The sequence below is a fragment of the Lagenorhynchus albirostris genome, chromosome 1 (assembly GCF_949774975.1).
Source record: "Lagenorhynchus albirostris chromosome 1, mLagAlb1.1, whole genome shotgun sequence".
In the NCBI taxonomy this organism is placed as follows: Eukaryota; Metazoa; Chordata; class Mammalia; order Artiodactyla; family Delphinidae; genus Lagenorhynchus; species Lagenorhynchus albirostris.
The window spans coordinates 43,688,565-43,832,743 of NC_083095.1; the positions used below are offsets into that span (position 1 = coordinate 43,688,565).

Below are 144,179 nucleotides of genomic sequence, written 5' to 3' on the forward strand. Positions count from 1 at the left end.
CTACCAGGATATTCTCAGCTTTTCCCTAGGGTTAAGGATTCAGGATATGAATAAGTTTGAAACCTGGCAAAACAAAAAGCAAACCCCCAACACATTAAGGCATTGTGTTTGGAGTAGTCATTTGCATCACTATTCTATTTGGTCTCCCCAGTGGCTTTGAAAAATACAGGAGGATTATCAATTGCCCAAAATTGTCCTACTCCCTTTGAATGGTTCATTTTTCCTTGAGTATTAAGAATTCTTATAATCTATTTCCTGTATTATCACAGTGTCTTGGAGTAATAGAATCATAGATCTATTTCATTCTTTTGCCGCTGAGCATTCTTTTGCCGCTACACTCAAACTGGTCCTGTTCTTATACTTTTATCTCCAGGAGGCTCTATAGCTTTAGAATTCAGCATCCTAAACTTTCTTCATTCATATATAGATCTACTGAATTACTCCATATTACCTTATTTTAAAGTCTATCACACATCCTATTAAAGTTATACTATTCCAAATTCAACTCTTGTATATTTTATCTTCTCAGTTGAGTAAATATCCAAAAATGTTAACAATCAATGTTGCATTGAACCAAACTAGTGATAAATATTGTCCTTTTAAAGATTCCTAAAAATGTGAATCTTATTTACCCAAGTTCATAGCCAATGGAAATGTCTTTGAAAATTGTGAATAGATGCACTAAAATAATTTTTTTTTTTTTTTAAGTATAGGTGGGAAGGGACCAGGGGTTATACAGCTGACTGCTGAGTCTGGGGTTCTTTCTGTATTGAACATTTTTCTAAGTGTATAGCCATTGAGCTTCAAGAGGACCACAAGTTTACAAAGAAAAGACTATAATTCAATAATAATTCAAGCATTCTTTTTCTTTCTTACCCTTTGTTTTGGGTGTATGGGAAGCTAAGAATGGAGCATCTCACTTTGAGTTCAGAATGACAAATAATTATTTTGATAGTTTATTTTCCAAAGCATAGATATCTCCTGGGAGACCTATACTTGGCTTCAAATTTCTTAATAGGAGATTCTTACAAGTCTCTTCTTTCAAGTCTGATTCCTACATGGCCTGTTTTAGGTTGGGCTAGATTAATAAAAGACAAAAGTTGCCCATAAAATTTCTGGAGTTCACTTCAACTGGTCCAAGCCAGAGCAGAAAGCTGGAAGTGCGTCACAGAGGAGAGCGCAGCAATAGGGGTGCAGAGGGCAAAGTGGAGAGGTTCCTGCACAGAGGATGGGTGCTGACCAGCACTCACCAGCCTGAGAGGCTTGTCTGCTCACCCACTGCGGCGGGTGGGGGCTGGGAGCTGAGGCTCCGGCTACGGAGGTCAGATCCCAGGGAGAGGACTGGGGTTGGCTGCATGAATGCAGCCTGAAGGGGGCTACTGTGCCACGGCTAGTCGGGAGGGAGTCTGGGGAAAAGTCTGGAACTGCCTAAGAGGCAAGAGACCATAGTTTTGTGGTGCGCGAGGAGAGGGGATTCAGAGCACCGCCTAAGCAAGCTTCAGAGATGGGAGCGAGCGAAGGCTATCAGCACGGACCACAGAGACGGGCATGAAACGCTAAGGCTGCTACTGCCGCCACCAAGAAGCCTGTGTGCGAGTACAGGTCACTATCCACACCTCCCCTCCCGGGAGCCTGTGCAGCCCGCCACAGCCGGGTCCCGTGATCCAGGGACAACTTCCCTGGGAGAACACACGGTGCGCCTCAGCCTGGTGCAAACGTCCCGGCAGCCTCTGCCGCCGCAGGCTCGCCCCGCACTCCGTGCCCCTCCCTCACCCCGGCCTGAGTGAGCCAGAGCCCCCTGCTTCTTTAACCCCGTCCTGTCTGAGCAAAGAACAGACGCCCTCAGAGGACCTACGCGCAGAGGTGGGGCCAAATCCAAAGCTGAACCCCAGGAGCTGTGTGAACAAAGAAGAGAAAGGGAAATCTCTCCCAGCAGCCTCAAGAGCAGGGGATTAAATCTCCACAATCAACTTGATGTACCCTGCATCTATGGAATACCTGAATAGACAACGAATCATCCCAAAACTGAGGTGGTGGACTTTGGGAGCAACTGCAGACTTCGGGTTTGCTTTCTGCATTTAATCTGTTTCTGGTTTTATGTTTATCTTAGTTTAGTATTTAGAGTTTATTATCATAGGTAGATTTGTTTATTAATTTGGTTGCTGTCTTCCTTTATTTTTTTAATATATATATATATATTTTGTGAGTGTCTATATGTATGTTTCTTTGCGTGATTTTGTCTGTATAGCTTTGCTTTTACCATTTGTCCTAGGGTTCTGTCTGTCCGTTTTTTTGTTTATTTGTTTTGTATAGTTTTCAGCTCTTGTTATCATTGGTGGATTTGTTTTTTGGTTTGGGTGCTCTCTTCTTTCTTCTTTCCTTTTCTTTTTTTTATTACTTTATAATTTTTAAAATGTTAATAATTTTTTATTTTAATAACTTTATTTTATTTATTTATTTTCTCCCTTTTCTTCTGAGCCGTGTGGCTCACAGGGTCTTGGTGCTCCGCCTGGGTGTCAGGCCTGTGACTCTGAGGTGGGAGAGCCAAGTTAAGGACATTGGTCCACCAGAGAACTCCCAGCCCCATGTAATATCACACGGCAAAAGCTCTCCCAGAGATCTCCATCACAATGCTAAGACCCAGCTCCACTCAACGACCAGCAATCTACAGTGCTGGACACCCCATGCCAAACAACTAGCAAGACAGGAACACAACCCCACCCATTAGCACAGAGGCTGCCTGAAATCATAATAAGGTCACAGACACCCCAAAACACACCACCTGACGTGGTCCTGCCCACCAGAAAGACAAGGTCTACCCTCATCCAACAGAACACAAGCACCAGTCCCCTCCACCAGGAAGCCTACATAAGCCACTACCAACCTTAGCCACTGGGGGCAGACACCAAAAACAACAGGAACTACGAACCTGCAGCCTGCAAAAAGGAGACCCCAAACACAGTAAGTTAAGCAAAATAAGAAGACAGAGAAACACACAGCAGATGAAGGAGCAAGGCAAAAACCCACCAGACCAAACAAATGAAGAAGAGACAGGCAGTCCACCTGAAAAAGAATTCAGAGTAATGATAGTAAAGATGATCCAAAATCTTGGAAATAGAATGAAGAAAACACAAGAAACATTTAACAAGGACCTAGAAGAACTAAAGAGCAAACAAACAATGATGAACCACACAGTAAAAATTAAAAATTCTCTAGAAGGAATTAATGGCAGAATAACTGAGGCAGAAGAACGAATAAGTGACCTGGAAGGTAAAATAGTGGAAATAACTACTGCAGAGCAGAATAAAGAAAGAGGAATGAAAAGAGTTGAGGACAGCATCAGAGACCTCTGGGACAACATTAAATGCACCACCATTCAAATTATAGGGGTTCTAGAAGAAGAAGAGAAAAAGAAAGGGCCTCAGAAAATATTTGAAGAGATTATAGTTGAAAACTTCCCTAATATGGGAAAGGAAATAGTCAATCAAGTCCAGGGAGCGCAGAGAGTCCCATACAGGATAAATCCAAGGAGAAACACGCCAAGACACATATTAATCAAACTAACAAAAATTAAATACAAAGAAAAAATATTAAAAGCAGCAAGGGAAAAACAACAAATGACATGCAAGGGAATCCCGATAAGGTTAACAGCTGATCTTTCAGCAGAAACTCTGAAGCCAGAAGGGAGTGACAGGACATATGTAAAGTGGCGAACAGGAAAAACCTACAACCAAGATTACTCTACCCAGCAAGGATCTCATTCAGATTTGACAGAGGAATTAAAAGCTTTACAGACAAGCAAAAGCTAAGAGAATTCAGCACCACCAAACCAGCTTTACAACAAATGCAAAAGGAACTTCTCTAGGCAGAAAACACAAGAGAAGGAAAATACCTACAATAACAAAACCAAAACAATTAAGAAAATGGTAATAGGAGCATACATATCAATAACTACCTTAAATGTAAATGGTTTAAATGCTCCAACCAAAAGACATACACTGGCTGAATGGATACAGAAACAAGACCCATATATATGCTGTCTACAAGAGACCCACTTCAGACCTAGGGACACATACAGACTGAAAGTGAGGAAATGGAAAAAGATATTCCACGCAAATGGAAATCAAAAGAAAGCTGGAGTAGCAATTCTCATATCAGACAAAATAGACTTTAAAATAAAGACTATTACAAGAGACAAAGAAGGACACTACATAATGATCAAGGGATCAAACCAAGAAAAAGTTATAACAATTGTAAATATTTATGCACCCAACATAGGAGCACCTCAATACATAAGGCAAATGCTAACAGCAATAAAAGGGGAAATCTACAGTAACACAATCATAGTAGGGGATTTTAAGACCCCACTTTCACCAATGGACAGATCATCCAAAACGAAAATAAATAAGGAAACACAAGTTTTAAATGATACATTAAACAAGATGGACTTAATTGATATTTATAGGACATTCCATCCAAAAACAACAGAATGCACTTTCTTCTCAAGTGCTCATGGAACATTCTCCAGGACAGATCATATTTTGGGTCACAAATCAAGCCTTGGTAAATTTAAGAAAATTGAAATCATATCAAGTATCCTTTCTTTTTTTTTTTTTTTGCGGTACATGGGCCTCTCACTGTTGTGGCCTCTCCCACTGTGGAGCACAGGCTCCGGACGCGCAGGCTCAGCAGCCATGGCTCACAGGCCCAGCTGCTCCGCAGCACGTGGGATCTTCCTAGACCGGGGCACGAACCCGTGTCCCCTGCATCGGCAGGCGGACTCTCAACCACTGTGCCACCAGGGAAGCCCTCAAGTATCCTTTCTGACCATAATGCTGTGAGAGAAGATATCAATTACAGGAAAAAATCTGTAAAAAATACAAACACATGGAGGCTAAACAATACACTACTAAATAACCAAGAGATCACTGAAGAAATCAAAGATGAAATCAAAAAATACCTAGAAACATATGACAATGAAAACATGATGACCCAAAACCTATGGGATGCAGCAAAAGCAGTGCTAAGAGGGAAGTGTATAGCAATAAAATCCTACCTCAAGAAACAAGAAACATCTCAAATAAACAACCTAACCTTACACCTAAAGCAATTAGAGAAAGAAGAAAAAAAATCCCAAAATTAGCTTAAGGAAAGAAATCATAAAGATCCAATCAGAAGTAAATGAAAAAGAAACAATAGAAATGAAGGAAACAATAGCAAAGATCAGTAAAACTAAAAGCTAGTTCCTTGAGAAGATAAACAAAATTGATAAGCCATTAGTCAGACTCATCAAGAAGAAAAGGGAGAAGACTCAAATCAATAGAATTAGAAATGAAAAAGAAGTAACAACTGACACTGCAGAAATACAAAGAATCATGAGAGATTACGACAAGCAACTATATGCCAATATATTGGACAACCTGGAAGAAATGGACAAATTCTTAAAAATGCACAACCTTCTGAGACAGATCCAGGAAGAAATAGAAGATATAAAGAGACCAATCACAAGCACTGAACTTGAGACTGTGATTAAAAATCTTCCAACAAACAAAAGCCCAGGACCAGATGGCTTCACAGGTGAATTCTACCAAACATTTAGAGAAGAGCTAACACCTATCCTTCTCAGATTCTTTAAAATATAGCACAGAGAGGAACACTCCCAAACTCATTCTACGAGGCCACAATCACCCTGATATCAAAACCAGACAAGATGTCGTAAAGAAAGAAAACTACAGGCCAATATCACTGATGAACATAGATGCAAAAATCCTCAACAGAATACTGGCAAACAAAATCCAACGGCACATTAAAAGTATCATACACCATGATCAAGTGGAGTTTATCCCAGGAGTGCAAGGATTCTTCAATATATGCAAACCAATCAATGTGATATACCATATTAACAAACTGAAGGAGAAAAACCATATGATCATCTCAGTAGATGCAGAAAAGCTTTTGACAAAATTCATCACCCATTTATGATAAAAACCCTCCAGAAAGTAGGCATAGAGGGAACTTACCTCAACATAATAAAGTCCATATATGACAAACCCACAGCCAACTTTGTTCTCAATGGTGAAAAACTGAAACCATTTCCTCTAAGATCAGGAACAAGACAAGGTTGTCCACTCTCACCACTATTAGTCAACATAATTATGGAAGTTTTAGCCACAGCAATCAGAGAAGAAAAAGAAATAAAAGGAATCCAAACTGGAAGAGAAGAAGTAAAGCTGTCACTGTTTGCAGATGACATGATACTATACATAGAGAATCCAAAAGATGCTACCAGAAAATTGCTAGAGCTAATCAATGAATTTGGTAAAGTTGCAGGATACAAAATTAATGCACAGAAATCTCTGGCATTCCTATACACTAATGATGAAAAATCTGAAAGAGAAATTAAGGAAACACTCCCATTTACCATTGCAACAAAAAGAATAAAATACCTAGGAATAAACCTACCTAGGGAGACAAAAGACCTGTATGTGAAAACTCTAAGACACTGATGAAAGAAATTAAAGATGATACCAACAGCTGGAGAGATATACCATGTTCTTGGATTGGAAGAATCAATATTGTGAAAATGACTCTACTACCCAAAGCAATCTACAGATTCAATGCAATCTCTATCAAACTACCAATGGCATTTTTCACAGACCTAGAACAAAAAATTTCACAATTTGTATGGAAACACAAAAGACCCCGAATAGCCAAAGCAATCGTTTATTTTTTTAATTTTTTGTTTGTTTGTTTGTTTTTCAAAGCAATCTTGAGAAAGAAAAATGGAGCTGGAGTAATCAGGCGCCCAGACTTCAGACTATACTACAAAGCTACAGTAATCAAGACAGTATGGTACTGGCAGTAAAACAGAAATATAGATCAATGGAACAGGATAGAAAGCCCAGAGATAAACCCACGCACATATGGTCACCTTGATAAAGGAGGCAAGAATATACAGGGGAGAAAAGACAGCCTCTTCAATAAGTGGTGCAGGGAAAACCGGACAGCTACATGTAAAAGTATGAAATTAGAACACTTCCTAAGCTGCTCCGTGGTATGTGGGATCTTCCCGTACCGGGGCGTGAACCCATGTCCCCTGCATTGGCAGGCAGACTCTCAACCACTGCGCCACCAGGGAAGCCCAGCAAGATCCTTTTTGACCCACTTCCTAGAGAAATGGAAATAAAAACAAAAATAAACAAATGGAACCTAATGAAACTTAAAAGCTTTTGTGCAGCAAAGGAAACTATAAACAAGACAAAAGGACAACCGTCAGAATGGGAGAAAAATATTTGCAAATGAAGCAACTGACAAAGGATTCATCTCCAAAATTTATAAGCAGCTCATGCAGCTCAATATCCAAAAAACAAACAACCCAATCCAAAAATGGGCAGAAGACCTAAATAGACATTTCTCCAGAGAAGATATACAGATGCCAACCAACACATGAAAGGATGCTCAACATCACTAATCATTGGAGAAATGCAAATCAAAACTACAATGAGGTATCACCTCACACTAGTCAGAATGGCCATCATCAAAAAATCTACAAACAATAAATGCTGGAGAGGGTGTTGAGTAAAGGGAACCCTCTTGCACTGTTTGTGGGAACGTAAATTGATACAGCCACTATGGAGAACAGTATGGAGCTTCCTTAAGAAACTAAAAATAGAACTACCATATGACCCAGCAATCCCACTACTGGGCATATACCCTGAGAAAGCCATAATTCAAAAAGAGTCATGTACCACAATGTTCATTGCAGCTCTATTTACAATGGCCAGGACATAGGAGCAACCTAAGTGTCCATCGACAGATGAGTGGATAAAGAAGATGTGGCACATATATACAATGGAATATTACTCAGCCATAAAAAGAAACGAAACTGAGTTATTTGTAGTGAGGTGGATGGACCTAGAGTCTCATACAGAGTGAAGTAAGTCAGAAAGAGAAAAACAAATACCGTATGCTAACACAGATATATGGAATCTAAAAAAAAAATGGTTATGAAGAACCTAGGGGCTGGAGAGGAATAAAGATGCAGACGTAGAGAATGGACTTGAGGACACGGGGAGCGGCAAGGGTAAGCTGGGACAAAATGAGAGAGTGGCATGGACATATATACACTACCAAAGGTAAAATAGATAGCTAGTGGGAAGCAGCCACATAGCACAGGGAGATCAACTTGGTGCTTTGTGACCACCTAGAGGGGTGGGATAGGGAGGGTGGGAGGAAGACGCAAGAGGGAGGAGATATGGGGATATATGTATATGTATAGCTGATTCACTTTGTTTTAAAGCAGAAACTAACACACCATTTTAAAGCAATTATACTCCATTAAAGATAGTAAAAAAAATAGAAAAAGTCACAAATAAACCACATCTAACAATAAAACAAAACAAAACAAAAAAACCAAAGTGTTGCTAGTTTAAAGAACTGGTAAATTTATCAGATCGTAACCAAGCAATTCCTAGCCTTTAATTTCTAATTAATTAACCCATTCCAACTCAATTCCTCACTCCCAGGGACCAGAAAACCTTTTATAAATCAAAGATTTTATTTATTTATTTATTTATTTATTTATTTATTTATTTATGGCTGCTCCAGCAGCATGCAGGATCTTAATTTCCCCTGTATTGGGAACTTGTAGTCTCAACCACTGGACCGCCAGGGAAGTCCGAAGTCAAAGATTACTTGATGTCTACTAATGAAGAAATGTGAAAATATCACCCCCTTTAAAATTCTTTTCACACAGGACCAGATTCTGTAAAACGCCAGATATGCTAAGAATTGGGGACATTCATCTAATTTTTGCTTAAATCTCACTGTAAGCCCAATGGAACCTGAAGATATTTGAATTCTCTCTATTGCACACACACACAAATACATACACACAATTTTTTTTTTACTAAAACTGAAATTGCAAGGCATTTCTCATCTGACTTGAGTAAAATTATCCTTAATATTTTTACACATCTCCAAAGGAAATCCTTTTTCAAAAAGCTAATCCCATTTATTTCTGTAGGAATTGGAGTACAAAATATAAAGTACCTAGACCTGAGATGTTGTAAATCATGAGTTGCTGTTTCCAAAGAATCTAAAGCTCAAACCACAAGGTTGATACACAGTCAAATTCCTGCATTTTGCTGCCTTTCTTCAAAACTCCAAACTCAAAACTTCACTGAAATAATTTCTAAAACAAGCTGAGGAAATGTGAGGCTACGTGTGCTGTCACACTTAATGCACTGAGGCCAGTTGTGTTACATATGTTCTGGGGTAAAGAGGAACAGGAACTGTATTCTTAAGATTTATATTAGACAATGGTCCAGCTCACTTTAATTTAAAAAATATAATAACATATAATTCATATACCATTCAACCATTACCACTATCTAATTCTAAAACATTTTCATCCCCCTCAAAAGAAATCCCATACCATTGGCAGTCGCTCTCCCTCTCCCCCAGCCCCTGGCAACCACTAATCTGCTTTCTGTCTCTATAGATTTGCCTATTTTGGACATTTCATATAAATGGAATCATATAATATATGGCCTTTGGTATTTGGCTTATTTTACTTAGCTTAATGTTTTCAAGGTTTATCCATGTTGTAGGAATATCAGCACTGCATCACTTTTGTAGCTAAATTTCATTGTATGGGTGGACATACCATATTTTGTTTATCTATTCATCAACTGATGGACATTTGGATTGTTTCCACCTCTTGGCTATGTGAATAGCGCTGCTATGAATAAAATACGAGCATTTTTTTGAGTATCTGTTTTCAGTTCTTTTGAGACTATACCTAGAAGTGGTATGGTAATTTTATGTTTAACTTTTTGAGAAACTGCTAAACTGTTTTCCACAGCAGCTGCACCATTTTACATTCATACTAGCAATGTACGGGGATTCCAAGTTCTCCGCTTCCTTGCCAACACTTGTTAATTGTCTGTCTTTTTAATTAAAGCTCTCCTAGTTGGTGCAAAGTAATATCTCTTTGTGGTGCTGATTTTCATATTCCTGATGACTAATGATGTTGAGCATCTTTTCATGTGCTTCTTGGCCCTTTGTATATCTTCTTTGCAGAGATGTCTATCCAGATCCTTTGCCCACTTTTTACTTGGGTTACTTGTCTTTTTGTTGTTATGATTTCATTTTGTGAGCTTGTCAAGAGCCAGACCCACACATCATCAATATTTAAGAATAAAAGAAACTGTTAGATTTCAATAGGGGGGAAAAAATCCAGATTTCCTTTTCTTTCAACATAGAAAAAGATATACTTACTGGATTTCCTTTTAAACACACAGTAAAATGACTTAATTTTTAATATTTGTATGAGTTAAAATATTTAGATAGTTCAATTTTATTTGTAATACGTGAACTAACAATATCTACCTTACAGGGTTGTTGTAAGAACTAAATGGAATATAAATGGAATAAATATGTGGCCTTTGGTGTCTGGCTTATTTCATTTAGTTCACCACTGTATCCCTAGAGCTTCATACAGTGTATCGTATATAATAAGCACTCAAAAACAGAACGAATTTGCAAGTACCTAGTAGAGTCCCACAAGCACATCAGTAAATATGAGTTCCTCCCCTTCCTCTTCAAGAAACTTGAAGGAGGAAAGAATAACCACACTAGAAGAGCCCCTTGAACTATCTAGATTGTGGTACAATATGAGTTGAGTCTCTTGCCACTTAAACACTATGAGATTTATGGAGCCGAGAGGTTTAAAGGATGTGAATGTGGAACTCCACCTATCTTCAATGAAAAATGAATATGTTGGAGAATGTTTGGGTTTGGAAAGTTAAAAAGGTCCCCATAGGCTACAGTATTCCTAACTTTGTGACATTGAGTCACTTGTCAACAAATTTCCTGACTTGATGTTCTGAGTGTCAGTGAATTTGACACTCAGTGAGGAAGTGCCCATCATCACGGCGCCTTAAATGGAAAGTGGAAAAGCTAGCATGCGAGGCCTCTTAAGACACTGAGGTGGCTTGAAGACAGAGATATTGTTTGTTTTCTGGAAGTGGTTGCAGGGGTAGTGTCATAACTGATATTTTATAATTGATATTTTGATTGATAATTGCAATTTCAGGAATCTGTCTCATTATCCCCCAGCCCCCATATAACTAGTTTTATCCTCCAGAAATATTAAGAGGATATTGCATAAATCAGGAAAATTTATTTCCCGCCTTCTCATTTTATTAATGTCAATGCACACAGCCCAACACAACTAAAAAATCCTTTTTACACATCTTTATAAGCAGTATGTGACTCTGGACCTGAGAAGGGAGTATACTTATTGCAAACTGGAAATGTCATTCTCTGTGATATAAAATTGCCTGTTAGGAGCATGGCAGTTATACAGTTTAAGTCTGTACAGTTTAAATTAACACAACACAAATAGCTGAAGGCACAAATTAAAAATCATTAGTTTTTTATACTTAAAATATAAAAAAAGAAATACTTTAATTTTTAAAAAGTACTCTGTTAATCAACAAACTTCATGTTGCACTTTTTAAAAGAAGATCTGATTTTGATAAAAGAAGTATTTAAAATTGCTGAAAAATAATCTTTGAAACAAACGGAAACTTACCTCTTAAAGCTACTAGACACAGGCAAGCATTGTGAATCTACAAATCTCTTTTAGTTCCAAACCTAATCTGTAGTTAATTTCTTTTCTTTGGGACACACCAGGCAGAACTGAAAGACCAAGTTATTCTGGTAAATTTGATGAGCTCCCCAAGGTCAATGATTTGGAATACATCTTCTAGCAATGACCCGGGGCTTAACATCTGCTAATTCTGTGCTACTCTAAGACAGTTCTTACCTTACTGGATCTGAAAAGCAGAATTTCCTTTTAACCTCTGGTATTTCTTAGCAGTTTCTGCCTGTGGTATGATCACCTGATGGTGTACTTTTAGCCAGCTGTGTGTATTCTTGGGGGGTTGTCTGTCTTAAAGAACATTCAGAAAAAAGGAATGGCTAGTTACAAACAGGTGATCGTGTTAGCAGAGGTTTATGGCAGAATTAGACAAAAGCTATTGGAAAGAGGGTGTACATTGTAGAGGAGAGGGTAGCATATCCAATAATGTAAAAAATCATTAGAAATAAAACTGAAAAAAAAAAGACCTATGAAGACAGGTAAATGGCTGTTTTTACCTAGGGATCAAATTCTTAGAAATTGAAGCCACGAAAGACAATTATGTGGCTTTGCAAGCACTCTTTTACTCAGAAACAGCAGTTTTTGTCTAATAAGGCTGCAGGTGCAGAGAGGTGGTAGATGATAGCCATGGAAACATCATCCCTGGGACAACTGGGTGCAGTGAGGGGTGGCAGGGTGGCCCACACACATGGGCAGAAGCCTGCCGTTGTTTTAACATGACCAGTCATATCCACGGCTCTCGCAGTAGTTACTTCTAAATTGAATTTTGCTTCTCGGGTATGTTTTTCACTTGGGAAATTCAAAACGAGGTCAACAAAGAAATCCATGGCATTGGCATGTTTTAGACACTAGGTGGAATGAATAAAAGAGTTCTCAGGATTCAGGCAATTAAATTGGTTCATCTGCTTTATTCCCCAATCTCTTTATTATTTTTAAAAGCCTATTCTGGATTTTATTTCATAAAGTACTGTGTTCCTCTGAAGTTGTATGTGAATGCTACCCTTATAGGGATAAGGGTGTGGTTTCAAATACATGAGATAAAAGCTTGCCTGTTGACAAATACTACTTTTGTAAATTATATCTTTCCTCTCTTGTATTAGATACTTAAGGATCTCGAAAGTTTTTCTAAAAACATTTTCTTCAAAGTCATAGCATCCAACAAGGTTGATTATGCTTATTATACTTACACGAGGCAGAAGTGGAAATTGTTGAAACAATTTGTCCAAATGATCTAACAAATTCACAATTGAGCTATAATGCATCCTGAATTGCTAGGGTACTATCTTAATGAATTTTGCTGCTGTTTGTTCAAATAAAACGGTATTGATTTTAAGGCAATCACAACTGAGATATAGTTCAAATTTCTAATAATTTTCTCAGCAATACAGTTTCATTTCTCACCTGGAAGTAAAAACATGTGTAAATGTGTTGAAATTGTATATTTTGGTAGTACGGTCTCTACATTTTCATAAATTAAAAAAAAAATTACAAGATGGGAGCTTAATTGGGAGTCAAAGTAAGAAAAGATATATTAATATATAAGATCCTTCTTATATTTTTAATTTCTTGATACAATGGTAAGGTGAAGAAATCATAGAGTCCCATAGAGGTAAAAATATATTATGATATTGAGGCTAACTTTGAAAGCAGAACAATACCTGTGTCTCTATTAAGTAAACCTAAGAGGTGGGGTTTATTTAATTGGTTGACTGAATTTTTTAAATTCTGAATTTCCAGATGACCACCTCCACCAACTAGTTCCTTTGCTTCAGCTAGAGTACCGTTCATAGGCATAGATTATTTATAGTGAACAATTACCCCATATTCACTTTCCTAAGATAAAGAAGGGATATAATTAGGCTAGGTAACATCCCTATAATACTATAAAAATTACCAAAATTATGGTCATTGAGTTTCATTCTTATGGAGCAAGTAAAAGCAATTTTTTTTTTTTTTTGCGGTATGCGGGCCTCTCCCTGTTGTGGCCTCTCCCGTTGCAGAGCACAGGCTCCGGACATGCAGGCTCAGCGGCCATGGCTCACGGGCCCAGCCGCTCCGCGGCATGTGGGATCTTCCCGGCCTGGGGCACGAACCCGTGTCCCCTGCATCGGCAGGCAGACTCTCAACCACTGCGCCACCAGGGGAGCCCAAAAGCAATTTTTAAAAATGACTGATTGAGGGCTTCCCTGGTGGCGCAGTGGTTGAGAGTCCGCCTGTCGATGCAGGGGACACGGGTTCGTGCCCCGGTCCGGGAAGATCCCACATGCCGCGGAGCGGCTGGGCCCGTGAGCCATGGCCGCTGGGCCTGTGCGTCCGGAGCCTGTGCTCCGCAGCGGGAGAGGCCACAGCAGTGAGAGGCCCGTGTACCGCTAAAAAAAAAAAAAAAAAAAAGACTGAAATTAATACTCCTTATGAGGGAAAACTGAAAATAAGTGCATAATTAAGCATATACAAAGAAAAACATCTTATTCAATAATTGTAATAGAACAATTAAATTTATATTGACTTTAACATCAATGACAAACATATGTTCAAACATTATTGTCAATTACCTACAGCATCACATTGTTATTGACAATTATTAGTCATAGCAAGACAAGCATTTTCATGAATACAAAATATCATGGAAAATGTCACAGAATGCAAAATAACACTTTGCAGTTGTCTAGTTCTTTTTATTTATCAAAGTGTTTTCACATTTGCTATATTATTTTATTCTCAATTTTTAAATAATGAATTTTTTTATACCTCACGCATTTGCACATAATTAAAAATTTCTTTCCACTGAAGAAAAACTAACCAAATATCCAAAAACTCTTCTACCAGTTTTTTTTAACCTAAGTTGTTTTTCAAATGTTGCTCCTTTGATTAACTCCTGTCTCACTGTCTCTGCTTTCCCTTGTTTTATCCTCTGGGAAATATGCTGCTTCAGGAAAATCTTTATCCTCATGATCAGAATTCTTTCATGTTTTCTTTCCTTCTCCCACTGCAAAGGACCACTTAAAGTCTTCCTTGGTAACTATGGCATATTCTTCTTTGTATTATTATACCGATCATATTGTTTTGCCACCAGATGTATTGTATCGATACTACTCAGGCTATTTCCTGTATATCCCTAATTTGTACCTTTCACTCAGAACATAACATGGAGCAGAGACAATAAAGATTCAGTAAGGAAACAAGTTTAAAATCAATTGTGTTTGCTTTATGATAAAGGCTGTATCTATTTGTTCTGATTTCTTTTAAGACATCAGAAACACTATATTCTATACTTTCATGTTTTTATTACGACTATTCCTTGGTTGAAACAGCTGTAAAGTACATATAACAGTATGTACTTAATAAGTTGTTGTTAGCATAGAAATATCCTTAAGATACTATCTGCTGAATTGTCATTAAAATGAGTCACCAGTCTACATGAAACCAGACCTACCAAGATGATTACTTGTCTTATTTTTACACTTCTTCATTTAACATTTCCTCTGCCCAAACTAACATCTTATTTATTTTTGTGATGTTTTTACTGGGACAGTGCTATCAGTTACTTCTCCAGATTTATTGGTTTATAAAATCTTAGAACATCTGTGTTGAGTCTATTGGCTGGTATGACTGTACAAGTTAGAAGAACTTATAATCTCATCAGTACTATATTTGTTCAAGATTTGTGCATTCTCTATATGTTCAGTTGTTTAGTTGTACTCAGAAACCAGATTATCTACTATGTTATTCTTGATGTCATCTTGTGTACAAATTACCCAACCATGAATTTCCATGGAAATTATTTGTGGCAAATGTTGACTTGTATCGGCCAGAGCCTTTTGCTTCCACCACTGCCATTGGTGCCCCTTGCATGTCTCACGATGACTGTTATAGTTCATGCTGAGGAAATGTGTGATTGACCATGAAAAAACACAGTGTCATTTTGACTTGTTTTATCTTTTTGAATTGGACTCTGTGAATGACTTGCTAAAACATATGTGGATTACTAGATCTACTATGAAATATCTATGCTGTTAGCCCTTTCACACTGTATTTTCTTAACAAGTTGTGGGAATAGGCTATAAGGGTGGATTTTAAGAGATAGTAATTGTTGCAAGGGTGGTCGCCACAGTACTATAAACTTCTTTACTGTCTTTACATGTTATAGTCACAGGCGATATTTGAACTTAATCCAGTGCCATTTCCATCTTGTTCAAATGAGAAAATGGCTCCTGTGGGAATTCTTTGACTGTTTCCACCTGCTACAGGGTATTAGCAGATTAGACCAAACATTGGGAGGTGCCCTGTGTCATCTAAGCGAACAACAGCACATTTGTTTGCCTTTCTACCTTCAAGGATATTTGAAGGTCAACTTCTGAAGAGAGTGTTTTATGAACATAAAAACAGCCATGTTCTTGTGTAGAAATGGACAGATACTTGACCCAAAGGAGGATCTTCCAACCATATAACTACAAATAGGAAAGAAAGCCTAACATGACAGTTTTCTTTGTGTCTGCTTTTTCAGCATGCTGAGGGCTTCACCCACCCCTAGACATCTCCCGCCCGGGGAGCGCCTGTCTTAGAGATGCCCAGGATTACACTGGAGCTGTGAACAGCGGTCAGCGCTCTTATCCTACAATTGACACAGGAGAAAATCCAAAAGAAGAAGTGGTGAAAGAAGTGTTTTTTCTTTCCACAATTTTGCATTCTATAAAGGCTTGAAATGTGCAGGTTTCTCAATACTGTTTCTACACTGATAAATGACAATATAATAGCAATTAAATCATTTAATGGGTGGTATTCCTGGAATTTCTCATGTCCCCAATGCAGAAAGGATGGTAAGGATCTGCAGAAATCATGCAACTGGTCTTTATTTCCTTTTCCATAAAATGGAAAGCATAATGGGTAACTCCTTCTTATGTAATAGGATGTTTTATACACATTTAAGAATTGTTCACTGGGGACTTCCCTGGTGGCACAGTGGTTAAGAATCCGCCTGCCAATGCAGGGGACACGGGTTCAATCCCTGGTCCGGGAAGGTCCCACATGCAGCGGAGCAAATAAGTCCGTGTGCCACAACTACTGAGCCTGTGCTCCACGAGCCACAACTACTGAGCCTGCACGCCTAGAGCCCCTGCTCTGCAACAAGAGAAGCCACCGCAATGAGAAGCCCATGCACTGCAACGAAGAGTAGCCCACGCTCGCTGCAACTAGAGAGAGACTGCGCCCAGCAACGAAGACCCAACGCAGCCAAAAATAAATAAATAAATAAATTTATAAAAAGAAATAAAAGAAATGTTCATTGGAGAAATGAATCCTATGGGCAGACAGCTCTTAAGATCCATAAATATCTTATTATGCTTGACATCCGTAATACTAGATGAAAGAAAATGCTTTTTCTTTTTACTTTCTTATTGAAGAAAACAATGATATTTTTAAAAAGTTGATATACCATGACAGCTGGCAGAAGACACTCAAAAGTGTGCTCTGTGAGGATTAGCATTACAGTAAACAGTAAATGGGTAATTGAAAGAGTGACTTGTTTGGGTTGTCAAAGGGTTTTGTGAGAGATGTAAGTGCTAATATTAGAGGCACATGGCTAATTCCATATGCCTCCAGAAAAAGGAGACTGCACTTGGGTTTGCTTATTGAAGAAGAAATTATTTTAAACAGTTGTGTCATGCCTCATTTTGTAGTTCATTTAAAAAAAAAAAAAGCTTAGCTTAAAATCGGTGAAGCCTGAGGAATAAAATCTCCATATGAATAAACATTCAAATATGTTTCTTGTCGAGAAACAAGAACCTTCAGTGACCAGGGTCCTGTCTTCTTGCTGTGGAGAGTTTTCCAGGTGTCCAGAGGAGGAGATGTGGCCAAGCTTCAGCTGGACGCAGGTGCAGCCACTCTTCCACGGAGAAGGAACAAAGTCCGGAGTTAGCCGACACTGGTTTGTCATACCCCATGGTGACTGCCCGTCGTTTGCCGGCTTTTGTCTATTCTTTGTGTACTGCTTGACTCAGCTTGAGCCAAAGAATCAGCAGCTAAAGCTGGAGCCTACCTTTCTGCAGAGAGCGTAACGTTTGATGTTTCTGGACATTTTTGCAACACATAACCCCTACCCCGAGCTCCTGCTGCCTTACAAGCACTTCTCACATGAAAGTACAAGACTTTAAAACGGTACCTTCCACACACTATACTCCCATTTAGGAGGCAAGCGGACAGTGTTACAGTGTTTTCTGACAGCTGGCTGTCCATCTGGTGTTTGATGTGTGGCAGAAAAGCACGGTGGGGTAATGAGGGAGATGCTGTTTCTCTAGGTGACAACCTGGCGTTCCTGAGAGCAGACTCCCCTGGGCTCCCTGACCTTCTGCACAGCACGCTGCCTCTCCCCACAGGACCCTAGACTGTCTTCTTAGTGCAGTGCAGCTAAGCTCTTTCTATGTGCCTACCTGGCTTTTCATTGATTCACAATTTCTTGATGACAACAAATATTTCAACCACTTTATGATGGTGCTGTCAGCATGAATGCGTTGGTAAAGGTTTTTAACAATTCCATTATTTTTCAATTTTTATTTATGCCTGAAATTCTCCTTTATTATCATTCGTGAACAGTTTCTGGTCTTTCCATTACATTTACGTTAGACAAAAAGCTATCACCTTGCAAACTGTGTCAGGCCAAAGATAAATTTTTTTAAACTTTGATAATTTTCAGTTTACTATGCTTGAAGTTTATAAATAGTTCAGATATATGAATACACATTGCTATATTATGCATACCCAGTTTAAGAATTGTTCAGAGCGATATCTTCAAAAACAATTACATTAAAAAAAACCTGTACTTAGTGTCTACAAAATGTTTTGCCTATGGACTGAGTGGAACATTCACTGCCACGTTCTTGTACCTTTCAGCAACCTTTCTCAGAGCCACCAGCAGACTTCCCCTTATGTCTTTTTTTTTTTTTCTTTTGATCACACTGTGCCGTATGCAGGATTCCCTGACCAGGGATCCAACCTGCGCCCCCCCTGCAGTGGAAGCTCGGAGTCTTAACTACAGGACCGCCAGGGAAGTCCTAGACTTCACCTTATGTTTTATTGGCCAAAAGAGCATTGCTTGGGCTTCCCTGGTGGCGCAGTGGTTGAGAGTCCGCCTGCCGATGCGGGGGACACGGGTTCGTGCCCCGGTCCGGGAGGATCCCACATGCCGCGGAGCGGCTGGGCCCGTGAGCCATGGCCGCTGAGCCTGCGCGTCCGGAGCCTGTGCTCCGCAACGGGAGAGGCCACAACGGTGAGAGCCCCGCATACCGCAAAAAAAAAAAAAAAAAAAAGAGCATTGCTTGCCCATGCCTAGGCCAAACCTGACAAAAGGATGGTGCCACGATAATTAACTTATATCAATCAAGACTCACCATCTAGGCTTGGAGCTGGTGCTGGCCCCTCCTGAAGGACATGGCTTCCCGAAAGAGGGCAGACACCTGAAAGAAGTCAGAATTCATAGGAAGGAAGAAGGGGTGTAGGAAAAGGGGGGTCCAGAGTAAAGTTGGTAGGCAAGGTCACCTGTACACCCTATGCATAGAGTATAACAGTGTCCACGTCCTTGATTATATTTTAAGTGCAACTGAAATGTTTGTCTGTGATGGCTCCTGTTATATAGTCCCATCTCTTCTCAACTACCAAAATCAATAGTGAATTTATTGTGTATTTCTGTGGGGGGAGGTGAGAGCAGGGGAATGGAACAAAGTCCAATTAAACTCAGTTACTGCTAGTGGCTCCCCCAATATGCGTTCTCTCCTCTGCCTAAGGGCTCATTTGAATTAAGTCTGAGTATTGAAATTACTAGTGTTCAGAAGTATGAATTAGACGGGCTTCCCAGGGAAACTATAACTATTCCTTACTCATGGTTGACCAGCAGGATCCTTGAAGAGTAAAAACAGAGCAAACAAATTGGCATTTAGAATTTAGGGCATTTTGATGAACCACATAGACTCTTTGCCACACATAAATTCTGGGGTGAGGAAGGAAGCCAACATACGAAAAAAGATGAAGAAAACTGGATGGAAGAAAATGGCAATGAATGAAAGGTGGAAGAGAGACAGTAACAGTGCACATATGTGAGAGGGAGGGAAGGAGCTGCGTGCTTTTGTCACTATTATGTTGCTATGGTAATGAAGCAAAATTGGGCTGATGCTGCTCTACTGGTTTTGTTTTGAATGAGAGACCAACTCTGAGCAAGCAGAACGACAAATGAAGTCTTCAGTAAGCCTAGAAGACAGTCTAACTGTATTTCATCTAAAATTTCAATGTAAACTTTATAAGAACTCCTACGTTCCTTTGAAATAATAAAATCTAAAAAGATTCTGAAGACTTACACAGTCATATTAAAGTTTCTTTTTGTGATTTAACAGTGAATGAAAACTTCTCAATTATAAAATACATGTTTGCTGCAGAAAAAAATTTAAATAAACAAAAATAGCAGATGATAAAGAAAAAAGGGCACCTGATCCTGGCTGTTAATGTTTTCATGTGTAGCTCTTCAGTCTTTTCATTTATATGTTTTTACCAATTGGGATTGTACTTTATTTTTGTATGTTGAATATTTAGGTTAATTCTAGTTTTTCACTGTCTTAGCTTGGGCTTCTATAACAAATTACCATAGGGTGGGTGGCTTATATGACAAATATTTATTATTTCTCACAGTTCTGGAGGTTAGGAAGTCCAAGATCAAAGTGTCAGCAAATTCAGTGTCTGGTGAGAGCGGGCAGTGTCTCCTTGGTTTGCAGACAGCCACCTTCTGATTGTATCCTTACGTGGCACAGAGTAGAGAGAAAGAGAGGGCAAGCTCTCTTGCCTCTTCTTATAAGGGCACTACTCCCATTCATGAGAGCCCCATTCTCCTGACCTAATCACCTCCCAAAGGCCCCACTTCCAAATGCCAGGGGTTAGGGCTTCAGCATTTGAAGTTTGGAGGAGTACAGATATTCAGTCCATAGCACACTGTTATAAATAATGTTTCAAGGGAAAAATTTTACATACTTTTTTGTGTACCTCCATAAATTACCTACAGCTACTTGTGGCATATTGTAGACATTCAACAAATAGGAATTATCATTTCACTAACAACCACACCTAAGTTTAGTGTGGTCAATAATTATTTGTTGACTTATCAACTGGGGTTCCTCTTCGAATACTACAGAAGGTGCCCTGTAGGGATCTTGTTCAAGTGTATGACTGGAGGGATTAGCAAGCCTTCTGCCGGAGGGTCCCACAAGGCGGCATTTACTTCTCCATGACTTTCAAACCTGATGCTTTGCAGAATCTGCAACAACCTATGCAGTCAGCATCTGGACATGCCAACTCACATAACTAAACTCACGGTAGAGATGGCTAAATTAATACCAAAATTTTAATTGGCAATGAGAAATATAACTGCTAGGGAGATGGTGCATTTCCATCTGCACAACCAGTATTTTCTCCTTTTATAGTCAAACAACAACTGCCCACCGAAAATCACAAGTTTACTAACAAACAGAATCAGATGAGATGTATGTAGCCTTGTTATTCAGAGAGGTCACTCTCTTCCCTGGACATTTCATACAGCCTATCTCCAGTTTTAGTACCATATAATTCACTATATAAGTTTACCTTTTCTAAACACAATTTCCAGATCACCTTGATTGGAATTGTGGGGATTTCTAATTGTGGGGGTTTAAGTCACACACTTATAGACAAAGTCTTGGTTTACTTCTTCAGATGGCTGTTCATTTTATGTGGATATCACTAGTTAACTCTAGGTAACTGGGTAACCTTATTTTTCTTTATCACCATATTCATCAATGGTCCCTGTTGGTTGGGCACTTTGGCAGAGAGAATAAAAAGGTTTTAGTCTATTTATTAAAATGCTTACAGAATAAAAAATTTAAAGGCTATGGATATATCTTGAAATATTTGCTTGACAGATATTTACTGATTACTTAATGAAAAAGAAAATAAATGGAGTAACTCCTCAAGTCCAGGAACTGTGGATTTCTCTAATGACACAGTGAAGCTGCCATTTTATAATTGTGGTAACTTTCACTGGCACTTCCCAATTTCCTAGGAGGAGAGGATTTGGCCAAGAACTCAACCTCACTTTGAAACAACTTGGTTTGGGGCTATGCAGAGGTAGTTGTGGGCCAATAAGCTGAGCATCATCTGAACTAGGGGTTTGGGGGAGGACATATCACGGAGTATGTGAACATTCAGGTCTGAGTCCAAAAGACAATTCAGGATGGTCGTGGTCCATCCTCAAGCTGGTCAGTGTCTTCTATGAGTTTCTTGTGATCCTGTATGAACCTACAATCAGACCAAAAATGATGACCTGTGTGGTCCAGACTGGATAGGGAAGGAAGTAAAGCTGGGAGGAGGATGGTATAATGGGGAGATGGGCAGGGACTGCAGACTGGAGTCCTTGATGAACTTCAAGATTAGGTTAAGTGTGAGTATGAGACTGAGGCTGATGGAGACATGTGAGATGAGAAAAGGCAGTGATGGGAGAATGGAATTTCTGGTGTGGACGAGTTCCAGAATTATAAATTTTCAGGATGTGGTCATGAGAATGAGTTCTTACCAGAAGATAATGAATGATGGAAAGAGGGGTGTTGGGGACATTTGCTGCTTTGCACAGCACTCACATTCTTTGGGAAATAATCCATCCAAGTAAATGGTCCTAGTAGAGGCTGCCAATCATGGCAACCTACTCTCTTGACCACAGGGTTGGGTGTATCATGAAAGCCCAGCAGAATTCTTCCACAGGACTTTTCAGTACTTGGTTGGGGAAGTGGGTGGAAGACAGGAGAAGAGAGTTCCTCTCTGGGCACTGAGCTGCGAGGATATGATTCTGGAACAGTGCTCCAGGTGACTCCCAAATCGATATCTCTGGCTCTAATCTCTCCATTGTCCTCTAGAATCCCTAAAAACATCTCCATCTGAATTCCTCATTAACCCAGGGCCCCGACAGAATTCTTCATTTCCCCCCACTCAAACTGATCTCCATCCTGCATTGCTGTCAGTGGCACCAGCCATCCAAGCCAGACATCTGGAAGTCATCCTCAACATCTTCCTCTTCTTCATGCCCAAACGCAAGCAATCCCCAAACCCTGCTAATTCTACTTTATAAAGATTTGCAAATTTCTTCCCTTCTCTGTCTTTCCACTGCTGTGGCCTTAGTACATATCTTTATTACAGGCTCTTAACTAGTCTTCCGGCCACCAGTTTTAACAAACCCCTGTCTATTCTGTCCTATTCCCACCCCTACTCTCACCCTGGCTAGAAGGTGCTTTGTCCTTCAGCAGCTCACTCCTGCTCTCTCTGCAGCCCCTTCTCTGGCCACACCCCTGCTCTGCAGCCACTGAACAGCTTGCAGTTCCCTGAACCTGCCACTTTCTCTCCCTGCTCCAGGATTTAGCTCAAAGGCTGCTCACTTTGCCAAAAATGTCTCTTTTTCCTTCTTTCTTCGTGGCTAACTCCTGTTCATGATTTAAGGGGGGACTTGGGTGTTGCTGCTCCAGGCATCCTTTGGTGACAGTTTTCAACCTTGGCTCCTTGGTTGAGATCTTCCAGACATGCTCTTACGCCACTGTGGCATATGCGAGCAGAGGATTCGCTGCCCTGTGTTGTGAAAACAAATTTGTCTTTCTTCCCCACTAAGCTGCAAGTTCTCTGAGGGAAGAGATTGAGTCTTAGGCAAACTTGTATTCCATTTCCTGTTTGGATTCTGACACATAATAAATTTATTCTTAATAAACACCTATTGAAGAATAGATAAATGAGTGAATGCAGGGAAGATGCTCACTAATTCTAGTTCTTTGATTCTGTGGACCCATTCTCTTCTTGAACAATGATGGTTTTATGAAACATTGCTAGATCGTGTCTCGTCTGAACCCTATATCCTCATTAAAATTTCTTTTGCCATCAAAGCTGGAAAAATAGTCAAATGTCTTTGTCTTTACAGATGAGGAAACTAAGGCACAGAGAGGTTGAATGACACTCAAGGGCACACAGCTAGGGTAGGATCCTGGGCTCCTGTCCTGACTCAGTGTTTTTTTTCCCAGCTACTAAGCTGCCTCCCTCAAGCACTTGTAATTTCAAATACTTTTGATCTTGTTTCTTTGAGGAATGTGTTGAGTGCTTCTAGCCTCAGGAAATAAACGCTCCCACCTGCAGACAGCTCCCAGGAGATATCTGACTCCTTTCTGAAATGATGTTACTCTGTATTTCAGGTAGGAGGGTTAAACAAAGTGTTTCCAATTCAGCTGCCCCTGGCCTCCTCCAAGCACTTCAAAAATTCTAAGGAAAGTCTGCTTCTTCTCTCTGACTGGAAACGTGAACATGGTCTCTGAGACAGGATCCACTTGGTTGTGTAATGCGCCCCCTGCTAGGTTTCTATAAAAACCATTTACAAGTTAGTCATGAAACTAAAGTATGTGGTGCTGGAGGTGGTGGGATGGGTGTTCAGAAAGTAAAGCAAAGCTGTGAGTTGTTTCTATGATCGCTTCCCACAGTAATTTAGGCTTCTATTCAAGCCAAGCCTAGTTTGAGTCCTTGCTTCTGTTTCCTTCTTTCTTCCATTCTATGACTCTGCCCCCATCTGTTAAAATGATCACTCCTGATTTTTCTTCAGCTTATTTCTCTGATCACTATACTTATTGCTTGTGACATTTAAACATGTTTTAGCAAGTCAGCTTGACAGAGGTTTCCTTTAGTTATGTAACATAAGCCAGTTTAAATATTTGATTTATTTGAATTGCTGAATTCAAAATACTGTTGGGCATTTCACATTAATTTTAAGAAGATGCTTTATAGATGACTAGTCTGTTTGTCAAATTATTGCCTTTTACCGTTTCTTAAAAGTTTTCATATTTCTTCTTGTAAGTGTTTGTTAAGGATGGTTACTCACCCAAAGAATAATGGAAAAAAAAAAAAAAAAGCCATAAACCTGAACAGGAAGGGCCAAGCGGATGGTGAAGACCTTCCATCTTACCCAGGCTTCTCTCGCTTCCACTTTGAACCTTAGATAACACGCTGTTTGTATATATGGGTGTGTGTATGTATGTTTATGTATACAGATGTATAAATTTAGCCACCATGCATACTTGTTGGGGTGTCAGATCAAAGCATCCTCCAAAACATTCTCTACTAAGGACAGGAACAATTTTGAGCACTGTGGGGGAAATTCCAAGGAAGCCTAATTAAAATCCTTGCCAGAGCAGATACTGCTTTTTCATGTCAGGTATTTATCACAGAATTTTAGCTTTCTTTTAGAAAAGGGCACTCTAAATATTTACTAATAAAACATTCTGAATCAATTTCTTCCTCTTTAAAAATTCTAGGTGATGAACATGAGGACTGTGATTACGCAGTACTGGAGAAGAAATGATTTGGTGATTGATGCACATGAATTCCATGGCGGCTCCACCTGCCAGGTGGAGGTCTGAGCATCTTCACAAATCCATTCTCCCTACCCATCCTTCCTTGCAGCCTCCAAGAATGCCTGCCCAGGCAGCCTCAAGCTTCCGGTAGGGGTTGCTGTTGTCTAATACAAGGCCTATTGTTCTCAATAGAATTTGGTTATCGCTTCAAATCATTGCTAACCTTTGCCCTTTCCCAGGATTTAATCTGTTTAAATTAATATTGGTTATTTGCTCTTGAGTTTACTGTGAATTTAATCTTATATTACTGTTTAGTACATTAAAGTGCTACTTTGGTTGCTACCACTACACTGATTAGCATTAATTTTCCCCAGAATGTGTTCTGAATGTCAGTGAACTTGTTCAGGAGAAGGAATGATAATTTTATTATTTTTAAAACAGTGAAATATTTGATTACTTTATAAAATGCATGAAGTAAATTTTGATGAGATCGGTTCTAGAATCAAACTAAGACTTTCAGAAGAATTGAAACACTCGTCTTCACATACAAGTTTTGCCTTTAAAATTTTATTTTCCTGCTGGTAGAGATGCATTATATTTGCATTTTTGAGCCTGAATAATTTTAATTCCATTTTTATTATACAAACCCAAGAGGAACATTTACTTTGTTTTCACTGACTAGTTATACAATTATTCTTTTCAGATACTACATGAACCATGAACCATAATATTATATTCCTTGCTAATACACTTTGGCAAAAGTATTTACATGAAAACACAATATGTAAATGTAATGACTTTCTCAAATGAGCACACTGTTGCCATGAAGCAATCACCTTTAGTTTAATACAAGTAAAATTCATTAATTTTTCTCAGTTAGCAAGCCGACTTTTCTAAATGAACTAGTGAAGGAAAAACATTGCCTGTTTTATCCTAACCCAGCTGATTTGCCTTTTATTACCAGATGCCTATTTGGGGAGGAGAAAAAAAAAAGAAGTCTTTAATTTTAATAAACTTGATGCAATGCTGACTCCTACGGGATTAGGTATGGTTCTGATATACTTAGTTTCTTTTTGGTTAGTTTCAAAGTAAAAGTTAGATTCAAAGCAAAAGGCTTTGAAGCCAAGATACTACCTTCAAGACTCTCAAACGTTGAAAAGAACTTGGAGACCCAAATGAACAAATCCTTTGAATTGCAAAACTTAACTTACACAAAAGAATACTTTATTTTTTCCCTTTCATTAAAATGTTTAAATCCCATCATAAGTCTAATAACCAGATTATGTCATTTGACACAGACAGTTGAGTTGAGCCTTGTATCTGTAAATACAAATGTAGTTTTTTGGAAAAAAATACAGTTAACTTTGCATTCACATTTATATAGCATAGATTTCCGACTAAGTTAACTGCCCCTTTCTGAAGTAATTTTTTAGTTGTAGTGTTGGTTATTCACTTTATGTGTAGAGTAAAAACATATTTTTTTCCACGTTAAGATAAGTTAAAAAAATGACACTAGCTATGCACATACTGAATAACTCAGGGTATGGGATTTATAAAATCTGTTAGCTATTCCTAATAAAAATGCAAAGACTAAGAATGCTAACGATCTTATATATTTGTGAGGCTCCTGCTCTTAAAATACTTAATATCACTTAATCTAATTCTTGGAATACCTGTTTAGCATTCTTCAGATGGATTGTAAAATGTTAGTTAAATAATATTTCTAAGGGTACAAGGTGAAGACTGAAAATTCCAATTTCTAGTACTGTTTTTCCAAGATAAGGGACAACTAATACAGTCTTTGTCTTGCAGGAAGCTGGAGTCAGATGTTAGAATAAAGTTTACATTAATCCTGAGGAAAATTCACAGTATCTTTCTCTTTCCCTGATATTTCAAATAGCTCTTAAGTTGACAGGGGGGTGGAGTCATTAAAAAAAACAGAAGAATCACAGCAGTAAACTAGGGGTATGTGACATTCTCTAATAAAAGGAACCAGGCTCCTTGGAAAAATGGCTGATTATAGGACTGAGGCAGAGAATATGCAGCATGAATCTCTGTAGTGCCAGAGAGTGAGGAAGTGTTCAAAAAACAAAAGGAAACAAACAAACAAACAAAATGAGGCATGTCAAAGGGAAATAAAAAGCAACCTGAAAAAACTACGAACAGACAAACCTGGAACAATGTGGGCAACAAAATAAAGAAGGTAGTATTGGATGTATGACCCATAGTATAAAATAAATAGCCATGAATCCATAATTGAACAAAAAATGAAATATAAAAAATGAAATACTAAAATATTAATATGAAATAGCCCAATTTAAAAGTTTTAAACATTAGCAAGTAGTTAAAACTCTTTTTAAAATACTGTTCAAAGAAAACATATTTGTGAACCAAATTGAGTTGCAGGTCTCCAATTTACAATCTAAGCCACAGTCTTCTATTTGCCCTGGGTTCATTTTTCAAGATTATATAGGGTCATTCATAATTTTCACAGCAAATGTAACCCTAAAGTTTGATGTTGATCTTTGGGGAATAGTAAGCTTGTTAAGATATGAAAAAGGAAATGTGAAAAAATGGGTCTAGAAATCCTTGCCAAGGAGCTACACAGTTTTCTCATATAGAGTTGACCCAACTCCTCAAAACCAACCTGCTTTTCCAAGGTCCTTCTGATCAAAATGGATCCTGTAATATTATCTAGCCTCATAAAGGAGTGGAGAAGCTCCCTCACCATTGATAGGAAAAGATTGATAAGATACATCGTTAGGTGAAAAGCCAAGGTGGAGAACAATATGTCTAATATAACACTTTTTGTGGTAAAGTAGAGGAAAATAGAGATATATTTTTATAGTTGCTTGTATAAACATGAAATAAATCCATAGGTTATGTAAAAATTTCATAACCACTGTGAACCTATGGGGTGGGAACTGGGCAGATGGGACAATCTGAAGAGGAGGCTTTTGTTATATACCTTTTCTTTAGTTATGCTATCACCTTTCTGAAAATTTAAATTTAAAAATATATTCCATTTTAATCACAAATCCATATTCAACTAACTTAAGTTTGAAAAATGTGTTTTGTTGGTTTATGTACTGGAAGAGTCCAGGGGCAGTGTAAGAGATGGCTGGATAAATCAGAACTTTCTTGTTTTTGTTCTCTAACTCTCAACTCTCAGCTCCTGGGTGTTGGCTGTATTCTCTCTTGCAGCAGATGGCTGACCCTCAAAGTTCAGGAAAAATGGCCACAAGATGCATGAGTCATCAGCTTATATTATCCTGAGACCTTGCCAAAGAGGAAGAGAAAACATCTTTCCTTCTCTGACAGTTAAGTCTAGACTGTCTTGGGTCACATATCCTTCTTGACCCCTGAACCAATCATTGTGGTCAGGAGGTAGAATACTCTGATTGGCCAGGCCTAGGGCATACGGGAATGGTGAGGATGCCCTCACTTGTACCACACAGAAAGGGGAGGAATATTCCCCCAAGGCTGGCATGATGGGCAGTGAACACATATCTACTATAGAGCCAAATGTACTTAAAACCAGAACAAATCCAAATCCCTAGGCATTTATATCTAGACTTACTACAGAACTCAGGGATCCACAAGATGCTAGGGACCTGGAAAATGACCATTCATCATATAAAAGTTTGCTCTCCATTTATGTGGGCGTGAAGTTGACATCCTTCTCTAAGACCCTACCTGATTAAAGTTGCTATAACAAACTGGAAAACACATCAAGCCCCTTCCCCTCACACACTGTTTATTCACTCCTGATATAAATAGTTTTAGAGTCTAAACTTAAATGATGAGACAAAGGAAGATGTTTGCCAAAAGAAAGAGTAATGCAAGAAGCTCTGATTTCAGAAATGCTGAATTAATCTTCATAACGCTGCCAAATTTTTAGAAAGTAAAAAACTCAGCTAAGCTCATTAAGAAATCATCTAACATGATGATTGAAGACAAAAGGGTGGATATTCAGTTAGTGAGTTACCCAGCTCATGCATCTTGCAGCTTTTTCAGAACCTTGGCAGAACCCACCTGCTTCAAGAGAGAAAGCTGCTACACTCAAAAATATCTACACACTATGCGTTCTGAGAGGAAGCAGGGTGAACTAAGCCTCTCAAATCCCTTTAAACGTCAGTTTCCTCATCTGCAAAATGGAGATAAATTTGTTTTGCAAAGCTGTTGGGAGTTGTATTTGTGCCCTATTGCTGCTATAACAAATTACTACAAACTTAGTGGCTTCAAACAACACAAACTTATCTATAGTTCTGGCAGTCAGAGTCCGAAATGGGTCAGCAGGGTTGTATTCTTTCTGGAGTCTCTAGAGGGATAATCCTTTTTTTTTTTTTCCTTTTCTAGGTTCTAGAGGCTACCCACATTCCTTAGCTCATGGCCACATCACTCCAACTTCTACTTCTGTGGTCATATCTTCTTTTCCAATGCTGACCCTCCTGCCTCCCTCTTACAACGATTCTTGTGATTACACTGGCCCACCCAGATAATCCAGGGTAATCTTCCCATATCATGATCCTTAGCTCAGTCACATCTGTAAGGTCCTTTTTGCCATACAGGATAACATACTTATAGGATTCAGGGATTAGAACACAGACATCTTTGGAGGTCATTATTCTGCCTGCTACAGGAGTATAAAATGAAACAATTATCTGTGACTATTCTTAGCATTGTGCTTGCCACATAGCAGACATTTGACCAATACCTCTTTGCAGTTTTTAAGTTTTAGCAATTCAGATATTTGACTGTGCATCCTGTCCAGCATTAAATTCTTAGATGTTCAGTATCTTTGTGGGGGCAGAATACACAATGCTATGTTCTCATGGATGCCAACCTAATTTTATACATTTATGAGCTCTGTGTACTGACCTTAGAAGATACTTTCTGTCCAAAAGTAAAGGGCAGTCCTTGAATAGAACTATTTTAAATAGTAAATGGTAAACATGCAAGTTCTCTTCAGTTACTCTTTAACCGAAGACCAAATGCCGCACACAAACTGTGGAGAATTTTCAGAGAATATTCAATGTCCTGAAGAATGTTACATCTTGTAAAAGATAGTAAAAGGGTTATTTCATCAAAGTATGTTGTAAGAGGTCAAGATGTAACAATACAGATATTGGTGCCTCAGCAGATCTCCTAATTTGTATTTGGGTTAACAGGTTTCCGGGGCATCTCAGCCTCCCTTTTTTGGGGAGGGTCCTGCTGGCCGCAAACTGTACTCAGTGCAGCCCAGTGGCCCTGAATCAGGTTGGTGGATGCTAAATTGTGAGTTTTTCTCTAGGCCCATTATACTCCAAAGACTTCAGTGGCCAAACAAAACTCCCCATCACTTTGAAGAAGGTATGCAATGGCCTTCGAGAGGCTCCCCAAAAGACTCATGAAGCTTAGTTCACATATCTAAAGAAAGGTAAGATGAAGTCTCCACTAATTTTAGTGAAAAAACACCCATGATACCCAGAGGGGCCAATCTTTGCAGTAATGATGCAAGTATTTGGTATGCAAGTATTTGCAGTATTTGGTATGATGGGCCATCACTAGTATGTGTTCTTTCTGGTTAACAATAGTCTTTGTTTAGCAGTCACTCTCCTATGAGGAAATGCTAATGTAATCCTCACAGTCTTCTGCTGCTGGCTGGGACCTATTATCAATAGGTCATAAATAAACGACTACCACATAGGAAAGACAGTATGATTATATATACTCCTACTACTTCCAATTACAGTTAGAGCAACAATTATAAGGTTGTACTCCTACAGCCACCCTAAGGAGAAAATGAGAGGAAAATGTTCCATTAGCTTAATGAAGAGAGCACAGCAGGGGCACAAATTTTCTCACTATTAGCACCTATGGCGCTACATGAGGGAAGCTGGAGATGCAGGGTAACAATTAAACTTTCTGACAATTAGCCCCTACAAAGTGTGTTCCCTGAACCCAAAGGAGACATTTAAAGAATCACATTTACATTTTTCTCACCTCTTATCTATGAAATTTGAGTGAGTCATTTGCTTGTGGAAACAGAGGGAGTCAGGATGAAAGTTTATTTCAGAGTTGACTACAAAGTATTGTTGGCAGGCTTGCTGGAGAACACACATCAGCTGAATGGCGTGGTGTGTAAAAGGGAAGGTTAAGAGAGCTTAAAGCCAAGAAATGTTTACACCAACCTAATGAGAGAAAATATGGATTTGTTCAATGTGAGTAATGTAGCTTCCTTGTTACCTCTGCTAAGAAGATGACCACAGGAGGGGAAAAACCTGCTCCACTCAACGAAGCAGAACACTGACCTCGATCACACCAGTCCACTATTGCTTCTTATTGCCCCACAGGGTCGCTGCTGAAGAATGTCCAACAGCCCCCATCCATGTTGCAAGGAGGCCTCTCTCAGCAGGACAAAACCGATCTTAGATGAAGGCTAACTCCTCTTCCTAGGAGCTAGCTTTGACCAAAGTATGCCTTTTTCTGTTTTATACCCCACGTCCTGGTCAGCCTCAGTAACTCTGGATCAGGACTGATTCAACCTAGATCCCTCTCTCCCCACCCTTCCCTGAATTTGACACCTCCAGGAATTGGGCAACTTCTCAGTTTAAACCCTCGAAATACCCTCAGAGGGGTTTCCTGGATTACAAATTTCCAACCTCTGACTTCCAATAATATTGACTGAGAGAAAGCTGAAAAGAAAAATGTTAAGTTGAATAGCAGACTATGTCTTATTGAGAAACAGTATTGCCTAGGAGACAGTCTTTCAAGCATGATTATCCTTCATGTCTGTGGGGTTTGCCCGTGTTTCAGGAGATAGTCTGCGACTACAGTTAGTCTTTAGGTGTTTGGTGAAATAACCAGTTGTTTTAAAATCATTAATTTGTAACAAGATACTGAGTTGGAGAAGTAGAGTACTTCCCAATTACACCATCACCAGTCCTTGTGACAAGCGCGGTCACCTCCCTTTCCTGAATCGTGTGGTAGCTACTTTTCACAGCACTTGCTGCTCTCTTCCTGATTACCAGAAGGCTCACTCTTGCCCCCTGCCACCTCCACCCTCAGGTTCTGTGGCCATTGTGCATTATGTTGTAGAAATTACACCACCCTCTGGACCTCTGCATCTTTCTTCCTCCCCCCCGCCCTCCTTTTTTAACTCCAGAGAATTTGTCACTACTGACATACTCCATATTTTACTTATTGTTGTGACTTTGTTAACATTTATTAAGTAGAGCCCTGGGGTGTTGGATGGTGAGCCACGAGGTGTTCAACGAAAACCACCAGGGAAAGTGAAATAGAGAAACTTATTACTCATAGGTCCTGGAGGAGGTACATGACACACTAAGAGGGGCCATGAGGAGAGGTCGAGTCAGGGTGCAGGCAGAGAGAGTGTGGCAGGACCCAGGGCACATGCCTTAATAGGGTCCTCGGGTGGAATGCTTTGGGATTCCCAGGTAAAGGCTGAATTGGTCAATTCAAACCCAAAAGAGTACAGTTTTGGTGTAATCTAAGGAGTGCACAAGGAGAGGCCCTGGGAGATGGGGGAGAGTGCTTATCACAATTGGGGGAGTCATATCAGGATCTTGTGATTCTGCGGGTATGGTGTCAGTTCAAGGCCCCTGCAGGCAGTGTGGCCACATAAAATGAATGCCAAGGCAGGAATATGTGTTATAGGGTCGTCTAAACTCTCAACGCTTATTTATGTCTTTATTTCCTATCTCTCCTTAATATAGTACAAGCTCAATGAGGGCAGGGGTTTGTTTTATTCATTGCTGAATTCCCAGTGCCTAATATGCCTGAATATAGTAGATGCTCAATAAATAGTTGTTGAATTAAAGAAAAAACTGTAGGCAGAAATTTACCAAAGTCTTTGTATATGTGTGTGTGTTTGCGACCCAACCAAGAAAATTCTGTAAGGGAAAGATTTTTATAACTCCACAACTTGCCTTCCTATGAGCCCTACCATCATTTTCATCACCATCACTCTTTCCTATTGCTAATAATTTGTGTCATCCAAATTATTTTCCCCAAATTACGTGGCTACAAACGATAATATTTGGTTTACATAAAATGTGTCTTATATGCATAATAGAAGCATAGCAGGTGACAGAGACTTAGAGATCACCCAGTCATCTTGCCTTGCTCCCACATTTTTCAGACGAGGAAACAGACAGTAAATGATGTAGTCATGATTGCATAGCTACCAGCACTGCCTGGATCTGGGGGCTTTTGTTTTAGTTTTAGGATAGAAAAGTCATGTGACTTTACAAAGGGATTTGAAAACCTGTCCTCATCAGAATAGAATATCCCCCGTTAAACTCGCAAGCCCTAATTCCCCGTTTGGAATCTGGAGGTAATGATTTATCAGGGTGGACCACGTGAACAGGATGAGTAGGGAATGGTTGACGTGGTGTAATTTGAGAGGTAGGATGGAGGCCCTATAACTCCAAATACAGAACACCCCCAAGGTCAGAAATTGCACCATTGGCCTTTGTGCCAAGCTTTACTCACTCTGCAGTCCTATTTGAAAAGCAAATCTTCTGAATGGTGGAACACACAGGTTCCTAATACTTCAGGGGGTACCGTACATCTCTGGATGTTTTCTGCAGTTGGTGTACGTGGCACAAAACAAAGCATGTTTTGCGGGTAGAGAGGAGTAGGCAGTGATGTATCGAGGGCAGGGTGGTCCTCTTCGCATGTACGCAAGAAGGGGATGCACTGTCTGTAGAGAAGCTAAACACAATAACAAAACTGATCAAAAGTTGGTCTGCTTTTTATTGCCATGTGCCAACAATTCTAAATAATGTTAGTGATGAAATAATCCTACCCCAAACTCTTTTAGTCTAAATTCTAAACAATTGCTGTCGTTATTGTTGAGTTAAAATATATAAAATGAGCACATTTTGATAACTTATCCTTTAATAAACACTGTATCCTACATGTAGATTGATTTGGAGAATTCCCAATTATACTGTTTGCCCCACACATGGACCCGGCTACACCCATTCCTTTCCAGAGTAATAACAATTGAAGATTGTTAAAGCTTGCTTTGAAAGCAGTTTCTCTCTCTAAACTTTGGGGCACTACATAGTCCTGTGTTTAAACAGCTTTTTTTTTTGAAATTAACAATTTAGCACAGTGATTGGAAAGATGAAGAAATAGAACTTGGGTTGCTTCAATTCGGTCTTTCTGGGCAGTTTTTATTACAATAGTGAAACAGTATACTAACTCTGAGGTATAATGTTTCTGTTTGGGAAGTGTAAATTTTGTTTCAAACATCTAATCTTTTACTCAATTAGAATAATACCTTCATCGTTAATCATTTGTTTTAAACTAAAAAATAACAAGAAAATAGAATGTTACATCAGTGGTATGTTTTAGTTGTCTAAATTGTACCTTTTGCATATGTTTTGGTTTTATTAAAACTCACTTATCAGTTACTGCAATGTTATTTTTTGTTACTGTAACAAACGGTTATGTAGGTATAAATTCATCCCCCTTTAAAAATACATCAATGTAATTTAAAAGTACATTTTAGTTTGTTCTGTGATATTTTATTTTGTATTTTTTACTGGCATGATTATTATATATATGGCATATATGTACATATATGAGATACACACATATGTACATATATATTCAATAAAAGACAATTTTTATTATCTGCACCCCTTTTCTGGCCATCATTCTTGTTCCTTTCGTATGCTGAAAATAATTTTGTCATATGGAGGTGATAGGTGTTAAAAAATAATCCACTCCATATGTCAAATACTGCAGGTATGCCACCAATATCCACACTGACACTACACTGAGATCTTCTACCAGCATCTCTAGTAGCTAGTTGTAACTTTGCAAATAATACTTTGCATGTTGGTTGTTTTTTCTAGTGCTTACTAAGCCAATGGTTTGTATAACAATTTGAGTTCCATTTTTAACTCCATCAAAAGATAAGGATTCTTACTATTGTAATTACTTTGTCTTTACCGGTTAAATTAACATTCAGCTCTTGGGGTTGCTGTGCAACATACGATATGATTTTACCTACTGTTTGTTCAAAGTAGTCTTGTCACAGTAACAGCATGCTAGCTTGAAAAGCCTTATAACAAATAGGTAAATACACATCTTTTGTGAATTAAAGGGGGTAATTATGTCAGCCTTACTGCACTTGTGGGTGAATAACTAAAAATAATTGAAGTAAAAATGTCAGGAAATATTTAACATTAAATACAAGGAATCACAAGATTGTCATAAAAATGAGAATGACCTATAAAACACAATTTTTAGTTTCTCTTGAGAGAGTACCCACATTAGAATATGAAAACACATGCACAAATACTCTTTTATTTCCCCTTCATTCTAAGCAGTCCCACTCCTATATACTACAGGTACAATTGCTATAATTTTCCTGTCAAAATAGATCTTTGCTATAAAAGACCCCCAAATGATTATTTTAAAAATTTATCTTTATGCTTTATACAAACAGAACCCAAATAAATCTTGATATTGAAAATATTTTGGCTTGCTAGAAACATGTAGGATTATGCTATACGGGGTGTGCTTATTATTGAGATTTATTTAAAAACAAACACATCAGAATTTGCAACTGAGCTTCAAAGTAGTCTTTGGTTAACTACACACTTATTCCATGATTCTGTCTTTGTACCAAATCTTTCTGGGAATTCCTTTTTCTTTGTGAATAGCCTTTAAACCATGTGGCATATTCTTCCAAATATTTGATTTCTTAAATTTAAGCCCCATGACTATAGTTTTCCCCGTGTGGTGTGTGTGCGTGTTTAAGGAAAAGCAGTGGGGCTGGTTAGCTTAACTAGATGGAAATCTAAACCTAACTTTGCCATTAACACAAACTTTAAATTTGTCTGTCCTGCAGTAAATGTGGGGATTTAATATTTTGCTTTTCCCTATTTTGCTAGCACATTACAAAAAAGAAAATACTTGGGATGTAAATAACAGTGACCTACTTCCAGTTCGTAAGTCATTAATAGAAACAGCTATCATTATTTGAGGGCGAGTCAACGGGAATGTGTGCCATCAACCGTGTACCCTTCACTTTATATGTGCTGTGTCATTTCATTCGTACACCAATCTTATGAAGATTCCTATTTTACAAATGAGGACGCTGGGTCCAAGGTTTCCTTAAACAGAGATGGCATTTGAACTGTGTCTGCCTAAGCTGAAAGTCACACTGTATTTTCCACTGACCACACTGCTTACTAACCCCTCCAAGGGCTTGACTGGAAAACTATGTTAAGTAGCACAATGAAGACTCATCCTGATTTCAGATTCCCTGAGCGTCAATCTTTCATTTTCAAAAAGGCTCAAGGTAACTTTTGTGTACCCATTTGAGCTTCAACTTTTCTGTTGCCAAATACTACCTGAACTATTATTTACTCTATATTTTGCTTTATATGTATTCATTTAAAATTTATCAATAGAGGAAAATTTATACTATTAAAAATGTACAACCAGCATGTTTGCTAGAAATAGAAACATAAAGAGAAATAACTATTAATAGCTGTGAGTTTATGTGGCCTCTAGGAAGCTCTCAGGCACCATCAACTGGGCATCCCAAGGGAAGCCTCTGGTGCAGGACTGGGAAGTTAGGAAGCTCCTCCCTCCCTGGGTGTGGGGAGTGGTCCTCAACACGAGTTTCCTGAGGGTCACACACAGGCCTCGATGGTTTTATCACGCCATTCACTTTTCCACTTTCAGATATCAGACAGTCTTCGCGTTGTGGTAGGGACTCAGGCCTAGAGAAGATGAAGGAATATGTCCACTGCTATCAGAAATCTGTAGCTGCAGCTCAGAGTACTTTATTCAATAGAGCTAATTTGGGCAAAAGTGCTGGTAGAATAAAAAAACAAAATGTTCCTATTCTGTTAAAAGAGAACAAATTATTTTCAACTCTTTTTAGCATTACTAAGATTTAAGTGCCCTGATCCAAAACTTCAGATTTCTAGGAAGCCAAATTTGACGATTCAAATGTTTCATTAAATCAATAAATCAAGCAATCTGCCTTTTTTTTTTTTTGCGGGGGGCGGGGTTCGCGGGCCTCTCACTGCTGTGGCCTCTCCCGTTGCGGAGCACAGGCTCCGGACGCGCAGGCTCAGCGGCCACGGCTCACGGGCCCAGCCGCTCCAGCCGCTCCCAGCATGTGGGATCTTCCCGGACCGGGGCACGAACCTGTGTCCCCTGCATTGGCAGGCGGACTCTCAACCACTGCACCACCAGGGAAGCCCAAGCAATCTGCCATTTAAACAAATTATGTTGTCAATTAAATCACTTTTTTCTATTATTTTTAAGAAAAAAATTTCAAGAAAATTCAAGAGATAAGAGTTGGTACTTAAAGCATTTCTTTCTTTCAGATTGTAAATTCTGGGAAAGCAAGCACTTTGTTTAATCTTTACCTTTAATCTTTACATTTTTTTCTCTAGAGTCTAGTACCATATATTACATAATAAATAATGTGTCAGAATATTCTGAATGTATATTTCCTTACCAGGTTTAATCAGTTGTTCATCTTATGAAGAAATGATTCCCACACGTAGCAATTAGTTATGAATGGTACAGACTTAATCTTGGACATTATAAAGAAAAGCCTTCCAGAAGTTAATTGAGCTCTGTTAATAGTTTGTGGGTTATTACTGCATTTGTTCAATGTTCCTGTGGATGAATTTTATTTTCGCTCAATCCCACTTTTGGCAGAATATGACGGTTAGGTCACCTTATAATATGTGAGTTCTGCATAAATGTCTTTCCATGAATAATGATGAATTGTTAAACTTTAGCAAACTTTATATAAACACTTAAACCCACTCAGTTCTACGGCCATTTTATTAACTCCCAATTCAAGCAATGGAGTAGGTATTCCTGCAATGCAATATACAGCTGAACATTCAAAACCAAGGCCAAATGGACAATTCATATAATTTTGATAGTCTGAAGGCATAACTGTCTAATAACTAGTTGCATGAAAAGGCCATTTTTAATCTTTGATGTAGAAGGGAATGAACACTAATCAAATACCTATGTACTTAGAACTTTGTATCATTCAATGCTCACAATACCCTATGAAGCTTGGAGGAAAGTGAAGACCACAGACGTTAAGTAATTTATCCAAGACCACCCAGCTTGTAAATGGCAGAGCTGGGATTTGAAATCAGGCCTGTATGACTTCAAAGATTATATATTTCCTCTACATCATTCTGCCTTTATGATAAATGGAAATTTTCAAAATAATCACTTGGAATTCTTGGATACTGGCAACTCTACTTCATCAGTATATGAGACTCACCGAAAGCTGTGACTTTATGAGGTGAGGGGAGTCATAGCATACCAGGTCATATTATATTGAACAAAACGAGGATTGACTCTGGTGAATAGTGGGGAGCTCACAAAGCCATTGTAGAGTGAGTTCCAGAAGGGAATTTCTAAGATGAGAGTGCCAAATGCTTTAGGGTTTACGGAAGCATAACTGCAAAGAATGTGTCCTATGATGGGTAACAACTGCAGGCCTCCACTGTTGCTAGTCTAACAGGTTGAGCCAAAACGCTGCACACTGTGTCTGAAGAGCAGTATCACAGACGGTGACAAACCCTCCAAATAGTGTTAGAGATGGCAATCACAGGGTAGAAACCACCTGTGCTGAATGTGAATGGAACTACTGTTTGCTCAATGGACTTTTTATACACACATGCAAAACCATAATCACTCGACATCATTGATTTGTCTCAGGTGGGAGGACAATCTGCTTTATTTCATATTTAACATTTCATTGTGTTAGTGAAGCACACTAACTGTTTCTAGTGGCACTGGGAATACAAAGATGCAAAGATGAATGTCATTGTCCTCAAGGAGTTCAAAATATTAGTGAGGAAGGTGGGGTAAAGTTTGCAAACTAATACGTAAGAGCAGTGCTCTAGAGCTTGCATTTTTGTTTTACTTACACACATATGCACAGTCGTGTATATATGTATGTATATATATACTCAAATGAAACAAGGTTAAGAATGTGTTCCACAGTTCTACTGGATGTGAACTAAAAAATTTAGTTTTTTAATTTATCTGTCCATTGACAGATGAATGGATAAAGAAGATGTGGCACATGGGCTTCCCTGGTGGCGCAGTGGTTGAGAGTCCGCCTGCCGATGCGGGGTACATGGATTCGTGCCCTGGTCCGGGAAGATCCCACATGCCGCAGAGCGGCTGGGCCCGTGGGCCGTGGCCGCTGAGCCTGCGTGTCCGGAGCCTGTGCTCCGCAACGGGAGAGGCCACAGCCACAGCAGTGAGAGGCCTGCGTACCGCAAAAAAAAAAAAAAAAAAAAAAAAAAAAAAAAAGAAGATGTGGCACATATATACAATGGAATATTACTCAGCCATAAAAAGAAATAAAATTGAGTTATTTGTAGTGAGGTGGATGGACCTAGAGTCTGTCATACAGGGTGAAGTAAGTCAGAAAGAGAAAAACAAATTCTGTATGCTAACACACACACATGGAATCTAAAACAAAAAACAAAAAAACAACGGTACTGATGAACCTAGTGGCAGGGCAGGAATAAAGACGAAGACACAGATGGACTTGAGGACACGGCGGGAGGGGGAAGCTGGGGCGAAGTGAGAGTAGCATCAAAATATATACACTACCAAATGTAAAACAGATAGCTAGTGGGAAGCAGCTGCATAGCACAGGGAGCTCAGCTCGGTGCTTTGCCAAGGACCTAGAGGGATGGAATAAGGAGGGTGGAAGGGAGGCTCAAGAGGGAGGTATATGGGGATAATTGTATGCATATGGCTGATTCACTTTGTTGTACAACAGAAACTAACACAGTATTGTGAAGCAAGTATACTCCAATAAAGATCTATTAAAAAAATAAAAATGCTAAAAAGCTATGACTTTTTAGACCATGGCATTTTAGATTGGCATTAACTCTGCTTCATGACTTCTTGCATTATCCACTTGCAGTGGGTAATGACAAAAATACAGAAGTTATATTATAAATAAATATCTGGGTGTACTAAAAAAAATTTAGTTTATCAACTGACTGAGTACAATGTATATTAGCATATCAACAAATTATATAACAGCTCTTCACTTATATATTTTCTGTATAATCCTGTTTATACATCATTACATTTTCTTCATTGATAATGCAGAAGTAAGTCTCATACGAGCACATGTGAACATTCATTCAAAATTAGCAAGGAAGGGAGGCAGAGAGGGGAGACAGAGTGTGTGAGTGTATATTTGAGTCTTTAGGAATGCGTTAGTATGTCTGTATATTAAGGTGGAAATTAAATATAGTAATTCCTTTAGAAGTTTATATTTATCTAAATATCAAACATCTGGAAGCAAAAAATATTCCCTTGCAATGTATATACTTACTATATTAGATGTTTCTGGGTTTCTGGGATTCTCTTTTTGGAGAGACAGACCTCCAGGGATATGACATTGTCCCTGGGATGCCCTTCTTTCCTTTGTCTGCCTGGTGAACTTCAACCATCACACCTCATTGGACAATTTCTGTACAAACAATATATAGAAGTAGTCTTCCATATTACAGTGCTAACACATTGCAGGAGTTATAATGTACCATTCAAAATCAGGTACTATTGTTTGTCTAGTTCTGGAATGGTATATAATAGGAGCACAGTAAAAGTTTAATATTAATTATGAGTTTTTATTGACTAAACTAAGTTCTCAATTTCAACTGGATTACTCAGCAGTTTTTAAATCCAAATCATATGTTATGTTCAACTTTGTTTAGGCCTTTAACATTAAATTAAATGACTTACTATTTTAGTATGAGGGAAATACTTTAATTATGGGCCTGAAGCCACTTATTTAACCTTAGTTAAATAAACCTTAGTTAAATAAAAGCCACTTTTTAACCTTAGTTAAAAAGTCCTCTTGCTGCTACCAGTTAACAAGCTGTAAGCATTATTAACCACTTCTCCCGGTGATTTCCTTAGCAAAAGTGGAGTTAGAAGCTTGGCATTTGCTTTATTTTAGATTCAAAAAAACTTTTTTAAGATTATGAACAAAGACTGAAGTTCCTTAGAAAAATGTTAAATAAGATATTCATTTTAAATATAAAATATCCAGGTTAACGCAAATGAAATATTTTTTATCAATTATTTCTATACTTTATATGATGCTCTGTAAATACTACAGAAATGGTAAATAATAAAATATCTGGCAAAGAGGTTCTCAAGAGCCTGTAGCATAGGCTAATAATCTTTGCTAAGTGTGATAGAAAAATTTTTAGGCTGAAATACAGAAGACTGACAACTGGTCATCTTGGTGAATCTAAGAAGACAATTCTTCAAAAATTACTTAATCCATAAGAGATTACAGAATACTGAATTGTATTCAGTAACACCTGCAAGGGACCAAGTAAAATATGGTATTTAAACCCCTATTAAACACTACACTTCTAAAATATAAAAGTGATTTAGATTGTTCATTTTCCACAGATGAAAGCTAAAATTCTGAATTTTTAATTATTGACTTTCCCCCAATTTTAGCAGTACATGTAATACTTATTAAATTTTTAAATGTCAGATTGGTATGCCTGCTTCCAATTGCTGTCTTGTTTAATTCTCAACTTTTTCTTATGAAGTAGCTCAAGATAAATGTAGCTCAAAAAAGCTCTCATAATTATCAAGCTATTTTTCCAATGCACATATTATATATTCAATTACACACTCAAGTAATTTCACAATTGTTTTCATTTAAAAAATTATTTTCAGTTGATTATTTCTTATGCATTGTAGATTCTGGGAGGAAAGTTACATAAAGCATTTGAAAATAATTCAAAGGTGTATTCAAGTGAATGAGGTTTTTATTTTAATAGGATACTTTTCCTAGTGACAATAATCTTTAAAAGAGAAAGTATTAATACCTCAATATTTTGAAGTAAGATAGCTCAGAAACACAAGTTAAATGCTATTTATTTACTTTTCTAAAATGTACAAATGACTCATTTTTATTATCACTCATGCACTGTAATAGCTGGGAGAACAGCAGGTTGCTTGAAGATGTAACAAATATTCTTTGAACACTTCAATAAACAGAATGTAAACATTCACTTTAATAATGTTTCCTTTGTTAATGCAAAACTGAGTGCATTTTTTCCTTGTCTCTGGTTGAGTCATGACTAGCTGAGTAGCAACAGCAGAGCGCTGAAAGAATTTTTCAACAGCAATTTGCTTGTTCTAATTTACTTTTCAAGGTTGATGATCAGGATCATTATGTGGCTTGCAGAACTATTTCTATTAACTTGATCCAGTCATTCCTCTTGTTCTCATCATATTTAGTTTCCCTGGCAGCTTTAAGTGAATCAGAAGTGCCACTGGTGCTCCAGTTCTATAGTTTCATATACAAAATGAATTCCTATATCCTTCAGAAACAAATCTGTCATACTCATTGAGAAAGTATGGGTTCTTTGAAATGAGTGACTCAGATACGAAACCTTTGCCTTTTGTTCTTCAAATAGAAATACTCTTTCTGGTTAGTGGACCTATGCAACAATAATACCAAAGCATTATCTGTTCAACCTTAACTTTGTTTAAAGAAATTCTAAGTAGCCTCGTGTTTTGAGCTTGAACACAATCATCACTCATCAACAAGATTAAGAAATAAAACTCAGGTAATTTTTAAAATTTACATGATGCATACTGGAAAAGGCTTATTTTATTTCAATGTATAATATTCTAATAATGTAATGGGAAATAATCAAGTTATTCTCCACATTTTCAATAAATTTCAAAATCGCTGAATGTTTTCCCAATCTGCTTTCTGTGAGGGAATGTGTATTACTATAGTTCTAACATTTAAAGAGTGCCAGCTAAGTGATTTGGAAAATTCAATGGTATTACATTCTTCACACTAAACAAAACTATAAAACTGGCAAAGAAAAGAAACTCTTACTTCAATCACTGGCAAATTAACAAAGTTAACAATATAAATAAAATGGATCACACTTACCAGGCTTTGCTTCTAAAAGGGAAAAATCACAGGGTTTAAAAATATAGTCATTAGTTATCTCTTTATATAACCTGCAGAGGGCACTAAAGTCCCTTGAAAGAAAAAGTAAAAAATTTAAGAGGGATAACAATAATTTTTCGTTTTTATTTATTAGTAGTATGTTAACTAAATAACCTTTTTTTTCACAGAAACTATCATTTAAAGAGAAGACATTTAAAGGAAACATAGTTTGATTTTAAATGTTTAATGGAGTATTAAGATATACAAATTTTCACGTCCTACTGGAAAAACAATTCAGCAGGTGGTTTCCACCCCAGGGCATCCGTCAATATGTAAATGCTGTGCATCATATATTAACACCACACTACCATCAATTACACAGATTGGCCAGGGCCTGAGAAAAGTCAACCTGGACCTCAAAGTAACCTGCTTACAAAGCAGTAAATTAGTAATACAGATAAGGCATTGCATTGCTCCAGGCTATATACAGACGATAATGTTATCATATCCATAAAACTGTTGTTGGAAAAAAACCTAGAAGCTAGCTGAAAAGCTTTCAACTCATAAGAGTTTTAACCATTTTATAAGAGTAACCTCAAGAGTTCTTTGGTAATATTCATTTTATGCACCTCCTCATTACTACTGACTAACATTGTGTTTGCAGGGAGAACATTTGAATATTTAACTTTAAATATTCTTCTTCCTCTGACATAATGAAATATTTCATAGGGAAACCCACCAAGTTGTACACACTAACATAAAACATTATATAAATACCCACACACATACATCTATGCTTTACATAAATATATTTTCTCTGATAGCGTATTTCAAGATATATTGCAACATTTTATTAACTAAAAATTTACTGCACAGAGTAAGTTAATTATTAAAAATACTAGTTTCTTAGCAACATGGCCAGGGGATCCTGCCTTCCATCTTATATTTTTTCTGATCCTCAATTTTACCATGGTTAAGTAACTTGCTATCAAAAGATATTTAGAAACATTTTGGTTACTAAATTCAAACTAGAGATGTTCATTTGGCATAAACATAAGTTAGATATGCATTTATTTGAGTCACTGTTTCAATTTAGAAATTGGATCACAAAAAGTTTGAGCCAAAAAAAAGGTATAAGAAAATTATCCAAATACATAACTTGCAAACTGATACTAGAATAATGAACAATTACAAAGCATTAAAAAATGCTGTCTATAATAATAAAACTAGTCAAGAAACACATCTTACAATTTTATTCTTCAAATATTGTGCAAAATTTCATAGAATAGTTCAAACTTTAAAGTTATGGAGGAAGGGTACCCAGTTAAATGAGAAAAAGGCAGAAAAAAATAGTAAACAGTACTGTCGAAATGGTTATTTTGATAACTTAAAATAATCAGTTTGAAGTATTTTTGTAATGGTACTTTTATGAAAAAAATCTTGATTCATCATGGGAACAAAACAAGCTCTTTTTCAAGAAAGGACAAAGTTAAATAAAGCTTTGAAATCACAAGTCTTAAGATGAATAATTGTGTACTGCGACATGTTTTCCCAAATTGGATTTCTTTACCACATACCATGACATTTTTTAATGGAGGCAGATGGGGAGAAACTGTGCAGTTGAATAAAATAGAAGCATTTTCTCAGCGTAAGTTGTAGCTTTGATTTTTGGGTTATCTCAGGGCCAATAAATATACACTCTAGTATATGAAACAAAACTAGAAGATATACTTAAACTGTAGTCTTTGTTTCTTCAAAGCCTATGTTTTCTAAAATCATTGTTAGGCAAAGTAAAAAGAAATGTTTGTTCTATTACATAAGAACTAAACTTCATTTGGTATTCAATTGACTTTCTAACTTAGCAGACAGGACTTTTACATCTTCAAATACTGAAAATAAATTGCATTCTTGGCCCTTGCTTTAAAAGGTTATAGAGAATAAACGCACACCCTGGTAGTGTTCTAGTGATCTCCCTAATCTCAGTTGCACTTTGTCAGAACGAGGTAACTGGTAGTTAAGTGAAATACCCTAGATCAAAGGGGGATTAATCACCAACTGAATCCTTGCTGAATAAACCTGTCATTCAAGAAAATTATTTCCACTGAACTTAGCAGAGGATTGAAGGTATTTGCATAACAGGGACCTACGTACTTCAGCCAGGTTAAAAGGTTCAGAATTCATCCCATGTTTAGCTTTTTGCCTCCTTTTCCTTTCAGCAGCCTGGTACAATGGTTTCTAATCTGATAATACAGCTAACTATCTAAATGATGTCAGAACAGGAAAGTATTGCAAAGTTTGGATGAGGGATGGATCAATTTCACTTTCAGTAACTCCTAAATCTGATTTGTTGGAATTTAAGATGTAATCCTAAAAAAGTCCCTTAAACCTGAGAACTGTTTATTAACATCCCTTTTCTGACCTTTGTCTTAGAAACAACCATTCTGCTGTGGCAGCGGTCCCTGCAGAGACTCTGGATGATAACTCGACCTACCTTCCTCCCAGGGGTGGTGCAGGAGTCCATGAATATCTATAAAGGATTCTGAAATACTATAATAAAAACTAGAAGAAAAATACTAGTAGTTGTTCTATGTATTAAATTGTGCTTTGAAATATCTTAAATCATACAATGTATATATAAAACCACAATTTTAACTCACTGAAAATATTGAGTTGGTGTGAAAAAATTAATTTTGTAAGACTAATGCTTAATTAAAAATTTTTTTTAAAATTTAAGAATTCCTGATAAGGCTATTTACTTCAAACCTGACATTTGAATCAATTATTTAAAAAGTAAAAGGTAAAAAATGCCCACCACTGTAAGGGGATTGTCTTACACTGTTAAGGGTACTGCTGACTTTAAAAAGTTTGAGTACATTTTCAGAAATGTAACACTTTTTGTACATTTTGGATCTACTGAAGAATAATTACCCATATGATAGACATCAGATTTCATAATCATATTTTGGCACTAAAGGGAATTTAGCAATTTTGCATCCAGCGGTCTGACACCATCCAAACCTTTAACTGGAAGTAGGTGCTCATATTCAGTGCAAACACACAGCATCTTTCAAGTTAAAAAATGCAAAGAATAGTTATCAAAGAAAATGAATAAAATCCATAGCGAGAGAATATTTTAGAAAATGATTGAAGTTTTAACCCAAGAAAGGACTCTTAGAGTGTCTTATAGCTTAGAATAAGAACATGTCAATCACGATTAAGCTTCTGGAATCGGAATCCCTTTGAAATGCAGCTGTTTCTTCTTTAATTGTGGCAGCGGACTCTGAAGAAAAGAAAGGTCCAGCCTTAAAGATGAGTAAGGAATACAAAATAGCTCAGGATTAGTTGTGGAGTTCAAAGGTCGCTAATTACACTAAGGAGTTCCCAGACACAGAGAAAACATTAAACAGGTCACCTACCAAACGGGAAACAGACTTTGTCTTCAGAAATTATCCTGAAGTGACAGGTTTCTAGACAAAATCAAAGCATCACAGTGTGCCCAGCTGATCTCAACAGGATGAAAACATGAGTTAGTTTTAGTTCTGTAGCGTTATGTTAGAATGCAATGGCAACAGATGGCATCAGGTTCCCCATTGTCCCTACACTTTTCCAGTACTCCTTAGATTTTCCTCAGGTTTCTAGAAATGTCAGATCAAAGATTCATTGGTTTTTACGATTGCTTATAAAGTTTTGCCTAGGGGATTATTACACTGAATCTCAGCCTACTCACTAGATAAATGCCTCTTCCCTATTTTAGTATACTTTGCTAAACACTTATACAATCAAGATGTACAAATGGCTCCGTTAATATAAGTGAAATGTTAAGCTTTCCTTGTGTTTAAGAGAGATCAAAAAACTTAAAGGGAATGATTTTTTTCTTTTTTCAAAAGGAACGTTTTTACTACTGATTATCTATGATTAACCTAGAACAACAAGCTAAAGTCCTGGTCTGGAAGTTACTCTGTTTTCTTCATTACTTGGGATAATTTTCAACATAGAACATTATGCCATGATAATGTCTTGCAGAAAATGAGTTTATGAGTAGGATTGACCTTAATTTTAAAAAATTACATTTCAAATCCTAAATTTCTATGCAATCTCCTTTCAAACTACCATAGCTCTCTTTCAAGAAGTTAGCAGCTTTTTCTAAGCTTTTCCTTAAGAGACTCATAAAAAAAAGAAACCAAGATATAATTTAATTGACTATTAATCTGTAATGCGTATTTTTTTATATAACTCTTCTAATTCTGTTCTGTAAAAAGAAACTTGACATGGAATAGGTTTTGAGGTTCTTGAGATTTCATCTTTTCTTGAATGGTCATTTAAAGTCCAACTTGACAATGAACTACTTTGAAAACAGAACGTGACAAATAATTGTAAAGACAGGTAGAGAATAAAGAGTATGTATGACTGGATGGTTCCTGAAGAAACCCAGAGCATGCCAATAAGGAAGCAAGGGTGACAAATTTAAAGAAAATGTGCTACATGAAACTGAAATAAGATTTAAGTGATACTCTCTACCCATAAAATAGCTTTTGATTTTTACCTGAATTCATTCATTAATGAATTATAATAAAACAGGAAAAGACCGATATTATATCTAAATTTATATTTAAAAATTTGGCTGCAGATATTCAGTAATCACAAAACACTATGCTCATCTTCTGAAGGTATCCCACTCCTCTTAATATGCTTACTAAACAAAATGTTATTGTGGCAGATTAATAAGCTTGCCTGAAAAGTAACTCCAGAACAGAGATAAACAAAATAGAATTATGCAGATTCTTTATTAGTCAGTAGGATAGTTCTGATTAAAAACAGGTTACTATTTAAACAATTTTCTTTCATTTTCATCAGCTGTTTTCTCAAGAGATTTACAAAGTTGTTCCTAATGTGGTCTCTGGTATTCTGTAACAACACATCGTACTAGCACTTAGCACTTAGGTTTGGAAGAGCAAATAGTTTTTTATCTTGCACGTCATCTACAATCTATTGGGAGTAGCTGCCTGTAGCTCTGCACTGAGGAGCCTAAGCCCATATCCAGGAAGGCTCAGTGGAGAAAGAGGACTGTGACTGATTAGCCATGTCTGCCACAGGGGCAGGAAGAAACATGTATGGCAGGGCAACCCAAGACTAGTCTACAATAAGCTGAAAGTGAATCACTACATTTTATGCTCTGAAATCATACTTGAGTAAAATCAAAGGGTAATGAAATTGGATACATTAGTCTTTAAAATGTTCTTTCAAACTAGATCAGACTAAAAACATTGAACAAGAGCATTTTGTAATTAAATCAATGATTTTCACTCATAGGTTATATGCATACACCTTAAAAATAAAAGACTGTGATTTAATTTATGTTACTATTGTATAAATCCCATTTAAACATGAGACAATTACAGTAATAATGATCCATATGTTACTGGAGCAGGAGCTTTAGAATTCCAGATGTAATAGTCAGAAGAAATTAGTTTCCGGTCTAAAAAAAAAAAATGATAAGATTATATTATCTTAAAAATTCAATGAGAAAGCAAAGTCATGATATTTAAAATTGTGGAACACAATTATTTCAAGGAAGGCAATACTTTGAGATATCCATTTCAATTCAATTTTTATCAAGGCATTATTATAACTTTCACCACTTTAAAAATATGGCTTCATTAAATACATGAATAATCCACCTTTTAGCTTATACATGCCAAAATCCCTCATGCCAAATCTGCTAATTTTTTTCTCACATCTTCCCTAAATTCTTTTTATTATAGACCATTACTTCAGCTACAAAAACATTAAAAATAGTTTTATTGTTACCCTTCTGTAACCTCTTCACTACAGTTCTGATTCTGATCTTGCTATTCTTTATGCATTCAAAGTTTCAGAGATGGAAATACACACCCAACTTTCTAGTAACGTTTTAAAAAGGTTGCTTCAGTGGTTTCTTATTGTTCTGATCAAATTTAAGGTTTCTGTTTTAAGAGCTTTGGACAAATGAAAACCTCTTTAAAGTTTTCTGATATGTAAAACTGAGATGATAATGCTCATTTGGAGCTAGACATGTGTAAGTTCTTATTCCATACATCTCTATGTATCCAATTCTGCCTTTTATACCTTCTTCATAATGAAAAGGATAGAGGTAGGATGTATTACTGCATTGCCTTTTTGTTGTTGTTTGTTCAGTTTGAGAACCTAGTAACATTGAGAGGCAACATAGCATATTGGTTAAGACATTGAGAGGCAACATAGCATACTGGTTAAGTGGTCAGGGTCTAGAGACAGACTGCTTGGCTTTGAGTCCAGTTCTGCCATTTACTAGCTATGTGACCCTATTCTCTCTGTTCCGTCAACATCCTCATCTGTAAAATGGAGATAACAACACTTACGTAGGGTGCTGTAAGGATTAATGAGTTAGCACACATTACATACTCAGAACTGTGCCTGGCACATAGTAAGCAATAAACATCAGCTATTATTATTTAAATTAAGATTATTAGCATTATTAAACTATTTTCAGAACTAAGTTGTATATTATGAATATAGATTTTATTGTCAAGATGATGGCAAAATAAAGGTTTTTACATAGTTGCACGAAGTGATAGTTATGCTCTGAAACTAATAGAAGAAGGAAATAAAAGATTGGTCATAATTATGCATTTAAAGTGACCTCTTTCATTCATATATTAAGAAGCAGGTGAATTACTGAAACATCCCATTCTGTATTATAATCTCTGAAAATTACTACAATATGTTTAGTTAATATTAATAAGATACAATATTTTAAACATTATCTAAAGAGACAACATATTTCCCATAGACAACCTAAAATACTGGTCTGTTTGCATTTAGACAAAACTGCTGGTTTGTCCAAACTAACAACTGTATTGTGCCTTCATTTAAAAAAAAAAAAAAAAAAAAGCATTATGAAGACTCTTCCATATACATGAATTTCTCTAAAAAGCAATGAAAAAATGATGTAGGAGAAAGCACAGGGATGTATGGAGGTAAAGAATATGGCTTATTCTGGTTATATTACATAGAATATATTATTGCCATTCACAGGTAATTCCTTAGAATTCAGTAGTTCTGAGTTCTGTAATTCTTTAGAAACTTTCAAGTACAAAGTCTTGTCTTATCCTTCCTAGGGACCCTAACCCTTAGTTTAAGAAATACTTACCTAAATAGCTTTATTCCCCTTAATATATGAGGCAAAAATGTTGCTGCTTACGTTTATCTAACTCTACCTCATTCTAGCTACTTTTTTGTTCTATGCCACATATCTATATTTGATCTGAATTAAATAATTTTGAATTCATCTACAAATTGCTCTGTTTCCCCTCCCTATATTTCCATTTGTACTATATGTGTGTGTGTGTGTGTATACACACACACACACACACACATTTCTCTTACCCTCCTTTTGGTAAAACAGAGTACTAAATAATGCTCATTGACTACAACATTTGCTAAAAATATTTAAAATTTTAAGTAATAATCATACTTAACATTTATTGAATCCATCCCACATGCTAAGCATTAATGCTAAGTGCATGGTTGATATGATTTTATTTAAACCTCCTAACAACCCTGAGGTAAATACTACTACTAATTCCGTTTTATATATGAGGAAACTAAATAAGAAGTTCACTAACTTGACCAGAAGTAAATTATAAGCAGAGCAAAGCAAATCCAACTTTAGACTAGAGCCCACCTCTATGTCAATCCTTGCTCATCCAGACCACTTTACAAATAGGAGAAGGCAGAGGGCAATGTACATAAACTGTTACACAGAATTTTTATAAATCGGTATTATTCTCTGATCTTTTTCTGTCATATTTTAATTTTATCTTAGTTAATAATAACATAACACCACTTTAGTTACCTTAAGTTAGTTTGAATCTGTACAACTTACATGTACTTATTTTTGGTTTTCCTGATGCAAAAACTTGAACTGAATGCTGATCCGCATAACACCCAGTGAGTGTATAATCTAAGATCCTAAAATGAAGCTAGAACAAGAAGAGAAATGTACCAAATTAAGGTGATTATTTGGTAAAAATGATGGTCACATTTTTTTCCCTTGACACAAGTTTAGGAATTTATTTCACAGAGTTCACAAAATAAAAATCACAAATAATACTGTGTGTGTTTGCGTGCGAGTGCACATGTTCACACATATATACTCACCTTTCCCTTCTGCATTAGGGTCGTTTCTTTGTAAGGCTGCCATTATGAAGTGCTTAACACATACCAGGCCCTTCACTAATATAAACTCTAATCTGCACTGCAAGGTATCCCTATTTTACACATGAGGGAACTGAGGTTCAGAGATGGAAACACTTAGCATCCCAGTAGGTAAGTAGTAGAGCTGGCATTTGAACTCAGACCTGCCTGACTACAAAAGCTGGTGCTCCTTCCCCTATGGTGTTTGGTGTTCTGTATGTTCTCTCCTATCTCTAAGGCTATGTGGCTGTGATAGATTTCAGATCATAATTCTTTTATACACCTTTTAGCAGAACACAATAAAATAATTACTAAAACAGAAACACCAGTTTATCTGGTGTTTGGAGGGAATGAAACGCTCTGCTTAATTTTTCAGAAAACTAAAATTTAACTTTTACATAACTAACCTTTCTAAAATGTAATGAATGTAATGAATGAATGTAAGTTCCTGGATTTAATTGATAATGTGGTGATATCAGTATAAATGCCAATTAATATATTGGGCTATAATAGAGAAGGCCATTAGTACCTTCTCTGAAGGCATAGTGTTGGGCTGTCTCTGAGCCACAATGATATTCACATGAACCATGAAAGGTCTATTCTTACAGAACTCCTGCCTCCTTTTGCTGTGATTCTCATCTTTGCTGCTAAAAGCTTTTGATTTGGCAATATCCTGATAGCTTTTCTATACTTTTTTTCTTCCTTCTCCCTTCCCTGCAAATTTCTCTCTTTTCCTATCTTTCTCCTTTTGATTGCCAAACTAACTGATCACAGGCATAGATGTAATTTTCAGATCTTCTCAGCAATTTCTTCCCTATTGCAACTCAAATTATCTAATAGTAAAGGGCTTTTGCTTGCTTGTTTGGTATAATTCTGGATGCTGGAAGTTATGACAAGGTTGATTTCCACACAACTAGATATTATAAAAATAAATCTATTCATTGAACACAAATACGTACTACACGCTTTTGATGCGGCTATAACTGGTTAGGTGATGAAAATGAATAAAAAAGTCATAATCCCTACCTTTGAAAAACATATAGTATAGTAACATCTCACTTTTTTTTCTGAAAAACATCTGGAAGAGGGAATTTCTATAATAATCATTGAAACAAAGCTCATGGACATAGTTGAAGCCAATACAGAAGAAATGAATATCACTAGTGTACTTCTGACTTCACTACCATTTCCCCTAGTTGCTTTTACATATAGATTTCAATCTCTCTTTGATTTCTTTGATACTACTCTATTTAGGTTTTCCTGCTACCTTTCTGATCGCATTTTCACTTTCCCTCACTGATTCTTTTGAACCTTCCTCCTATTTTCTCTTATCTTTTTCTGGCCTTATTCATTTCTACTGCCTCAACTATTTCTTCTCCATGGATAACTCCTAGATCCTAAGAACAGTTGAGCTTTCTCTTGAGAATCAAGCTTTGGGTTTTAAGCCACCTACTGGACACCTATACTGGGGTAAATTGCTATTACCAGCAACATATGTGATATGAAGCCCACTCCCTCCCAAATTTCTCCACATTTCTTCTAAGATACAGAACTTTCTTCTAAGTATGTACATCCATTCATCAAATATTTATGCGCTAGGTACTGAACTAGATGTTGGGAATAAAACAATGAATGAATGAGATTCACACAGTCTTTGCCCTCCTGGAGCTTCAAGTCTGGTCTAAGTCACAATTTTTTAATGACATCATCTTTGACTTAAAACTATTTCTTATCTTTCTACTTAATTACTGAGATTAAAGGCTATACCTTTATCCCAGCTCTATTCCTTTTTCTCCCTTCCTTTCTCTTTCTGTGACACTACACTAGTTGAGCATTATTAACTTACTACCTTTCAGATGGAATACTAATATAGCTAAAAAATAGTTTCTTTGTCTCTAGTTTTTTTCTTCACTCACCTTCCTCACATCCATTTCAGATTGATCCTCATAAAGTATCACTTTCTGGAGGACCACTCCCGTACTCAAAGAAAGTATAACATTTTCTAACAAAGCAATGAAAGCCAGATTCAAATTCTCTACAATCCAGACCTAAATCACTTATTCAGACTTCTGTGTGACTACTGTTTCTAGCACTGGTTCCTAAACATGCCTTGTTATCCTTCATTCCTGTGATTAAGTCATTTCTTCACCTATACAAACGAGAGTTAATATTCAAGGCTTCATATCGATGCTTACCTGAGCCTCAGAGTTTTGCCTAAACTCCATCTCTACTACAAAGCTTTCCTTGATCACTTTGGTTGGAAGTGCTCAGTCTTTTTTTTGAAAGACCAAAAGCAGTCAGTCCTGATCAGTTACTGACATGCATCATTGAAAAATCCCTAGAGGGCAAAGACTACATCTTACATTTTTTTAATACAAATCTCAAATGTGATATGTAAGAGCTGTGTAGAACTAGGTTAAGTTGAGGTATTTAGGCTTTACATAATTCTTTCACCTTAAAAATTTTAAAGTATTAAGTGAAATAGAAAGTGATTACTAAACAAAAAGAATCTTACTAAAATCTAACAGAGGACTTAGACAAAAAGAACAGAACTCCAAAAACAAAAAAATGTTAGGAAACATTAAAAATCAATTATATGCAATTTGGAACAAAAGGAAAGGCTTCTAATGTAGTGAACCATATAAATATATTTACCTTTAAATACGCTGTGCCTCCAATGCAAATCTGGTCAAATGGCTGCTTTTCATGGCTCTTGGCTCCAAAAGTTACAGTTCCAGAAAGACTAATTTCCATTGATTTTGGGAACTTCTGTCCTAAAAACAGAAATACATCAATCAACTATTATAAATTAAATAGATTCTACAGCAAATGAATGAAAAAAAAATAAACAAAACCTAGTTTACCAATATTCCAGATCAATAAGCTTTTCTCTCGAAATACTTCAAGCTGGCCAAAACTAACTTTGTATTCCACATGTGTGACTGGACCTCTTTAAAAAAGAAATGGACAAAATGGAAAGAAAAAAATAATCATAGATATAACAGTTTAAAGAGATTTAAGTCAAATCTTGCTACTGTTACTTAATACAAGGACAACATAAAAGCAGATCTGTATTCAAGTTTGCAGAATAGAGTAGAATAAATAATGAATATTATATCTCAGAAAACACAGAAACACAATAAACATTTTTTTAGTGATGCTATACATTTCATTATTAATTCTAAAGATAACTACAAAGTCATGCAGAATGTATTAATACAAGCACATAGATTGACGTAACATTAAAACTGTGATTTTACTATATATTTATGTATCCTTTTTTTTTTTTTTTTTTTCTTGCGGTACGAGGGCCTCTCACTGCTGTGGCCTCTCCCGTTGCGGAGCGCAGGCTCCGGACACGCAGGCCCAGCAGCCACGGCCCACAGGCCCAGCCGCTCCGCGGCATGTGGGATCCTCGCGGACCGGGGCACGAACCCATGTCCCCTGCATCGGCAGGCGGACTCCCAACCACTGCGCCACCAGGGAAGCCCTATGTATCCTTTTAAAAGAACTATTCTGTAGGACAAACTTAAAAGTAGAACTGATAAGGAAGTAATCTTATGATATTAATTCACCAGGTTTTCTAGTTGGGCTTGATCTGTATGTTGAGTACAGAAAAATTGTTAGAAATAAAGCCAGTAGTAAAATAAACCCTGAAGAAGCTACACTGGCTGAAGTTTATAATTTACTAGCAAGTAGTTTAACCAGAAAAATGACGATATTTAAAAATAAAGAGATTATTTTTATGACAATGTTTTGGTTAAGAATCAGCATACATTTGAATAACATAAAATTTTTAGATCTTAAAAATAAGGTAAAAACCAAGACAATTTATTATAGGGCAGTGGGAATGTACTAAAGAAGGCAGAGATCATGGCATTATGTTATTTTATTCCTACCTGTTGTAAAAAGGTATATGAGCTTCACAGAATTCAAAACTATTTTTCACACTTTCATGAAGTTTTAAATTAACTGTTATTTTTAGTTGTACTTCTTCCTCTTTTACTTGATAAAAACCCAAAATTGGTGGCACAGGGACCTGGAATCAAACATAAACATATTTTTATGTAATTCTCAGGTTAATGGGTCTAAAATATCAGTGGTGATGGAGAAAAAAGCCTTGCAGTAATATAGTCATTATATACAGATATGATTTTAATGACTAATGGGTTACTCCAAGTTATTTTGATAATAGATGATGAAGCTACATTCCTTCTAAGGTCAGGGATTCTTGCATCTCTTTCTATTTCCAGAGGTGAGAAAGGTGCCTTACAGAGGTGTGTGATACATTCTTTTTCCTACTCCTGCTTGTTCAGATTCCCTTCCTCCAGGGTCTCTATAACCTGCAACACAGAACGTGCACTAAACATACTGATCACTGACACCCGCCCACAGTTTCTGCTGCCCTGCTTGTATCTTGACTCCCCAACCCTCCCAGATCAGCAGTAGCTTAATGGGTCATCAATAACTGATTGGAGCAAAACAATCTGAATCTTCTGGTAAATAACTCATGAAAAGTTCTTGTTTGGACCAAAAGTATGGATGATTTGTTTACAACAGAATTCATAAATATGAAGATTAGCAAAGTCCCAACTTCTCCAAGGTTGTTTACCTGAGAAGTGTAGTAGCATAAGTTGAATGAGTCTAAAGGTGGAGTGAGTGGAAATTTGTAAGGCCCACTAAATGCAGAATCATCTGCTGCATCAATGCTACTAGAGGTCAGAATGGCAGAGTCGAGAGATGTCACACAAGGATGAACCAGAATATCCTGAAGTGGAGATCCATTGGTGGGGAGACTCAAGCTGATGGTAACATTTGGCATACTTCCTTCTAAATCACACTGCAACACAAACAAACAGATATTACCAAGATCTTTGAAGCATACATCTTTTGAATGAGGCCTTTCTTAATTTATCTGAGTCACTTTCCACAACTTAATTCACTTTTCTCTCAAGGTATTATTCTCATTGCTTTCTGTGTTCTGGTTAATGATTCTATCATGTTCTCAGACACCCAAGCCAGAGACCAGGAGAGCCTTCCTAGAGCCCTCTGCTTACATTTAAAACCCTTAAAAAGCAACTTTTCTTCATTCCTGTTACACTGGTACAGGCCCTTACAATTTCTGTCATAGCCCTCTAAGTGTATCTAGACTCACTTTCCTCTAATCAATCCATCCTTCATCAATGCTAGAGCTATCTTAATAAAACATAATTCTAATTATATTGTATCCATGTCAAAACCTCTCAATAGTTCCCCCTCAGTTTTGTATTACTTTTAAAGCCTTTTGCTGTTTGGTTCCCATCTACCTCTTTAATCATTTTCTACCCTGCAAGTAATGCTGGAGACACATTGGGGACTGTCAGAGGATCAGAGATTTATTCTCCCAGCTCCTCTTATCCGTGAGTAAGCCCTCATTCCTATACTAAACACCTTTACTCCCATAAATCTGTAGTGGCTCTTTTTCTGACCCAGCCAGACTGATATACCTTACTTGGGTGTGTGCTTGGGGGGGGGGGCGGTGGGCGGTCAGGCTCTTCCTTTATAACTCAAACTTGACATTTACCTCTATTAAAGCACCCAATTACAACTGTCCAATTGAGGCATATAAGGCTTACTGATAAGTTTTGTTTGGCTAGACTTGTACAATATTTTAAGAGTTGGTGGAACTCAGTAGGTATAATGCTTAGCTCCAAATGCAAGCAGCTAGTTCCACTATCATATACATAGTCTGCATTATGCATTAACTGCCCACTCTCTAGAGGTGAGATCAAATGTCTGCTCCTGTTTGTTTCCTTCTTTAAGCTTTAAGTTTTTGAAAGCAAGAATTATTATATTTTTCTTTGTATCTCTAGTGCCCAGTACATTGCTAAGTATAAGAGATACTCCAGGGACTTCCCTGGTGGCGGAGTGGTTAAGAATTCGCCTGCCAATGCAGGGGACATGAGTTCGAGCCCTGGTCTGGGAAGGTCCCACATGCCGTGAAGCAACTAACCCCGTGTGGCACAACTACTGAGCCTGCGCTCTAGAGCTCGTGAGACACAACTACTGAAGCCCACAAGCCATGACTACTGAAGCCCGCGTGCCACAACTACTGAAGCCCGCATGCCTAGAGCTCGTGCTCCACAACAACAGAAGCCACCGTGACGAGAAGCCCACGCACCGCAACGAAGAGTAGGCCCCGCCCTCTGCAACAAGAGAAAGCCCATGTGCGGCAACAAAGACCCAACACAGCCAGAGATACTCCAATGTTTGCTGAATGGATATCTTTTTATAATTATGAACCGTACCTTTGGTTCGCAATTTTAATAGGAAATGTTTTATATTTTTATCTACCACTTGACATATGTGTGAATTCATGAATATATCTGCTGTATAATGCAAGCATTTAGAGAGCAGGCAGGCATTATGAACAGTACCATGTATAATTAGTGACTTATAAAGGTCTTTCAGTGATAGTTAGAATAACGTCAATCCCATTTGATAATAAAAATGCCAAATAACTACTATGAAACTTAAGAACATTTTATTATTTTCAACTTTAAATCATCTGCTACTTCACTCTCTATATGTGGATAGCAAGAATTAAAGAAAAAAGTTTTATTTTTTGGCAGGTATTTATGGAGATAATATATGAACAAATATTAGTAGCAAATAGTATCAACATTTTAAAATATTCGGTTTATACTTACTATCCTCTAACACTCTAACATAATTAAAGGAATCAGAGAAACAGCAACCATTATGGAAATAACCAACAAATTATCTGCTGTCTAGGCATCTGAAATACCAGAGCACTAGCCATTCACTACGGGATGAGGACATCCATTCTAGAAGAAATCTGTATACTACCTTTTAAACCAATCTGGCATATGTAGATCTGGACTTTTAATTAGGAATTATACAAACAGAAGGGACCTAGGTACTTATCTAATTTTAAAAATGAGAAAAGAGGGCTTCCCTGGTGGCGCAGTGGTTGAGAGTCCGCCTGCTGATGCAGGGGACAGGGGTTTGTGCCCCGGTCTGGGAAGATCCCACATGCCGTGGAGCGGCTAGGCCCATGAGCCATGGCCGCTGAGCCTGCGCGTCCGGAGCCTGTGCTCCGCAACGGGAGAGGCCACAACAGTGAGAGGCCTGCGTACCGCAAAAAAAAAAAAAAAAAAAAAAGAGAAAAGATTGAAAAAATTGTGTAACTCTTCCAAAGAGACAGAGAAATTAGTGGTGGAATGAGGATTAGAACTTCAGTCCACTGGCTTTTGGTTCACCAGGTTTCCTACTAGGATTGAGATAAAATGAAGATAATTATTTCCATTTACAATAGGCTTCATAATAAAACTCCTTTAAATACTTTAAAAATGGTTTGGCTAACAGTTATACTATTTACATACAACCCTAAAGAAACATTTAGTTCATGAGTTTCAGTATACCCTCACTATTTTTATTTTTAGAAAAAAGTTTTTTAAAGATGAAAGTTTCCCATAATGATCATTTGTATTAGACCAAGAATAGGAGCCAATCTAAAATTCCCAGAAGCAATAAACTAGGGTCAGCCTATCAATGAGCTGAGATATTTAAATAGCATAATATTAATTAGTATTAAATTATATGTAACATATTCCCTGTTCATTACTACAGAATGAAAAACAGAGACAGTGAATTTTCCTACTTGTATTTTACAGAACTTACAAGAAACGTAGATTCAACTGCTTTAAGATGTATGAATGACATAATCTGTAAACACCTTAATTTTGGAGACATTTATGATAATTATTTCTATTAAAATTAATAACTGGAATGTATTTTTTTCTTTTTTCGGTATGCGGGCCTCTCACTGTTGTGGCCTCTCCCATTGCGGAGCACAGGCTCTGGATGCGCAGGCTCTAGCGGCCACGGCTCACGGGCCCAGCCGCTCTGCGGCACGTGGGATCTTCCCAGACCAGGACACGAACCCGTGTCCCCTGCATCGGCAGGCGGGCTCTCAACCACTGTGTCACCAAGGAAGCCCTGGAATGTATTTTTGATCGTAATAGAAGTGAGTTTAAAACAGGCACATAAATTTTTAGGTCACTTTAAGGTTAAAAAGGAAAAAAAAAGACCCAATTTGTCTGCCAGGACTCTTCTCATTCTCTGTTCTTGAAATCTACTTTTATCTATTGGATTTGCACTTAACTACTCAACATTGATATGATATATAGAAAGTTTATATTAATAAGTGCAGAGAATAAAGGAAGATGACAGAAAAACAGACACCTGAGAATATTAATATGTACTTGTAGACATTCTCTTGGAGGGGCTCTATTTTTGATCATTATTGAATGTGGCACTGATCATTGCTAGCTGTATTGTTATTTTCATTGCTTTTTCCTATTACCTAACCTTAAACCACAGAACCCTATATTAACCTAGTGACTTGTTTAAATAAAACGTGAGCCCTTGAAAATGGCTTCAGATATTAAGTCAGACATTTGTCAATTTCACCCCCCTAGGAAAAATGGAAAGTAGGTATGGTGACTTTAAAATATTTTCACAAATTCTCTGACCCTACTCTTTTCAAAAGATGGAGCCTCATCCCACTCCCCTTGAACGTGGACCAGACAAAGTGACCTGCTTCTGATGAACAGAAAGTGGCAGAAGTGATACTATGTGACCTTTCAGCCTAGGTAATAAAAAGAATAGCTTTCACTTGTGCCTCATGTGGCTGGCTATCTGTATGATCATTTGATCAAAGGGAAGGCAGTCACCAAGTTGTGAGAATATTCTTAAGCAGCCTGTTGAGAAGTCCACATGGAAAGAAACTGAGGTCTCCTACCAATAATCAGCACCAACTTGCCAGCCATGTGACTGAGTCACCTTGCAAGTAGAACTTCCAGCTCCAGTCATACCTTCAGGTGACTATAGCCCCAGCTGAACTCTTGACTGTGACAGACTTCCACACTAGAAGTTCCCAGCTAAGTTGCTCTTGAAGTCCTGACCTACAGAAACTACGAGTATAATAAATGTTTATTGGTTGTGGTAACAGGTCAATTCATTACACAGCAATGCAGTTAACCCTTGAACAATGCGAGGGTTAGGGGCACTGACCCCCTGTTCGGTCAAAATCCATGTATAAACTTTACAGTCAGCACTCTGTGTCCAAGGTTCTGCATCTGTGGATTTAGCCAACTGTAGATTCAGCCAACTGCAGATACTATAGTACCGAATGCAGTATGTATTTAGTGAAAAAAAGCCACGTAGAAGTAGACCCACGCAGTTCAAATCTGTATTGTTCAAGGGTCAAATGCATATAGCCAGTATAATTAGTAAGAAATGCAAAAAGATAACATTATAAAATTTCACGTGAACATAACATTTAATGACTGCTGTTTATAAGAATCAAGAATGTCACAATATGATGTAAAATAAGGTCGGCAAATTTTACTTTTCTCCATAAATGTTAAGTGCTATGATAAAACAAGTACCAGAGAAAATCTCACCTTGCAAGTGACAACTCCAATGACTTGCCATGTATCTGCTATATCCTGTTTATCATATTGCATGGATTTTACCTTTTCAGTGATAGAAATAGAAACCTGTGGTTTTCCTTTGTATGTTCCAGCTTTCCAGGTCGGCTGTTTTTGTGGATGAGTAACAGAAGCAAAATTAATACTATCCAATGAATTCTGTAAGTTGGCATCTAACAAAGTGCCAAAGGGACAAGCCTGTAGAAGCAAGTCAGGCAACTGGCTCAATTTTGTGTTTAGCTCACTGTCATTTTTTTGACCTGAGTAAAGAAAACCCTGTACCCCAAAAAGAAGTTCAAAGCCTTGTGAAATTCCACTAATGCTAATTAATGGTGGACGAGGGGATAAAGTTTGTTCAACCAGTGGAACACAAGCGTATATCATGCCATTCTTCATGAAAGCAACAACTGGCCAGAGTTCTTCACCTCCTATCGGGAGTGCATAAATGGATGTTTTATTGATGTGTGAACAGCTATCACGACTCTCCGAAAAGTCCTTATCATCACGCAATAATCTCAGTTCGAAAAGCAGTGCTTTAAGGAAGGGACCATCTTCAGGAACAGGCACATAACTTGCTCCATTGAAGACTTCGGCTCTTTTTTCAACAGTTGGATACCGTCTGTATTAATGGAAACAAAACCATAATTAATTCCTGCAAGTAAAATAAAATTGCAAGTTCAAAACCTAAAAACAAACACAAAACATAAGGCAAACACTAATAACAACAAAACACACAATAACAAATACACACACCAACAAACAAAAACCACAACCAAAAAAATATATTACATGTTAAATTCTTACTAAAACAATTACCTGTTGTGTACTTGATATATCTCAAATGATAAAGTATCATTATCTATTATCTAAAAAAATTCAATTTAGTTGATTTTTTAAATAGGTAGAGTAGAGTACCTGGTTCTAATTCAAAATCCTAGTCTTTGGCCGCTCAGATTCGCACTTAAGCAAGGTGTGTACACCTGAATACATTTTAGGCATCTATAAGGACTTTTTTTTCTTTCTTATCTTTTTAAAAAAAATTTATTTTATTTCCTCCTTTCCTTTGTTTTTTAATCACAAGGAACATCTTTCTCCCCACTCAATCCTACCTCCAGGAGTAACCACTGCCAAGGGTTTACTGTTTCATCCTTCTAGAGGGTTTTCAATGCTTTTAAAGCATAAACATAAACACACTGTCATTTTAAAAAAACAGAATGATACATTTTGCAGTGAAACTTACTTTTTACACTTTCCAAGTTAGGTCACGTAAAGCTACAGCTGCACAGTATTCCATTGGGTTAAGGACCTGCAATCTATCTGGACCCCCATTGGTAGAAACATCACTTCTTTTGTTGTTACAGATAAGGCTGCAAAGAAGATTTTCTTGTCTTGTCTTTCCTTTCCCCTTCCTCCCTCTCCTCCCACCCCCACTTTCTAATTGAGGTATAATTTAGATATAACATTATATCATTAGGTTGGTCAAAAAGTTCATGTGTTTTTTTCCATAAGGTGGCTCTAGTAGTGCTTAGTTGTCTTTAACTTCAGTGTTCATTTAAAAAAAAAATCAAAATTGAAGAATTTCTGTGTGGCCATTTTAATATTGAAAAAGAAAGAAAAAGCAACATTTTTAGCATATTATGCTTTATTATTTCAAGAAAGGTAAAAACACAATTAAAACGCAAAGCAAGATTTGTGCAGTGTATGGAGAAGGTGCTGTGACTGATAGAACGTGTCAAAAATGGTTTGCAAAGTTTCATGCTAGAGATTTCCTGCTGGACGATGCTCCACCATTGGGTAGACCAGTTGAAGTGGATAGCAATCAAATCGAGACATTAACGGAGAACAGTCAATGTTATAGCACACTGGAGACAGCCGACATACTCAAAATATCCAAATCAAGTCTTGAAAATCATTTGTACCAGCTTGGTAATGTTAATCGCTTTGGTATTTGGGTTCCACGTAATTTAAGTGAAAAAAACCTTCTTGACCGTATTTCCGCATGCGATTCTCTACTGAAACATATCAAAAACGTTCTGTATTTGAAACAAATTGTGATGGGTGATGAAAAGTTGATACTGTACAATAGTGTGGAATGGAAGAGATCGTGGGGCAACTGAAATGAACCACCACCAACCACACCAAAGGCCGGTCTTCATGCAAAGAAGGTGATGTTATATATAGTGGGACTGGAAGGGAGTCCTCTATTATGAGCTCCTTCTGGAAAACCAAACAATTAATTCCAACAAGTACTGTTCCCAATTAGACCAACTGAAAGCAGCACTCCACAAAAAGCATCCAGAATTAGTCAACAGAAAACGCATAATCTTCCATCAGGATAACGCAAGACCGCGTGTTTCTTTGATGACCAGGCAAAAACTGTTATAGCTTGGCTGGGAAGTTCCAATTCATCCGCCGTATTCACCAGACATTTCCAGGATTTCCATTTATTTCCGTCTTTACAAAATTCTCTTAATGGAAAAAATTTAAATTCCCTGGAAGACTGTAAAAGGCTCCTGGAACAGTTCTTTGCTCAAAAAGATAAAAAGTTTTGGGAAGATGGAATTATGAAGCTGCTTGAAAAATGGCAGAAGGTAGTGGAACAAAACAGTGAATACCTTGTTCAATAAAGTTCTTGGTGAAAATGAAAAATGTGTCTTTTATTTTTACTTAAAAACCTAAGGAACTTTTTGGCCAACCCAATAGTTTCAGGTATGTAACATAATGATTTGATATTTGTATACATTGCAAAATGATCACCACAGTAAGTCTAGTTAACATCTATCACCTTACATAGTTACAAAATTTTTTTTTTTTTGTGATGAAAACTTTTAAGACTTCCTGTTGGGGCTTCCTTGGTGGTGCAGTGGTTAAGAACCTGCCTGCTAATACAGGGGACACAGATTTGAACCCTGGTCTGGGAAGATCCCACATGCCGCAGAGCAACTAAGCCCGTGTGCCAGAACTACTGAGCCTGCGCTCTAGAGCCCGGGAGCCAGAACTACTGAGCCTACGCACCACAACTACTGAAGCCCGCGCGCTTACAGCCCGTGCTCCACAACAAGGGAAGCCACCACAACGAGAAGCCCGTGCACCGCAATGAAGAGTAGCCGCAATGAAGTGCGCGCAGCAACGAAGACCCAACACAGCCAAAAATAAATAAATTAAAAAAAAAAGACTTCCTGTCTTAGCAACTTCCAAATATGCAATACAGTATAATTCAACTATAGTCACCATGCTGTATATTACATCCCTATGACTTATTTATTTTATAACTGAAAGAGTATACCTTTTGACCCTCTTCATAAATTTCTCCCACCCCACCACAGGACTTTTTTTTCTGATTCCATCTTAGTAGAGTATGATGGAAAAAAGTGGTTCAATTTAATCCTCCACATTGTGGGTTCACTAGTATCCTGAGTACACTTGGTACCCTGAGTCTTCTTGCCAACCCCTACAAAAACATGTAAGAGCATCTTAGTAATAGTGGTTTATCTCTATGGCCCTGGAAGATACTATGAGGTAACAAAAAGAATAAAATGAATAATCTTTTATGGTTTGCATGCTCTATCCTGAACAGTAAGTTACTAATTCATCCTTTTTTTGGGGAAACAGAAATTTACAAAAATGTTAGATCACATCTTCTTAATTAAAAAAGTACTTTCCCAATTCCTTATCTCTCCACTCCAAAGTCCACAACAAAGTCATTTATTTGCTATTAACTTCTGTGTAAATTGCCTAACTTCCCTAAGTCTGTCTTCTTATTTGTAAAATAAGGGAGTGGCTAAAGAACATATAAGCAATTCTCATCAAGAATCAAGAACAGACCTAGCCAAATAATGTTTTTCTACTAATTCACTAATACTACTAATAATTCTAAAAAAGAAAAATAAGAATGTATTCAAAGTTATCCATGTATTAGTGAACCTCACTCATTTACATTCTGATGCATTTTCTTGATTGAGGAAAGGGAAGAATTAGCTAGCCCTCCAGTAATGGCCTAGCAGGTGAATGCCACTTCTTCCTCTTAGTCTTTGGATAAGGATAGTTAAAAACTCTGGACTGAACTCTAGCCCAGACTATTATCCTCTAGAGGATAATTCAAGTTCTCTTAAGTGTAAGAATTTCATGATTGAAATTGCAAAAATAAGTTTGTCTGGGATCTTATTACAGAATGTCTCAATATATGTTCAATAAATACTTTGCCGGATGACTCAACCTGTCATTTCAGAGTTATTCTAGGCCTTTTCTAAAACAGGACTTGAACTTTAAATGGCCCTGCAACTATAGGGAACAATACCAACCTAAGCTAGACTTAAGCTGGTACTGTTACTATCTATCCAGACAGCAAATCTCTAAACCAGAATCTAAATCAAGTTCTGTTGTGGGGAAAAAGTAGCTAGATAGAGGAAAGATCATTTGCATTCTTAAATCTTAAGTGATGGCCATCACCCTTTGGCAAATATGTGGATATCTGTTTAGCTCTAACTCTGGCCCCAGGAGGTCAGAAAACAGAAAAAATAATAAAACCTAACTAATTCGTTCAATGATACAGGATTAAATAAGTGGCAGATGAATTATCTGAACCCAAGTTGCTGCCTTCATAGAGATGTTGAAAAGTCCACCCAAACAAAAAGAATTTTTCTTTTGAAATATTCTGAGCACAGTGGGAAAGAACTCTGAAAACAAGCACAACTTCTTCAAGAAACTTATTATTGTACACAGTACAAAAATCTTACCTCTACGAAATATTAAAATAAGCTACAAAGCCACAGATATAAATACACTATGGTACTGGCAAAGAACAAAGTAATAGAACTGAGACAGACCAATGTTTATATGGGAGACATAATAAACTACTATCAACAGGCCCAGAAATCAATGAAAAAAATACATACTGTTTGGAAGATGATGTCAGGAAAACTGCCCCACAGCATAGAGAAAAACAAAATGAGAATACTACTTAACACCACATCCAGAGATGGACTACAGACGGATTAAAGGCCTAAATATAATAGAGAAAATGATAAAGTCAAGAGGAAATAATGTAGTAAGATATCTTCGGGAAATAAAGGTAGGAAAAGACTTCAACAAATTCCCCCAAAGGGCTAACTACTTTGACTGCAACAAAACTAGGGATTTCTGTTTAACCGAGGGTAATGAAAAGTTAATTGACAATGACAATAAGTTAAGATAAAATATCTATAATAGCTAAAAATGACATAGGACTAATATCAAGATTACGCAATGAACTCCTACAAGTTAACAGGAAAAAACCAGCAACTCTTGCAGAAAAAAACAGACAATGGATATATACAGGCAATTCACATAAGAGGAAACCCAAAGGCCATTGCTACACAGAGAAATGCAAATGAAAGTAAGGTATTCTTTACACCAGTACTGGCAAATAGTGGAGTAAGTGTTAGGAAAGAATAGATACTGCTGATGAGAGTGTAGACTGGTCAAAGAATTCTGAGGAGCTAATTATTGGTAATATTTAGTCAAAATCAGTATAGATATGCCCCCATGTAACTGTCTGAGGTTATCTACTGCAGCACCGTTTTGATAGCTGAGTCGGGGGCAATCTGGGAGATCATCACCAGGGGAAGGGGAGATGTAAAATGTGACAGATGTAAACCATGGAGTACTACAGAGCAAGTAGATTCAATGGCCTAGATCTGCACTATCCAGTATAGTAGCTGCTAGCCATACATGGCTATTTAAACTTAAAACGAAACACAATTAAAAACTGAGTTCCTCAGTTACAATAACCACATTTCAAAAACTCAACAGCTACATGTGGCCAGTAGCTACAATATTAGACAGTATAGATTTAGAACATCTCCCATTTCCATCACTGAAGAAAATTCTACTGGACAGTGCTGCCCTAGATGAACACAAAGTAAACTGGATGTTTCCTAAAAATAGTGCTGAGAAATCTGACAAGCGTAAGAAAAGGGAATGACATCTATAGCACACTTAATTGTATAATTTGAAAAATACATACACAAACACACAAACAAAAGGATAAAGATACCAAAGGGAATATATAAGTAAAGCAGGAGTACCTAGGATGGATGGACCAATAAGGCTGATGAACCATATTGAAGATTATTAACCTCCTGAGGTACAACAAGAAGAACAACAAATGTAAGCCAGGTATCCCAGAGAAAATGGTAAACTCCAAGGCTGGATGCCTTCAGTAACAAAAATCGTTAAGGTAGGAAAGAGGGAATTTTTCATATCCACATTGCCTACCACTTTTCCTTAAAATTACACTCATCTTTGTCAGCCTCAATCTGGATTCAGAACTAGCTACTTCACTATAGAGCTTTTCTCAGGGAAGAATGAATGTTTGCAAGAAAGAACTGTCCACCACTGAGAACAAAAGGTGAAACAGATCACTCAATTGCCACCCATATTTTACAGTGAGTTACTGTATATTCTCTTCACAGAGCTAGTTTGATAAAACGCGGCAAATTCTAAAAGTGGAACCAGATCAGCTCACACCATTTAAAAAAAGTGAATTCAGTTTAATTTTTTGTACTTTTTCAATTTTCTTCAACAATTAGGAACTTTAAAGTAAACTATCTGAGAATTTCTGGGAATGAAAAATAATTATAAGCTGAAAGTAACAGCCTGATACTGCTCAGCAAGAACTTTCCATAAAAATGAGTTAAAATGTCCTTGAATGATTTTTATTAAAGTAGAAAAATGTGAAACATGTTTATTGCTCAGGAAGTTTCCTTTCCTTTCGTCATCTCTACATCAATCTTACGTAGGTGGAGTTACGATACAGTAACATTAATATAAGAAAATACATAATACTTAAAATGTGCCAGGCATCAACTCATTTAATTCTCACAACACTATGAGGCAGTATTATTACAATCTCCACTTAACAGATGAAACAAATGTTAAGTAACTTGCCCAGGTGTCGGACCAGGGATACACAGCATCACAAAACTATGCTACACCATCCATCTGTCCGATCCATCACGCCTGAGGATTTAGATTTGCGTTTACCTGGAGAATCTGACGGTGCCACAAAGTGGACTTCCCGGTTCGTGGCTTATGAGCCACACTGCCCGCTGGGCCATGATAAGCCACTAAGACATCAGCTCTTCGCTAAGGTGGCCACCGAAGAAGAGCGCAGACCGGCTTTCTCAGGCGTTTTCTTTTACCAGAAGCCCCGAGGCTCACGCAACTAGAGCCACATTCTGCCCCACCACAGACAGGTCGGGCTCAGCAGAGAAGCTAACTCCTTCAGGTGAAGTCACTAAAACCTCTGAGTCCGCGCTGGACAACACACGCCACAAAAAGTTCTGTGAATCCGCCCTTAAAACCTCCGGAAATCTATTTATCCCCACCAACCCTGCTACTTTCTTCCTTTCGAGTCCACTTCCGGGACGGTAGCCCGCAAGGATCATGATGCCTCACTCGCCTGCGCGGGGAGGCTCTTCGCGGTTCGCCTGCTGCTCTCCCCCTTGCCGGCCCCTCCCAACAGCCACCCGGGCGCGCGCAGCTCCACTTCCGGCGTACGAGGCGGTGACAATGGGAGCGGCGCGGGCGGCGCCGGGAGGCAGCTGACAGGCGTCTGCGGCTTCGCTTCATGGCCGCTTTCCCGCCCCGCCTGGGCTCTGCGGGGAGCGGGGCGGCCCGCGGCGGCCGGGAGCCGGAGCTGGCGAGCCGAGCAGAGACCTGTGCGCGGCGCCGCTGAGGCGCAGCATGTGAAGAAGAGACGGCATCCAGTACGAGGCGAGCCTCTCAGCCGGCCGGGATGGCCACGACGGCCGAGCTGTTCGAGGTGGGTCTCCGCAGCTCTTCAGGGAGTGGCGGGCCGGGGGTGTGAGCAGCGAGGTGGGCGGGCAGAGGAGCGGGCGTTCGCGGCTGCGGGAGCAGCCCTGGGGAAGGAAGGTGAGAAGGGGAAGGGGTGGGGTGGTGGCTCCCGTGTCGGCGCGGGCGGAGCGTGAAAGGGGGGAGGGGTGGCTTGGGGACCGGGAGGTGGGCAGGGGAGCAATCCCGGAGTCCCAGCGGAGGAGCATTGGTTTTGTCCGCACGGCTGGAAGGGAGCCTCGGGGTTTGGGCGTTGGAAGATGAACTCGGGATGAGAGTGGGAAGGGCTGACTTGGGGCGCGGAAAGAGGAGCCTGATCCAGGTCTGGCGAGCCCCGTCTTGTCGCCTGGATCCCCGCGTGATATTCTAGGCCCCCCCCACCCCGCCTTGAGATTGGGACTACTAGGCGCTTTTGGTGGTTGAGTAATGACTACGTTAGCCAGTGTTGGAAGCGGCGCTCACTTGCCTACGAGTTTACCCTTCCATTTGAAAAGGCTGTAGTATTTTTTACGACGATAAAGGCCTACTAAGCCCTTTCCGACTGAAGGAAGTCAAAACTAAAATTAACATTTGTGTTCGGGTCTTGAGGAATTGAAGTGTATTATAACCCCCCTCAGCTCGGTGCTTTGTGACGACCTAGAGGGGTGGGATAGGGAGGGTGGGAGGGAGACGCAAGAGGGAGGGGATATGGGGATGTATGTATATGTATAGCTGATTCACTTTATTATACAACAGCAACTAACACACTGTTGTAAAGCAATTACACTCCAATAAAGATGTAAAAAAAAAAAAGAATCCTTAACGCGTGAGACAGTGAGATTCTAATGTGTTTCTTGGACCGTTTTCAGTCTCTAAAACTTAAAATTCAGTTTAGGGGAATCCTGTGTGAGAAGCTGTGATGCTTAAGATAATAGAATAGGAAAATTTTAATTAGACCACCTAACAACGTGTAGGGGATCTTCTTTTGTGGCAGAAATGAAAACTGAGATGTGAAGGAAGGGGAAGGAAGAACCTTTTTGATGTGTGCTTGTGTTTCATATTGAATAATAAAAGTGTAAGAAATAATTAAGAAGACTGCAGTTGACAATAGATAATTTCTCCATAAGTGAAAATTGGATCCTTTTTTCTGCGTGAGATTCAGCAGGTTTTGTTTGGTTTTTTTTGGCTTAAAATTTGAATGCCACAGTTTCTATATCAACTGGGAACTTTTCATTTGTTAGCTAACTATATTTTGGGTTTCTGTCAGCTTTTGGATAGATAATGCATTTATTGAGGAATAGTATATGGCATTTTTATAATAAGTTGTAATAAGATAGTAATTTATGAGTGAAGGAATATAATTGTAAGAAAGAATTGGGAAATATTAGTTACATTTCCTCAGATTTAAGTGTAGGGATATATTTTACATTAATTTCTCTAACTCCAAAATTGTGCCATCTGTTTATTGATTGACACAGGAGCAGGGAGACATTCTTTTTGCTACAAGCTTTTACTGTGTGTTCCTGAGCAAGATACTAAGTAATTCTGTAGTTCCTTGTTTTATTTTCACATTTTTGTAAAGGTAGAAAACAGTTTATGAACTTGAAGCCTTTAATATAATGAAATATGGGACGAGCCAGCTACTAATAGAAAACTGTTATTTTGTCATACAGTTCAGAAGGCATTAACCTTTGGGCTTATGGATCCTGCTTGACATTCCCAGTTGTCTTTTTTTTTCTTTGAATGTTTGATCCCATGAGTCCACATATACTTCCTTGAAAATATATTTGATTTCTGTTCCCCCTGCCCCCACCATGGGGGAAGGAGAGGAGGTAGAGAAATATCTGTAGTATATTTAGCTTTCTAGGGTCTTGCCATTTAGTAAAGTAGTTAAACTAAATTAGGGTTTAAGTTAACTCAGTGACTCCAGTTATGATAGCAGGTAATATTCACTTACCAGTGATGATAGAGACAGACTAGACCTGTGTCCACAGTGTTCATAGAACGACCTTGAACATGCTTATGGATCTTAACTCATGTGACTTTCTCTTTCCTGACCATATGTAGTATGTTGTTTCATCAAAACTAAAAGTGTATTACCTTAGGGACTTCCCTGGTGGTGCAGTGGTTGAGAATCTGCCTGCCAGTGCGGGGGACACGGGTTCAAGCCCTGGTCCGGGAAGATCCCACATGCTGTGGAGCAACTAAGCCCGTGCGCCACAACTACTGAGCCTGCGCGTCTGGAGCCTGTGCTCCGCAACAAGAGAAGCCACTGCAGTGAGAAGCCCTTGCACTGCAACGAAGAGTAGCCCCCGCTCGCCGCAGCTAGAGAAAGCCCGCATGCAGCAACGAAGACCCAAGGCAGCCAAAAATAAATAAATAAATAAAATTTTTTTAAAAGCATATTACTTTAATAGTTACAATTAAAGGTAAATAGTCATGATTAAGAAGTGTATTTATCTTTTCATCCCTACAGTGGATTCTACTCTTGAATAAGTTTTCATCCCTAAGTGAAAAGTTGGTCTCTTTGCTTTAGAGGGAGAAGGAAAAAAGAAAACAAAAACCAGACTTCGTTTGTCACCGCCATTTCCTGTTGCTTTTGCCTTAGGACCTAGGTTGTAGGAAAGTCAGGAGTGCTTTTTCTCTTGCTTCCCTTTCTTAGTCACAGCTGGAGAACTGTGGAAAACAGAGGTCAGGATGTAGTCAAGGATATTTAGTTTTTGCATCCTGGCTTTAATGCACCAATAAACTGAGTTGTGTTTTAATTTTTTCACATTGAAAAACAAGTTAAATCAATACAAAATTATGTTTTGAATCCATGAAATTTCATAAGTGTTAATCCTATTTCTTTTAAAATCTTATTGGTCCTGTGAGACTTCCTTTTTAACATGAACACCTTCATACAACAAAATCAAACTACTGGATATTTCCTCAATTGACAGAAATGGTTTAAAAGTTCTGTCTGCAGTGTTTCTAAATGATCACCTCAGGTTGGACATTCTAAACAGGAATTCCTATGTGGTTTGGATTATGTCCTCTTTATAAAAAGTGGCGGGGATAGGGATAGTAAATTTTTTCTCTGTTGTCATAAGTATTCCTCTCTTTTCACTGCACTGCTGAGAATATTGTACTCCCTTCTCACTTGCTATTTTTCTCTCCTGTCATTCTTCTGGAGACAATGACTATTCTTCTGCTTGGGCAAGCTACCTTTATGGGAAAGTTCTTTGTTAAGTAGGGTCCGTTACCCATTCATTCAACAAATATTTGTTGAGTACCTACTAAGTTAATGAGGCTGCATGTCTCAAAGGGTGTGCTGTATACATATTAATCCTATGAGATGTGCTGCAAAAAACCCAAATGGTTCAGAGCCCAAGGAAGTTTGGGGTATGGGCATGCTTTGTTTCATTAGAGATTTACAATATACCTTAGTATGTTAAATATTCTAAGAAGTTCATTTCCCAAACTTATTTGACCATGAGCCTGTTTTACTTTCTACTGTTAGTTTTGTGAATTCTATGGAACATACTTTGGAAAATGTTGAGTTATATATAGAACTCGCCCTTACTGTTAAATAAGGGAAGAGAAGATAGATATATAACTATATATATATATGTATAAAGCAGACAAGACGATAAAAGTCCAGATATAAAGGGAGGTAACTGTAGACCCCAGAGACAAGGGAAGAGTTCATTTTAGCTGAAATATATAGCATGCATGAAGAAGAAGAGTGCTATGTAAGGTAATCGGGGTTTAATTGTAGAGGTCCTAAATGCCAGGATTAGGAATTTGATTTTTTTTTTCTTTCTTGTAAATGTAGATGCCTTGATAATAGTGTTTGAGGTCATGTAATTTGACTGTGGTGACAATGGCTATTTGACTTCCAGATTAGAATTTGAATAGCTAAGAACACGTTTGTGTAAAAACATATTTATGTCTCTTAGATTTACAAACTAAGTAACAAAAGCTATTTAAACAGACTTATTGAAAAAGACTTATTCTCTTGTTCAATTAACTATTTAAATATGTTTAATGAATATGAGATATACAAGTAAGGACTACTCCTTTACCTTCAGGGTGCTGAAATGCTACTTGTTTTAGACATATTAGCTATTAAACAAGTGTTTGTGGAACCTCGCCACCAATTACAGTATCATGTATATGAGAAAATGTATTCATTCAGTAAACATTTAGCTTACCTTACCCTACCTACCCTAGGCCAGAAATCCTTCCAGGTACTGGAGTTAAAAGATGGTTTGAGCTAAAAATCTAGTTGGGGGAGTCAAAGAAAAAAAAAAGAACTCTTTCTTCTCTCAACATTCTACCACTACTCTCAGTATTACTTCATTTCTGACACCAGATGTGTGGGGATTTTCTTCCACAACAATTCAGTTCAGTTTTCCAATAGACACTGACTGGGTGTCCTACAATTCACTCTAATTCTGATACTGTTTTATCTGGAGTTAGCATCAGATCCCACAAGTTAAGGGCTCAGTCCCACAAAAATGCCCCCAGTTCAGATACCAATTGCAGTCCAGGTTGTCACCTGTGTTTCTGACTGACAGCTATAAATTGGAGGGTCTCATGACCCCCTCTTAGAGATTCAGTAATTTGCTAGAACGGCTCACAGAACTCAGGAAAACAGTTTGCTAACTAGATTACTGGTTTATTATAAAAAGCTAAAACTCAGGAACAACCAGATGGAAGAGGTACATAAGACAAGATATGGGGAAGGAGTGCAGCACTTCCCTTCTCTTGGGTGCTGCCACCCTTCCAGCACCTTGATGTGTTCAGCAACCTGGAAGCTCTCTGAACCCCACACTTTAGGGATTTTTATGGAGGTCTCATCATGTAGGGATAATCATTAACTCAATCTCTAGCCCTTCTCCCCTTCCCAGAGTATAAGGGGTGAGGCTGAAAGTTCCAGGCTTCTAATCATGCTTATCTTTCTGGTGACCAGTCCCCATACAGGAGCCCAACAAGAGTTGCTTCAGTAGGACAAAAGATGCTCCTATTACCCAGGAGATTCCAAGGGATTTAGGAGTTCTGTGTAAACCACTCCTATCACCTTTGTCACTCCGGAAATTACAAGAGTTTTAGGAGGTCCGTGTGAGGAGCCAGGGTTGAAGACCACTGGAACAAGAGATGCTCCTAGTACGCTTATCACTTAGTCCCTTAGTTGTCTTGTGTGTGCTTTCTTTCTACCTTTCCATGGGTAGGATGAATCCCATTTTGCTAGTCTGAAACGAAACAAAACGTTTGTAGTGCTTTTCAAAAGAATCAATGTTCAATAAATGTAATTCATTTAAATCCACCATGAAACACATAGTCTCATGAAAATCAAATCAAATGTGGTTAAAAGGAGAGCCAAATGTGATAAAATTCATTTAGTTCCAATGCCAGAATTGCATAAAGTTCATATTTGGTTTCTGGTAGAATCTTGGATTTATAACACCATAGAATGCCTATTTTTTTATTTCTGGAGTGGAGGGTGGTGGTACTGCCTTTTTGGTTTTGGATCTATGAAGCAAGTTTTGATTTTCAAGATCCTGTGCAGGGGATTTGGCCATGGCCCCGATAACAAGTGGTTTGATTTATTGTGCATCTATGGTGTGCTCAACATTGTTCTGTTGACCACAGCTGGAAAGCAAGAGAAGTGTATGACAGATCCTGACTTTGCTTTCAATTTAATTGTGGAGAAGAGAAAAACTTACAAATGTTACTATAAAACAATAAATGACAAAATGGCAGTAATATATTGTTTTGTGTTGGCATTTGAATTTTTAAGCCTCATAGGGGTTAAGAGTAAAGAAATCAGTGGAGATCATCTAGGGAAAGAACCCTTTCCCCATAAGTATTCTTGTAGGTTGAGTTACCTGGTCACAGGTAAGGAAGCAGAATTAGCATGGGTTTGAAAAGAAGACTAGAGGAGGCTGCTGGTAGTGTACCTGTTCATTTTGGGGTGCAAAGAAATTTGGTTAGGGAGTGTAATATAAGAACTTCAAGGGCAGACTTAAGAGTGTAAACTTCATAGTTTAGGAATTGCATAGGGAAGTTTCTGACTAAAAGGGAATATAGTGTTTTAAAGATTAGTTTGGCAGTGGTCTGCACAATGAATTTAAGAAAAGCACCTTATATAGGAAGTACTTGAACCCACCTGTTAGTTGGTTTAATAGGACACAGAAATACTTCTCTCTGAAATCCTCTGAGCCTTATTTTTATTTTTATGCGCTACGCAGGCCTCTCACTGCTGTGGCCTCTCCCGTTGCGGAGCACAGGCTCCGGACGTGCAGGCTCAGCGGCTATGGCTCACGGACCCAGCCGCTCTGCGGCATGTGGGATCCTCCCGGACTGGGGCACAAACCCGTGTCCCCTGCATCAGCAGGCGGACTCTCAACCACTGCGCCACCAGGGAAGCCCTGAGCCTTATTTTTTAATCTAAGCAAGCGAAAATATTATAGGTTCTTTGAGTTTGTGGGTGGCTGTAACATATTTTATTGGATCTATTTTTGGGAAAGCTACTATAAGAAAATATAAACATTTGGTTGGATTTTCTCAAGGAAACAATGTTAAATTAGGGATTTATCTTCCTGTCCAAGGGCTTGAGGTCTTAATTTTTAATAGAAATGACCACAAACTCCAAGTTTTTATTACAATTGGTAGCATTTGTAAAGAATAGGAAATCAGCTTAATAGATCAACACAGTAATCAATTATGTAAAGTTGAATTTAATATGATAGTATCTTTGTAGTACACACTTAGATTTTTGTTTTTGTTTTGGCTGTTTGCTTTTAATTACTACAGAAAAACAGAGATTAAGATATACCTTTGTCAGGTTCACGAAATTCTAAAAGATTTTTGGGGTAATAGTTTACAGGTATCTTTGAGAATCCTCTTAGGAGGACTTGGTCATTTGGAGGTCTTGGAGAATTTGTTAATTTGACTATCTTTTTCTCATTGTAAATGCCTTTGCAGCAATGCTAAGTATTAGAAAGTAAATTATTGGGATTTATTTGGTTTTATAAGCAGCAAAGGTTTTGTTTTGTTTTTTGCTTTTTTGGAACTTCCATTCCATTGGAATCAGTAGTTGATTTATCTTAAACTCTTGTTGATAATTTGATTGCTTCTGCAGATGAAACCTGAACTTTGCTTCCAGGATGCTGTTGTCTCCTAAGTTTTCCTCCTGCTTTACTGGTCCCCCTTACTTTGTCTTTTGTTGGATCCCTTTCCTCCTCCTATCTCCACATGTTGGCATGCCCTTCTTCTTCCTAGATGATCTCATCCTGTTCTGAGGTTTTAAATAACTCTAAGATTATGTCTAATGCCAGTTTCTTCCCTGTAATACAAACTTATTTTTCTGACTATGTCTTCTGCATATTCACTTGTATATCTAATTGGCATCTTCAACATATCATATGCAGAATAGAACTCTTACATCCCTACTCCCTTTTCCATCTCTTTCCCCAGTCTCACTAAATGGCACCATTTACCATTCATACAGTTGTTCAGGCTGCAGACGTCTATGAGTAATCATGATTCCTTTTTAAAATTTCTCCCACATCCAATTCATCAGCACTTTGTGTGAGTACAGTCTTTAAAATGTCATGAACCGGGCCACATCACAGTACCCCCTCTACTGCCACTTTCATCTGAGTCATTAGCATCTCTTGACTAGATTAGTACAGTGTTGCAGGTTTTCCCAGAGAAGCAGACTTTGAGACAGAGTTTAGTGTGCGGAATATTTATTAGAAAGTACGCTTGGGATAAACACATGTGAAAGGACAGGGTAAAGAAGCAAGATTGGGCCTTAGGAGAAGTAGCAGTACAATGCTGGCTCAGTGATAATGGTGATGATCCCTGTGGGAAGATCTGGAAGTAAAATTACGTATCAGAGTTGTCCTGCTTTTTACCAAAGTGGTCAGGCCTTTATATCCCCATCTTATTTAGTCATTGGATATAGACCACATTGAGAAAAGTATGACATTGAGTGAAGTGGCTCTCTGCAGCTGAGTGGATCCCTGAAAATACTGCCAGGTGAAGGTTCTGTGCTGACAGCACTGCTAGCAGTTAGAGCAAGACCCTTCTTGAAGGGAGATCTGGATAACACGTGTCCACCTCAGACCACCCCTGTGCCACTAGGCTCTATGTCTTCACATACATTTGGGGGGTTCCTCCTCTAGACTCCAGTTGGGGTTCTTATCCTGGAGGAAAATTAGAAGGTGGTTAGTGGGATGAACTATGGCCCCTACTGTTGCATGTGGTCTCAGGTTGCAACTTGATATCACTTTCCATTTTTTACTCTCCATTCTAACTCCCTCTCACCTTCAGCTAGTATGTCTGCTGCTTTAGGTGGCTTAACTGGTTACCATACTCTTCTTAGGCCGGGGCTGCGCACATGTCCGTGTACTTTCAGAATTGGTCAAGGGAGTATCACAAGATCCTTACAAGGAGATCTGTGTGTCAAACATATTGTTCCCTGCCCCCTCTGTATAGTAGCCACCCTGCCTCCCTCTGATGATGTCAGTTGCCCTGCCAAAGATGGTCACTCCTCTTCTTGTTTTTTATTTGCTGGATAAAAGCAGCCAAATGCCCAGGGAGCACTTGCAGTTATCGTTTATTGGGACTCTTAATTATGTTCCCATACAAAAGTATTCCCCCTTTGGAGATTAAGACCTCTAACCCTGTAGACCTTAGAATTGCAGGAATAGCAAGAACAAATTGGGAGTCATGATGAGCAGGGCCACTTCTGATTTTATTCCTTGTTCCCAGGCTCATGTGTTTCTTCTGTTGGGGACACAGCATCATATAAAGGTTTTCAATTCAGAATGTATACTGCATTTTGGCAGATAGTGCTCCATCTTTATAGAGTATTGTCTCTGAACTGGTAGTTCAGTTATACCTTCAGCAAGCTCTTTCAGTGCTCTATCAGACTGGCAGCTTCTGGGTGGTATGGTTTATGATATGACCAGTTGATTCCATGGTCACCCCCTTTGCTGTTAAATGGGTCCCATGGTCTGATATGTGAGATCCTATGCCAGGAGAACAAACACTTCCTTGGAGGATAGGCAAACTCAATTTGGAATGTTTCTATTCCTGTTAGAATGAATGACTCTTCCAGCATGGAAAAAGCCCAGTGTAGTCAACTTGCTACCACATGGCTGATTAGCCTACTTGAAGGATGGGGCTGTTTTAGGAGCTCAGAGTTGGTCTCTGTCACTCTTAAGCTAGATCTTTGGCTTTGACACTAGATGGATCAGCCTTGCTTGTGGCACACAGGCTTCAGTAGTTGTGGCTCGCGGGCTCTAGATGCGGGCTTCAGTAGTTGTGGCTCAGGGCTCTAGAGCACAGGCTCAGTAGTTGTGGCGCATGGGCTTAGTTGTTCTGTGGCATACGGGATCTTCCCCGACCAGGGCTCAAACCTGTGTGCCCTGCATTGGCAGGCGGACTCTTAACCACGGCGCCACCAGGGAAGTCCTATCCTGCTTTTCTAATATCAGATATTATACATGAGCATTTTTTTCTCATTTCATTAAATTTTTTTACAACATGATTTTAATAGGAAAATAATTGTTTTATCCTGTAAGTTTACTATAATTTTTCAATAATGATTTTGTTGAATATTTGTGTAATACTTTTTCAGAGTTATATATAATACAAAAATTTTGTGTTCATATCTGCTTTTTCCCTTAGAATTTTAAAAGTAGAATTACTGGGGTTAAAGGGTATGAGCATTTGTAGTACTTTGATGTTACCAAAATGTTACCTACTGTCCTCCAAAAATACTGTGCCTTTTAACATTTCTAACAATAATGAGAGTGAATTTCAGCTTACCCTCTCTTGTATGCATATTATAATTAAGGAAAAAGAAAAACTTTGTCAGTTTGTGAGGCAAAAAGAAGAAAAAAAAAGTGATAACTTGACCTTATTTGATTACTAGTGAAGCTGTATATATTTCATGTTTCTTGGCCATTTGTATTTCTTCTATAAATTGTTTGTGTCCCTTGCTCATTTTTCATTTGGTATGTTCCTGCTCATAATACTCTTTAATATTTTAATATACTAATTTTCATTAAGTAATTTGTTTATTGAAGATTTTTTAAATTGAAAAAGCCTGTACATTTTAATAATACAGATATATTTAATTAGTAATTTAATTTTAAGTTCTCACATGGTACAAACTGTTTCATTTTTGTAAGTAGTATTAAGTCATGGCCTGTGAAACTTTTTAAAGGAACATTTATTTTGTAAACTAGGAGCCTTTTGTGGCAGATGAGTATATTGAACGTCTTGTATGGAGAACCCCAGGAGGAGGCTCTAGAGGGGGACCTGAAGCTTTTGATCCTAAAAGGTGAAGTAAAAATTTTTTTTTCATAGACCCAATCTACTACAAATTTGTATCTGCAATAGAGGTGACTGTTGGAATTCCTTTCAACATTCATGTAAAGGGAGTTAACAACTGGCCAATAAAAGGAAGAAGCATTAGAAGTTTGAGATTTATTTTTTTCCTTTTATGTTTCTTTTATTTTAGAGAAGGACTTTAAGTGATATGAGGGAAGGGATTTTATTGCATTATGAGAATTTAATATTTTCTCCAATTAGTAATAAATTAGAAATGGCTGGCTATACCTCTAAAATAAAACATGTTGAATATGTTGTTTTAAGTATCGTAAATTGGAGGAACAAAAATTCACCATACCCTGGAATGCACAGTATTATTTTTATATAGTACGATTTACCTTTTTAACTATTTCTATAAAATTGGTTTCAATTCTGGGGGTTAATGGAGATTCCATATGAGGTTTTCATTTATGTCAGAGATAATCCCTAACAGGATGCTGAAGAGAAAATTAGCATGTTCATCCTTACCTCAAGGAATGCTCACTAATACTTTATTTACAATTATAAGTGAACTGGTCACTTCCTAGTGATCAGTTATAGATGGATTGATACATATTCTAATTTTCCTTTGTTAGATTATTAGAAGAATTTGTAAATCATATTCAAGAACTCCAGATAATGGATGAAAGGATTCAAAGGAAAGTAGAGAAACTAGAGCAACAGTGTCAGAAAGAAGCTAAGGAATTTGCCAGGAAGGTACAAGATCTCCAGAAAAGCAATCAGGTAAACAGTTAGTTAAATAATGAGTAGTTTATACAGGCTTTAATATCTTTATTTCCTTTCAGTTTTCAGTTTTTTAAAAAAAATCTAATGCAACAGAATTGTTGAGGTTTCTTTATACTGCTCCCATCTCATGGGATAAAATGTTAATGAATTGTTATCAGGCACTCTTGGTGCACTTGCTTGCCTACTGAGTGTTAGTTTGGGATCACAGTACTCCCTTAGGATGGGGTGGTATCCATTACAGTGTGGTCCTTGCTTTCTCTTTAACAGTGCAAACTTTTAAGAATGATAATTCAGTAGACCTGTATTTTTAGGGGATCATGATTAGCTTAGATATTTAGGTATTTATTTGCATTCTCATTTAATCATAAAGCAAAATAATAATACCAGACCAACTATTGCCTGGATGAAGTTTTTCCCTAGAGGAAACCTGGTCTGGGAAGCTTCACAAAAGTCATGAGGTATATACCCTAATGAGAATGCTGGTGTAACTGGGAAAAGCATGTGCAGAACTCTTCCTCAGTCCATTTGGGAGTAAAACTAGATCTCTAGACTGACTCTGGGGTAAGTAGGCCAAGCTTCTTAGCCATTCTTAGGCCCTAAACTTAATCTGGAACCTCTGAACCTCTTTCACAGCCTGGACCTGATGTGGAACTTGATTGCCCTTTGTAAATGTAGTTAGAAGAGCATGTTTAGCATTGCTGCCTCCCAGGGGCTCTTTGTTCTTTAGTGTTAGGGGTTAGAAAGCTGATTTCTGCTCAGATTTCATATATTTAGATTCCTTCACTTAAGCATGTATAACTGTTAGAAAATAATAAAGTCAGTAATTTACATAAGATAATGTGTTTTTAAGTAGTTAAGGTGATAGATTCCAAATACTTCTAATGCAGATTCCCCTTGGCAATAATGATAGTATTTGTAGTTAATCTGGGTTCTCTGATTGTATTTTATGCTTGTTCACATTTTTCCTAGGTTGCCTTCCAACATTTCCAGGAACTAGATGAGCACATCAGCTATGTAGCAACCAAGGTCTGTCACCTTGGAGACCAGTTGGAGGGGGTAAACACACCCAGACAACGGGCAGTAGAGGCTCAGAAATTGATGAAATACTTTAATGAGTTTCTAGATGGAGAATTGAAATCTGATGTTTTTACAAATTCTGAAAAGGTGAGCACTGTCAGAAGGATAAAAGCAAATTATAGCATTAATAACAATGCCCTAATTATGAACTGCAGTTATTACTTTCCAGAGTCAGACTTCAAATCACTGAGTAGGTGACTTATTAAAAGTCTTTATTCTGAAATGTATACTTATCTACAGATTACTGATCAACTGTATATATTCAGATTTTTAGTTGGATTGCCTGGCATTTTTGTTTATAAAATTTGTATCGTTTAGAAATGTTGAGGTAACTATTTTAATAAATATTTCTTTCTCATAATTGACTTTTAATATTAACAGAATTTGATAGGCACATTCCATTGAGTGAGGGGGTGGGCTGACCTAAATCACTGACAAGCTGAAGTATCTTTCTGTGCAAGGAATTCAGAGCTTCTAGTTTTTGTTACTTGAATAAAGATCTTTTACAAAGAATTAAAGCATACTTTGGATCAAAGAGAATAGAAAAATCTGAATTAATTGTTCATGTTAATCTTTTTTATAGCACTAGTCACTTAATCCTGGTCTAAGGTTGCATGGTGTTGGCTGCTCTACAATCTTGGAAGAGGTTATTTAGCTCACTTTCTTCCCCTCGGGGGAAAAAATCAAAATGCATGAAAAAATAGACATTCTTATGGATGGTATATGCACATAGTGACATTGTCCACTAATATGTTGAATACAGTCTTCCAGAATTTTTCTCAGTGTACTCCATGGGATAGCTCAGATAGTGAAATTTTAAAAACTAAGTAGTACTGAAGTTCACTTTGAATTAAGCAACACATTTTTTTGTGAGTAGGAACTATATAGGGGTATAGAATTTATAAGGTTTAGAGATCTTTAAAAGGAATGGTTACATATGTAGAGGTAACTCCTCTAAAGAAAAGGCAGTATTTTAAATAATGAGTTTCAGGAATTACATTTGTAATATAAAGTAGAACTGATAAGATTAACATCAAGAACATTATCATACTTAAACACTTGTAAAATACTGGCAATATCTAGCTTTTATATATTCACGTGATTTTTATGTATAATAGTGTATACACACACACACACACACACACACACACACACACACACACACGACTTGAACACTGAACTGTTTTTCAGGATACCTTATGGAATGCTTTTATTTTATGTTTCCTAAATATAAACATACATATTTCTAATGTATTATAAAAGTACATATTTATACATATAAAAAATTTATATATATATATAAAATGGTATATAATTCAAGTCTTATACCTTGGGTTACCTTGGATTATACCTGTTGGACTGTAGCGTATATTTATGTTTTGTTATAAAGAAAATGCCGATATTTTACCCAGTGTGAGTTGGTCTGTTTATTTGATGCAGCTCAAGGCAGCCATTTAGAATCTAGAGAAAAATAAATATTTTAAAATTGAATGATTACACATATTTTTATCCTGATTTGTATTGCTTGTAATGTTTTGCATAATGAAATTATGTTTTTTACACTTTTCTTTAAACATTTTAATTATCAAGTAATTGTGTAGTTCATGGTATTACTATTGTCTCTTAATTTTTAAGATTTTGATTGAAAGAAGAAGAAATCTTCATATTCTTGCTACTTCATTCACTTGGTCATTAGCTGTCTGTAATTTTTGAAGAGCAAGTAGAGCTAACAGTGCTTAAGCTACTTCCTCTTATTTTCTCTCCTTTGCTTCACTGTCTACCATATCCCATTTTCTTTCATCTTGTTCCTTTTTTCTTATACTCTAGTCCTCTTTTCCCAGTTGTCTTGTTTTTCTCTCATATCTCCCATAAGTTTTGGGTTACTGTTGAATCATTACTTTTGGCCTGGTACTATCACAGTTAACTACACTTAGGAACATCATATATGGTATTAGATTGCTAATTATTAGATAAACTTCTAAGTATCTCAATTTCTGCACTGTGTGCCAGCCACCTTCCCAATGGAAAGAAAAGGAAAATCACCCATGTAGTTAGGGAGGTGTGTGATTTTGGAAGGAATTAGAATGCGAAAAGATAACAACCATCTTTTTCCTTTTTCTTCCTGCTCCAAAGTCATTTTTGCTTTTTTTAAATCTTTGCTTCTCAGAATCTTCTAATTTTCTTCTCTGGGAAAAAAAACCCATTTTATGACCATAGTATATATTCCCTCTTACCTCTGTCCTTACGGAGTATGTTAGTTGTTTCTCTTCTTAGCATCACAACTTAATGTTCTTCATGTAGATAATGCCTGATGGCCCTGATTATCTTTAACCTGTTAGCATGGGTGGTCTCTCACCTTACCCTAACATCAGTAGCAGATATAAGCAAGTTATTAGATTGTGGTTTTGAAAGCTTCTGTACTTTTATAGTATATTTCAACTGATGGATGACCTTAAGAGCTACTTGTGCTTGAAACAATTTTTATAAAATAATTACCTATGGGAATTCCATAAAATCAAGTGTTATTTACTCTGCTGTACTTCTTACTATATTAAGTGAAGTTTGCAGACACTTCCATCTCTTGAAACAACAAGAACAAACTCCTGATAGGAACATAAAACATGTATGTAGGTCCTTTCTGAAGGGAGTATCGGTGAGGAGAAAAGGGTGGACATTGCTAGTACAACCAAATGGCATGGTGAAAAGAGATAATGCAGTGGTATCTGTGCCCATGTTCAGTAGAATGGAGTGAACATCTGGTAACTGAAAATGACAGTGACATGCTGACTAGGAGAGAAGAGATAACTGAAGCAGAAATGCTATCTGTATTCACTGTTGTTGGTCAAAACAACAATATGTTTGGTCCTGCTTTTGTTTTCCATAGTTGCTTGCCAGACTTCACATGAGTACTCGGTTAGAAAGATCTTTGTTAATGTTCTCAGCTCTTCCTTCACGTTTGTATGAGTCTCTCTCTTCTTTTTTTTTTTAGTGTAAAAGAAAGTGAATGATCATAAAATCATTTACTTAAAGGTGTGCCAAAATAAAACTCAATACTTATTTGAAATTTGTTTTAAAAAGTAAACATTATATAACTCCCCTATACATTTAGTGTGAATAAGCACAAATGTCTGCATTTTAAGAATTTTGGACCCCTTGCCTAAATCCTTCAGTTCCACAACTTGAATAAGTACAAACATTTCTTTACCATATTCCATTCTAGAAACTTCATATTAAACGTAATCTTTGCTTTTATAACAAGTTTTATAACTTGATATGTTCATTAAATGACAGGCATTTTGTTATTTTCTTCACTTAAAATGGGATTTATACAGCAGTATGATCTGAATTTTTATAAATCTTGTTTATCATTTCACAAACTCAAAAGATACTTAAACTTGCTTTCAGCAATCAATGATTTGAATTTATTCGGAGTAAACTTGAACTACAGGTTTCATTGGGAAGGGATTGTTGCATTATAAAATCACAAGATTTCAGTACAATAATGACAAATATTTATGTTTTATTGATTCATTATTGGTGATACCCCAGATGTATTCCTGTTGCTCATAAGATTTTATTTGTTGTGTTTTTTAAAGAAAATTGTTTGGGTGAGGGTCTGTGGGCATACATAGAAGAATATTACTGTTTTTAAATATAAAATTATTTTTTGATATGTATAAAGGTTTTGTAAAATTATTGCTTTTGCTTTTTAATAGATAAAGGAGGCAGCAGACATCATTCAGAAGTTGCACCTAATTGCCCAAGAGTTACCTTTTGATAGGCAAGTTTATTTCTCAAGAGCTAATTTGGGTATATGGTGTAGTGTATAGAATAAAATTGTACTTTTTCCTGTATGATTTTGCTCATTAATTCAACAAGAACTTATTGAGGACTGCCTTTGTACAGGTACAGTATGTAATAGCTGATTGAAAAAAATGTGGTATCTTAACAACTAAATTTAATGATATATCTTGAAATAATTTCAATCTTATGTTTTTCTTTTGAAAAAAATTGATGGAGAATTTTGAAATTGGAGTAAGATTTTGAATTTTCTTTTTTTTTTGGACTTTGATCAACAGACTAGAAGGGGACAGAGAAAGCTTAAACATGGGGCTCTTGAGCTCCTTTTTCTTCTGTCTACATGAGAATTGTTAAGCTTTTAGGGGTCTTGGACCCCTTTGAAAAGCTGGTGAAAGCTATGAAATTTCCTTAAAAAAATCAGATACACAGGCCGTTGTATACAATTTCATGGAGTTTTAGACCCTTTAGCCTATCTGTAGGCTCCTTCCTAGGGACTTCAGGTTAAGAAGTCCTGTTTTAGATGCAAGGCCCTGGGGCCATTGCTAAGTTAGGTATTAATGGTTTCATCCTAAAAGAACTTCACTGAGAAGGAAATTCTTTCATGATTTCCTTTAGTTCATGGAATGTCAGACTCTATAAAAAATCTTGTTAACAGTGGTTCTCCCATTTAAATATCTGGAAAAAATGTCTTCCCTTTTAACAGATAATATACGTATTTTATTCTTTTGGTAATACTTGAAAATCCTGAGGTACAGGTAGAATGTAAATGTATTGCTATACTTAAAGCTTGTCCATTATGTCCCAAACATAGAGTGAAAGTGAATTCCCTACCCCCAAATATATCTTATTTTACTCTGAACTTTGTATCATCATAAAGGATTAGCAGTAATCATCATCTATCATTTAGCTATTATTAATAATTTCATACTTGTCCAGCATTATGAGCAATGATTTTTAATGTCACCCACAAAAAACCTCTCTTTAACTTTATTTCAGAGTTAAACCATTTTCTTAAATGGGTAAAATATGTGGCTCACAATAACTGCATCATAATTGTTGGCTTCATCTGTCTCCCACCCCTACAAACACAGAGGCATATACTCATCTTCTGCTTCTCAATTACATGCTTCTCTTACAGTTTTGTTTTAGCCTATCAGGCCTTAGAATTGAATATATAGCCTAATCAAGTTTAATTTTTTCACAAAGATCAGTATGGCCTATCATACTTTGTGATCCACTGTGACTTTGATACCAATTTTGTATAGATCTTTAAATTATTAGCTTCTTCATCTGTCTTCGGCATCTCTTTTGCCAGCCACTCTCCTGTCTCTTCAAACTAATCACATAAGATCTCTCAACATTAATTTTCCATGTTGTGCATTCCCCCTGGATACTTATGATTTGAAAAAAGTTCTAGTGTATGGTAGTGTATGATATTTTAGTTTTTGAATTTGCAGAGGTTGAATGCTAGGCACATTGCTGGGTCCTTTTTATGGCTTCTATTTTATTTTTCTAGTTTTAAAATAACTCATTTGTATATGCTTATTTTATAGTTGTTTTTCTTTAAGTAACAATAGTGGAACGTCATATGAGGAAATCCCAGCTGAGGGGAAAATAGACAAATATCAAGTGAATTTAAAATGCCAGTGAATATGAGTAGGGACAGTAACCCAGTTGTTGGGGCTTTCTGGGTTGTTAATGCCTCATACAGAATTCCTCCCTTTAAAAGGGAATTGGTGGGACTTCCCTGGTAGTCCAGTGGTTAAGACTTCGCCTTCTAATGCAGGGGGTGCAGGTTTGATCCCTGGTTGGAGCTAAAGATCCCACATGGCTCTGGGCCAAAAAACCAAAACATAGAAGCAATATTATAGCAAGTTCAATAAAGACTTTAAAAAAAAATGGTCCACATCAAAAAATAAATTAAAAAATTTAAAAAACGGGGTGGGGGAATTGGTTGTTCAATGTGAATTTCCTCAGTGAGAACCAGAGACCCCATCTGGATTGCCCAAATTCAGTTTTGTTACATGGCATGCTTCCTACTATCAGTACTCTCTCACCTCTGGGTTTGTCTTTCCCTCCCCTCCCTCCCTCCCCCTGCTTCCTTCCTTTTTTTTCTGACAATATTTAGTATAGAGGGTTCCTATGTACCCCCCAAACCAGTTTCCCCTTTTATTAACATCTTAAATTACTATGGTACATTTGTCACAAATAATGAACCTCATCATTGGTTTTTATCTTTCAGATTTTCAGAAGTTAAATCCAAAATTGCAAGTAAGTGGGGTTCTATTTATTTAACTGTTTTGGATAGGTAATCAAACTACTTGTATAAAAAAAGGAAAATAGTAAAAGAAGAGAGTGGGAACAATGTCATCCTCCCACCCCATCCCTGAGTTTGATTCCTCTTCCTTGAAACAATTGTTATCAATTTCTTGAGTATTCTTCCAGAATATTCTATGGATATACAAGCATAAGACATAGATCATGTATATAATGTGTAGAATTTAGTTCTGCTGTCCGCATTTATTTTAAAATAATTGGTGGCATGCTATACAAATAGCTTCCATACCTTGTGTTCTTGGCATACTATACAAATAGCTTCCATACCTTGTGTTTTTAATTTAACAATGTATCTTGGGGATTGTTTCTGTATTCATACATACAGACCTAATGTAGGTTCTTTTTTTTTAAAGCTAGTTCGTAATGACCATTTCGGTACCTATTTAACTTCTTACATGATAGCTTGATTCTTGATCTTTGGATTGTATTTTAAGCAGATCATTCTGAATTTCTTTAAAAGCTGCTATATTTACAGGCTCCTGTGGTAGTCTAAGTCACTGTTTTGGGAAGTCATTGAAGTTCAGAGACCACCTGTTTTCCCAAAAGTGTACCGTAATAGCCTCAAGAATGTAGTGAATCAAATACCACATGTTGTCTTAAGGTGTACCTTGGTATTGAATCTGCCATTGTTTGTAGTAAAGGCATCTGAACTCTAGTAAAGTGTTTTATAATTCTGCTCACCCTTTCCATAAATTCAGGTTTAAGATTTTTCCTGTCTCTTGCTATCACAAATGACATCCAGAAGGCTTTTCCCAGGCAGCTGCTTTTTTTTTTTTAACATCTTTATTGGAGTATAATTGCTTTACAATGGTGTGTTAAGTTTCTGCTTTATAACAAAGTGAATCAGCTATACATATACACATATCCCCATATCTCTTGCCTATTGCGTCTCCTTCCCACCCTCCCTATCCCACCCCTCTAGGTGGTCACAGAGGACTGAACTTATCTCCCTGTGCTATGCAGCTGCTTCCCACTAGCTATCTGTTTTACATTTGGTACTGTATATATGTCAGTGTTACTCTCTCACTTCATCCCAGCTTAACCTTGCCCCTCCCCATGTCCTCAAGTCCATTCTCTATGCCTGTGTCTTTATTCCTGTCCTGCCCCTAGGTTCATCAGAACCATTTTTTTTTTTTTTTTAGATTCCACAGATACGTGTTAGCATACAGTATTTGTTTTTCTCTTTCAGACTTAATTCACTCTGTATGACCGACTCTAGGTCCATCCACCTCACTACAAATAACTCAATTTCGTTTCTTTTTATGGCTGAGTAATATTCCATTGTATATATGTGCCACATCTTTATCCACTCATCTCTTGATGGACACTTAGGTTGCTTCCGTGTCCTGGCTATTGTAAACAGAGCTGCAATGAACACTGTGGTACATGACTCTTTGAATTATGGTTTTCTCAGGGTATATGCCCAGTAGTAGGATTGCTGGGTGGTATAGTAGTTCTATTTTTAGTTTTTTAAGGAACCTCTATACTGTTCTCCATAGTGGCTGTACCAATTCACATTCCCACCAGCAGTGCAAGAGGATTCCCTTTTCTCCACACCCTCTCCAGCATTTATTGTTTGTAGATTTTTTGATGATGGCCATTCTGACTGGTGTGAGGTGATACCTCATTGTAGTTTTGATTTGCATTTCTCTAATGATTAGTGATGTTGAGCATCCTTTCATGTGTTTGTTGGCAATCTGTATATCCTCTTTGGAGAAATGTCTATGTAGGTCTTCTACCCATTTTGGGATTGGGTTGTTTGTTTTTTTGATATTGAGCTGCTTGTAAATTTTGGAGATGAATCCTTTGTCAGTTGCTTCATTTGCAAATATTTTCTCCCATTCTGAGGGTTGTCTTTTTGTCTTGTTTATGGTTTCCTTTGCTGTGCAAAAGCTTTGAAGTTTCATTAGGTCCCATTTGTTTATTTTTGGTTTTATTTCCATTTCTCTAGGAGGTGGGTCAAAAAGGATCTTGCTGTGATTTATGTCATAGAGTGTTCTGCCTATGTTTTCCTCTAAGAGTTTGATAGTGTCTGACCTTACATTTAGGTATTTAGTCCAGTTTGAGTTTATTTTTGTGTATGGTGTTAGGGAGTGTTCTAATTTCATTCTTTTACATGTAGCTGTCCAGTTTTCCCAGCACCACTTATTGAAGAGGCTGTCATTTCTCCACTCTATATTCTTGTCTCCTTTATCAAAAATAAGGTGACCATATGTACGTGAGTTTATCTCTGGGCTTTCTATCCTGTTCCATTGATCTATATTTCTGTTTTTGTGCCAGTACCATACCGCCTTGATTACTGTAGCTTTGTAGCATAGTCTGAAGCCTGGGAGCCTGATTGCTCCAGCTCTGTTTTTCTTTCTCAAGATTGCTTTTGCTATTTGGGGTCTTTTGTGTTTCCATACAAATTGTGAAATTTTTTGTTCTAGTTCGGTGAAAAATGCCATTGGTAGTTTGATAGGGATTGCATTGAATCTGTAGATTGCTTTGGGTAGTATAGTCATTTTCACATTGTTGATTCTTCCAATCCAAGAACATGGTATATCTTTCCAGTTGTTTGTATCATCTTTAATTTCTTTCATCAGTGTCTTATAGTTTTCTGCATACAGGTCTTTTGTCTCCCTAGGTAGGTTTATTCCTAGGTATTTTATTCTTTTTGTTGCATTGGTAAATGGGTATGTTTCCTTAATTTCTCTTTTAGATTTTTCATCATTAGTGTATAGGAATGTGAGAGATTTCTGTACATTAATTTTGTATCCTGCTACTTTACCAAATTCATTGATTAGCTCTAGTAGTTTTCTGGTAACATCTTTAGGATTCTCTATGTATAGTATCATGTCATCTGCAAACAGTGACAGCTTTACTTCTTCTTTTCTGATGTGGAATCCTTTTATTTCTTTTTCTTCTCTGATTGCTCTGGCTAAAACTTCCAAAACTATGTTGAATAATAGTGGTGGGTGTGGACAACCTTGTCTTGTTCCTGATCTTAGAGGAAATGGTTTCAGTTTTTCACCATTGAGAACGATTTGCCAGCCAGCTGCTTTTTTACATAGCAGTGATAAATGGCAGTCACACTGTAGGAGCTCACCTGTTTTACCAGTTGGGAAGATTTTTTGGTTTTGAAAATACATATTTATATACCACAGTATATTATCGGGTTTTGATCCACTACCTATAATCTCATATAGTTTTTGCAATTCTTTTAAACGAAAGCTAGATTCCTAGTCATTATATTTATAAAGAAACCATATACTCATAAATAACTTGGATACTTTATCTCATTGTAGCTGAATGACTTTCTATTTTTAGGTAAATACCATGACTTAGAATGCCAACTGATACAGGAGTTTACTGGTGCTCAAAGAAGAGGTGAAATCTCCAGAATGAGAGAAGTAGCAGCTGTTTTACTCCATTTTAAGGTAAATAGTAAAAGTTTAAAATGTAGATTAGTCTTAAAGAGTACAGAGGTTATATGAATTCTATATATTATAGTCTGTTTTTCCCCAGTTGTATGAGTCAGTGATAATTTTCATTATTTGGAATAATTTGAATGTACATTTGTATCTTTCTCCAGAAATGATATTAAATTTTAGGTAATATTATTTAAATAAGGATCTTATATTCAATAATATTAATATTTTATCACTGAATTTTTATGTAGTTTGACATAGAAAATCATATTGTCTGCCTTCTGGGTATTTAATGTATTTTTTTTTTCAGTCAAACATTTGATGAAATAATTCAAAAGCAAGAAAGATTGACCTTAAGTTTGGAATATAGGAACCAGAGAGTAGCTATTACTGTTGGCCATTTATTGAGGCATAGACATAGCTTTATTACATATAATACCTCTTTTATTGACATGGTTGTTATTATTGTTATAATTGAACCAAAAGAGTGATATGTATTTCTTTCTTTTTCCTAGGGTTATTCCCATTGTGTTGATGTTTATATAAAGCAGTGCCAGGAGGTAACATAACAGTACACTTTATTGTATTTTATTTTATGCTAATTTGTATTTTTAAAAAGCATTTTAAAATTATATATTCAATGTAAATTTCCTCTGCTGTTTAGGGTGCTTACTTGAGAAATGATATATTTGAAGACGCAGCAACACTCTGTCAACGGGTGAACAAACAAGTTGGAGATATCTTTAGTAATCCAGAAACAGTACTGGCTAAACTTATTCAAAATGTATTTGAAATCAAACTACAGGTAATTTTAAACAATGACTAAGTACTTAAGGCAATATGTGATTTTTATCCTCTGTGTTTTAAAAGTTTTTAAAATTTAGTTTGTATAATATCCTTAGGCATAGTAATCCACTTATTAAGTGTAGGAGAAAGGAATGACAGTGTCATGCTTTAAAAAAAAAATGTTTTGTTGTTTACTAAGAAAAAAGGTGCTAATCACTCAGTGTCATCAGAGGATGTGTTTGAAATTACATATGTATCAGGTTGTGTGGTAGGTTAGCCTCAGTTTTAATTTTTATTGGTTTCTTACCTTAACCAATAGTTGGCATTTTGAAATTGAACAGGAATTACAAGCTCAATCTGTAGAATTTTTTATAATATGGTACTAAGATTAAAAGAAAACAGGAATTTCATTTACAACCTTGACTTCCATAGCTCTGTACTTTAAGGCAACATTTCCTAAACTATGTTTACCAATGGATTGAGCAACATTAAATAAGTGTTGTCTTTACAACACAATTCAGGACTTTTAATAGCCTTTAAAGATACTAATATGTATTGTGATTCTCTAGAAATGGAGATGTAATGTACAGCATTTCCCAATTTTACAGTAGTGTCTCAAAGGACACTAGGGTTACTTAGACTACAGTTTGGAAAAGCTGCTTTAAGGAATTGACCATATTGATATAGCTTCAGGTTTTGTTTTTTGGGATTTTTTTTTTTCCCCCAATGTACTTCATGAGGCAGGATAGGCAGATTTCAAAAGACAAGGTATTTGAGATTCTTAATGCTTATTCCCAACACTGATAAGATGTATGAGTAAATATGAGAAGCAGTAAAAATTAAAAACCTTTTTTTTTTATATTGGTCTCTTTTCTATGCATTGCCTTTTCCACTGGATTTTAAGTTAGAACAGTTCAAGAATGTGGAGTAATTCTAGAGAAAAAAATATTGACTATATAATTTAATATTTACTTAATTGACAGAATGTTGACTTTTTGTTTTAGAGCTTTGTGAAAGACCAGTTAGAAGAATGTAGGAAGTCCGATGCAGAGCAGTATCTCAAAAGTCTCTACGATTTATATACAAGGTATATTTTTAATTATTAGAAAATAGTAATATCTCACATTTTCTTTTTTTGAAATAGAAAATGGGGAAGTATTCAGGTATTTTTGAATAACAGTTTGTCAGATAGCAATATACCTTTTAGCATTAAATACTCGGCTGTATAGACTAGTATTGTACAAGAGCAGCATTCTTAGCATGTTAACTTAAGGAATTGGATATTATGCTTTATATTAATGTACTTTAATGAAATATAAAAACCTTGTTTAAGACTTGAGAATTTTGTTTCTGATTTTAATTGTAAGCTAGTTCATTATTCTTTAATTCTTTTCTTTAAGAACTAGTATTATTACATTTATCTGCAGTTAAAACTTTAAAAGTTGAGAAAGGGAGTAACAAACTCTCTTTTAAATTTATTTATTTTATTTTTATTTATTTTTGGCTGTGTTGGGTCTTTGTTGCTGCGTGCAGGCTTTCTCTAGTTGCGGCGAACGGGGGCTGTTCTTTGTTGTGGTGCCCGGGCTTCTCGTTGCAGTGGCTTCTCTTGTTGTGGAGCACGGGCTCTAGAGCGCAGGCTCAGTAGTTGTAGTGCATGGGCTTATTTGCTTTGCGGCATATGGGATCTTTCCGGACCAGGGCTCAAACGCGTGTCCCCTGCATTGGCAGGTGAATTCTTAACCACTGTGCCACCAGGGAAGCCCCCAGAGTGACAAACTCTTTTTTTTTTTTTTTTTTTTTTGCGGTACGTGGGCCTCTCACTGTTGTGGCCTCTCCCATTGCGGAGCACAGACTCCGGACGCACAGGCCCAGTGGCCATGGCTCACGGCCCCAGCCGCTCCGCAGCATGTGGGATCTTCCCAGACCGGGGCACGAACCCGTGTCCCCTGCATCGGCAGGTGGACTCTCAACCACTGCGCCACCAGGGAAGCCCGACAAACTCTTATATGACAATTTCAGACTTAAGTCTGATGTGAAAATTTGTCTTGTGCTTTTGTAAATGGCAGTGTTATACTTTGTAGAAGCTTCATGTGGAGTTTTTTTTTCCAACTCTATTGCTTTTCTTTATTGTCATCGCTTTGAGAAGAGGGTTTTCAAAAGTAACTATAATCAGGAAGTCCATCTCAGCAACAGCACTATTGTGAGCCTATCTTCAACAGTGAGAAACAGAAAATTAGAGGAAAGTCCAGGGACAAAGACTAAAGAGAATGAACAGCGCATAGACTTCTCAATATTTTGACTTTGGTACCATGTCATGAATGGCATACTTGAAGCCATTCTGCCACTGTTGCCATTTCTAGTCTGGTTGGTTGCCTTAGTTTCCTCTCCTGAGTCATCTCTAGGAGTTTATGGTAGTTTTCAAAACCATGATGTTGTTTGTAATATTCATTCTACTTAATATATATAACCCTGTACAGTCGCTGTCTGCATCCTGAGTAACTTCCCAGGGTTTAAGAAATGGTGGTGTAACATAAGTTATTAAAAAGTCACGTTATAAAAATATGTATTTCTTAAATATTGTTACTATACCTACAATATACATTAATCTTTTTTCTCCCTTTTGCATGAAAAGAACCACAAATCTTTCCAGCAAGTTGATGGAGTTTAACTTAGGTACTGATAAACAGACTTTCTTGTCTAAGCTTATCAAGTCCATTTTCATTTCCTATTTGGAGAACTATATTGAAGTGGAGACTGGATATTTGAAAAGCAGAAGTGCTATGATCCTACAGCGCTATTATGATTCAAAAAACCATCAAAAGAGATCGATTGGCACAGGAGGGTAAGTGTTTTTGTTAAATGTTATAGTTAAAACTAAAGATATTAAAAGCTATTATATTTGGACAAACTTGTGAAATATTGATAGTCATTAGAATTTTCTGTGAAGAATTTTTTTAATTCAGTTTGTTTACACCATTCATCAAATCCTTTCCTTCAAGCCACATGTTGAAATGTTCCTACATAACATTATTAAAATGTAAAGCAGAATACTAGTACCGTAAAGAGTTCCTCCCTCGCGCCCTTCCTGCCTGCCTTCCTTCCTTCCTTTTTTTAGACTGAGTAAATTATTCCAGGTTATTGACTAGGAAGCACATTGTTTTATTGCTGCTATTGCAGGTGTGGTTAAAAAAAAATGCAGATCACAATTTTGTACCCTGAGCTTTTTCATGACTTGGGCATAAAATTATTTAAGTAATACATTAAAACGTGAATGTACTTACCTACTAGAATAAAATTAAATGATTTGCTGTAAGAATTGGTGGCAACTCAGTTATCTAGATCTCAACTATCTGGAATTGAGTTGATTTTTGGATGAATCAGAATGACCTCTGTGGAGCCATATAATCAGAGTTGACAGTTCACATAATGCACACCCAAATCATTTTCTTGTTTCCCAGTTTGTCATATATTAAATAATGATCATGGAGAGATTATAATTAGGAATAAGAAGTGACATCTCAAAGGCAGTAGCAAGTAAAAGAGAAAACCTAAAAAACAATCATAAGAATTTTTTGAAAAATTAGTTCACAGTCTGGAGCTATATATTCTAGGACCAAAAAATAAAGTAATTTTCTAAAGATACTATCATGTAATAAAAGTTCTTAATGACCCTCAGTCATTGAGAAAAGCTAAATTATGTTTAATAATAATGAAATGTACAATATGTTTAAAGGGTTAATATGTTTAAAAATCTTTAAAATTTTAAAGTTTGTTTTAAGCAGGACCATTTAGTTATCTGGAATATTAACTTATTTGGAAAAGCCCACTTCCTAAGGAAACCAGACAAGGAGTTTTGGGCTACTGAGTCAGAATTGTAGAGTTGAAAGAGACTTTAGAGATAATAACTCCAAATCTACTCATTTTTCAGACGAACATCTTCTGTTTAGAGATTAATGCTTGCTTCACTTTACAGAACTACTTACTGAAATTAGAAGTTTTAGATTTCCTGGCTGTTGGTCTATTTTCCTTCTTCTTTCTTTTTCTTAGTTCATGTATACTAAGTTTGAGAGTATTTGAAATTGAAATCTATGTATGGTAGTGTTCTTTTTTCATTTGTTGGTATTATGCACTAGTATTCAAGATTTGAAAGAGAGAATTAGACAGCGTACCAACTTACCACTGGGACCAAGTATCGATACTCATGGAGAGACTTTCCTATCCCAAGAAGTGGTGGTTAATCTTTTACAAGAAACCAAGCAAGCCTTTGAAAGATGTCATAGGGTAAGAGTAATTGTAAATTTATTTTATTTGTATATAGTTGTGTATTTTAATTTTTCTCTGGTTAGGAACAATTGTTTATTGTAATAAAAAAGTAGAATTTTTGCTTGGGGAACAGAATTATTTTTAAGTTATTTAGAAGTATATTTTAACATAATTTTAAAGTTGAGTGTGTCAAATTTTCTTTAGTGAGATATTAAATCGATATGAAAGGGAAAGTTAGACCTATCTTATAAAGAAATAGAGCATTAGGGAGAGAAGGATATTTAAGAACACAGATATCAAAGGAAAGGAAAAGTTGACTCCATTAAAATTTAGAATATCTGGGCTTCCCTGGTGGCGCAGTGGTTGAGAGTCCGCCTGCTGATGCAGGGGACACGGGTTCGTGTCCCAGTCCGGGAAGATCCCACATGCCACGGAGCGGCTGGGCCTGTGAGCCATGGCCGCTGAGCCTGCGCGTCCGGAGCCTGTGCTCCGCAACGGGAGAGGCCACAACAGTGAGAGGCCCACTTACTGCAAAAAAAAAAAAAAAATTAGAATTTTTTCCACAAACATACTTTGACAAAGTAACAAGTAAGTCATAGCCTCTGAGAAGGTATTTGCAACCAATATGACTAGCAGAAGATTTTTTTTTTTAAATGTTGAGCCTTCTTTTAATTTTTTATTTTTATTTTTGGCTGTGTTGGGTCTTCATTTCTGTGCGAGGGCTTACTCTAGTTGTGGCAAGCGGGGGCCACTCTTCATTGCTGTGCGCAGGCCTCTCACTGTCGTGGCCTCTCTTGTTGCAGAGCACAGGCTCCAGACGCGCAGGCTCAGTAGTTGTGGCTCACGGGCCTAGTTGCTCCATGGCATGTGGGATTCTCCCAGACCAGGGCAGGAACCCGTGTACCCTGCATTAGCAGGCAGATTCTCAACCACTGCACCACCAGGGAAGCCCACTAGCAGAAGATTTATAAAACAAATATTAGTGGTTAATAATTGTATACCACATACTATGTTCCAGGCACTATTCCAAGCAGTTTAGGTATGTTATTAACTCATTTAATCATTGTAACATTTCTGTGAGGTTATTATTCCTGTTTTACAGAGGAAGAAACTGAGGTACATACTTCTTAAGTATGAAGTTGAGAGTTGAGGCAGTCTTAATTTTTTATTTGTACTGATGTATATTGTCTATATACTTATATTGATAGATAGTAAATCAATATAAATTATACATATAAATATAAATCAATAGAAAACAAGTCAAAGGCTGCACATAAATACAGAAAATATAAATTATCAATAAGATATTCAGTCTCACTAGTGGGGAAATGAAACTTAAAACAGGGAAAATACTGTCATTCTCAATAGGTTGGCAAAAATTAAGAAGTCTGTTGATACTAAGTATTGGTAAGGGTGTGGAGCAATAGAAGTTCTCATACACTGCCAATGGAAGTAAAAATTGGTATACTTTGGAGAGTAATTTGTTAATTCCTTAGAGAAATTTGTAGGTGCACATGACATGTCTAACATCATAAGCTATGTTGTTTGTTGTGGTGAAAAATTAGAAACAAAGTGTGCTGTAAAGAGGATTGATAAACTAACATTGTTCATATACTAGAAAACTATATACCAATTTAAATGACTAAACTAGAGTTACATGTATCATCAGCATGAATAAATCTCAAAAATGCAATGTTTAGTGAAAAGAGCAAAATGGGGAAAAGATATATTCAGTATACCACAACATAAAATTTTAAAAAGTAAAACAATACTTTATATTATTCAGGAGCATACATAAGCATGGGTGTGATAAACAACTTCAGAGTAGTGGTTGCCTTGGGAGGAATACCCAAGGGATGTTATCTATATGTATAATGTTGGACAACTCCTGCCCCCCAAAAGGAAGAAAATCTGAAGTACATTTGGAGAAATGTTAAGATATGACACATCTGGGTAGGTGATGGGTATATTTGGTACAGTAATATCTGTACTTTTCTGAATACTGGAAATATATTAAAATGTTTCTAAAGCATCGGATCATCAAACATGAAGCCTTTAACATATTTATTTGAATCACAGCAACTAGGTCTAAATCATGACCTTCTGTCTGGAAAGTCATGAGATTGAAAATCAGTTTAATTCATTGCAGTCTGATCCAACAAACATTATTTTGTGTTTACTTTGTACCATCTGCCATGTTAGGCATTGAGGTTATAAATACAAGACATTTACATTACTTTTGAATAGTGTGGAGAAAAGAGGTAGACATATAAAGAATTAGTGCAAGGTAGGTAAACACTGCTGGGACCAAAGAGGAAACAACCAGCTCTGCCTGGTTAAGGAATTGAGAAAGAGTATAAGGAAAGATTTTAAAACGGAGGAGACATTTGAGGTCTGGATCTTGAAAGCTAAATAGGATATCTTCAAGAGGATGATTCTGGCAGGCTGTTTCAGGAATAGAGAAAATTACGTACACAAAGACATACAGATATCAATCACGCAGTATGAAATGCTTGAACTAAAAAAGGATATGGGGAGAGTAATAAGTCAGGAGGTTGAAAATGTAGACAAAAACTCTTTGTATGCCATACTTAAAAATTTGGACTTGACCTTGTTAGCTGATGATGGAAACTTTAAAGGATATTAAAAAGAGCAGTGTAATGAGCAGATTGGTGTTTTTTTCCTTTCTTTTTAAAAAACTTAGTAACTTTGAGATATAATTGACATTCAATAAGCTGCATGTATTTGAACTGTACAATTTGATAACTTTGGTAAATTATGTGTACATTTGTGAAACTGTAACGCAGTCAAGATAATGAACAGATCCATCACCTCCAAAAGTTTCCTTCTGCCCTTTTAAAATCTCCCTTTCGCCTCTATTTCTGTCCTTGGGCAACTGCTGATCTGCTTCACTGTAGATTAGTTTTCAAAAAGAAGGGGATGCTTCAGTACTGAGTCTTGAAAGCTAAATAGGATTTTTCAAGAAATTGATTAATTTTCTAGAATTTTTAATAAATGGGGTTATAGTATATTATAGTGTATACATGTGTTTCTGGATTCTTTAACTCAGCATAAATATTTTGAAATTCATTCATTTGTGTGTATTAATTAGTATGTTTTTCTATTGCTGAGTAGTATTTTATTTAATGAATATGCCACAATTTGTTTATCCATTTACCTATTGATGGCAGTTTAGATTGGCTCCAGTGTTTGACTATTACAAATGAAGTTGCTGTGAATATTCATGCATATGTCTTTATGCAGACATATGCTTTCATTTCTCCTGAGTAGCTATATGATGTGATATGGTAATTCTTTTTACGAAACTGCCAAACTGTTTTTCAAAGTTGTTTCGTTTGACATTCTTACCAGCAGTATATGAGAGAGTTGCATTTGTTCCACATGATTTCCAACATTTGGTATGATCAGTCTTTATTTTAGAGTCTAATAAGGTATGTAATGATACCTTATTATGGTTTTAGTTGGCATTTTCCTAATGACTAAAGATGAGCATCTTTTCTTGCATTTATTTGCCATTCATGTATATTATTTGGTGTATTTTGCGTGCATTTTTTAAAATTGGGTTGTCTGTTCTCTTATTTTCTGACAGTTGTATATCTGGTTAAAATTCATTTATTTGATATATGATTTACAAATGTTTTCTTTCAGTCTGTGGCTTGTCTTTTTCATATCTAAAGAGTATTTCAAAGAATGGAAGTTATTAATTTTGATGATATCCAATTTAACACTTTTCTGTTATGGGAGGTATTTTTGGTATCATATTTAAGGAATCTTTGCCTAACCTAAGGTCACAAAGATTTCCTTTTATATTTTCTTTCTTTTGTTTATTTCCTTAAGTTTTCTTTCTTTTTAAAAAAATACATATTTTTAAAAATTTTCAACAATTTTGAAAGGTTACTTTCCATTTACAGTTATTAGAAAATATTGGCTATATTCCCCACATTGTCAATACCTTGAGCCTATCTTACCCCAGTGGTTTCTGCCTGCCACTCCCCAACCCTTACATTGCCCCCTGCCCCCCTGCTCTGTAACCACTAGTTTGTTCTCTGCATCTGTGAGTCTGCTTCTTTTTTGTTGTATCATTAGTCCGTTGCATTTTTTTAGATTCCACATATAAGTGATATCATACAGTATTTGTCTTTTTCTGTATGACTTATTTCACTTATCATAATGCCCTCCGAGTCCATCCATGTTGCTGCAAATGGCAAAATTTCATTTTTTTTTAATGGCTGAGTAGTATTCCCTTGTGTATATATATACCACATCTTCTTTATCCATTCATCTGCTGATGGACACGTAGGTTGCTTCTGTATCTTGGCAGTTGTAAATAATGCTGCTCTGACTATTGGGGTGCATGTATCTTTTGGAATTAGTGTTTTTGTTTTTTTCGGATATATACCCAGGTATGGAATTGCTGGGTCATATGGTAGTTCTATTTTCAGTTTTTTGAGGAACCTCCATACTGTTTTTAATAGTGGAAAATGTTTTCAACATTTCAATGTTTCATAGTGGAATGTTTTCAACATTCCAGTAGGAATGTTTACATTCCTACTAACATTGTACAGGGTTCTTTTTCTTCACATCCTTGCCAACATTTGTTTGTAGACTTGATAACCATTCTGTATGAGGTGTGACATGGTATCTCATTGTGATTTTGATTTGCATTTCTCTGATGATCAGTGATGTTGAGCATCTTTTCATCTGCCTGTTGGCCATCTGTTTGTCTCCTTTGGAAAAATGTCTGTTCAGATTCTCTGCCCATTTTTTAATCAGGTTTTTTTTTGGATATTGAGTTGTATGAGTTTTTTTATATATTTTGGATCTTAACCCCTTATCTTGCATATCATTTGCAAATATCTTTTCCCATTCAATATGTTGCCTTTTTGTTTTGTTGATGGTTTCCTTCGTTGTGCAAAAGCTTTTAAGTTTGATTGTGTCCTGTTCGTTTATTTTTGCTTTTGTTTCCCTTTCCTGAGGAGACAGATCCAAAAAAATATCGCTAAGACCTATGTACTGCCTATGTTTTCTTCTGGAAGTTTAATACTACACTGTTTTGATCACTGTAACTATAAATCTTGAATAAGGTAGTGTGAGTCCTCTAACATTACCATAGAAAGCATTTTCATATAAGTCTGATAATCAATTTTTCATTTTCTGGGGAAAAAAAAGTTTGGGATTTTGACTGGAATTGCTTTGAATCTATAGTTCTGTTTGTGGAGAATTGACGTCTTAGCAATATTGAGTTCTCAAATACAGTTGATTTTTATATGTTGATTTTGTACCTGCAACCTGACTAAACTCGCTTATTCTAATAGCATTTTTTGTAGATTCCACAGGATTTTCTGTATAGAATATCATGTTTTCTGCCAATAAAGTCAGTTTTACTTATTCCTTTCAATATAGATGCCTGTTGTTTTGTCTCTTGCCTTATTGCCCTGGTGAGAACCTCCAATACGATGCTGACTATAAGTGGCGAGAGCATACACCTTGCATTATTCTTTTTGTTTGTTTGTTTTTTAATCTTTTTTTTAAACATCTTTATTGCAGTATAATTGCTTTACACTGGTGTGTTTGTTTCTGCCGTATAACAAAGTGAATCAGCTATACGTATACATATATCCACATATCCCCTCCCTCTTGCTTCTCCCTCCCACCCTCCCTATACCCTGCATTATTTTTGTCTTTATTATTAATATGATGCTAACTGTAGGTTTTTCTTTTTTTAAATTTTTTTTATTGACATATAGGTTTTTAAAATTAATTAATTAATTAATTTATTTATTTTTGGTTGTGTTGGGTCTTCATTGCTGTGCACGGGCTTTCTCTAGTTGTGGCGAGCAGGGGCTACTCTTTGTTGAGGTGCACAGCCTTCTCATTGTGGTGGCTTCTCTTGTTGCGGAGCATGGGCTCTAGGCGCGCGGGCTTCAGTAGTTGTGGCTCGAGGGCTCTAGAGCCCAGGCTCAGTAGTTGTGGTGCGTGGGCTTAGTTGCTCCGTGGCATGTGGGATCTTCCCAGACCAGGGCTTGAACCCTGTCCCTTGCACTGGCAGGCAGATTCTTGACCACTGCACCACCATGGAAGCCCCTATTGACATATAGTTGATTTACAATATCGTGTAACTTTCAGGTGTACAGCACAGCGATATGTATACATATATATGTATACATATAAATATGTAACCTTATAGGTTATTACTTAATATTGAATATAGTTCCCTGTGCTATACAGTAGGTCCTTGTTGGTTATCTGTTGTTTTTTTGTGTGTGTGGTATGCGGACCTCTCACTGTTGTGGCCTCTCCCGTTGCGGAGCACAGGCTCCGGACGCACAGGCTCAGCGGCCATGGCTCACGGGCCTAGCCGCTCTACAGCATGTGGGATCTTCCCGAACCGGGGCACGAACCCGTGTCCCATGCATCGGCAGGCAGACTCTCAACCACTGCGCCACCAGGGAAGCCCAGGTTATCTGTTTTATACATAGTAGTGTGTGTATGTTAATCCCAGCCTCCTAATTTATCCCTCTTGCATCCCGCTTTCCCCTTCGGTAACCATAAGCTTGTTTTCTGTGTCTGTGAGTCTCTTTCTGTTTTGGAAATAAGTTCGTTTGTGTCGTTTCTTTTTCTTTTAGATTCCACATATAAGGTATATCATATGAGATTTGTCTTTCTCTGTCTGGCTTACTTCACTTACTATGATAGTCTCTAGATCCATACATGTTGCAAATGGCATTATTTCCTTCTTTTTATGGCTAAGTAGTATTCCATTGTGTGTGTTTGTATATATATATATATATATATAAATTTATACACACACCACATCTTTATCCATTTATCTGTCAATGGACATTTAGGTTGTTTCCATGTCTTGCTATTGTAAATAGTGCTGCTATGTACATAGGGGTGCATGTAACTTTTTGAATTATAGTTTTATCTGGATATATGCCCAATAGTGGGATTGCTGGATCATATGGTAATTCTATTTTTAGTTTTTTAAGGAACCTCCATCCTGTTCTCCATAGTGACTGCAATTTACATTTACCAATTTACATTCCCACCAACAGTGTAGGAGGGTTTCCTTTTCTCCATACCCTCTCCAGCATTTATTATGTATAGACTTTTTGATGATGGCCATCCTGACTGGTGTGAGGTGATACCTCATTGTAGTTTTGATTTGCCTTTCTCTAATAATTAACGATGTCGAGCATCTTTTCATGTGCCTCTTGGCCATCAGTATGTCTTCTTTGGAGAAATGTCTATTTAGGTCATCTGCCCATGTTTTGATTAGGTTGTTGCTTTTTTTGTTATTGAGCTTTATGAGCTGTTTGTATATTTTGGAAATTAATCCCTTGTTAGTCTCATCATTTGTAAATGTTTTCTCCCATTCTGTAGGTTGTCTTTTAGTTTTGTTTATGGTTTCCTTTGCTGTGCAAAATCTTTTAAGTTTAATTAGGTCCCATTTGTTTTTCATAGATGCTGTTTATCAGATTGATGAAATTCTTTTATTCCTAGTTTTCTGGGTGTTTTTATAAGGATTAGATGTTAGACTTTGTCAAATGCTTTTTTTGTTGTTCTGTTAATGTGGTTGGATTACATTGATTTCCAAATGTTAACCTTGCATTCCTTTGATAAACCCCATTGGTCATCACGTATTATCCTATTTATGTATGGTTGGATTAGGTTTGCTAAACATTTGTTAAGAATTTTTGTGTTTGCCTTCAAGAGGGGTATTGATGTATACATATTTTTTTCTCGTAATGTCTTTGTGTAGTTTTGGTATCAGGGTAATGTTTGCCTCATAGAATAAGTTGGAAAGTGTTCCTTCCTCTTCAATATTCTGGAAGAGTTTATGTAAAATTGGTGTTATATTTTCCTTAAATATTTGGTAGAACTCACCAGTGAAGTCATTTGGGCCTGCAGTTTTTAACTTTGTGAGGGTTTTAAACTACAAATTAACTTCTCTAGTAGATATGGAGCTATTTTAGTTACCTGTTTCTTTTTAAGTGAGTTTTGGTAGTTTGTGTCTTTTAAGATTTGTATATTTCACACAAATTGTTGAATTTATTGGGATTAAGATGTTCATGGTATTGCCTTATTATCTTTTTTTATGGTCAGTTGATTTTGTGTGTGTGTGTGTGATTTTTAATTGAAGTATAATTTGTTTACAGTGTTAAGTTTCTGGTGTATAGCAAAGTGATTCAGTTATAGATACATAATATATATAATATATATATTCTTTTTCAATATAGGTTATTACAAGATATTGAATATAGTTCCCTCTGCTTTACAGTAGGACCTTGTTGTTTATTTTATATATAGTAGCTTATTATCTTCTTAACATTTGTAGAATCTTTAGCGATGTCTCTTATTCATTTTTGTTGATTGGTATTTTTGTGTGTGTGATCATTCTGGCTGGAGGTTTATCAGTTTTATTGGTTTCCCCAGAGAATCAGCTTTTGGTATCATTGACTTTTCTGTTTTCTGTTTTGTATTTCATTGATTTCCACTCTTTATGACGTCTTTTCTTTCTGCTTACTTGGGTTTCATTTCCCCTTCTTTTTCTAGTTTTTTAAGGTGGAGGTGAGACATTGATTAGAGACCTTTCTTATTTTCTAATATAGGCATTTAGTCTTATAAATTTCCCTTTAAGGTACTGCTTTAGCTGCATACCACAAATTTTAATTTGTTGTATTTATTTTCATTCAGTTCAAAATACTTTTAAATTTCCCTTTTGATTTCTTTTGGCCCAAGAGTGGCTTAGAAGTGTGTTATTTCATTTCCAGATATTAGGGGATTTTTTAGATGTCTTTCTGTTATTGATTTAAATTTGATTCCGTTGTGGTTAGAGGACATACTTTGTGTGATATGAATCCATTTTAAATTTATCAAGACTTGTTTTTTAGCCCAGAATATGATCCATCTTGGTAAGTGTTTTATGAATACTTAAAGAAAATGTATATCCTGATGTTGTTGGATAGCGTATTCTATGAATGTCAGTTAGGTCCAGTTGATTAACAGTGTTGTTTATGTCTTTTATATCCTTACACATATTCAGTCTACCTCTTCAATGAGTTATGCATGAATGTACGGATGTAGAAAGGAGGAATGTGAAAAATTAAATTTATTCTTTGTGGCTTGCTAAGGGCATTTGTTAAGCATCAGTGAGCAAAGAAGGAAGGTGAGGGTTGTAGTAGAGAGACTGATGAAGGGTAAAGGTTAGGATTGTATTAAGAAGACCAGGAAGGGAATTGAGTAATACCAAATTAGTATTTATAATCAGTAGAGATTTAGGGAATTTAAAGTGGGTTATGCACTTCAGTGCCCATTACTCTGAGAGTGGATCACAAATGGAGACTACAAATAGGCAACAATCAATTGATAAATAATATAGGAAGCAGTTATAAGAAGTTGAGAGGTAATTTTCTAACTTTTAAAGAGGGATTTAATTTTCTCAGCATAATTACTAATAATTCCTTTACTAAGTAGTTAATCAGCAGCAGCAACATCAACATCAAAATGAAAATTTATTATTGTGAACCTATTATATGCCAAACACTGAGCTAAAAATACCTTACATGCATTTTCATACTTTATTTTCACCTCAAGGCTAGGATATAAGTACTATTAATATTATTCCTACCTTACAGATGAAGAAATTGAGGCTTGGTGGGGTTAAATAACATCTCAAGGGTTCACTCAACCAGGAAGTGATGAAAGTGGGATTTGAGCCTGTCGTATTTTATAGTGTGTCTGTTATTGATTTCCCATCCCCACCCTCCAATAAAATAAAGAATCCTTTTTGTTCTGAGTTTTACTAGAATAGCATTTGTTCATTTGGTGGCTCTCAAAATTCTTTTACTGTGACTCACAATAAAAAAGGCACTTTACATGGCAGTTGAGTATACATTTATTATATGTATTTATGTGTGTGTGTATGTTATGTTTATATGTGTTTATTTCATTAAAATATATTTGGTTTTAATGTGTACTTTAGACATTATTTTCTATTGGTTCTCTCTTCTTTTCTCTCTTTCTTTCTTGTCACAGTCCACTAATGGGTTACAATCCAGGTCAGAAAAACATTGATCTAGTCTAAGCCAGGAGAGTTGTAGACAGACACGGAGCATTGTAACTGTATGTATATGAGAAAGGCATTTTGGGTGGGCAGGAAGAGTTTTAAGTTATCATTTTGATACCTGAATACTGACTATGTCTTATACAAAGTTGATTGCTAAAAAAAAAAAAAAAAGTATTGCCTTTTTTTAAAGGTAAACTTGAGGGATGATGTATTTGGTTTTTGTTTTTAAAGCTCTCTGATCCTTCTGATTTACCAAGGAATGCCTTTAGAATTTTTACCATTCTTGTGGAATTTTTATGTATTGAACATATTGATTATGCCTTGGAAACAGGACTTGCTGGTAAGTATATTTATTTGTGTTATACTTCGTGTTAAATTCCTTTGATCCTGTTTGGTTAAACTATGCATAATGTTGTTTTATATATATTCAATTCTATCTGTCAAAAGCAGTTCAGTGCAACAAAATGCTTTTTGAGCTTCTGTAACAAGGATTTGTCAGATGCTAGAAGCTATAGAAAGACACAGTTCTCATATTGCTTACATTGACCAGGGCTACATGAGTCACTACAGTGACTGGAAGAATGTAATACAATGCTGTAAGCTATGAAATGCCAAAGGAGCAGAAATGGAAGTGACAGCAATTCTGGTTGACACAGTTGAGTAAAGTAAGATTTAGAAAGGAAAGTAAGCCTTTTCAAAATAAGCCTGGAGAGGAATAGATTCATATAAAATTTTTTCTTTTATTTTTGGTCTTCTGGGTTTACTGGTATTAATAGGATAATAATGACTTCTTCCCTAAATTCCAGTCCCATTAATTCAGTTGCTTCCTTGACCTCTCTCACCTGTTCTGTGTGCATCTCAAATTTAATATATCCCAAATGAAACTCTTTATCTTCCACCTAAACTTCCTTTCCCCTTCTTTTCCATGTCTTTAAAAGGCATTACTATTTACTGTTTGCTCAAGGCCCAAACCCCAGAGTTATCATAATTCTTCTTTTCATCAAACCTGATAGCCAGTCTATCAGCAAATCCTGTCTGTATACTGCGAAACATAACTCAAATTCGTCTACTTTTCTCCATTTTTGCTGATGCCACCCTGATTTAAAGATCATCATCTCTATCCATTCCTAACTGGTCTCTTTGTGTACATTCTTACCTTTCCAAATAACTGACTCCATGTAACAGTTATGTTATAAATTCAAGGGTCTTAAAATTTCTTGCTTAAGACCCTTTAGTGGTTTCCTGTTACTCTTAGGGGAAAAACAACAAAAAACTCTTTATGAAAGTATAGCTTTTGATCTGGCCTCCTCTTATATATTCATCTTCATCTCATATTGCATTTCCCCTCACTACCCCAGCCCCTTTGGCCTTCATTCATTTTCCTTACTCAGGTTCTTTGCACTTGGTATCTCCCTACCCCCCAATCCTTTTCCTTCAGCTCTTCTCATGTCTGGCTTTTCACCCTTCTGATCTTAGCTAAGGGGCTACCTTCTTAGAGAGGCCTTTGCTGATCGACCTAGCTAAAGTGACACCCCTTTCCCAGCCTAGTTACACATTATTTCATCATTGAATTAACTTTTTTCATAGCACTTGTTACAATGAAATTTTCACTTGTTAATATCTGCCTCACTCACCAGAATTCATTCATTGAACACATGCTTATTAAGTCCTTAACCTTGTACTCATGCAGCTTACATTCTTGTGGAACAGATAGACAAATGACTAGTAAGTGCAATGAATAAAAATAAAATTGAGTAAGGAATAGAGAATAGTAATGGGAGGTAGGATGGGGAATTCAGGGGCAGAGGGCTTTTTTAGAAAGGCTGGTCAGAAAAGGCCTCTCTGAGGAGACATGAACCGGAGAGCTGAATGAAGTGAAGGAGTAAATTGAATATTTGGAGAAAGAGTATTTTAAGTAGAGAGAACAGCATGTAAGTTCTCTTGAATAGTGAACTTCATGGGAATCTTAACCTGTCTTAAGAATCTTATCTGTCTTAATTGCCATTATAGGCTAGCACCTAGAAAGCACATAGCACATGCTCAAAAATGTTTGTATATAACTTCATTCCATAAAGTTTCTAAGGTTGAAGCAGAATTACCCATAATTCAGTAACCTTGTGGTTTATTCTTACCCTTTTTTTTTTTAACCTGCAGGACATAGATAAGCATTTGTAGCCTGCTTCCCCCCTACTCCACCCAATACAGCAGAAACTTGACATCAAGTATTTAACATTTGCCATTTACAAATAAGCTAATGTGGTTATTTGTATTGGGATAATAATATCCACCTCAAAGATGTGAAGATTAAAGAAGATAATAAAAAAGTAACATGAATTTGATTCTATATGGTATGAAGGAGTTGTTCTTTACCTAGTATGGAAGCCTAGCTTATTCATTTTAATAGCAGTATTCATAAGTTGGAAGGGCTTAAAAAATTTCCTGGTAGGATGAGAATGTCCCTTATACTCATAAACATTTTCCATGCAGCTATTTAGTTAGTACATACTGCTGTTATTTCTAATGATTTTATAAAATTCTGTCGTGCATATATATTATAAAGTTAACCACCCCCTATTATTAGACATCTTGGATCTTTTCAGCAATTTAGTAGTATAAATAATGCTACAGTGAACAATTGTAGAGCTTAAAGTGTTTTCCTTATTTTGAATTATTTTCTTTGGATAAAATTCTGGAAGTGAAATTACCAGATCAAAGTGTATTGCAAATTTTAAAAATTTTTATACGTATAAACGATTTTCCTAAGGGGTTTTTCCCCACTCATCTATACTGCTGCTGGCATGTATGATTATTCCAGCTTTTCTGCACACCACTGAATATTCTTTAAAAACTTTAATAATTTAGTGGTTAAAAATGTGCATCACTATTGCCTTTTCATGTCTTTCATTAATAGCAAGGATTAGTATTTTCTACATGTGTATTGACTTTATTTTTTTCTCTTGTAAATTTGTGTTGGAGCCTTTAATTTTCTTATCAGTTGGTGATTTTGTCGTTTATGGGAAAATAAAACACCTTTATTTTCCATTTTTAAAACTTTGAAAAAAAATCCTCCTCCTGTAAAGAACTCTAGGTATTAAACTTTTGTTTTCTCATTTTCTGTGAGTATTTTTCCTAGCCCCTTATGTCTTTGAACTTTAGCTAGAAACATAAATGTCTGTGGTTAGTAGGGACCTTAGAGTTTAACTATTACTCTCTTACAAGAGAGGAAACAAATCTGGAGAGACCAGCTGTCTGTTTTGGGGTCAGAATGTGAAGTGGCTTGAATACAGTGCTGAAAATCTGGAATTTATTATTTTGACAGTGAGGAGACTTTGAATTATTTTTGAGGAAATAGTAGAGAACATGGTGAGTGAAATATGTTAAATACATTATTATGGCAACAATATATAGCATAAAAGATAAGGAGATTTGAACCAGGATACTAATAAGAAAATTATTTTAACTGTTATCAGCGGTAAAGAGGCCTGGTTATAAGAAAAATGGTTATAAGAAAAATGATAGAAGTGTATTCATGGCTCATGAATCATTGCACATAAGAGGGCAGAAAAGGGAAGGAGAAGGTATAGTCCAAGATGATTCATTTATTGATTGATTTATTTTTTATTTATCTCCACAAATAATGAAGACGAGTAGATAGTGAAAATTTGGATGTAAAAACTTTGGATGAATTTTATTAAATTATTAACAAGCTAATTTTACTCTTCTGTCCACAAAAATTATTGCTGATTTAATGAAACAGCAGTTACTTTTATGCACGTTGTATATATAAAACCACATCTTTTTTCTGTTGCTTACATGAATTTCTTTAATATGATTCTAACATATACATGCCTTCCAACTTTAGGAATTCCTTCTTCAGATTCTAGGAATGCAAATCTCTATTTTTTGGATGTTGTGCACCAGGCCAATACTATTTTTCATCTTTTTGACAAGCAGTTTAATGATCACCTTATGCCACTAATAAGGTTAGTCAAATTGTCTGATTTTCATTGGTGTTTCAATGAATATTATAGTATTCTACTTTTTGTTAAAATTTAAAAGTAATAGATGTTTGTTAAAACATAAACAGGAACAGGAGGGTGTGAAATAAGTAAAAGCCCTTTTCTTCTTCCTTGCCTTCCTGTTTTCCTTCTGTGGTATTAATTTTGGTTTACTGAATGTGTCATAAACCTAAATCTGATATGAAAGACAACTTCTAGCTTTTTCCTACTTATTATAATAAAAAGATGTACAATAACAATTTTATGAGATTAATAGGACAGGTTTTGATGAGGCATTAAATGAGGTTTGGTTTATATCTTCCTATCAATTTATGTGAACTTTTAAAGCATGTGAGGATTAAATAAGGTAGTGTATATGTGAACGTGATTTTTAAAATTGTATGTGTAGTACTATAATTAAAGAGGAAGAATATTCATATAGAAGATAAAATTCTAGACATTTTGTATAAGCGTTGATATGCCAAGAAATAATTAGTCTAGAAATGATCTCAAAGATAAAGATTACTTGTGATCCCTGAATCACATTTTGAAAGGAAATTTACTTTTTAAAGAGCTCTAATGTCACATAACAAAGAATTCACGTAATTATTAGGGTTGCATATTCTTTAATATTTTGGGTGTTTTTTGACATTTAGGTAATATTCAGAAGGTAAATATGGCTACCAAGTTGGTTTTGTTTTTCGTTTTTTTTAATATAGGAAAGCTAAATACAATTGAATTGGGTGTTAGGCTGCAAATTTTAATTAGTATAATTTGCTATATTCTCAAGACTTTGTGATTTTTCTTACTGAAATACCAGAAATTTAATTAAAAAGGAAAGCAAATAATTTCAGAATTTCAAAATCACATATTTATATTCTAAAGGGATGTCTCCTCACAGATGAAAGTAATAAATCTAAATCCTCCTCTTCCTTCTCTTTTAACGGGTTAATTTTTCCTAGCATGACTATTGTAATGAATTGGGCATAGTGAATACTAAATAATTACTTTACTATTTATATGCTTCTTGGATTGGGGAGCAAATTATAATGTGTGTGTGTGTGTGTGTGTGTGTGTGTGTGTGTGTGTGTAGGTATATAGCTATACACATATGCCTATGAAAAACTGTTAGAATTGTAAGGCTACTAATGTGATCTTTTTCCCCCTTTAAACATTCAATAGCTCTTCTCCTAAGTTATCTGAATGCCTTCAGAAGAAAAAAGAAATAATTGAACAGATGGAGATGAAATTAGATACTGGCATTGACAGGCAAGTTGTTAGTTTTACTGTTTCTCTTGCATTTTTTTTGTTGTGTTTATTTTTTTATTTAAAAAAAATTTTAACCTCTTTATTGGAGTATAATTGCTTTACAATGTTGTGTTAGTTTCTACTGTATAACAGAGTAAATCAGTTATATGTATACGTATATCCCAATATCCTCTCCCTCTTGTACCTCCCTCCCACCCTCCCTATCCCACCCCTCTAGGTGGTCACAAAAAGCACCGAGCTGATCTCCCTGTGCTATCTCTTGCATTTTTTTTAAATTGTAAAAACACCATGAAAATGATTTTCAGAGAAGAAGAAAGTCTATTTTAATTCCACCATCCTGCTATAACGTTTGATTTTATTTTTACATATTGCTTTCATCTTTATTAGAATGTTGTTTTTATTGCCTTCCAGGTTTATTATTTATGGAAGTCAGTATGTTTAGACTTACTTTTAAAGCAGATTGTATTTAATATATTTTTTTGTAGATGCCCCCTCCTACACATACACACACACACACCCTCTCTCTCTCCCTCTCTCCAAACTCCTTAAAAATGGTATGTAACATAGAAGATTTTATTTTCAGTTAGAACTGTCAGGCTAATATCTGAAATGCTTTAAATAAATTTACTGATTTTCTAAAAGTAACTTCCATTAAGTGAATGCAGACTCTATATTCAAAAAAATTTTTGTAATGTTTGTTGTTAATTGTTAATTGTTAATTAACAATAACAATAAATAACAATAATTGTTATTGTTAATTACCTGTTCATAATATGGAGCAGTGAATCTCTGTCTTTTGAGATGATAGTGGGCATTTATTTATTGATGATGATAATAGCTACTATTTGGTTTGGCCAGAAAGTTTGTTCAGGTTTTTGTAACATGAAAAACCCGAACGAACTTTTTGGCCAACTCAATATTTATCAAGAATTTGCGGACTTCCCTGGTGGCACAGTGGTTAAGAATCTGCCTGCCAACTCAGGGGACACAGGTTTGAGCCCTGGTCCGGGAAGATCCCACATGCCGTGGAGCAATGAAGCTTGTGCGCCACAACTACTGAGCCTGCGAGCCACAACTACTGAGCCCGCGTGCCACAACTACTGAAGCCCGTGCGCCTAGATCCCGTGCTCCACAACAAGAGAAGCCACCGCAATGAGAAGCCCATGCACCACAATGAAGAGTAGCCCCTGCTCACCGCAACTAAAGAAAGCCCATGCACAGCAATGAAGACCCAATGCAGCCAAAAATAAATAAATGAATAGATAAATAAATAAATTTATTAAAAAAAGAAAAGAATTTGCTATGTGCCGGGCACAGTACAAGGATCTTTACCTGTATAATTTCATTTATTAAGTAGGAAATACTATTCCCATTTTACAGGTGAGGAAATGAAAGCGTAAAGAAATGAGGTAGTTTGCTCAAGATCATAATGCTGGATATTTGGGACTCAAATTCTAAAGCCCACGCTACTAGGTTTGGGCATATTTTTATTTATTGTAATTTTCCTCCTTTCTCTTCTATTCAAGAAAACATATTTGAATATAAGTTAGTTACAGGAACTCTAGCCCTTAATATCTTTGTCTTTTGCCTATCTATTATCCTTTCCCAGCTTTATTTTATTCATTGTTGTGCTTAGATTGCTTGGTCCATCTCTTTAATTACTCCCTCGTAATTACCCTAAAATTTATTTCCTTTAACCGTAATTATCTTACAGATCCTAAAATCTGGATTAATGCAGACTCTTTTATTCCCATAACCGGATGGCTGATTGCTGTTGGAGAGTGCCACATAACTCAAACATTATTCGTGCCATTACAAACACATATTCTCATTTCTCAACTGGGTCTTCAGTACCAGTTGTTCAGCCTCCTGCTTGTCCTTAGACTGTGAAACTCGGGTTCTTCTCACCTGTTCTTCTAAACTTTGGCCATTCCTCATAAGCCCCTCTATCTTACTGCCTTCCTAAGCATTCTCCAAATATAGTTGTTAAGGAAACAAATTAGTGACAGTCTTCTAAGATCTTTAAGATTTCCTTAAATAGAGTAATGGGCAAATGAATCTTTGCCCTGTCTTTTGAGCAGGAAGCTAATAAAACTAAGAGGTCTTTGATGTCAAGATCTAGAATTTACTTTTTTGAAATCTAAAGTATACCCATAGTAAAATAGTATCATGGTGACATGAAATGAAATAATTTAAATTTAATTTATTATAAATAATATAAATAAAAGTAAATATAAAGTAAATTAAATGGATCAAATACATGGTGTTCTCAATTCTCTAGGACATTAAATTGTATGATTGGACAAATGAAGCATATCTTGGCTGCAGAACAAAAGAAAACAGATTTTAAGCCAGAAGATGAAAACAATGTTTTGATTCAGTATACCAATGTGAGTAAAATGATTCAGTATGCTACTAAGAATATCTGCTTTGTTTGTACTTTTGTTAACATTTCATTGATGTATCTTATTATGCTCCACGTTTTTTTATTTTATACTTAGAGATTAATGAGAAACTATATGTATTTTCTCCTTAGCTAAGCTGATACACATTTCTATGTAATAAGTATAGAAAAAATTTTTACAGGCCTGTGTTAAAGTCTGTGCTTATGTAAGAAAACAAGTGGAGAAGATTAAAAATTCCATGGATGGGAAGAATGTGGATACAGTTTTGATGGAACTTGGAGTACGTTTTCATCGACTTATTTATGAGCATCTTCAACAATATTCCTATAGTTGTATGGGTGGCATGTTAGCAATTTGTGATGTTGCTGAATATAGGAAGTGTGCCAAAGACTTCAAGGTATGTATTCACAAATATCAAACTTGTAAATAGGTTCAAGAACATACGTCAGATCATAAAAAATGTGTACTGACTTATAATCATCAGTGAAAAATTTATAACTTTTGTTGACATTGTAGTGAAACAGATCTAACATTTCCTAACTGAAAAAGTATTGTTGCAGTCATATTTTCAATATTAACACATTTTTGCTTTGAGCTTTATTTTAGACAAGGCCATATTTCAGTTCCATAGTCCGAATGACCTTATTAAATAACGCCCATGACTAATGCTGCATATATCAGATATCAGGAAAATATGTTCTTTCTTCATGTACATCTCTCTGAAATCAGTTTCCCTTAATGTTTAAATTATTTAAGAAACCTGCTAAATCAATGATAACTAATTCTAGTTTACAAAAGTATAAATGATTATTACTGTTTAAGAAAATTGGCATAATATGAATCTTTTCAAAAAGATTATAGTGAGTTTTATAATGTCTGAAATATTTGAGTTTTAACGCTTCAGGAACTTTAAAAAATTCTAACATTGAACTCTCCATCATTAGTTAAGTCCTGAATAACAGTACGTAAGTGAGAAGAATTTACAAACTGATTGTAAAACTAAACATTATCTTGTTTCAATGTTATTTTTTTCCTTCCCTTATCTCAATTCAGATTCCTCTGGTATTACAGCTTTTTGATACTCTGCATGCACTTTGCAATCTTCTGGTAGTAAACCCAGATAATTTAAAGCAAGTCTGCTCAGGAGAACAACTTGCTAATCTGGACAAGAACATTCTTCACTCCTTCGTACAACTTCGTGCTGACTATAGATCTGCCCGCCTTGCTCGACATTTCAGCTGAGGTTGAATTTACAAGGGCAGTGTGTTGTACTTCAGCAGGCTTTGGTTGATAGAAAGCACAGGCGGTTTCTTATGACACAGCCAACATTTTATTGATAAATGACTGTTTAGAAAAACAGCAGCCATACTTACCCTTGAGATTTTATTTGAAATTTGGACACTACTAAGCATATTTTGCTCTTTTCCCTTAAGTTGGATTTTAATTCCGTTTTTGAACTTATAAATTTCAAACTCTGTAAAGCTATATGTTATTGTATTCATCCTGGAAAATGTTAGTGTCAGAAGGCAAATGAGATGTTACCAGTGTTCTGGTTCATGTTCTTTAACATAGTCCATTGGGAAATTTCACCATCCTGTTTTGCACTAAAGATGGGTAAACTCCAGCAAAACTACATTTATTATTTATCAATTTTCAGTGACCTTTTCAGCACTGGTAATTGTGAATCAGGTTATTTTAGGTTTTCCTAGAGAACTTTTTTGCTTCTTTCAGAAGGTTAATTAACAATTGGGCATAATTTTTGTAGTTGGTTGATTGGATTTTTCTGAGGTACAACAATAATACTATTCCAAGAAAAATGTTATAAACAAAACTAAAATGATGAAATGTTTTATGTAGGTATTAGCAGTGGATCAGAATACATCTGCTTTCTGGGTAAAAAAAAAAACTTAAATGTTTACAGTTTCTTATTTGGTAAACAGATTTTTAAGCCAATGCTAGCAAGAAATTAATAAAATTACCTTATTTTATATTTTGCTTAAGATAAGGTGGAGGATCTTAATTAAAGGACCATATTTATTCATTATTTTAATATTACAAGGGAAGTAAAAAAATGAGGTGTGGTCTAAATGGTGCATATGAGAAGTATTGACAGTGTTTAGCAACAATGCAGTCCTTTAAGATTTCTACCTTTATGCAAAACTGGAATAAGATGGAATGGCTAAACATGCAGGTAGTCTTCTATTTTAAGAGGAATTGGGAATTGATAGTTAGCATTATATTCTAAGTCTCGAGATAAACTTTGCAAGGACTAGTTGCTTTTTAAATCTATAGTTTCTGTCATTACCTTTTTCAGGGCATTTCTGAAGCGATTCCTACTGAATGTAGTTAATTGAATTGGCTTAATATGGTGGCATAATAAATCACTTATAAAATTTTAAACATCAAGCAGAAATTTAGAAATATCTTTACTCTAAAAACTATAAACTTGCTCTGTGAGAATGCATTCTTAGCTATATGTAGTGTTTCAGCTTTCATTGTGTTTTTCATAGTCTTCAGGAACAGATAAACTTTAATGTTCAACTCATTCTTGACTTTTCTTTTTCCTTTAATGTAGGCTTTTTGGCCTAATTTTGGAAAACTAATTTTAAGAATATGTTTCTGGGGCTTCCCTGGTGGCGCAGTGGTTGAGAGTCCGCCTGCCGATGCAGGGGACACGGGTTCGTGCCCCGGTCTGGGAAGATCCCACATGCCACGGAAGCGGCTGGGCCCGTGAGCCATGGCCGCTGAGCCTGCGTGTCCGGAGCCTGTGCTCCGCAACGGGAGAGGCCACAACAGTGAGAGGCCTGCGTACCGCAAAAAAAAAAAGAAATATGTTTCTGAATGTTCATCAGCTTTACCCAAACTTCCAGGTCCAAAGCGAGCTAGCTACTGTTTAAGTTACTATTGACTGAATTTTCTTCATTTTCTATTTAGCCCAGTGTTATCAGGGTAAGCAAGAGAAATGAAGTATGCCAACTTTTGTCAAAGCATTTTAGGAAATTGTGGCAGCTTTAGAAGGCTGTCTAATTTTCTATTCCTTAGCCAAAGGAAAGCCAGAACAGGTTTTGGATACTAGAGAAAGTCATATGCTTGTACTATTGCCATTTTAGAAAGCTCTGATGTGAATTCAAATTATACCTCTGTTACTTAAAGCCAACAATTTTAAAGCAGTAGTTTTACTGGCCACTTGAACTCTTTGTACACAGTGTCAATTTGTAAAAAAATAAAAAAGGGAAAAAAATATCAAATAAAACATGAGAGAACACTTTAAGACTTCCAAATCAGAAAAGTGCTTCAAATTATTTTGTTTGGATTAACTTTTTAAATGTAAAACATATTTGTTGCTTAGATATTTTGTTAATTATTATTTCCATGTTTGAGTTCTGTGCAATATTTTCCATTATGTCCATTGACAGGACAGTAACAAAGAAAACTCATAAGTGACTACTTAATTTAGAAGTGTTAACATTAATGCTCAATAAACAAATTCCCTGCAATTGTTTTTTTTTTAATTTCACTTCATTTTTACATTTTGAGGACATCCATACTGAATTTTATAAATTATTTTTTATTTAAATTTTTAAGATGTTTCTTATTTTTCATAGCATAGGTCTTCCTTTTTAAGCAGAAAAATACTTGACTGTGTAATCAAAATTAGAAACAGATTGTCTTTCTCTAAGAAAAAAAAATTTGTTATATAAAGCAGTATGCATTCTTTGTATTCATTGTATTTCATTTTGAAAGTATTTTTCATATTAATGGACACTACAAAATTCTCAAAATATATGGCTCAAAAGAGATGGTCAATAAGTAAAATGTTTTTCATATGCACATGGTAAAATTTTAGGTAGCGATAATGGAACTTTGTATATCAGTAACTTTAGTCAACATTTGAATAAGGAAAATCTTTATAATTTTCCGTAGTTTCACATGAGCTAACATGCAATGTTTAGATAATGTTTTGAAATTGAAAATAGACTCTTAAACACTGCGTTTTTAGAAAATGCGGAAACACTCGATAAAAAGCTTGAGTGTATTATGTTTTCATAACACAGAAAGTGAAATACAGAACACAGGTTTAAGAAGGAAGTCTAACTTCTATAAGTTATGATATTGAAAATGACAGCTAACCAAAGTAGCTGAATACTTCTTATGAGGAATTGTTAAATAGTGGCTGGTTGCATGTTTAGACAGTTGGTTATCTGACTATTTCAGGACAGTTATTAGTAGCCTCATTTTGAATATCCCCATGTTTGCAAGTCCCTAGCACCTTTCTTGTTTTAAAAAGAGCTTCTAAGTAAGTTAATTCATGGTATATTTTAGACCATCCCTTTCCTTTCACTTTAAATATATCACTCTGAATATCAGCCTTCTCATTTACCATAAAATAATTTAATTAGCCAGTAGATCGACTCAAAGTGGAGAATTTACTGCTTCCTTAAAATGCCTTTTTCTCATCTATGATGGTGAAATATTTACATCTATCTAGATAAAGAGATTTTTGTTCTTGAAATGCCACAAAACCCATTAAGGTGGTCATGTTTGTGAAGTAGTGCTTAAGGCATGCTTGAACTGCACGTGAGAGTAAGTAAGGTTCCTTGGGTGCATAATTTGTTAGTGACTTTAAAAGCTCAGATCTGGGAGTTTAATTTTTTTTTTAATACAAAAATATTCTGTGTATTACCATTTATTGCCCATTGACTCAGAAGTATGACATATTTTCTAGAAGCATAGTGATTTCTAGTGGAGAATTTGACATATGAAGCATTCTGAGCTTTCATCCAATTAGTTTAACTATATTCAGTCCCTGTAGTACTTCTCTCTGCTTGAAGAAGTCTGTCCTGAAATACGTTGTGTACTTTGGAGGAAAAGACCAGTCCATATTGTTACTGTAAATAATTCTACATAAAGTAAAAATAGCATTTAAAAAATTTTGATGCATAATAAAGTATAGCTATATTTATTGACTTTAGTCCCATGCACTGTGCTAAGCCCTTTACATATATTATCTCATTTGGTTTCAAAGGAGCCCTAGGAGTAGGGTACTGTTATCTCCATTTGACAGACCCCGTGCACAGAAAGTTTTAAGTAGATCTGCTCAAGGTCTACAGCTAAGTAAAAGACTCAGAAACCTGAATGTTTCTCACACTTTATCTTCTATACACTGTTCTCCTTATGCAACATAAAATATTGTTTGATAGGCTCATTAGTTTTGCTTAGTCTAATTTTCTTTTCATCCAATGTTTGGTTCTCGTTGTAGTGTTTAGATTATGAAGTTGAGATACAGGGCTAATATCTGATTTACTGTTAGACTTTTTCGTAATGTGTCCGGTGTGTGGTCATACTTTTATAAAATTTGGTTTTTAAAATTTTATAAGTGGTCATGAAATTTTAATTGAATATTAAGTGTGTACCTACTAGAAATCTTTCCATCAAAAAGTTCTTTAGTGAGTTATTTTGCATAATCATAATACTGTTTGAGTAATTTTTGCAACAGAAAGACTTCAGGTATTTTGTACCATATTTTGTAACATGGGAGTGAATGACAACTCTACCTTGAAAGATATGAAGAAATCAGTATTTCTACCTTCAAAAACAGACTATTTTAATGTCACAAGTTTGCCAATTCTGTTGTTTATTTAGTGCATTGGTAGTTTTAAATGGCTAATGCTGGAGTGAAAACATGGAGAAAAATGTACTCAATGTATTAGCAATAGGGGTCATTTTTATGTAATCAAATATTGCATATTTAATCTTTTTAAAATTGCCTTAACTCTTAACTTTTATTCTTACCACTGATCAATCTTTCTCTTTCCAAATTTAGGGGAGAAACAATCCTCAAGTGTATATAGGAGAGAAACCTGACACATTAGAGAGTAAGAATTTTAATTGGTGATTTGAAGCAGCTGGGTTGATAACCCTGGGCTTATTAACAAGACTGATATTTTTAAACTAGGCCCTGTATACTTTAACATTGTTATCTGGGAGGTAACACTAAACTTCAGTTCTTGTGATTAATAACACTTTTGTGGGGGAGAGACAGGTAATTAACTATACTTGCTCATTTTCTAAGTGGTTTAGAAGGTTGCAGTCTGCCTCACCATACAAAGCTAATTTAAATATGAATATATAACAGTCATACTCCAAACAGCAAACAAGCTCAGAGGAAAGTCATTTATTCAGAAGGCATAGATTTGCACTAGACAGCAGTGATGCATTACAAATATATAATTATTTTTACTAATATTTGAGCAGGTGGAATGGATTAGAACATGGTCAACATTATGCTGCTGCTAACATGTATTTTCCTATATTAATATGTACTGTGCAACATGTATTAAAATTGTCAATAATTCATTTTAGCCAAGACACTATATTACTGTGTTGAAGAGACAGTATCCAACTGAGCCACTTTTAATTTAAAAGTCTGAAACTGGAATTAAGTTTACTTTCAAAAACCACTTAAATTACTTTATAATCACTGGAAGGTCAATAAAACATAGAATTATCAGTGACTGGTCACTTAATAGGAAGAAGTATGGAGGGGTAGGAATAGGGATAAGAATCTGGAATGAGTTAATTTATACTCAGATGAGTGACTTCTTTTGTTTTCACCATTGGCAATCTTAAATGAAGGAAAATGTCTTTCTTCCAGAGTATCTTCATATTAATAAACTAAGTTTGAAGATTGGATGGAACCAACTCCAAGGAATTAATCTCCAATGGTGGACTTTCAGATTTTTTAGATTAAACTTTGAGAGGTAGGAATCCTTCTTGATGCCCCTGTAATCTTAAATAGGCAGGTGCCTTGGAATGGGGCCATCCCTTTTTACCTGCCTGTCATTTTAATCTTTATACTGTGGGTAAATTTGGTTTCTTTGAACTCTGGCATTTTGTTGTGGCAGTCTATCAAACCTGCAGCTTTTTGCTATAGAGAATATTATCCAAATAGAATCTGGACAATGCTGAACTAAAGCAAACTGTGAAACTACCTCTTAAATATATTGTTTGCAAATGCTGTGTGCTAGAGGATTCACATAAAATTATATGAAAATACTTTATAACGAATAATACTAAGTGCCTCTATATTAGGATTCTTCAGAATGTATTTTCAATTTTTGCCACAAGGGGGAGAAGTTATTTTTATAGTAATACTTACAAACATTTTTGTTTGATAAAAATAGAACTCACATAGCTTCTCTCTACTGAACAGCACCTATGAACATGTCGTTATCCTAACTAACAGGAAGAGTGTGTGAGTATGTGTGTGTGTTTAAGATTCTGAAAGTCATGTGTGAGAAGAATTTCTGGGTGAATTAATGACACAAAACTAAAACAGTTTTGAAGAACATATATGTGCACAGTGGACCCAGGAACTGGACAGACTTCGTCATTAAAATTGTTTTTTTAATCATTGAATTCCTTTATCAGCTCTTTAAGAATAATAAGAATCTATTGATTCATTTTTTTGCTTTCTGCTTTTTAAAGAAAAATTTTCGAAACAATCTCTAACTTACAGAAAGGTTGTAAATGTGGTACAAATAAAATTTTTCCACTTTGAGAGTAAGTTGCTGTCATGATGCCCCATCACCCTGCAATACTTTTGTATTTCCAAAGAGAAGAAATTCTCCTATATAGCCACAATACAACCATCAAAATCAGGAAATTAACATTGCTATATTACTCCCATCTAATCCTAAGACCCCATTCAGGTTTCACCAGTTGTCCCAATAATGTTTTATAAGGATCCACTTCAAAATCATGTGTTGTCTTAGGTTGTAGTGTCTCTAGTTTCTTTCACTCTGGAATGGTTCCTCAGTCTTTCCTTGACTTTTACTACCCTTGGCACTTTTGTAGATTATAAGCCAGTTATTATGTAAAATGTCCCTAAATTTGGTTTATCTGTTTCCTCGTGAATAGATTCCAGTTGCTTTTTTGGCAGGGGTATTACAAAAGCAATTCTGTGTTCTCATTGCATCCTATGAGGTAGTGTACAATTTCAGTGCACTATTTCTGATGATACTCATTTTGATCACTTGCTTAAGGTACTACCTATCAGGCTTCTTCGCTGTAAAGTTACTTCCTCCCTTTGTAAGTATTTTGTGAGGAGGTAGTTTGAAGCTATGTATATATCCTGCTCCTAATCAAAATTTCAGGTTATTAATATCTGTGAATTCACGGTTTTCTAGTCAATGGATTATAATCTGTTATTTATTTTGAATCTCAAATCATCCCCCATTTGGTCAATGGGAGCCCTTTCAAGTTGGCTCCTCTGTCCTTTGACAAGTTGCCATCATTTTTTAAGTACTTTCTTACATCTGGGCACACAGGTTTCTCCAAACTTACCTTGTACTTGCCTGCCCCATCTTTGGAATCAGCTGTTTCTCTGCCTTTTAGTGGAAATTGGTATTTAGAAACTACAATTTGTGCATGAGATGTGCTTATAATTGAGATATCGGTGCCACACTCCTTCTCGGTGGATGGTGCTCTAGGGCTTTATGTGTGTATATACGTGTATATGTTTTAAATTTACATACACATACACTTTACTGTGTGACACCCTTTTCACCTCATTTGAGCTCCAGTACCCCATATTGTATTTCTCTCTTCCCCCATGCAGGAGGGGGACTTCCTCACTCCACTCAGCGTCTGAGGCTTTGGCTTTAGGACAGGTTGGGGGAATGAAAACAGTCATTACAGAAAACATGTAAAGATTTTAAAAATCTAAATAAAAATTACTCATAATTTCATCATTCAGAAACAACTTTTTTTGGTGTATTTTCTTTTATTGTAGTGATCAAATTAATAAAGCTGAATTGAGAAGGGTAAAGTGTTTATGCCAAAAACACGAGGCTTATATTTTAAGGAATTAAATTTGAAATCATATGTTTTTCTGTAATATGTGGCCTTGCTACTATGAGTAGTTGTTAATTAATGATAAAGTACATCAGAGAAACTGATTCTGAGAAAGGAAATCTGACCATTAAGGACTAAATACCAATAGGATATTGGTACTCTATTGCTAATAAAATTCAAAGAAAAAATGATCATAAAATTGTTTTGTAGGCCAGCAAATAAAAATATATTTAAGTAAGATCAGCTTTATATGAGAAAGGAGTCTGTATCTAGACTGGATTTAATACATCTTAAACTTCGTTTGAAATAGGAGTCTATATATGGGCAAAGTACTTAATCCTCAGTTTCCTTGTTAGTGCTCTGTGATCAGTGCTAAGGCTAAAATTCTGTAATTCCAAATGCAGGCATTTTGTTGAGAATGTATAGTGATGTCAGAAATGGATTAGCTTAAGAAGTCATGTCTGAGCCCACTGAGAGTATCTGAGAGCTAGATCCTCCTCCAGTGCTGCCAGCTTTCAGTGACCGTATACCACTTTGATTAAGAGCTAAGGCTCTTGAATCAGACAAATGGCAGATGTGCATCTTGGCTTTGTCACTTGCTAATTATGTGACCTTGTGCGAGTGTTGTAAAGTGGGGAGAAAAGACATTTGTGGTTTTCATCCTCACCACTTCTATCAGCTTTTTGAAGGTATTTCCAGTCCTATATGGGATCACCTCATTGGCTCATTTTTCATCTGACCAACATTTATTGAAATGTCCTTTGTCCAGTACTGTATTAGAAGTTAGGGATATTAAGATTAAGTAATAAGATCCTGCCCTCAAGAGTGTAGCCTAGTGAGAAAGTTAATGTATGCAACCAATGATAGTATTCTATAAGTGCTATAACAGTAGCATGGAACCAAGTACTGTGAGAATCCACAGGGAGCTGTTACTAAATTGTGGGCTGGTGGGGAGGGAAGATAATTAAAACTATTAAAGTTACTTTTTATTAAACACCTATTATGTGTCAGACACCTTGCTAATAATACATTTGTTATTGTGCTTAATACAGTGGGAGGTAGGTACTGCTTTTATCCCCATTTTACATATGAGGGAACTGAGGCACAGAGAAGTTAGATAACTTGACAGAGGTTAAATATCTAAGAAATAATAGAGTCAGAATTCAAACTATAACCACAGGCTTCCAGAGCCAGTGATTTAACCACTTTGTTTTGTTACCTCCAAGAAGATTTCACACTAGACTTTTAAAAGTCAAGGAGCATTTCAGGAAATGGAACAGGTAGAGGGGCATTCCAGGTAGATGTGACTCACACTTGCAAAGGTGTGGTGCATGAGTCACTGGTGTATTCACTGAATGTGAGTAGAGCTTAGGGTATGTGGTCTGTCAGAAAGGCAAGTAAAGCCTGGAATATTTGGGTCAGGGTTAGTTTATTAAGAGTTTTAAATGCTATGCTAATTGTTTAGGCTTTATCATAAAAATAATAGAGAACCAACCATTAATGATTAAGTAGGTGAATGACATGAACAGCTCTTTAAAAAGGTGGCTGATAGGAATGTGTGCCGTGGGTGAGAGGGCAGAAGAGAGCAGAAGCTAGGCTACTGCATTAATCTGGATGCTGAGGGCCTGAACTGGGGAAGTAGCACAGGAATGAGGAGGAAGTGATGGACTCAGGAAACACTTGGAAGATTAAACCAATGGGACTTATCTATTGTTGATTATTGGATGTGGAGGGCAAGGAAGAGGGAATCAAATATGATTCCAAGATTCTTAGCTTACATATCTTGTTGAATACCAACATTACTTACTTACATTATATACATTAGCAAAAGTACGTTTAGGGGGAATGTCAGTGAGTGCTGGAAGAACATCTATTTTCTCACCAAGAGAACTTGGTTAAGGTCATGTAAAATTTTTTAAACTTTTTAATCATCATCTTTTTAGAAATGGTGGGAGAAGAAAAACATCCCTTCTTTATGGCTTTGAAACAGGAATGATTTTGAAATTTTAATAATACTTTGATAATGTATAGTTGTTGAGTTTTTGTTTTTAAAGCAAAAAAGAAAGCTTTCTAGCATTTTAGTGTATGGATATAATGGGTAGACTCAAATGGAATGACTCCAGTCCTCTAGAAAATTTAAGCTGTGAAGTATGACTTCCTATAGTTGGACTGTTTATATGCTAGGAATGCTTCCCGATTCGGAACCAGAATTTTAACCTTTAACCTTGAGGATGTCAAGTATCTTCTTATGGGAAGACACTGCAGATCTATAGCACAGTTCTTAGCCATCATATTTAACTGTAATCCCAAAGAAAGCATGTTTATCTCATTAAGGTTAACAAATGACTCCTTGGCAGTAGTATGTGTAAAGTATAATTACAAATTATGGATATACCACAAATTAATTGTATTTGATGGATTTCAGACATGTTTTGAAGGCATATTTTTGGATCTTTTGGAAGTTTGACATAACTGAGTTGTCTTAAGCAGGGTAATAGTTAACCAAAGGATTAGCAAAATCCTTTAGAGGTAATTTATTTCTGAATCTGATTTAAAAAAACCCCAAAACTCACACATTGTCATCCTTTTATCAGATGCCTTTTACTCTGCTTTAGCAATTTTTTAACACAATGAAATAAAATTATTTTCATTGTGATTACTAATGGCTTTGATCAAAAGAGATCATTTACAGAATATTGAATATTTTTGTTTAAGAAAATTGTGGATACAAATTTCATTAAAATTTTGTGATTATATTTAGTAAATATTTTAATTTTTATACACATTTAACTTTCATCAGTACAGAGAAATGTGTTTTTAAAATAGATTGTAATATTTTGATTTTTCTGTAAAGGAGATTATAAAAAAGTAAATGATAGTCATACATAACCACAGAATACATATTCATTTCAAGTGCACATGGAAATTTAGAAAATGGGCTATGTGCTAGGTCTATAATGTCCTAACAATTTTCAAAAATTTGAAATTATTCAGAGTATGTTTTATGACTGTAGTGGAATAAAGTTAGAAATAAGAGTTTACTAAATTTTCATACACTTGAAAAATAAACAATTTCTAAATAACTCAGGAGTCAAAAAAATTACACTGGAAATTAGAAAATATTTGAACTGACTGGTAAAAATACAACTTATCAAAACTTGTGAGATGCAGCCAAAGCAGTGCATAGAGAAACATTTAAAGACTTAAATGTGAATGTATTTAAAAGAAGAAAAGCAGAAAACAACTATTTAAATCTATTTCAAAAAGTTAGAATAAAGCATCGAATTAAACACATAGGAAAGTAGGAAGGAAAATAACAAAATAAAATATAAAACAGAGGATCAACAAAAACAAAAATTGGCTTTATTGTAAAGACTAATGAAACATAAACCTCTGCAAGACTGATCAAGTAGAAAAAGAGCACGAATATTATCTCAGGAAAGAAGAGGGAAACTTCTGTACATATTCTGAAGACATTAAAAAGAAAACTGAAGCGGGACTTCCCCTGTGGTCCTGTGGTAAAGAATCCGCCTTCCAATGCAGGGGATGCGGGTTCAATCCCTGGTCGGGGAACTAAGATCCCACGTGCTGCGGGGCAACTAAGCCCGCGTGCCACAACTACTGAGCTTGCACGCCACAACTAGGGAGCCCACACGCCCTGGAGCCCACATGCCACAACTAGAGAGAGAACCCTCACACCGCAACTAGAAAGAAGCCCACGCACCGTGACAAAGATCCTGCGTGCAGCAACTAAGACCCAACGCAGCCAAAAAAACTTAACAAAAAAAAGAATAATACCAACTCTTTGCTAATAAACTTTAAAAAATAGATTAAGGTTATTCTTCAAAAAAATTTAAAAACACTGATACAAGATAAAATAGAAAATATTAACAATTCTATATCTATTAAAAATAGCTATTCTTTAATTAAAGTCTTTCCTGTGAAGAAAGCAGGCTTAGATGACTTCCTTGATTAGTAATGGTAAAAGTTTTGAAAGCTATCTTCCTGAGATCTGTAAATGCTTGCTATCACCACTTCTGTTTAACATCATAATGGAGATCCTAGCCAATACAGTAATGCAAAAACCTTATTATATATATATATATATATATGTATGTATGTATGTATGTATGTATGTATGTATGTATAAGGCAGAAGGGAAGAAATAAAACTCATTATTGGCCGATACGGTAATTATGTACATAGAAAGTCAACGAGTACAGATAAGTTATCATAAGTGAATTTAGCAAGGTTACAAAATCTGTATACTACAGATTAACTATAGAAATTATTCTTTATACCAGTAAACAATTTGAAGATAATTTTGAAATGTAATCTGTTACAAAAACATCAAATACCTAAGAATGAAACTAGTGAAAGACATGTAAGACCTCTATGCATAAGACTCTAAAACATTATAGAGAGAAATTAAAGGGAGTGAAAGGCCATGTTTATTGATCAGAACTCAACATTATAAATCAGTTCTCCACAAAGTGATCTATAGATTTAATAAAATCTTAATCAAAATCCCAGCTCATTTGTTGTGGAAATTGACAGAATGACTCTGAAATTCATATGGAAATGCAAAGGTCCAACAATAGCCAAATATTCTTAGAGAAAAAAAATTTGGAGAACTTTCACCACTAGATACCAACACTAAAAAGTTACAGTAATTAAGACAGTGTGATATTGACAAAAGGATAGAAAAATAGACCAATAGAGCAGAATAAAGGGTCCAGAAATAGACTGACACATACCTGGATACTTGATTTATGATAAAATTGGTGCTGAGGAGTAGTATATTTATGAATCTCCATCCCTCCTCCCTGCTTAATACCATAAACAAATTCTTGGTGGTTTATGCACCCAAATGTGAAAGATAAAACAATAAAGCTTCTGAAAAACAACAGGCAAATATATTTGTAATAGAATAGGAAAAACTATCTTTGCAAGTGACAGAAGTAACTCTAACTTGAATTACATATAAATTAGGAACTCCCAGTCATGCTAAGGCAGAAAATGAATAGACTTTGCAGTCAGGTGTGAGAGGGTCAGGACAAAGAGCCTCTGAATCTGTGGAGGCTAGAGATTGGGGAACTGGATTTAAAAGCATGAAGATTCTTGAAGAAATTTGTTGGTGGGAGTTAAGAAGTTGAAAAGACCAAAGAGAGTAGGGAAAATATTTGCAATATGCATAATTGACAAAAGATTAGTGTCCAAAACATATGAATAACTTCTATAAATCATTAAGAAAAGGACATTTCAATAGAAAAATTGGCAAAAGATTTGAATCACAGTACACAAAAGAGGATATTCAGCACCCAATAGATATAAAGATTCTCAACCTCATTGGTTATCAGGGAATTGCAAATTAAAACCACAATGAGATACTATTACACATTCCACAGAATGGCAAAAATTAAGAAGCCTTGACAATTCCATGATTGGCAAATGTGAAGCAAGTGGGAGTTGTATACAATTCTGGTAGGAACAGATACATTGCTATTTGGGTAACTTTGCTATTTTCTACTGCATATGCATACCCAGCAACTCCACTCCCTTCCTTTGAAGGGAAGGAAAGGTAGTATCTGAGGAGGTGGCTCAAGAGCTTAGGTCCTGGGGTATTGTTTTATTTCTTGATCAGGGGACAGTTACATGAGTGTGTTCACTTTGTAATAATTCATAGAAAAGTACATTTACAGTTTGTGCACTTTTCTGAATTTAAGTTATATTCTAATTAAGCGGTTATTTAAAGTAATTGAAACAGAACTACTTTGGTTTTGCATTCATAGCCATTAATGGTGCTATTAAAAATAATGTAAAATCTAGAGGCACATTTTCTAGAACTTTCTGGCTATAATACATCTCCTGGCTTGTGCTGTTTGTTGAATAATTTATATCATATGACCTCAGAGGATAAGACGTACTAGAGTAATTCCTGTGTAGGTGGATTAAAACCCATGTGTGTATATATAATATTTTTTCTCTTTTCTCATTCTAAAGTAATATATACATGCTCTAAATACTCCAGACATTACAGAAATATACAATGCAGCATAACCAGAAATATCTAGGTAGTGTACCCCTGCTTTATTGGCTTGGTCTACAAAAGGTCAGTTTTTTAAAAATACTAAAATTCTAAGAATTCCAATCCAACACCTAGAATTCCCCCAAACCTAAGGTTGTAGAGGTTAATAAAGCTTTACTGCATGCTTGGGGGATAACCAAAGAACAGCAGCAAAAGTGATTTACTCTGCCATTGGCAGTGATTTTTCGCAGGCTCATGTGCCCTGAATTCAATATCAGGGACCCCATGGACTTTCTATCAGGCTCCCAGATGTTGAGGCTAATTTAACGCCTATCAACAAAACTCTCCAAGAACTTTCATGTGCCAAATCCAGACTCAAAGAGTCTCTGTCTGCCCCATGCCCACACTCCTGATTCCAAGGCCCGTTCATTTTTCTGCTTTAAAATGATTTGAGAGAGGGACTAGATGGTAAGTCACAGTAGAGTGGATTTCTCAAAGCCCAAGTTAGTTCATTTTAATAACACCACAGAGGAACACTGAGAGTCCTATCTAAATATACATATAGGAAAGCATTTCTCCAGTGCTTCAAGAGCCCAGCACAGCCAACACCACATCTGGTTGCTAAACAGAACTCCTCATGATGATAGCTAATACTCAATGGAACATTTACTTTATGTCAGATGTTATTTTAATGACTTTATATTCAATCTACACAAAAACTCTATGAGGTAGATACTAATATTGTCATTATTTTATGGTTAAAAGAGTGGAGGCGTGGAGAAACCTAAAGCAAGTTCACCCAGGTAGGGGAAGTTAGAACCAGGATTGAACATGGGCAGTCAGCAATTAGTACCTGTACTCCTAACCACCACCATGTTACATTTCTTGGAAAATAAGCTGCTCAGATGATAACATCTGGCTTTGGACTTCTGACGACTTCACATGCTTCTCCAAAATTAACTGATGAACTCTTACTTTCATATAACAAGAGACTATTCTGAATAATTTTCCCCAAACAAAGGGTACATCTCAGAATATAATGGATTTATCAACTACCAGGAACCCAAACTATCCAGCAACTCCCCAAAGCCAGATCCTTCACAAAACAAACCAGTACGTTTAAAAAGTGGAAAATCCCTGTAATCCTGCTCAGTGCTCAACTCTGCTGGTAGACATGTTATGAATTTTGATTTGGGTAGCTTCTCAAACTTGTTCTTAACTCTTAAAGAAATCCATACCTTTCACATTTAAATATGCAGCAAGTTGAACATTGATGTGACCCTTCATAGCACAAGCAGAGGATAAAAATACCTGAACCAACATGAAGAGTTTAGGGAGTAAGCCTTTCCTTTGTTATTTAGAGCCAGTGGGTGAGAATTCATAGGCCAGTTAGTAATAATGTTGCCTAAGTGTTGGGCTAGGCCAGACCCAAAGCCTGATCCACATTCAAAGATGGGCAATAAAAACGACTTGAACTCATTTTAAGATTACTCTGATCCAATTTACAAACCTGCAAAAGAGCAGCAATACAAGTGTGTGAGTGGAGAGGCCTCAGTGTCTCCTTTGCTCTTCATGGAAGGGTGCCCAAAGTTCAGAAGTCAACATGGCATGTTTCCAGTAATGAATCACTGCACAACTCTACCTCAGAGTCTTATTAGCCTAGGATAAAGGCCCTGTCAGCACTCAGGGGTTTATCATTCACTCAATTCAATATTTACTGAACACCTATGTGCTGGGCTTTGGTCTAGGCACATGGGATACATCAGTGAACAAAGTCCCAGATGTTGTTGAGCTTACCTTTTAGCAGCAGAAGCAAATCAATACAATTAGTAAAGTCTGCAGTACATTAGAAAGCGATAAGTGCTTTGGGGAAAAAAAACAGATCAGGGTATAAAGAAAAAGAGTTGGCAGGGAAGAGCTTCTCTTTTCAATATGGTAGGATCAGCTTTATATGTGTGCAGTCTGTGCAGTTACACAAGGCCCATACTCAGAAGGGATTGCACTTGGTTTAGTGCTCTGCTGACATCATCTTGAAATTCTTAATAATTTTGTCTTTGAACTTATGTGTTGGGTTTTTTTTATAAATTTATTTATTTGGTTTTGGCTGCATTGGATCTGCCTTGCTGCTTTTGGGCTTTCTCTATTTGCGGTGAGAGGGGGCTACTCTTCGTTGCGGTATGCAGGCTTCTCGTTGCGGTGGCTTCTCTTTGTTGCAGAGCACGGGCTCTAGGCACATGGGCTTCAGTAGTTGTGGCACGTGGGCTCAGTAGTTGTGGCTCACAGGCTCTAGAGCGCAGGCTCAGTAGTTCTGGTGCATGGGCTTAGTTTCTTCGCAGCATGTGGGATCTTGCCTGTCCAGGGCTCGAACCCGTGTCCCCTGCATTGGCAGGCAGATTCCTAACCACTGTGTCACCAGGAAAGCCCCTAAACTTATGTTTTTTAAGTGAAGTCTGATGGGACAATGGAGTATGTGTATAAGCAGAGGAGGTATGCATAATTTGCATGTCTGCCATGTCTGTTGAGATTCTAATTGAAAACTGCACTACATTGGTGTATTAATTTGGCATTTTTAGATTATTAAGTTCTTTCCATTCAAGAAGATGGTATGCTTTTCTATCTGTTTTTATGTCCTCTGGTGATATTATATAGATATTTTCTATTTAGGGCCAGCACATTTCTTTTTTATTTAAATTCTATTTTAATTTATTCCTGGACCTTTTCTGGAGAGACAGCAGTTTCGATGCAACGCACATTTTTTTCATATTAAAAATCAGCATTTTGTCTTTTGACTTAAAATCATAGGAGAAGGGAGAAAGTTCCGGAGAAACACACAACTAGGAACAAAATAGTCTTTTTGTTTCCTGGCATGTTGTATTTCTGGCCATCCTTTGCTTGCAAGTTTATTCTTCTCCTTCAGACCCATTGAAATTGGGTAAATAATCCTTTTGGGGGGAAAATACAGGGATCAGTGAGTCTCAAAGTTAGAGTGGTAGTGGATGAGACAAAGCCTGTACTGGCCATGAGAACAGACTGCTCTGTGTGGTTACTTGTTGGGATAACCATGGCTGTCAGCAAGACCAAAGAGAAGTAGACAGAGAGGTCAGTGACCCCATGGCCTCTTGGGTGGGGTCTACATATGTACCTTTGACACCACTGGCCACTGAGGACTAAATGCAAAGAGCAGCACAAGCAGGGACCACAGGGGCTGATGTGATGTGTGGCCAGGCCTGATTTGTGCAAACCAAGGAAAATGAAGCTCATCCCAGATCAAGAAGGCTGTAAATGTTATTGTAAACCTCAACGGACCCATTTAGTCAGCAGAAATATTTTCACCAGCAGTGTAGGATGTGCAAATGCATAGAGATGGAGCAGCTAGATGAAAAATAAGAGCAAAATCTTAAAAGTAGCAACAGTATCATGGCAGAAAGAGGTGAACATTCTAGACTAAAGTGGACACAGAGATGTTTTGGTATGCAGCCAGAACCCAGCAGCATACTGCTGGAGACATTGTGACTCATGGAGGGCAATCAGCCCAGCAAGGACAAGCATGGACCCAAGAGGAAATGAGGCAGAGAGAAGAGGTACCAGACTAGGTCTGAGACAGCTTCTGTTTGCTTTGGGCTATAGGAAAATACCTGGCCTTAGGATAAAGGCCATTTACAGTGGCCAAGAGAGACCTTCATTTAGGTGTTAAAACAGAACAGAAACAAGAGTCTTTTGCACCCAGCTACATTTAGAAACCAATAAGCCATGATATTGGTTTCTACCAGAACAGTTAATTGTCAGGCATCAGTTTCATCTACCACTGCTCTTTTGAGGTTCCTGGAAGGCAGAATGGGAGGCTATTATTAGGATCCAGTATGGCAACACTACTCTTGAACATTCATTTTTCAGCTGAGCATTGTGAGAACCACAGGCAGGGAAAGAGTTAAGTATGTCAAACTGCATACACAAAAAAGAGGGAGAAAGAAATGTTACCAGCATATTTTTAAACAATAGACATGAAAATGCGGGCTCTTCTCGGTATGGAAAAAAATTTCCTTTTCATACATATTGACAGCCAGAGGGGGTTATTATTGAGAACATGGGTGAAGTTACTGCCAGTTTCTACTGGTACTCATGTTTAAAAAGAAACTATGGAAACCAGAAGAAGGAATATTAATTAAGTTCAAATTTGGAATGTCTTTGCCAGGAGTAGATGAATGAATTCAATGAAGCAACCTGTTGGGTTGTAATTCAGTGTTTTGTTAACAATTTAATAGAATGTTGAACTTTTCATAAATTAACACTTTGTTTTAATAATCTTATTAAAAGGTTGTTTCTTGATAAGGTTAGTCCTGGAATGTCATTTTGTTTTAAATTTAAAGAACCAGTATATATTTTTTCTTTTTCACAATTTTAAATAACCGCATTATTGGTTATTTATAAAAATATTTAATAAATTTCTATGTTAAAAATAAAAAGCACAAAATAGTATAGACAAGTAAATGTCTTTCCCACTTCAGACTCTGTCTCCCTGCTACCCCTAACTAAAGAAACCTGTTATTAGTTTCTTGTGTATACTTTAGAGATATTATTTGCACATCTCTTTCATACAAATTCACAAAATCTGTTGTTTGTTAGACCTATTATAACTCTTTTTAAAAGTTCCCTATTATATTTATATTCAAGGCCCTTTGATGATCACATCTTTGGGGTATTGTTTTCTAAGAACACATGCCTTTTAAAAGAAAATATTTTCTAATAATGAAAGTAATATGTCTGGAGAAGATAATGCTAATGAGAAAATACAAAATGGGAAAACTTATTCACCTGAATAAACCTGGAGAGTTTACAAGTAAGCCTTCACTGGTCACTGTAGGGTTTAAAGGAAGTTTCCACTTTACAATGTGAATATGTTGTGGTCGTCTTAGTCCTTAGACTAATTTGCTTCTTTCTGGTGGGGAGGATAGCAATGTGGAGAAAACACTGACTAAACCGAAAATCAGCTCCATTTAAATGTGAAGCTGCGTTCTAGACACAAGCAGACTCTGCTGAAGGACTCTGAACATTAAGCTGCATGCCTTGCTGAGTTTTATTCCAAATAGACAACAGCAGATGGTAACAATGCACTTCTCATAGATGGTAGGAGGGAGGCAGTCTTGTTTCAAGTAATACTATTTCTGGGCGATAATCCAAAATGCGCAGTAGGCAGAAGTTAAAAGGAAGCGCTTGCTTTTAGGTTTTTAAAATATATCCCTTAATCCTGGGTGATGATTGACAATCATGATTTAGAGTATGAGGGGCCTCTCTTTAATCTGGCAAGTTTGATGTTATTTGCGTATCTAGTAGGGCTTTTATTCAACTAAAAGTAAGTGGAAGCCTATGCAATTGATGCTGCATTTCAGAATTGATTCCTGGCCTGATACTCTATTTACAGATTAGTAAGTACACAGGATCCATCCTCCTCCTCATCTTTTTGAAATTTAAAGGCTCTAAAAGACACATTTACAATTAAAATGTTTCTTGCTGTGTAAGACTATGACCAGGAGATGACGTTTTTTCCCTATAATTTAATTTCTTGAGAAAAGAAGCAGTCTATAAGATTATATTATAATCCCGATTTGATTCTTAAAGTATAATATTAGCCATTGGTATTTCCAAATGATTAAAATGTTGTCATTTCTGGCATTGTGTGGTTTGTTATAAGTTCTTGGGAGAAATTTTAGTGAATTACCTCCAAGTCTACTGCGCCTATTACAAGGTTTCTGGGGAAGCTTTCGTAAGAAAAAGATCAGTGTTCAGCCATTGTATTCCTACTGTTTTATCATTTGTGACAATAAATTGATTTAAAAACACACATTACTAAAATATAGTTAAGTAATAAATTCCAACACATGATACAGCTAAGAAAAGGAAATGAACAGAAATGAAATTTAACAGATGAATTTGACAACAGTAACAATAAATGTGGTTTTTATTGAGGCACTTAATCACTAATGTTAATGTCTCTGTCACAATTGAATTAAACAAAGCAAAATGGGCTTAAGGGAAGAGAGAGAGCTATATGTGAAGCCCAAGTGATTTAGTGTTTGACCTGTGTTCTCATTATGATGTTTTAAATTATGTAATTTGGGGGAAATTTTTAAGAAGTAAAACACATTCATTACAGAAAATTGGAAAATACAGAAAAGTATAAAAAGAAAATAAATATTACCCTCAACTCCAATTTTCAGAGACAATCACTGTCTTGTAAAGTCAGTTTTTTCCCCTTATCTTGGTTTAATCCAGATTTAAGTATAAAATGTACCTCCCAGGAGACATTCTGGCTGCTGGGAGCGTGCAGAAGTGTTCAGAAAGGGTCCCTTGCAGCTTCTGGATCCGGGGTAAGTGACACAGAGCACTACAGGTTTGGTCTGTGTTTTGTAGCTGCGCTAGCAGTGCTTTCTTCCTATAGAAACCCCAGTGATGAGAACCTTTGTGTTTAGAATATATTCTAACCTAATAAGTGAATGTTGATAATACTTCTTTCTGTTAACATTTCAAAAGCCCATTTTTGCTGCAGAATCATGTGTTTGATATTTAAAGGCTAATAAAATAAATCCAAATAATAGAAAAATAGTATGAAAATCATATTGGCATATCCATTGCAAACAGTTATTAAACCCAAATTTCCTTTTTGCCTTTGGACCTTCAGTTTCTTGCCAGTAAATGATTGAGTGATTGCAAAAATGAAAACACTACTTGCCTACAGCTTTGCTCAATTTATTCATAAGGATTGCATAGGTTAACTCATCAAATCTTAATGAGGATTTTCTGAGAAGTATAATAGGTAGACCTAAGTCTACAGGCTCAAAAATTAAATCCCAAACCCTCAGAATGCCAAATCTGGGGAAAAGTCAAGGACCTTCCTCTCCAGTCAACGATGGCCATATCCCAGCAACCTATCCTGTCACGTGGTTTTCCCTCTCCCCAGCATGCTATTCCCCTCCCTCCCTCACACCCTCACGTTACTGGCTGCACTCTTCCTTGGAGATGCTGCTCGGATGTCTCCTGTGCCATGAAACCTTTGTCTCCTGCCCCTGGCAAGGTTCCTGGCACCTCCCTCCACACTGACAGGGCCCTTCACACACACACAAACCTCCACTGCAGCTCTCATCACCTCCGGTTTCCACCATTTATTTACTATCTGTCTCCTCCTTACCTGTGAGCTCCCACAGCCTAGCACAGCATTGAAAAATGATTTGTTGATGCATTGACTTACTAAATAGATGAATAAACAAATGGATGGATGAATTTACTCATAAGATAAAGGTGTCTAGCACCCAGCCTAGCAGCACAGTTAGTATGCATAGTAGTGATAATAGTTTCTGATGCTGTGACTTTTACTGAATAGTTATCAGATTTTGTGTTCAGTCCTTTAATGAATTACTCTTTTATGGTGATATTATTATCCTTATTCTACAGAGGAGGAAACTCTGAGGCTTAGAAGGAATAAATCACTTATCCAAAGGCAGACAGCCAATATCTCATGGGGAGGGGACTCAAATTCATGCTGTCTCATTCCAAAGCCTGTGTACTTACCAATATCAAATACTACCTTTTACATGTCGAATGAATCAATGAATAAATGAACGGGTACTCTCCTTACATGTGAGAAGTTTGGGTGAGAAGCATGTAAGAAGTTGAAGTGAGACTTAGCATCAGGTGTGTAGTAAGTGCTCAAGAAATGGCAGTGCCATTGGCTTTATTTTGTCATATGTTCTATGTAGCAGCAAACAACCCAAATAGCATCAGTGAAAATCTGACTTGAAATTAGGGCTGGATTGATATATGTGAACACCGTGGATGTCAAATATACTTGTTCAAGATTTGTTTAGTGGGGAGGGGTCAACACTGGCAAGAATGCTTCCTTTTCCCCCCTTTCAATTTCCTCTAAAAGCTTATGTATTTCAGTAGAAATGGGACCATGTTACATTTTACCCTTTACGTTAGGAGGCATGTATAGAGACCCCAGTTCAATGTCAACACATTTTGTGGTATTTTTAGCACTTCTAATATATTGGTACCACAGACATTGGTCTGGTTGGTCCACTCCATAATCTGACTCTGTATAAAGAGAGATATTATTATGAAATGTGCCAAAAGATGTCACAAGTTCCAGGTTGATCTCCATGGCTCAGCGATTCTCAACCCTAGTTAGTTTTGAATCAACGCATTTGAAGAGTTTTAAAAGCCTTCCGATTCCTAGCACCCAATCTCAGAGTTTCTGATTAAGGAGACCCAAGGAGTTGTAGTTGACATATGTATTTTTAGGAAGCTCAGCACCGTGGATTGGGATGTGCAGCCCATGTCCAGAACTGATGAAACAAAGTATGTAAAGACTTTGACTATAAATATAAACTTTCCTTACCCTAAACCCTCCTAAGCAGGATGGCAGACAAAAAGGGAATAAGGATTTATTTCCAGCCAGGTCTGAGGAGGAAAGGGCTCTGACGTGGATGTGCTAATTGGATTAACAGATACAGTTCAGTGGTTAGCAAAGTTGACTTTTCTTTGCACTCACCCCGGGGCAGTTTTAAAAAATAACCTGAGTTCACTGGCAACACATTTCTGTGGTATTTTTATAACTAATATATTGATGCCATGGGCTCCCACCCCTAGAGGCACTGATCTAGTTTTGACCTAGGTCTCAGGATTTTTTAAAGCCAGCAGGTAATTCTAATGTGCAGAAGTGTTTGAGAACCACTGGTCTAGTTGAGGAAACTACATCAGATGTCAGGTAATTGACTCTTTGCAATATCTCCTCAACGAGGGTATTCTCTTGGATTGATCCTTCTGCCACTCCCCAAATCTAATGCACAGAAAGCAGGTCTCTGTTTCAAAGGAAAGGAGAAGGAGAGACAGTGAGTATGGCTAAAACATAGGAATCTCTGGTTTTCTAGAGTTTCTAGGTAGGGTCTCAGGAAACATATCGTGGAGGCACTTTTTTGTTATGTACCTTTGCTCTACCTTTATTCTCAGTAAGAAAGTTCTTGACTTTAATTAAATTTCCTAAGCTAAGGTATAAGCTAGCCAACAGGAGTAGTCCCATCTGGCAATCAAAGATCTCAGTAAGAATGAATATGTTGGCGTTATGGTTTGTGTATGAGCTGCCTCATGAAGGCCTGATCACTCTCAAGTGCAATGATAAGACTGGTGCAGAGCCCACCAAGCTGAGAACCAGACCCAGCTTTCTTGATGATCCTACCAAATTGCCACCCCATGAGACTTGCGCAGAAAGAGACGTCTTTTTCATTTTAAGTCCGTCTCTTTACAGGAAGACCCAGGAAACATCCCACAGCATTTACCATGTTGAATACACTGGGGCCTCTTACTCCCTTAGCTGAGTGCTGGAAATCACGGGCAGGTATTTGACTTGGGTCTAAGAAGAAAAATAATCCGACAGCTTGGAGACAAAATAGAGATAACTGAAGGGTCTAAGTGCAGGCATGAACACCAAAGGGCAGTGTCTCCGAGAAGTAGACCATGAGACAGAAAAATCCTAAGCCAAATACACATGTTCAAAGGACCCTCCAATGTCCAGTTCCATGAAACTCGCTAGTGGAGATGAGAACCATAGGAGGCTGGGGGCAATTTCAACACAGGGCTCTTCTCTCTTTCCAATTCTCCCTCTACCCTGCATCAGTCTTGTGGCCTGCCTGAAAATCTCACAATTTAGGCTTTGTTATTTGGTATAAAATACAACTATCTCCAGAAAGTGCAATAAGCCTCCCCATTAATGTCTATACAGTGATTCTCAACCCTTGCTACATGTTAGAATCACTTGGAAGGTTTTTTAGTTCTGCTTTTTAAATACTGAAGCCAGGGCTTCATTGTCAGAGATTCTGATTCAGTTGGTCTAGGGTAAGGCCTAGGCATTAGTATATGTTTTTTTTTAAAATGAAAGGTAATTTTAATGTGCAGTCAAAGTTGGCAATCGCTGGTCTAGAGTGTGAAAAATTTGATCATATCATTTCTGGAGGGCAGATTTTGATTGGGAAGGAAAGAAAACTGAATCCTTGGGCAAAGGGAGGTAGGAAGAAGTACCTGGGGTTTTTACAGGAAGATGGGGACAATGGAGATTAGGAATGAGGAGGTGGCACTGAAAATAAACTTCTATTTGTCAATTTTGCCTAGGGCTGGCTCTGACCCAGGACATAAGAGAGATAAGAAGTGAGGAGGAGAGTGAGTTTATGAGAAAAGTGCATCTTCATGAATACTTATTTAAAAACTGTCTTAACAAGCATTCTCAACATCACTGGGTTTCGGAAATTGACCACCTCTAACAAAGCACTTTTAATTCCTGTAGTACTGATTCTTCCTGGAAAATCCTAAAATAAAAACTAGCACAAAATTGAGTATTAAAATATCTATGGGAGTAGTGGTAAGTGAGGTGTTTGCTTAAGGACAAGACAGTTTATATAAGAACCTTGAAGTGTGCCCTCAGAGAAATAAGTCATATTTTGTTATTGTAAAATCACTGTGTAAATGTCCTTTTTTAAAACACCAATCCAATTTTATCTTGCTTTAGTTTGCTTCTCCATCATTTGCCAGCCAAACAACTTGCCCCTTGACCCATTCACTTGTCACTTTACTTGGCATGAAGAATTTTAATTAGTTTTGTTGGTTGTCCTCCTGACTTTTGTTTAGAACATTTTCCAGGGCTGCTACGTTACCTCTAATCCACAGCCTCTGAGAGGCAGTGTGGCATCATGCACTGAAGTTGTGCATCCTGGGTTTGAATCTCAAGTCTTTGACCTTGGGCAAATCTTGTTGATTTCCTTTTCCTCATCTGTAAAATGGGAACGATGCTAATACACTGGCAGAATTATGAGCATTGAGTGACAATACATGTGAAAATTGCTTTATAAACTATATAACATGCTGTGTAAAGGATTCTTTCCCCTTCCATGGCCCTCTCACAGGGAGGTACAGGACCAGAGTTTCCTCTGAAGATTATCATTTTAGCTTTGGGTCCACCAATCTCTAAGCCCTTAAAGGGCCCCTTTGTGGTCTGTAATTCCTTGGGGTTGTGAGAATCTCCTATAACATCAATCCAAGACACTCTCTTAGAACTTTATTGATAGGACTTGTGGTTGTTCATCAGTGTCGTGTGGTGGAATCTGCTATGCAAATACAATTCAGTAGGAAATGTTGGGGCTTGTTTATCCTTTCCTGTTCTAGGCTGTCCTTGTCTTGATCTAGGACAGTGGTTCTCAATGTGTGATCCCCAGACCACCAGCAGCAGCATCACCAGGGGAACTTGTTAAAAATGCAGATCAATCATCAGCTCCACCCCAGATCTTCTGAATTAGAAACTCTGGGGGTAAGACCCAGCAATCTGTGTTATAAGAAGCCCTCCAGGTGATTGTGATTCACTAAAGTTTGAGAACCACTGATGTAGAAGGCAGCTACCTAGGAAGCTGTGACCACCTGTGTTCTCTCCTGGGTTCTACTTCATTGGAAGTAGAAATGAGGATCTTCAGGTGCTTCTCTTAGGTACCTTATTGTAGTCACCCAGTGAAGGAGCCATTATCAGTGGCCCTGTGCTCTGAAAGCAGCCTGACTGGCTGGCATTGGGTTCTCCATCCAGCTAACTGCTCTCTCAGAGCTTTGCTTCATCAACTTCCTGGATTCAGCTGCCTTTACTTTCAGGCCGAACAATTTTGGGAAGAAAAGTGTATGATTTCTCTTCCTGGGTAACTGTGCATTTTGTTATCTGACCTCAAGAAATAGCATGAAATTAACTTATTTCCCCTACCCTTGGTTAAAAGAAATGTAATTTTGTTCTGTGGCTCTTCACACATTTGGTGATATCTGACCATAAATAGTTTTAGGACTAGAGAGGGTCAAGCAAATAAAACAGCCTTGCCCATAGGCGGGGGAAAAAAATTCTGCCCAACAAATTTAAATTGCCTTTCCTTTGATCATAACACATATTGGTGGCCTGAAGGAGGATAGTACCAGTGAGCTGAAGGCTAAAATTTCCGTTTCTATCGTTTTTTCTTTACCTACCGGAGTGGCTATCTGAGGGACTGTTGGTCATACTCACTCTCTAAGTAGGGTTTTGTGTCAGTTTCTGCTTTCAAAATGTGCTGGAGATCTGAGTAAATTTTTTGCCACTAGCCAGTGTCATATATTTTCTTGTTTTGCATATGATCACCACTATGGTTTTAATATCTGAGTAGTAACATTAGGGGGACATGGGAAAAATATTTTCCTTATCTTATTTTTGGTCTTGAGCCCTAAAAGTTTGTTTCTCAGAAGGTTCTAATTGAAAAGACCCATTGAGGACCTACAAATTTAATGGTGGTTTCTGTTATTCAACTCTATAGGATTCACTGAGATACGTCCATATTAAATAAGATCCCCTCTTCATTTGGTCACAAATTCAAGATTCTACTGTGTAGCAATGAGCCCTTCACCAGAGCTTTACCATTAAAGCCAATATGCTAGATTCTTTCGTTTTCTCACCAAATACTTCAGGGGAGAGCCAGTGATCTTTGACTTTCACTCCCACTTTATTAAGCTAATTTTTGTCATCATTACTCATCATAAGGTGACAAATGAGGGCTGAAAAAATAAACGCTGAGATGTGAGTCACAGTGTTCCAAGGAAATGGCCAGGGCAAGCTTGTTCAACTAGCTGCTGGGTTCTGGGTAAAAATGAAACATCCGAATCCATCCCTTTCCCAACTTTGGTTGGCACCACCTGTGGTGATATTTCACTCTGGCTTATATATCAATGGGGATAATTCTGGGTCTTGTAGCTCTCTGGGATTAACAAGACTATGATAACAATTCCAAAAATTTTCCAGATAATTACCTTTCCTTGCATTGACCCAATGGTGGGAGATTGGGCTGGGAGGATATACGGTTATGAGGTCCCACTCTCTGCTTTCCAGCTTCCCAATGTTTTCCCCTGAAGCCTCAGCCTCTCCCCACAAAAGGTTAGAACTTTAACCAGCCCCATTTGAGAACGAGGACTGGGAGAAAACAGGAGTCAATTGCAAATCTTGATACATCCAAACTAATTGGGGCTTTCTGTATTAAGATTGTCGGCACACTTGAGGTAAGAAGATGTTCAATTTGTTTGATGACTTGAATTGAAAATACAGGTAGTATACCCCTGGGAGAGAAAGTTAATCTTTATTAAATCTTTAATGTTTTAAGAGTTATTCTTTATCTTCTACCTCATTTTATTCCTGCAGTTTTGCATTCTGATAGGTTGGGACTTCTTTCATGATCTATGTTTTTCAGATGAGGAACCTGAGGCACAGAGCAGGCAGGTCTAAAATCACACAGCTTTGACAGAAGTGGGGATGAGACTCAAATCAGTTCTTGCGATGTCCAGCCCAAACCCTTTTCTACCTCCCTTGAAGCAATGAGTGTTAGTGTGGCAGTTATATACCTGAGATGCTGCAAACTTTGTTCTCCTTCCCCTTAACAAAAAGAGTAATCCAAACAATAGTCTAGCATAGATAAAACAAACACCTTTTGAAAAGTGATTAAAATGAACAAAATGAGAACCGGACTCAAAAAGGACAACTGTTTTTTGGGGGGGTTTTCCTCAAAAGAGAACAGTTTTAATACATGTGCCCAAGGTTTTGGAGATGGTTTTATATATAGTCATGAATCCAGCACATACTTTATTAACTTCCCATGCTCTGCTTCTTCACCTCTGGTACAGTGTGAACTTGGGAAGCTCCCTTTACGTCCTCCTTAAGTTCACAGGTAAAAATGTGTTTATTTGGTTCATTGTGCATGTTTTACAATTATTTTTTGTGTTTAGAAGAGAGTTTAGAAGGTTAGAAACCACTAACTTACAGACCTATCTCATTATTACACAGTCAAATGCTATTTAAATAATTATTTAAATTAGTTGGAAGCAATATTTTTTTCCCTCTAACGAGAAATGAAACTTTATCACTGTTTCCCCAACTGTTTTTTCTTTACCTCCAAAGAAATGGAGATCTTATATTAACCCTATGAGTTGCGCTTTTTTCAGTTATTCTTCATTATTTAAGTCAACCAGGCACATATGTTCTCATTCTAGTCTGAGATTGTGTGAATAAAGAATGATGATTTTATTTTATAACTTGAGTACCCCCTGGAGAAAGTAACTGGCAAAAATGTCTTGGTATTTAAGTTCAAGGTTGGGTTTTTAATGATTTGAGCGTGAAGCGTATGAATTAAAAAATTAGCCATTTGGAACCGTCTGTCCTGAACTCAGACGTCAGATATGGTGTTATTGTTAGTCTTAGAGTGGACCTATCAAGAGGCTACATTTTTGTTGTTGCAGAACTATTCATATAAGCTGTCCTGTGTTATTCCTCTAGGCCAGGGGGTCATCAAACTCTTTCTGTAAAGGGTCAGAAGGGTCATAAAGCATATATCTCAGGTCTTGCGGGTGTGGTATGATAAGAAATATATTTGGTCTTTGTACCAGTTCCTGGCAGAGAGCTCCTACAACCTTTGTAATTTCCTGAATGATAGGGGTGCTAGGAGCATCCTTTGTTCTAATATTTGGTCTTTGACTCAAGTTCCTGATACAAGAGCTTCTAAGATCCTTGAAATCCCTGGAGTGGTATGAGTGTCTTTTTGTATGCTAATGAGATGGCCGGTGGCTGGGGGCCTCTAGATAGCTTCAGGATGGGGGCTGATCACCAGAAAGACTAAGCCATGATTAGAAGCTTGGAACTTTCAGCCCCACCCTCCATCCTCTGGGGCTGGAAATGGAGTTAATACTCTATCACACCTAAACGATGAAAACTCCATAAAAATCTCTAAACTACAGGGTTTGGAGAGTTTCCGTGTTGGTGAACACACCCACAAGCTGGGAGGGTGTTACACCTCAACTTCATGAGGACAGAAGCTCCTGTACTTGAGACCTTTCAGACCTCATCATATGTACCTCTTTATCTAGCTGTTCATCTGTATCCTTTATTATATAATAAACTAGTAGATCTAAGTGTTTCTCTGAGTTCTATGAGCCATTATAGCAAGTTGTCAAACCTGAGGAAGGGTTTGCAGGAACCCCCAATTTATAACCTGTTGGTCAGAAGCATAGGTAACAACCTGAGACTTGTGATTGACATCTGAAGTGATGGAAGTCTCCTGAGACCGAGCCCTTAACCCGGGGGTCTGCACTAACTCTGGGTAGTTAGTGATAGAACTGAATTGTGGTACACCCCGTTGGTGTTTGGAGAGTTGGAGAACTGGTTGGTGTGGGGAAGTGGTGTCAGAAGTGTTATGAGTAGAAAAGGGAAAGTTTTTCCCTTAGCGGGTCGTGTAATTTCTGTCACAAGTACTTAACTCAGCCACTGTAGAGTGAAAGTAGCTGTAGACAGTATGTAAACAAATAAGTGTGGCTGTGTTCCAATAAAACTTTATTTACAAAAACAGGCAGTGGGGTAGAATTTGGCCCATGGGCTGTGGTTTGCTGACCTCTGATCTAGAGGCTTCTTGGAATAAATTTGTTATTCTGAACTGTAGAAGATTATATCAGATAAAAAATAAAAAGGTCAGTTAGTTGTAGACAAGCTTTATGATTCTGACTCCTATGATTTAGGCTCCAGAATTATACCTTTAAATGAGGGACTTCCTGTCCTCACATCAGGAATTAGGCTGAGCAATTAAGAGAATTTAATTTAATTGCTTCATGTTAAAATACAACTTTTAAATGAGGTATATTCCTCATGGAAATATATATGTGTATGTTTGCATATATATCCATATATTACATCTATGTATCTGATATATCTATACTTATATCTAGCATGCTGTGAAACCCTACAACACCTTTTTCAAACTTTATTTATTTATTTATTTTTTACGCGGGCCTCTCACTGTTGTGGCCTCTCCCCTTGTGGAGCACAGGCTCCGGACTCACAGCCTCAGCGGCCATGGCTCACGGGCCAGCCGCTCCGCGGCATGTGGGATCTTCCCAGACAGGGGCACAAACCCGTGTCTCCTGCATCGGCAGGCGGACTCTCAACCACTGCGCCACCAGGGAAGCCCCAAACTTTATTTTTAGTAGCTACTTTCACAAAGAAAAAGACTGGGTCCCTCCTTGTCATTCTCTAGACTCCAAGTGAAACAAGCATCCCAATCCACCATATGTCTGTTAGTAATTGCAGGGTTGGTGTGTTCCAGG

At 36.7% G+C, this 144,179-nt stretch overlaps 2 protein-coding genes across 3 annotated transcripts; one reads left to right on the forward strand and one right to left on the reverse strand.

Moving 5' to 3' along the window:
• Positions 1-43,264: 43,264 nt before the first annotated feature.
• Positions 43,265-68,610, reverse strand: AP5M1 (adaptor related protein complex 5 subunit mu 1). Of its 2 annotated transcripts, XM_060142104.1 has the most exons (9): positions 67,771-68,610; positions 60,721-61,366; positions 55,863-56,090; positions 55,150-55,289; positions 54,115-54,200; positions 53,906-54,024; positions 50,940-51,036; positions 48,434-48,512; positions 43,265-46,316 (listed from the first exon to the last, which is right to left on the reverse strand). In XM_060142104.1, exons 1-9 carry the CDS (start codon positions 67,842-67,844, stop codon positions 46,298-46,300), a joined length of 1,488 nt encoding a protein of 495 aa, XP_059998087.1. In that variant the 5' UTR covers positions 67,845-68,610; the 3' UTR covers positions 43,265-46,297. The 2 variants fall into 2 exon arrangements, with proteins under 2 accessions (XP_059998087.1, XP_059998095.1); XM_060142112.1 differs by lacking the exon at positions 43,265-46,316 and having other exon boundaries at positions 47,802-48,512; positions 67,771-68,608.
• On the forward strand, positions 68,292-115,949 carry EXOC5 (exocyst complex component 5). Its single transcript, XM_060142094.1, has 18 exons — positions 68,292-68,551; positions 78,810-78,904; positions 79,530-79,677; positions 80,650-80,844; positions 84,474-84,538; positions 86,801-86,829; positions 90,205-90,314; positions 90,821-90,865; positions 90,970-91,110; positions 92,096-92,178; positions 93,724-93,933; positions 95,225-95,372; positions 105,679-105,787; positions 109,310-109,430; positions 110,628-110,714; positions 112,996-113,104; positions 113,301-113,516; positions 114,173-115,949. Exons 1-18 carry the CDS (start codon positions 68,525-68,527, stop codon positions 114,359-114,361), a joined length of 2,127 nt encoding a protein of 708 aa, XP_059998077.1. The 5' UTR covers positions 68,292-68,524; the 3' UTR covers positions 114,362-115,949.
• The last annotated feature ends 28,230 nt before the right edge of the window (positions 115,950-144,179 follow it).

Bases quoted from the DNA above. Each gene is read 5' to 3' on its own strand.
- AP5M1 (XM_060142104.1), bottom strand. From the start codon at position 67,844: ATGGCCCAGCGGGCAGTGTGGCTCATAAGCCACGAACCGGGAAGTCCA. The intron at 61,367-67,770 runs GTAAACGCAAAT...CCATTAATACAG, and splicing joins GGCACCGTCAGATTCTCCAG to ACGGTATCCAACTGTTGAAA. The intron at 51,037-53,905 runs GTAAATATATTT...TTCTTGTTCTAG, and splicing joins GAGGCACAGCGTATTTAAAG to CTTCATTTTAGGATCTTAGA.
- EXOC5 (XM_060142094.1), top strand. From the start codon at position 68,525: ATGGCCACGACGGCCGAGCTGTTCGAG. The intron at 90,315-90,820 runs GTAAATAGTAAA...TCTTTTTCCTAG, and splicing joins CTGTTTTACTCCATTTTAAG to GGTTATTCCCATTGTGTTGA. The intron at 93,934-95,224 runs GTAAGTGTTTTT...ATTATGCACTAG, and splicing joins AGATCGATTGGCACAGGAGG to TATTCAAGATTTGAAAGAGA.